This window comes from Oncorhynchus keta, chromosome 21, assembly GCF_023373465.1.
Source record: "Oncorhynchus keta strain PuntledgeMale-10-30-2019 chromosome 21, Oket_V2, whole genome shotgun sequence".
Lineage (NCBI taxonomy): Eukaryota > Metazoa > Chordata > Actinopteri > Salmoniformes > Salmonidae > Oncorhynchus > Oncorhynchus keta.
The window spans coordinates 42072344-42192763 of record NC_068441.1 but is presented as its reverse complement, the minus strand read 5'-3'; the positions used below and the strand labels follow the sequence as shown (position 1 = coordinate 42192763).

Genomic DNA, 120420 nt, shown 5'->3' with positions numbered 1-120420 from the left:
CGACCCAGGGATGTGTGGGCTTTGGGGACCTTTAACAGAATGTGACTGGCAGAACGGGTGTTGTATGTGGAGGATTAGGGCTGCAATAGATATCTCAGATAGTGGGAGTGAGGCCTAAGAGGGTTTGATAAATAAGCATCAACCAGGAGGTCTTGTGACGGGTATACAGAGATGATCAGTTTACATAGGAGTACAGAGTGCAGTGATGTGTCCTATAAGGTAGAGACAAATTGGTGGCAAATCTGATGGCCGAATGGTAAAGAACATCTAGCCGCTCGAGAGCACCCTAACCTGCCGATCTAAAAATAATGTCTCTGTAGTTTAGCATGGGTAGGATGGTCATCTGAATCAGGGTTAGTTTGGCAGCTGGGGTGAAAGAGGAGCGATTACGATAGAGGAAATCAAGTCTAGATTTAACTTTAGCCTGCAGCTTTGATATGTGCTGAGAGAAGGACAGTGTACCATCTAGCCATGCTCCTAAGTACTTGTATGAGGTGACTACCTCAAGCTCTAAACCCACAGAAGTCGTAATCACACCTGTGGGGAGAGGGGCATTCTTCTTACAAACCACATGACCTTTGTTTTGGAGGTGTTCAGTACAAGGTTAAGGGCAGAGAAAGCTTGTTGGATGCTAGGAAAGCTTTGTTGTAGTGCGTTTAACACAAAATCCATGGAGGGGCCAGCTGAGTATAAGACTGTATTATCTGCAAATAAATGGATGAGAGAGCTTCCTACTGCCTGAGCTATGTTGTTGAAGTAAATTGAGAAGAGTGTGGGGCCTAGGATTGAGGCTTGGGGTACTCCCTTGGTGACAGGCAGTGGCTGAGACAGCTGATGTTCTAACTTTATACACTGCACTCTGGGGCGGCAGTTAGCCTAGTGGTTAGAGCGTTGGACTAGTAACCGAAAGGTTGCAAGGTCAAAATCTGTCATTCTGCCCCTTAACAAGGCAGTTAACCCACTGTTCCTAGGCTGTCATTTTAATAAGAATTTGCTCTTAAAACCTCTTTGGGATAGGGGGCAGTATTTTCACATCCGGATGAAAAGCGTGCCCAAAGTAAACTGCCTGCTTCTCAGGCCCAGAAGCTAGGATATGCATATAATTGGTAGATTTGGATAGAAACACTAACGTTTCTAAAACTCTTAAAATGATGTCTGTGAGTATAACAGAACATATTTGGCAGGCTAAACCCCTAGGGCAAACCATCCAGGAAAAATTTGAGATGACTGTGTTTTCTATGGGATTTCTATGGGAATCTAGATTTATGAGGCACCTGGTTGCAGTTCCTATGGCTTCCACTAGATGTCAACAGTCTTTAGAAATTGGTTGATGTTTATCCTTTGAGAAATGAAGATGTACAGCTGTTCAGAATGAGTGTCAAGCCAAGTGTACTCTTTTGTTTGGTGCGCGCGCCACGAGCTCCACGTTGATTTTATCCGCTATTGAACACAGTATATTCCGTCTTAAATTTGATCGATTATTTACGTTTTAGGATACCTAAGGATGGATTAGGAAAGTTGTTTGAAATGTTTGGAACAAGTTTACAGGTAACTTATTAGATCATTTGTAGTCATGTTGGGCGAGTTGGAACCGGTGTTTTTCTGAATCAAACGCGCCAAATAAATAGACATTTTGGGGATATAAAAAAGTAGTTTATCGAACAAAATGATAATTTGTGATGTTTCTGGGACATATTGGAGTGCCAACAGAAGAAGATATTCAAAGGTAAGGCATGAATTATATAGTTATTTCTGACTTTCGTGTCGCACCTGCTTGGTTGAAATATGATTTTCATGTGTTTGTATGGTGGGGTGCTGTCCTCAGATAATCGCATGGTTTCTTTCGCCATAAAGCCTTTTTGAAATCTGACACGGTGGCTGGATTAACAAGAAGTTAAGCTTTAATTTGGTGTATTGCACTTGTAATTTTATGAAAGTTAAATATTTTTAATAATTTAATTTGGATTTCGCGCTCTGCAATTTCACCGGATGTTGTCGAAAGGAACGTCTATCCGTATTAACTGACTTGCCTAGTTAAATAAAGGTAAAATAAAAATAAATAAAACTCTTGAGCGAGGTAGTTAGCAAACCAGGCCAAAGATCTCTCAGAGACACCAATACTCCAATAGCCGGCCCACAAGAATGGAATGGTCTACCGTATCAAAAGCTTTAGACAAGTCAATAAAAATAGCAGCACAACATTGCTTAGAATCAAGGGCAATGGTGACATCATTGAGGACCTTTAAGGTTGCATTGACACATCCATAACCTGAGTGTAAACCAGATTGCATACCAGAGAGAAAGCCAGACATCAAGAAAGCCAGTCAGTTGATTACTGAGATGTTTTTTCCAACACTTTTGATAGACAGTGCAAAAGAGAAATAGGCCTATAACAGTTAGGATCAGTTTGATCTTCCCCTTTAAATAAAGGATGAACCGTGGCTGCCTTCCAAGCAATGGGAACCTCCCCAGAGAGGAGAGACAGGTTAAAAGGTCAGAGATAGGCTTGGCGATGATAGGGGTAGCAACCTTAAAGAAGGGTCAAGTTTAAGGAGCTCCTTTAGCACCTCTGACTCAGTGACTGTCTGCAGGGAGAAACTTTGTAGCGGGGCAGGGGAAGAAGAGGGAGGAGCGTCGGGGCTAGTGGCATTAGAAGGGGTGGGAGATTAGGAAATGTTGGATGGACAAGGAGCCATGGCTGAGTCAAATAGGAATCTTGACATAATGAAGTGGTGATTAAAGAGCTCTCTTCTTGGTAGAGACATGCAAGGTCATCTGTACATCATTCAGCAAACTAATACAGCCCATCGCCTGATGTATTGTATGCTAAATCAGAGGAAAGCAGCCTCCATGACTGTTGTCATTAGTCCATTAGGAGCTTTTTAAGTTCTGTACACTAAAAAAAAGGGTTCCAAAGGGGTTCTTTGGCTGTCCCCATAGGAGAACCTGTTTTGGTTCCAGATAGAACCCTTTTGGGTTCCAGGTAAAACCTTCTGTGAAAATAGTTTTACCTGGAACTTACAAGGGTTCTCCAAAAGGTTGTCCTATGGGGACAGCCGAATAACCAGTTTAGATAGCAGATTGTTGATGTATGTATAATGCATTTGATACAATGGTTGCGATACAACTACTAGTTTTTCCAAAACATGTAACACAATATTGGGTGGTATCTAAGACTAAATGTGTTTTTAATTATCTGCACAAAGGTCTCAAAAGAAGGAATTCACCAGTTAACCTTACTCAAGATGTGATATTATTACCAGTCTGGGTGGAGGAGGCCACCACCATCAACTCTAAAATATATCTTAAAAGTTTGCCTCTACTGCAGTAATAGGGATAATTATTTAAGTACACATGTATGGGTGGTTTCCTGGACACAGATGAAGCCTAGTCCTGGAATAAAAAACATTTTCAACTGAGATTCTCTATTATATATTAGTCTAGGACTGTGCTCGGGAAACCGTCCCGTAGTGTAATGTTGAATGGATGATGATTGTGTCATGGTAATGTACATGAAGATGTCTTAGTCTCTAGACTCAAACAAAAGTAAACAAACTTCAATCAAACTTTCCTCCATCTTGATCTATGCAATAATCTCCTCACTAACAGGTATCTAAATAGGAGATGTACTTGTACTGCAGAATGTTAACAAATGTTGTGTTTTTCTTCTCCCCCAAGCATCTCCAGGCAAGTCATGTCAGGATCTGTGAATACCTAGACAGTGACTTCAGCTAACAGAACAGATGTTGAAACCTGGTGTTACACGCTTGTATGTTGTTCTTTTAATAGCCCTAATCCTGCGGTTTCCTGTGTGTGTGTGTGTGTGTGTGTGTGTGTGTGTGTGTGTGTGTGTGTGTGTGTGTGTGTGTGTGTGTGTGTGTGTGTGTGTGTGTGTGTGTGTGTGTGTGTGTGTGTCTGTGTCATGCCATGTGTGTGTGTCATGCCTCCTATCACTTTGTTCTGATTAAACACAGACATGAGCCTGTCATGCTGGTGTGAGTATAACAGGGGGATGCAGCAGAGCACGGGTTAAGACATAACAAAGTTGGGTCATACAGCCATTTGACTGTTCAAATATATATTTTTATTGCTGACAATGTAGTCAACTTTTCAAATCCTTCTATTTGTGTGTAATCTCTGTAACAATGATTTATAAGGCATGTACTGCAGAGGAAACACGGGGATGGTCCGAGGTGGTGTGTGTGTTACCACTTTTGACTGTAAAAACAGGCACCAATAATATCCTCTAGATATTTTGAGGTTCACAAAACTAGCCAAAGTAAAATAAGATCCCATATACTTAATAGGTTACATTACAAAATAATGAGTAATTGCAGTGAAAGCTCAGTTAGATTTAATCACTGTAACCTGGGCCTATAAATCAAAAACTGAAAATATAATGTATACCAACACAAAATTAGCCTTTTTTTTCTCCATTTTTGAAAGGCCTACATCTCAGTAGCACACACATACACCAAATCTGGGTTGGATTGCGCAGAAACCTTCCCAGTTTTTTATATCCAAAGCTCCACCCCAAAATAAGTTTGCCATGAACTCCCTCTATGAGTCTTACACTGCTAGTATGAGAGGGAGATGCAGAGTGAAACGGGATCCTATTCCATTCACAATTAATTCATTTATATGTTGGAATATGCATTACCAAAATATCAGGCAGGCGTTTCACACCTCATAGCAGGTTAATTATTGTCTTGCGATTCGACGCACAAAAGAGATGGGCACTGGACGGCGACTTTCAGCAATTTCAGTCAACTCAATCCTGCGAAATCCAGGTTATTGCGCCCGGTTCGTTGTAATTGCAGTTGTTTTTATCCAGCTGTGCGCAACGTTTAATTTAGAAACAGAAAACCGGATCGTCTACTCTGGACCTAAGGGATCTTTTTTCGGTTATTCCGTGGATTTTTTCTACAATAATGCATCTAGGTGAGTGCGCATTAATCTTACCACTCAGTGGTGTTTTAGGAAAATGTCACCACAATATACACAATTCTTTTCACTTCAAGAGTGATTTAAATGATTCCGTACTATTTGATATTCTTGTCATTCAATGTAGTCTAATTTCACCCATGGTCTACACGACATTGTATCATGTTATTGGCCTATATGCTACCACTGGGGTTTAGCCTACTATTTCGATTTGAATAACGGTTAATAGGGAACCAGCAATGGACAAGCGCAGGTTGATGCTTATTGTCATGAATCTTGCCCTGGGGGCAGAACTGAGAGATTCCTGCTAGATAGGGCAGCTGCAAAGTAGAAATGTTCTATGTCGAAAAAATAATGATAAAATCAAAAATTGGATTTTTGGTGTTAATTAAAGGTTAGGGTTAGGCATCAGGGTTGCCAGTGTGGTTAAGGTTACGGTTAAGGTTAGGTTTAAAATCAGATTTTATGACTTTGTGGCTGTGCCAGCTAGTGACTACTCTGCAGAGCTGCCTCCAGAGCTTCAGATTCATGACAATAAATGCCAACCCGCTTACTCTCATGGGGTGATATCTTCTTCAATGGAAGCTCCACACGAAAAAAGGATCGTTTTTATTAGTCCATTCCTAAATGTTTTGCATGTCAGCAGTCAAGTTTTTAAGATATCGGACTTTCAAGAAGCAAATTGTTATCGGCCACATCATCATGTTAAGTAGGCTATTTTCCATTAGATTATTTTGTGGTATATTCCAGACAGACATATTCAGCATTTTTGCGGATTTGGATCAAATAAAGTGAAAATGTAAATCATTGGATGAATAGGGATTCCATGGACTTTGAATATCCCCCCCGCCCCTTTCTGGAATTGCATTATATACAAAAATAGAAATGCAACAATTTCAAAGATTTTACTGATTTACAGTTGTTATAAGGAAATCAGTCAATTGAAATGTATTAATTAGGCCCTAATCTATGGATTTCACATGACTGGGAATACAGATATGCACCTGTTGGTCACAGATACCTTAAAAAAAGGTAGGGGCGTGGATCAGAAAACCAGTCAATATCTGGTGTGACCACTATTTGCCTCAAGCAGCGCAACACATCTCCTTGGCGTAGAGTTGATCAGGCTGTTGATTGTGGCCTGTGGAATGTTGTCCCACTCCTCTTCAATGGATGTGTGAAGTTGCTGGATATGGGTGGGAACTGGAACGCGCTGTTGTGCACATTGATCCAGAGCATTCCAAACTTGCTCAATGGGTGACATGTCTGGTGAGTATACAGGCCATGGAAAGAACTGGGCCATTTTCAGTTTTGAGGAATTGTGTACAGATCCTTGCGACATGGAGCCATGCATTATCACTCTGAAACATGAGTTGATGGCAGCGGAAGAATGGCAAGACAATGGGCCTCAGGATCCCGTCACAGCATCTCTATGCATTCAAATTGCAATAGATAAAATGCTATTGTGTTCGTTGTCCATAGCTTATGCCTGCCCATACCATAACTGCACCGCCACCATGGGGCTCTCTGTTTACAACCTTGACATCAGCAAACCACTCGCCATACATGTGGTCTGTGAGGATGGTTGGATGTACTGCCAAATTCTCTAAAATGACATTGGAGGCGGCTTATGGTAGAGAAATTAACATTAAATTATTTGGCAACAGCTCTGGTGGACATTCCTGCAGTCAGCATGCCAATTGAACGATCCTTCAAGTATCTGTGGCATTGTGGTGTGTGACAACACTGCACATTTTCTTGACCCCATCACAAGGCACACCTGTGTAATGACCATGCTGTTGAATCAGCTTCTTGATATGCCACACCTGTTGCCCAAATTTTTAGAGAAATTAGCTTTTTGTGCATATGGAAAATGTTTGGGATCCTTTTCTGAGCTCATGAGATATGGGACCAACACTTTACACTATTCACTTTTCTCAAATTTATGGATTCATGGGTGCTATTAGCCTACAGTAGAAGGGAAAGTCTCATGCAGGCCTAGTTTACAATGGGATAACTCTAGAGATATAACTTTGACATAATCGTTAGGCCTATAATGTCAGGAGTTAGGTTACAATGCTCATTTTGCTAATAGATAATAAAGACGACCCATTTACTCAAATCTGAGGGTCACCATTGACATCGGGGCTGAGCTGATCGATGTTTAAACACATTTTTAGAGGCCAGGCCTATATCAACTCTCCTGTCACAGCTTTCCTTCTACTGTCCTCAGAGGCAGAGTTGTTTTGATGCCATTGACTTAATAAATATTCCCATTTTCTGACACCAGCAGCGAGGAAATTGTTTGTCTTACTCCGTTGGGGGGAGGGACAGATGTGTGTTGTGGAGTCATTACCAAGATGTTGATTCAGTCCAATTGTATGAGTCAGCTCTTTTTCTCTGGTGCTTTATTTAAGCTTGTCAGGACAGGACAACGGTAGCCTTTGTGCTGAAATAAACTAAATCATTGAATAGCTATCTATTTGTATTGTTTTGACTTCACAAACTTGATCATATGACTGTTGATTGCTCCTGACATGTTTTGGGTCATATTAGTCAAGTTGGAGTAGGTGGAAAACAGTTGATGTCACAGGGGGACAAATAGAGTGACATGCCTTTTTTTCTCACTTGCCCGAAAAGGCTCTCCTCAATTTCATTGCATGCCACAAGTTAGATTGTGTTGTCCCATACAGGCGGTTTCCAGAGTTTGCTGTTTTTCAGCATGCCAAAGTTGTTTATGTGCCTCAGCGACATCCACGGTGTGAGTCAATGACCCTAGTTAACACAGAACCCCCAGTGTTTTGGTACAGAGGGTGTCTGACAATAATATGTGATCTGCAATGTTAATGCAGTGTTTCCCCTACGTTAAAGTGTGGTGTTCATTCTCGTCATTTATTCCATTTCCACAGATTGTTGCCATTTGACCCTTAATATCCCAATACTCCATTGAAATGTGTTCTGTGTTTAGCCTCCTTGGTGGAATAATATCTGAATTCATTAAATGTAGGACATGTAGCCTGCACTTCGTCTTTAGGATTGTGGAGAGATGTTTGAGCCCACTGGAGGTAGACCAGACCAGAATGTCCCACTATATACAGTATATATACACCGCTCAAAAAAATAAAGGGAACACTAAAATAACACATCCTAGATCTGAATGAATTAAATATTCTTATTAAATATCTTTTTCTTTACATAGTTGAATGTGCTGACAACAAAATCACACAAAAATTATCAATGGAAATCAAATTTATCAACACATGGAGGTCTGGATTTGGAGTCACACTCAAAATTAAAGTGGAAAACCACACTACAGGCTGATCCCACTTTGATGTAATGTCCTTAAAACAGGTCAAAATTATGCTCAGTAGTGTGTGTGGCCTCCACGTGCCTGTATGACCTCCCTACAACGCCTGAGCATGCTCCTGATGAGGTGGCGGATGGTCTCCTGAGGGATCTCCTCCCAGACCTGGACTAAAGCATCCGCCAACTCCTGGACAGTCTGTGGTGCAACGTGGCGTTGGTGGATGGAGCGAGACATGATGTCCCAGATGTGCTCAATTGGATTCAGGTCTAGGGAATGGGCGGGCCAGTCCATAGCATCAATGCCTTCCTCTTGCAGAAACTGCTGACACACTCCAGCCACATGAGGTCTAGCATTGTCTTGCATTAGGAGGAACCCAGGGCCAACCGCACCAGCATATGGTCTCACAAGGGGTCTGAGGATCTCATCTCTGTACCTAATGGCAGTCAGGCTACCTCTGGCAAGCACATGGAAGAAATGCCACCCCACACCATGGCTGACCCACCGCCAAACCGGTCATGCTGGAGGATGTTGCAGGCAGCAGAACGTTGACGCGATCCACTTCCTTATGTCTAAAACACAGGCTTCCAGGGAGGGCAATTTTGGGGCTTCACCATGATTCATCGAAATGTACAGCTGTATATTGTCCACATAGCAGTGAAAGTTAACATTATGTTTCCGAATGACATCACCAAGAGGTAAATACAGTATATAGTGAAAATAATAGTGGTCCTAAAACGGAACCTTGAGGAACACCGAAATTTACAGTTGATTTGTCAGAGGACAAACCATTCACAGAAACAAACGGATATATTTTCGACAGATAAGATCTAAACCAGGCCAGAACTTGTCCGTGTAGACAAATTTGAGTTTCCAATCTCTCCAAAAGAATGTGGTGATCGATGGTATCAAAAGCAGCACTAAGTTCTAGGAGCACGAGGACAGATGCAGAGCCTTGGTCTGACGCCATTAAAAGTCAATTTACCACTTTCACGAGTGCAGTCTCAATGCTATGATGGGGTCTAAAACCAGACTGAAGCATTTCGTATACATTGTTTGTCTTCAAGAAGGCAGTAGGTTGCTGCGCAACAGCTTTTTCAAAATGTTTTGAGAGGAATGGGAGATTCGATATTGGCCGATAGTTTTCTATATTTTTGTATCGGGGACATGATCCTAGATTAGCTGTCCTAAAATGAAAAACTTTGTAAATGCCTAATTATATTTTATTTTATTTTTTATTCTTTTTTAAATATTTTATTTTTGCATTTTCCAATTAAGAACATTCAAAACAAAAGTGAAAAGCTATTAGACAACGATAGGCCAAAGTGACAGTAACAGACGAACGTAACAAAAATAAATTATAATTATAGTTATATAAACAAACATACAATAATAAAAAATGTTAAAAAATTCCAATTACAAAAAAATAAATTAACGAGACATTGGATCACCTGCCATGGATACATAATATACATTACGTGTGAAACATTATGTGAGGATTATATATAGATTCAATCAATGAGATGTGGGGGGAGATTCTCCATATAGTCAATAAAAGGTTGCCAAATTCTGTAAAATGTCTTTAACTTATTCCTCAAGCAGTAAGTGATTTTCTCCAAAGGGATACAACTATCAACTTCCGAAAGCCACATTGCAACTGGCAGGGAGGAATCCAATTTCCATTTCAAGGCAATACATTTCTTGGCAATCGCTAGCAATATTTCTGTTAGCTTTATAGTATGGCTTTGCCTAAGATTGGTGTTAGTAAAGTTACCCAGAAGACAGACCTCCGGGTCTAAAGGGAATGGAGGAATGTTCCTTCATCTGAGCCACATCTAAAACATAGGGAGGAGATATCTGGGTTGAACCTGTGCAGTCTAGATGGGGTGATATAGAGCTGATGGAGGAAATTAAACTGGATCAGTCTGTATCTGGAGTTCAATGTGGATGTAACCCCATCCCTGCATAGGTCACTCCATAGATCCTCATCAAGATCAATACCCAGATCTCTCTCCCATCTAAGTCTGGGTTTATCTAGCCCAGGCGGTGTTAGTCCTGACATAAGAGCATTGTAAACATGGGAAATGGTCTTGAACAGTGGTTGGTCTGCGTGGCAGAGTTGTTCAATAGGTGACATCTTAGGTAGGTTCCATTGTCCCTTGAGAGTCACCCTAATAATGTTTCGTAGTTGTAGGTAGCTAAAGAAGTCCCTGTTAGGCAAGTGGTATTTCTGTTTCAGCTGATCAAAAGACATAAGAACTCCCTCCTCGTAACAATGTTCCAGAAGAGTGATCCCCTTATCAGACCATGGTCTAAGGTTACTATTCTGGAAAAACATAGGGATCAATCTATTGTTCCATAAAGGGGTTTTAGGGGAAAGGAATCCCCCTCGTCCGAACAGCTCATGCAGTTTGCACCATGCCAGGACAGAATGTATGATTAAAGGGTTGTCTGTGATGGTTTTTATAGATTTTTTGTCCCATTTGTAAAACAAATCTGCCCCAGTGTCATCATTTACCTCAAGCTTTTCAATGTTCAACCATGAGGGAGAGGGACCATTGTCAAACCTCTGAGCCAGAAACCTAGACTGTGCAGCCCAGTAGTACATTCTAAAATTGGGGAGGTTTAAGCCCCCTTGACTAATCAAGGGTCAGTTTATCCAGGCCAACCCTAAGGGTTTTGCCGTGCCAGATAAACCGTCTGGTCAGCTTGTCGAGAGAGGAAAAAAATGCTGCGGGAACAGGGATAGGGAGAGATTGAAACAGATATAGAAACCTGGGCAGGACATTCATTTTAATTACATTGATTCTACCCAGTAGAGTGAGAGGTAAGTCCATCCATTTACAAAGGTCAACCTCCACCTTTTGCAACAAACTGGCCAGATTGAGTTTATAGAGGTTGTTCAGATTACCATCCACCATTATGCCCAAATATGTGAAGCCCATAGGAGACCATCTAAAAGGAAACTTGTGCTTGATGGTATGATGGTCAAAGACAGACAACGGTAAGATTTCGCTTTTATCAAGATTGACCTTATATCCAGAGAAAGAACTATAACACTATAGTAGGATTTGCAAGTGAGAGAGGGAGTGTTCTGGGTTTGTTAGGAATAAGATAAGGTCGTCCGCAAAGAGTGATAATTTATGGGTATGGGGGCCCACCTCAAAGCCATGTATGTCAGGGCACGTTCTAATAGCCTCAGCCAACGGTTCGAGGGCAAAGAGGTGGGGGCTAATTGGGCAACCTTGTCTCTTCCCCCTATAAAGAGGGAAAGAGGAGGAAGTAATCCCATTGGTAGCAATCCTAGCTTTAGGAGATTTGTAGAGTGATTTTATCAAATTTACAAACACGGTACCTAAACCGAACTTTTCCAAGACGCGAAAGAGGTATGGCCATTCAATCCTATCAAAGGCCTTTTCAGCGTCAAGGGAGACTGCGACACCAGGTATTTTGTTTTTGTTAGCAAGGTGAATTATATCAAAGAACCTTCTGAGATTATTGGAGGACAATCTATTAATTATGAAGCCAGTCTGATCTGGGTTGACCAACAGGGGAAGACATGACTCCAGTCTCTTAGATAGCATCTTGGTGACCAGTTTACAATCTGTGTTAAGAAGAGAGATTGGTCTATAGGAGACGCACTTTAGCGGGTTTTTCCCTTTCTTGTGGATTACAGTAATCACTGCTTGAGAGAAGGACTTTGGAAAGCAGTTGTCTTCTCTGGCTTTTTTATGTACCTCCATAAGGAAGGGGACCAACAGCTCTCTAAATTCTTTATAGAACTCTGGAGGGAAGCCATCCTCCCCAGGAGATTTATTAGAAGGTAAGGATTTAATGGCCTCCAACAATTCAGGGACTGAGAAGTGTTCACTCAGGCGCTCGCTATCTTCCCCTGACAGGCATGGGAGGTTGAGAGAGGAGAGAAAGGAGTCGATCTCTGATAGATCATCGCTTGATTGGGAAGTGTAGAGGTCTTCATAGTATTTCTTAAAAGTATTATTCATTTCAGTTGGGTCGAAAGATATCTCTTTAGTGAGAGTTTCTATGGCATTAATTGTCCTCTTACTTTCCTCTGCTTTCAGTTGCCATGCCAATACTTTGTGAGCTTTCTCTCCAAGCTCATAATAACGCTGTTTTGATTTAGTGATGGCCCTCTCAGCTTGATATGTGTTCAGAATATTATATTTAAGTTTTGTATTTACCAAAAGCCTGTATAGATCTTTATTCGGGCCTCTTTGGTAGGTTTTCTCTAGCTCGGAGATTTCAGATTCAAGAGCACTCAGTTCAGCACCGTGTTTTTTCTTCAGCCCTTTAGTATAGGAAATAATCTGTCCCCTCAGGTAGGCCTTCAATGTGTCCCAAAGAATGAAGCTGTCAGGAGCAGAGGGTTTGTTTGCAAAAGTAAAAATATTGATCTGCTCTTTGATGAATGCACAAAATTCAGGTTGCTTTAGAAGTGTAGAATTTAGTCTCCATTTATATGCTCCATTTACCTTGGTAGGAATGGAGATTGATAATACCAGAGGAGAATGGTCACTAAGCAATCTGGGGAGATACTCGACATCTAACACTCTATGAAACAGTTGTGTCGAAAGTAAAAAGTTATCTATGCGTGTGTGTGTCTTGTGGGGGTGTGAATAAAAAGAGTAGTCCCTATCCTGTGGGTGCAACTGTCTCCAGATGTCTAGTAAATTGAGATCTTTCATGAATGACATGGTGAGCTTGCCGGCTTTGGTAAGAAGTGAGGGTTTATCAGAAGACCTATCAAGAACTGTATCTAAGCAAAAATTAAAATCTCCTCCAACCAGTAGCCATCCTGGTGGTGCTTGAGCAACCTGAAGGAAGACATTCTGAATAAACATATGGTCATCGAAGTTAGGAGCATAAATATTCAATAGGGTCCAAGACTCTGAAAACATATGCCCCTGCACCAAAACAAACCTGCCAGAGGGATCAGAGATGGTGTTGTTGACGCAGAAGGGGATGTGTCTACTTATCAAAATTGCAGTTCCTCTTGCTTTGGAGTTAAAAGAGGATGCAAAAACTTGTCCTACCCATTCCCTCTTCAATTTCTTGTGTTCACTGGCTGTAAGATGTGTTTCTTGTAAAAACACAATGTCAGCCTTTAATTTATTAAGGTATGTATAGACTCTTTTCCTTTTAATCGGGCTGTTAAGACCTTTTACATTGAATGTGACATATTTTAGTGGATTAAGCATAGGTTGGGTTTCAAATATGTAACTGAATAGAAATCTATCATATGCAGATAATTAGGAAATGTTTCAACTTTGGTTTGAGCATAAAAGTGACCTGTGTGTCTCTTTAGGGAGGAAACAATAAACATAGAAAAAAATAATAAAAATCCCACCCACCCCGATTGTCAGACTAGAACAACAGTCCCAACAATCAAACATGAATACACTTGTAGAGATACGTTGCTGCTCGCTTTCCATCTTGCTCTTACTAGCTAAACCTTGGCGTAAAATAAAACCTGCGAGCTCTCTAAATTGAAAACAAACGTTGTGAATAGATATTTATGGCTGAATATTTACTGCCCACGGTAAGGGCTGCTTGAGTCTCTTTACGAAAGATTAACATAAATGAGGGGGAAAGCAGTGGGCCTAAACCCACTTATTGCTTCGCCCAGTAGATATGGACTAAACCAACATATACTCTCCTGTAAATGTAATAGAACTCACCCCGGGAAGATACGGTTAGTTGAAAATGTACAAATCAATTAAAGTGACCGGGAGATACCAGCAGTTCAATCCGGATAAGATAAAACAAACGAACTGCATTTTATCCCCCAGAGAGACCGTCCTGGCTCAGACTCAGACGCTGCTCAGTTCTTTGAGAAAAGTGTGCACTTCTCCCGGTGTGTTGAAGAGATGGCTTCGGCCTTTGTACTGAACTTTCATCCGCGCAGGGTGGATGAGGTAGCCGGTGATGTTCTTCTCCTTCAGTGCTTTGGCGGCAGGTCTGAACTGCTTGCGGCGTCTGGCGAGGTCCGCGCTCATATCCGGGAAAAGGCTGACCCTCTTCCCATCGATGGCGAACCCCCCTTTGGCTCTTGCGAGTTGCAGTATCTTCTCTCTGTCTTGGAAACGGAGGAACCTGATCAGGACGGCTCGTGGGGGCTCATCTGGCCAGGGTTTCGGCGCTGATGTTCTGTGGGCGCTTTCGATTTCCAGCGGCTTGGTGAAGTTGGTTATGCCTAGGACCTCCGGGATCCATTGAGTGAAGAAACTGACCGGGTCACGGCCCTCGCTGTCCTCTTTCAATCCCACCACACGGATATTACTACGTCTACTCTGGTTCTCCATCTGATGTACTTTGTTTTTGAGGTAGGTATTGTCCTTTTGCAGTTGTGTCAAGACCTGGTCATGTCTAGCGATGGTATCTTCAACTGTGCTAATGCGCAGCTCTGCCTCAGTCGTTCTCAAAAGGAGATCATTCATGGAGGATTTCAGGTCGTCAATGGAAAAATGGAGTTCAGTCGATTTCTTATCGATTTTCAGAGAAAGACCTCTGTTACCATCCTGAACTTCCCGGAGGAGAGTAGCCAGCATGTCGGCAGGCTCGCAAGAGGCTGCTGAGAGCAACAGTCTGGAACTGTCTTCTGAGTTATGAGGGCTAATGCTAATCTTGCTAGCTGTAGCGTTATCGTTATCTTGGGAATCAACAACGTTTTGGTCGTCCTTCTTGCCTCTCGGTCGGAGGTCCATGGCTCTTTGGGAAGGTAAGTACTTGACAATTTATCAGCCGATGTTAGAATATTGTTTCAACGTTGTTATTTAGGTAAAAATAGAATAACTTTGAAGAGCTCGGTTTGTCAACGTCTGCTCAGCTCCGCGGCATCACGTGTCTCCTGTAAATGCCTTTTGAGTGAGACAAGATCACTCACCTATATGTTAAAGGATCCATGAAGGGAGGGAAGTATATGTGGCCAAATCATTGCTCAAATCAGTTAAAACAACAACCGAAGATGAATAGATCAAAAGTACTCATTGCTTCGTGTACTCCCACTATTTTTGGCCGACCGTGCACTAATACTGTGTTTTGTCTTCTGTTCTTATTCTACAGTTTCAGTATTCTGATTGGTGCTCCCAAAGCTAACACCAGCCAAACGAACATCATCGAAGGTGGATCTGTGTACTTGTGTCCCTGGAGCCAGGACCAATCGGATTGCAGTGTTGTCAATTTTGACAATGAAGGTAAGGTACCTGGCTGAAAAACCTGGTGGAATTAGTTGGTGTGAATGTGTGGAAAAGCAGCTCATCAATGTTTCTTCCTTGTGTAAAGAATGATGAGTTTCCCCATTCCCCATTTTGAAATCCAAGATGGCGTAGCAGTCAGGCGTCTTTTGTCTTCCTCTTGTCGTGTCCCGTGTATATATATTTTTATATATTTTTCTTCGCATATATTACTTAAAAATATATTTTTCTTGACCCCAACTTCAACATACTCTCATGCAACCCGCCTCACCAAATGTGGTATGGATCTGCTATTTTCTTTACTTCAGAACCGGAACCCCGAACAGAAAGCTAGCCAGCTAACTAGCTACTAGCTAGTAGTCAGCTAGCCACTGCTAGCGGTCATCAGCTAGCCTTCAGCCCAGACAACTCCTGCCAGTCTGCACAACGCGATTCAACCCAGAGCGTATAGGACTCCTTATTCTCCATATCCCCGGATTCCTACCGCAAGCTCTGGACCTCTTCACCTGGATCATCGCAGCTAGCTAGCTGCTATCCGATTGGCTTCTCCTGGCTAAACTCTCTGTCCCGAAGCAAGCACCAATTAGGCTGGAGCTAGCCTATGCTAGGCCCATCTCCCGGCTAGCTGAAGAGGTCCATCAGCCACTCCTTGGGCTACAACACCTATTTTTTCAATTGGCCTGTACCCCTTTTATTGCCAATACGGAACCCCACCGATCCATCACGATCGGACTACCAACGTAATCCGCCCGAGGGGGTTTTTCAACTGGCTCCCCCGTCACGACATCCCCTGAATGCCCATCTGCTAGCCTGCTAGCCGCAGCCCGCTAGCTGTCTAGAGCACTCCGGACTGCTAGCTGAAGTAGTCCATCAGCCATTTTTTGGGGGGCTACTATACCTATTTTGCCAATTTTCCTGGACCCTTTTACTACACGGAACCCTGCTGATCCATCACGACTGATCGCCCGACGTAACCGCACGAAAGGGATACAACTGACTTCTTCCGTCGCAACATCCCTCTAAGGCCCTTCTGCTAGCCCCGGCCTGCTAGCTGTCTGAATAACCGTGTCTCCAGCTCACCCAGCTACTCACTGGACCCAATGATCACTCGGCTACGCATGCCTCTCCCTAATGTCAATATGCCTTGTCCATTGCTGTTTTGGTTAGTAATTATTGCCTTGTTACACTGTAGAGCCTCTAGCCCTGCTCAATACGCCTTAGCTAACCCTTTAGTTCCACCTTCCACACATGCGGTGACCTCATCTGTTTTAAATTATGTTTCTAGAGACAATATTTCTATCATTGTCACTCAATGCATAGGTTTATCTCCACTGTATTCACATCCTACCATATCTTTGTCTGTACATTATGCCTTGAATCTATTATACCGTGCCCAGAAACCTGTTCCTTTTACTCTCTGTTCCGAACATACTAGACAACCAGTTCTTATAGCCTTTAGCCGTACCCTTATCATACTCCTCCTCTGTTCCTCTGGTGATGTAGAGGTTAATCCAGGCCCTGCAGTGCCTAGCTCCACTCCCATTCCCCAGGCGCTCTCATTTGTTGACTTCTGTAACCGTAAAAGCCTTGGTTTCATGCATGTTAACATAAGAAGCCTCCTCCCTAAGTTTGTTTTATTCACTTCTTCAGCACACTCTGCCAACCCGGATGCCCGAGCCATGTCTGAATCCTGGTTAAGGAAGACCACCAAAAACTCTGAAATTTCCCTCCCTAACTATAACACTTTCTGACAAGATAGAACTGCCAAAGGGGGTGGAGTTAGGCTGCAGAGTTCTGTCTTACTATCCAGGTCTGTGCCCAAACAATTTGAGCTTCTACTTTTAAAAATCCACCTTTCCAGTCTCTCACCGTTGCCGTTTGCTATAGACTACCTTCTGCCCCCAGCTGTGCATCCTAACCAACCTGCCCTCCAAATACAACTCTGCTGTCTTCAACCAGGATCTCAGTGATCACTGCCTCATTGCCTGCGTCCATAATGTGTCTGTGGTCGAACGACCACCCCTCATCACTGTCAAACGCTCCGTAAAACACTTCAGCGAGCAGGCCTTTCAAATCGACCTGGCCCAGGTATCTTGGAAGAATATCGACCTCATTCCGACAGTAGAGGATGCCTGGTTATTCTTTAAAAGTGCTTTCCTCACCATCTTAAATAAGCATGCCCCATTCAAAAAATGTAGAACCAGGAACATATATAGCCCTTGGTTCATTCCAGACCTGACTGCCCTTGACCAGCACAAAAACATCCTGTGGCGTACTGCATTAGTATCGAATAGCCCCCGCTATATGAAACTTTTCAGGGAAGTTAAGAACCAATATACACAGGCAGTTAGGAAAGCAAAGGCTAGCTTTTTCAAACCCGAAATTTGCATCCTGTAGCACAAACTACTTCCGGCGCCGACTGAGATGGCCGCCTCGCTTCGCGTTCCTAGGAAACTATGCAGTTTTTTGTTTTTTTACGTGTTATTTCTTACATTAGTACCCCAGGTCATCTTAGGTTTCATTACATACAGTCGAGAAGAACTACTGAATATAAGATCAGCGTCAACTCACCATCAGTACGACAAAGAATATGTTTTCCGCGACGCGGATCCTGTGTTCTGCCTTACAAACAGGACAACGGAATGGATCGCATGCAGCGACCCAAGGAAACGACTCCGAAAAAGAGGGAAACGAGGCGGTGTTCTGGTCAGAATCCGAAAAAGGGCACATCGCGCACCACTCCCCAGCATTCTTCTTGCCAATGTCCAGTCTCTTGACAACAAGGTTGACGAAATCCGAGCAAGGGTGGCACAGCCGTATATATCCCCCCCCAAGCAGACACATCGATGGCTCTGAACAAACTTTATTTAACTCTTTGCAAACTGGAAACCATTTATCCGGAGGCTGCATTCATTGTAGCTGGGGATTTTAACAAAGCTAATCTGAAAACAAGACTCCCTAAATTTTATCAGCATATCGATTGCGCAACCAGGGGTGGTAAAACCTTGGATCATTGTTACTCTAACTTCCGCAACGCATATAAGGCCCTGCCCCGCCCCCCTTTCGGAAAAGCTGACCACGACTCCATTTTGCTGATCCCTGCCTACAGGCAGAAGCTAAAACAAGAGGCTCCCACGCTGAGGTCTGTCCAACGCTGGTCAGACCAAGCTGACTCCACACTCCAAGACTGCTTCCATCACGTGGACTGGGACATGTTTCGTATTGCGTCAGATGGAAATATTGACGAATACGCTGATTCGGTGTGCGAGTTCATTAGAACGTGCGTCGAAGATGTCGTTCCCATAGCAACGATAAAAACATTCCCAAACCAGAAACCGTGGATTGATGGCAGCATTCGCGTGAAACTGAAAGCGCGAACCACTACTTTTAATCAGGGCAAGGTGTCTGGTAACATGACCGAATATAAACAATGCAGCTATTCCCTCCGCAAGGCTATTAAACAAGCTAAGCGTCAGTACAGAGACAAAGTAGAATCTCAATTCAATGGCTCAGACACAAGAGGCATGTGGCAGGGTCTACAGTCAATCACGGACTACAAGAAGAAACCCAGCCCAGTCACGGACCAGGATGTCTTGCTCCCAGGCAGACTAAATAACTATTTTGCCCGCTTTGAGGACAATACAGTGCCACTGACACGGCCTGCAACGGAAACATGCGGTCTCTCCTTCACTGCAGCCGAGGTGAGTAAGACATTTAAACGTGTTAACCCTCGCAAGGCTGCAGGCCCAGACGGCATCCCCAGCCGCGCCCTCAGAGCATGCGCAGACCAGCTGGCCGGTGTGTTTACGGACATATTCAATCAATCCCTATACCAGTCTGCTGTTCCCACATGCTTCAAGAGGGCCACCATTGTTCCTGTTCCCAAGAAAGCTAAGGTAACTGAGCTAAACGACTACCGCCCCGTAGCACTCACTTCCGTCATCATGAAGTGCTTTGAGAGACTAGTCAAGGACCATATCACCTCCACCCTACCTGACACCCTAGACCCACTCCAATTTGCTTACCGCCCAAATAGGTCCACAGACGATGCAATCTCAACCACACTGCACACTGCCCTAACCCACCTGGACAAGAGGAATTACCTATGTGAGAATGCTGTTCATCGACTACAGCTCTGCATTCAACACCATAGTACCCTCCAAGCTCGTCATCAAGCTCGAGACCCTGGGTTTCGACCCCGCCCTGTGCAACTGGGTACTGGACTTCCTGACGGGCCGCCCCCAGGTGGTGAGGGTAGGCAACAACATCTCCTCCCCGCTGATCCTCAACACGGGGGCCCCACAAGGGTGCGTTCTGAGCCCTCTCCTGTACTCCCTGTTCACCCACGACTGCGTGGCCACGCACGCCTCCAACTCAATCATCAAGTTTGCGGACGACACAACAGTGGTAGTCTTGATTACCAACAACGACGAGACGGCTTACAGGGAGGAGGTGAGGGCCCTCGGAGTGTGGTGTCAGGAAAATAACCTCACACTCAACAACAAAACTAAGGAGATGATTGTGGACTTCAGGAAACAGCAGAGGGAACACCCCCCTATCCACATCGATGGAACAGTAGTGGAGAGGGTAGCAAGTTTTAAGTTCCTCGGCATACACATCACAGACAAACTGAATTGGTCCACTCACACTGACAGCGTCGTGAAGAAGGCGCAGCAGCGCCTTTTCAACCTCAGGAGACTGAAGAAATTCAGCTTGTCACCAAAAGCACTCACAAACTTCTACAGATGCACAATCGAGAGCATCCTCGCGGGCTGTATCACCGCCTGGTACGGCAACTGCTCCGCCCTCAACCGTAAGGCTCTCCAGAGGGTAGTGAGGTCTGCACAACGCATCACCGGGGGCAAACTACCTGCCCCCCAGGACACCTACACCACCCGATGTTACAGGAAGGCCATAAAGATCATCAAGGACATCAACCACCCGAACCACTGCCTGTTCACCCCGCTATCATCCAGAAGGCGAGGTCAGTACAGGTGCATCAAAGCTGGGACCGAGAGACTGAAAAACAGCTTCTATCTCAAGGCCATCAGACTGTTAAACAGCCACCACTAACATTGAGTGGCTGCTGCCAACACACTGTCATTGACACTGACCCAACTCCAGCCACTTTAATAATGGGAATTGATGGGAAATGATGTAAATATATCACTAGCCACTTTAAACAATGCTACCTTATATAATGTTATTTACCCTACATTATTCATCTCATATGCATACGTATATACTGTACTCTACATCATCGACTGCATCCTTATGTAATACATGTATCACTAGCCACTTTAACTATGCCACTTTGTTTACTTTGTCTACATACTCATCTCATATGTATATACTGTACTCTATATCATCTACTGCATCCTTATGTAATACATGTATCACTAGCCACTTTAACTATGCCACTTTGTTTACTTTGTCTACATACTCATCTCATATGTATATACTGTACTCGATACCATCTACTGTATGCTGCTCTGTACCATCACTCATTCATATATCCTTATGTACATATTCCTTATCCCCTTACACTGTGTATAAGACAGTAGTTTTGGAATTGTTAGTTAGATTACTTGTTGGTTATCACTGCATTGTCGGAACTAGAAGCACAAGCATTTCGCTACACTCGCATTAACATCTGCTAACCATGTGTATGTGACAAATAAAATTTGATTTGATGTGATTTTGATTTGATTTGATTTTGAAACTCCCAAAAGTTCTGGGACACTATAAAGTCCATGGAGAATAAGAGCACCTCCTCCCAGCTTCCCACTGCACTGAGGCTAGGAAACACTGTCACCACCAATAAATCCGTGATAATCGAGAATTTCAAAAAGCATTTTTCTACGGCTAGCCATGCTTTCGACTTGGCTACCCCCACCCCGATCAACAGCCCTGCACCCCCCACAGCAACGTGCCTAAGCCTCCTCCATTTCTCTTTCACCCAAATCCAGAAAGCTGATGTTCTAAAAGAGCTGGGAAATCTGGACCCCTACAAATCAGTCGGGCTAGACAATCTGGACCCTCTCTTTCTAAAATGATCTGCCGAAATTGTTTTAACCCCTATTACTAGCCCCCCCTAGGAAGAAGTAAACATTTCACGCCCCCCAACTCTCTGCCACGACTGTAAATAGTATAATTTGTCTATAAAAAATGTATAAGTACACCTCTGCATAACATTGTATCCATTGTATTTGATACTGAAAAATAAAATAAAATAGCACAATATATGAAAGACATTGACCTATAAAACAAAAATGAATAAAACAATTTGTGCTGATTTAAAAAATAATCTAAATGAGGAAGTCAGGATTAATGGCTTCAATGAGCATGTTTTACAGAGCACAGCGCAATGGTTAGCTGGGACCTGTACTTGGTCTTCAGTGCAGCAACAGCAGAGAAGCCAGTCTCACAAAAATAAGATGTTGCAAAAGGAAGAAGAATGCCCATGGCCCTCTGCCCGAAGAGTGGATACTGCCTCTCTACACTCAGCCAGAATTCACCCAGGGTCTGTGATGTGAACCTCAGTCTCAATGTGGAGTCAGACGTCATATCAATGAACTGAACTCTGCAGAGCTGAAACTAGTTGGAGCTTGTGCATTGAAAGGATCTCTCACCCAGTCATATTGGGAACTGGTCCTCCTCTGCAGAGCTGAAACCAGTTGGAGCTGGTGCATTGAAAGGATCTCTCACCCAGTCATATTGGGAACTGTTTTCAGGAAAGTACTTTTATTTTTGCAGCACTTGCATCATCCAGCATGACAGAGACCATGTCTAATGCTGCAGGCAGTATCAGCTCCTCTGCTATGGAGTGGGGTTTTTGCACTGAGCAATTTGGTACGCCACCTTATATGATGCTAACAGTGCTCGCTGGTTGACTGAAGTCGCATTCACAAAGCGGGACGATTGTTGGCAGTATTCGGCACGTTTTCGCTGAAAAAATTCAAGCGGCTTATCAGCGTGATTGGGGTGTAATGTCTTCAAGTGTCGCCTAAATTTATTTGGCTTCATGCTGACTGCTGCCAACATTTTTAGACACAGTAAACATACCGGTCTTTTCTCGTCTCCCACCGAAGTCACAGTGAAGCCAAGCGCTACATACGCTTCCTCATATTTCCTCGTCTCCCACCGTAGTCACAGTGAAGCCAAGCGCTACATACGCTTCGTCATATCTCCTCGTCCTCCACCGTAGTCACAGTGAAGCCAAGCGCTACATACGCTTCCTCATATCTCCTCGTCCTCCACCGTAGTCACAGTGAAGGCAAGCGCTACATACGCTTTGTCATATCTCCTCATCCTCCACCGTAGTCACAGTGAAGCTATTTAGTCATTGTTAGTTTTTTTTAACCTGGATAACACTCGCCAGTCCAGCTTCCCTGCCCATCCACTGCTGCCCCCTGGACACTGATCTCTTGGCTACATAGCTGATGCACGCTGGACTGTCCATTAATCACGGTACTCCATTCTGCTTGTTTATTTGTCGGCCCCGTTGCCTAGTCAAAGCCATTTTACATGCTGTTTGTTGTGCTAGCTGTTGTTGTCTCACCTACTGTTTTAGCTATCTTTCCCAATTCAACACCTGTGTTTACTGTATGCCTCGCTGTATGTCTCTCTCAAATGTCAATATTCCTTGTATACTGTTGTTCAGGTTAGTTATCATTGTTTTAGTTCACAATGGAGCCCCTAGTTCCACTCTTCATACCCCTGTTACCTCCTTTGTCCCACCTCCCACACATGCGGTGACCTCACCCATTACAACCAGCATGTCCAGAGATACAACCTCTCTCATCATCACCCAGTGCCTGGGCTTACCTCCGCTGTACCCGCACCCCACCATACCCCTGTCTGCGCATTATGCCCTGAATATATTCTACCATGCCCAGAAACCTGCTCCTCTTATTCTCTGTCCCTAACGCTCTAGGCGACCAGTTTTGATAGCCTTTAGCCGCAGCCTCATACTACTCCTTCTCTGTTCCGCGGGTGATGTGGAGGTAAACCCAGGCCCTGCATGTCCCCAGGCACCCTCATTTGTTGACTTCTGTGATCGAAAAAGCCTTGGTTTCATGCATGTCAACATCAGAAGCCTCCTCCCTAAGTTTGTTTTACTCACTGCTTTAGCACACTCTGCTAACCCTGATGTCCTTGCCGTGTCTGAATCCTGGCTCAGGAAGGCCACCAAAAATTCAGAGATTTCCATACCCAACTATAACATCTTCCGTCAAGATAGAACTGCCAAAGGGGGAGGAGTTGCAGTCTACTGCAGAGATAGCCTGCAAAGTAATGTCATACTTTCCAGGTCCATACCCAAAACAGTTCGAACTACTAATTTTGAAAATTACTCTCTCCAGAAATAAGTCTCTCACTGTTGCCGCCTGCTACCGACCCCCCTCAGCTCCCAGCTGTGCCCTGGACACCATTTGTGAATTGATCGCCCCCCATCTAGCTTCAGAGTTTGTTCTGTTAGGTGACCTAAACTGGGATATGCTTAACACCCCGGCAGTCCTACAATCTAAGCCAGATGCCCTCAATCTCACACAAATCATCAAGGAACCCACCAGGTACAACCCTAACTCTGTAAACAAGGGCACCCTCATAGACGTCATCCTGACCAACTGGCCCTCCAAATACACCTCCGCTGTCTTCAACCAGGATCTCAGCGATCACTGCCTCATTGCCTGTATCCGCCACGGAGCCGCAGTCAAACGACCACCCCTCATCACTGTCAAACGCTCCCTAAAACACTTCTGTGAGCAGGCCTTTCTAATCGACCTGGCCCGGGAATCCTGGAAGGACATTGACCTCATCCCGTCAGTTGAGGATGCCTGGTCATTCTTTAAAAGTAACTTCCTCACCATTTTAGATAAGCATGCTCCGTTCAAAAAATGCAGAACTAAGAACAGATACAGCCCTTGGTTCACTCCAGACCTGACTGCCCTCGACCAGCACAAAAACATCCTGTGGCGGACTGCAATAGCATCGAATAGTACCCCGTGATATGCAACTGTTCAGGGAAGTCAGGAACCAATACACGCAGTCAGTCAGGAAAGCTAAGGCCAGCTTCTTCAGGCAGAAGTTTGCATCCTGTAGCTCCAACTCCAAAAAGTTCTGGGACACTGTGAAGTCCATTGAGAACAAGAGCACCTCCTCCCAGCTGCCCACTGCCCTGAGGCTAGGTAACACGGTCACCACCGATAAATCCATGATTATCGAAAACTTCAATAAGCATTTCTCAACGGCTGGCCATGCCTTCCGCCTGGCTACTCCAACCTCGGCCAACAGCTCCGCCCTCCCCGCAGCTCCTCGCCCAAGCCTCTCCAGGTTCTCCTTTACCCAAATCCAGATAGCAGATGTTCTGAAAGAGCTGCAAAACCTGGACCCGTACAAATCAGCTGGGCTTGACAATCTGGACCCTCTATTTCTGAAACTATCCGCCGCCATTGTCGCAACCCCTATTACCAGCCTGTTCAACCTCTCTTTCATATCGTCTGAGATCCCCAAGGATTGGAAAGCTGCCGCAGTCATCCTCCTCTTCAAAGGGGGAGACACCCTGGACCCAAACTGTTGCAGACCTATATCCATCCTGCCATGTCTATCTAAGGTCTTCGAAAGCCAAGTCAACAAACAGGTCACTGACCATCTCGAATCGCACTGTACCTTCTCCGCTGTGCAATCTGGTTTCCGAGCCGGTCACGGGTGCACCTCAGCCACACTCAAGGTACTAAACAATATCATAACCGCCATCGATAAAAGACAGTACTGTGCAGCCGTCTTCATCGACCTTGCCAAGGCTTTCGACTCTGTCAATCACCATATTCTTATCGGCAGACTCAGTAGCCTCGGTTTTTCGGATGACTGCCTTGCCTGGTTCACCAATTACTTTGCAGACAGAGTTCAGTGTGTCAAATCGGAGGGCATACTGTCCGGTCCTCTGGCAGTCTCTATGGGGGTGCCACAAGGTTCAATTCTCGGGCCGACTTTTCTCTGTATATATCTATGATGTTGCTCTTGCTGCGGGCGATTCCCTGATCCACCTCTATGCAGACGACACCATTCTATATACTTTCGGCCCGTCATTGGACACTGTGTTATCTAACCTCCAAACGAGCTTCAATGCCATACAACACTCCTTCCGTGGCCTCCAACTGCTCTTAAACGCTAGTAAAACCAAATGCATGCTTTTCAACCGATCGCTGCCTGCACCCGCATGCCCGACTAGCATCACCACCCTGGATGGTTCCGACCTTGAATATGTGGACACCTATAAGTACCTAGGTGTCTGGCTAGACTGCAAACTCTCCTTCCAGACTCATATCAAACATCTCCAATCGAAAATCAAATCAAGAGTCGGCTTTCTATTCCGCAACAAAGCCTCCTTCACTCACGCCGCCAAGCTTACCCTAGTAAAACTGACTATCCTACCGATCCTCGACTTTGGCGATATCATCTACTAAATGGCTTCCAACACTCTACTCAGCAAACTGGATGCAGTCTATCACAGTGCCATCCGTTTTCTCACCAAAGCCCCATATACTACCCACCACTGTGACCTGTATGCTCTCATTGGCTGGCCCTCGCTTCATATTCATCGCCAAACCCACTGGCTCCAGGTCATCGGTAAGTCTTTGCTAGGTAAAGCCCCGCCTTATCTCAGCTCACTGGTCACCATAGCAGCACCCACCCGTAGCACGCGCTCCAGCAGGTATATCTCACTGGTCACCCCCAAAGCCAATTCCTCATTTGGTTGCCTTTCCTTCCAGTTCTCTGCTCCCAATGACTGGAACGAACTGCAAAAATCACTGAAGCTGGAGACTCATATCTCCCTCACTAACTTTAAGCACCAGCTGTCAGAGCAGCTTACAGATCACTGCACCTGTACATAGCCCATTCAACTACCTCATCCCCCATACTGTTATTTATTTGATTTATTTTGCTCCTTTCCACCCCAGTATCTCTACTTGCACACTCATCTTCTGCACATCTATCACTCCAGTGTTTAATTACTATATTGTAATTATTTCGCCACTATGGCCTATTTATTGCCTCCCTTATCCTACCTCATTTTCACACACTGTATATAGACTTTTCCTATTGTATTATTGACTGCATGTTTGTTAATTCCATGTGTAACTCTGTGTTGTTGTATGTGTCGCACTGCTTTGCTTTATCTTGGTCAGGTCGCAGTTGTAAATGAGAACTTGTTCTCAACTAGCCTACCTGGTTAAATAAAGGTGAAATAAAATTGAAATAAAAACAAAAAATAGCAAAGTTAACGTCATGTTTCATATGTAGATTTTACAAAGACATTATATACCGTATTTCAAATTATACCCCCCAGTTAAAGTTGGATTGTTTAACCATAAAAATGCCTCTTCAGCCATTAAACTGTAAGACTTCTTAGCGAGCTCACTGGCTAGGATGACCTTAAAGTTATGGGGATAAACCTCTCCGTCAAGGCTTAGGGATTCTTCACCAACAGTGCTCCATTTTTATTTCAACCGTTCTTTGAAGTTTGTACTGTGTTTTGTAGTGGCCAAGTCCTCTCTTGTATTCCCCCTTTCTGAAGCCTATAGAGCCTTGGTTGATTTCCTGGCTGGCTGGCTGGCTTGAAGCCCAGTGTTGTAACTGTAATCAGGCCAAAGTCATTATGGGGACAAGGACCCCTGAGGACCCCTGGCTCTGCTTACCAGCGAAGCGGTCACAAACTCCATCAGATACAGCAGGACGTGGTCCACCGTTTTAGGATCAGAGGGTGTGTATTATTACATAGGTCACAAACATATTGTACGTTACATAGACACATGCTGTGACGGCCCTGAATTAGTCTGAACTGTCTGCACTTCTCCTTCTAACACGACGCTTCCCGTTTAATTCCAAACTAAATAGCCAGCATCAGCTGCACAAAATGGGGTTGTGATGGTGGTGCCAATGAGGATGTGTTCAACCCTCAGATCCAAAGGTTCTTTACTCCGTTTGTTTTGTTGTATTTTAAAGTGTGCTATGTAGCCTTGTCTCAAGTTTAACCAGGATCGATCCACTCATTTCTTCCTTTGGACTACACATCTCAGTTGGTCTGTTTCGTCATGGCCTTTCTCGGATTGGATTGTCTGACTGAGTGACTAACTACAACTTTTTTGCATATGGTATTTTATTTGTTTGAGTGTGATTTATACTGTGTTGATTTGTGGTCAGTTGTAGTTGAAGACTACAGAGATTTGATACTCTTTATGGTTGTGTTGTAAAAGAATGAGATATTTTGATGAATGGACCAACATTGTGTGACTAAGGTCACTGGAGTTCACTGAACTCCTTTACCTGGCTGGACTCTTTTAGGCCCAAGGTACGGGACTTTTCTCGAGGAACAAGAGCTCATTGTTTGTTATATTATTATGTGTGTGATCATTTATGTTGGTAATACAACCCACGTAGAATAACAGTTTTGAAGCTATTTCCAATGTTTTAAGGGTTTATGTCCATCCTGACTTTTACTTGAGTCCTTTGTATTGGTGTAGACTTGACGGACCAGACGGGACTCATTCCCTGTAACGGCGTTCGTCTGTTGAAGGAGAGTCGGACCAAAATGCAGCGTGGTGGTTACTCATGTTCTTTAATGAAGAATATAGCGATACATTAAATAAATAAATAAATACAAAACAACAAACGGAACGTGAAAAACCTAATTACAGCCTATCTGGTGAACACTACACAGAGACAGGAACAATCACCCACAAAATACACAGCGAAACCCAGGCTACCTAAATATGGTTCCCAATCAGAGACAACGAGAATCACCTGACTCTGATTGAGAACCGCCTCAGGCAGCCAAGCCTATGCTAGACACACCCCTAATCAGCCACAATCCCAATGCCTACAAAAACCCCAATACGACAACACAATAAACCCATGTCACACCCTGGCCTGAACAAATAATTAAAGAAAACACAAAATACTAAGACCAAGGCGTGACATTCCCTCACAAAGAAAAAGGAGAAATCAATATTTTCTCTGGTAGGCACAAACTACCTGGCACCCTACAGACAATAACCCCAAGTCAAAACCGTTACAATACACACACTGGATACACACATACTCAGATACTCACATACCTTACTGTACACCTGTGGAAGCTGGTGGGAGGAGCTATAGGAGGACGGGCTCATTTTAATATCTGGAATGGAATTAATGGAACAGTATCAAACACTTCAAACATATAGAAAATACATGTTTGACTCCGTTCCACACTGTACTCAGGTACAGACACAAATGCACATAAACAGGATATATACACATACAATGCTTTCAGAAAGTATTCACACCCCTTGACTTTTTCCGCATTCCACAGCCTGAATAAAAATGATTACATTTAGATTTTTGTTGTCACTGACCTACACACAATACCCCATAATGTCAAAGTGGAAATATGGTTTTTGAAATTGTTACAAATTAGTAAAAAATGAAAGCTGAAATGCCTTGAGTCAATAAGTATTCAACCCCTTTATTATCTCAAGCCTAAATAAGCTCATGAGTAAACATTTGCTTAACAATTCACATAATAAGTTGCATGGACTCACTCTGTGTGTAATAATGGTGTTTATCATTATTTATGAATGACTACCTCGTCTCTGTACCCCACACATACAATTATCTGTGCATTTCAAACACAGATTCAACTACATAGACCAGAGTGGTTTTCCAATTCCTCGCAAAAAAAGAGCGTCTATTGGTAGATGGGTAAAAATACAAAAAGCTGACAATGAATATCCCTTTGAGCATGTTGTAGTTATTTATTACACTTTGGATGGTGTATCAATACACCCAGCCACTACAAAGAAACAGGTGTCCTTCCTAACTCAGTTGCCGGAGAGGAAGGAAACCGCTGAGGGTTTTCACCATGAGGCCAATGGTGACTCAAATCAAATCAAATCCAATCTTATTTGTCACATACACATGGTTAGCAGATGTTAATGCGAGTGTAGCGAAATGCTTGTGCTTCTAGTTCCGACAATGCAGTGATAACCAACAAGTAATCTAACTAACAATTCCAAAACTACTGTCTTATACACAGTGTAAGGGGATAAACATTTACATTTTACATTTAAGTCATTTAGCAGACGCTCTTATCCAGAGCGACTTACAAATTGGTGCATTCACCTTATGACATCCAGTGGAACAGCCACTTTACAATAGTGCATCTAAATCTTTTAAGGGGGGTGAGAAGGATTACTTTATCCTATCCTAGGTATTCCTTAAAGAGGTGGGGTTTCAGGTGTCTCCGGAAGGTGATTGACTCCGCTGTCCTGGCGTCGTGAGGGAGTTTGTTCCACCATTGGGGGGCCAGAGCAGCGAACACTTTTGACTGGGCTGAGCGGGAACGGTACTTCCTCAGTGGTAGGGAGGCGAGCAGGCCAGAGGTGGATGAACGCAGTGCCCTTGTTTGGGTGTAGGGCCTGATCAGAGCCTGGAGGTACTGAGGTGCCGTTCCCCTCACAGCTCCGTAGGCAAGCACCATGGTCTTGTAGCGGATGCGAGCTTCAACTGGAAGCCAGTGGAGAGAGTGGAGGAGCGGGGTGACGTGAGAGAACTTGGGAAGGTTGAACACCAGACGGGCTGCGGCGTTCTGGATGAGTTGTAGGGGTTTAATGGCACAGGCAGGGAGCCCAGCCAACAGCGAGTTGCAGTAATCCAGACGGGAGATGACAAGTGCCTGGATTAGGACCTGCGCAGCTTCCTGTGTGAGGCAGGGTCGTACTCTGCGGATGTTGTAGAGCATGAACCTACAGGAACGGGCCACCGCCTTGATGTTAGTTGAGAACGACAGGGTGTTGTCCAGGATCACGCCAAGGTTCTTAGCGCTCTGGGAGGAGGACACAATGGAGTTGTCAACCGTGAGGGCGAGATCATGGAACGGGCAGTCCTTCCCGGGAGGAAGAGCAGCTCCGTCTTGCCGAGGTTCAGCTTGAGGTGGTGATCCGTCATCCACACTGATATGTCTGCCAGACATGCAGAGATGCGATTCGCCACCTGGTCATCAGAAGGGGAAAGGAGAAGATTAATTGTGTGTCGTCTGCATAGCAATGATAGGAGAGACCATGTGAGGTTATGACAGAGCCAAGTGACTTGGTGTATAGCGAGAATAGGAGAGGGCCTAGAACAGAGCCCTGGGGGACACCAGTGGTGAGAGCGCGTGGTGAGGAGACAGATTCTCGCCACGCCACCTGGTAGGAGCGACCTGTCAGGTAGGACGCAATCCAAGCGTGGGCCGCGCCGGAGATGCCCAACTCGGAGAGGGTGGAGAGGAGGATCTGATGGTTCACAGTATCGAAGGCAGCCGATAGGTCTAGAAGGATGAGAGCAGAGGAGAGAGAGTTAGCTTTAGCAGTGCGGAGCGCCTCCGTGATACAGAGAAGAGCAGTCTCAGTTGAATGACTAGTCTTGAAACCTGACTGATTTGGATCAAGAAGGTCATTCTGAGAGAGATAGCGGGAGAGCTGGCCAAGGACGGCACGTTCAAGAGTTTTGGAGAGAAAAGAAAGAAGGGATACTGGTCTGTAGTTGTTGACATCGGAGGGATCGAGTGTGGGTTTTTTCAGAAGGGGGTGCAACTCTCGCTCTCTTGAAGACGGAAGGGACGTAGCCAGCGGTCAGGGATGAGTTGATGAGCGAGGTGAGGTAAGGGAGAAGGTCTCCGGAAATGGTCTGGAGAAGGTCTCCGGAAATGGTCTGGAGAAGAGAGGAGGGGATAGGGTCAAGCGGGCAGGTTGTTGGGCGGCCGGCCGTCACAAGACGCGAGATTTCATCTGGAGAGAGAGGGAGAAAGAGGTCAGAGCACAGGGTAGGGCAGTGTGAGCAGAACCAGCGGTGTCGTTTGACTTAGAAAACGAGGATCGGATGTCGTCGACCTTCTTTTCAAAATGGTTGACGAAGTCATCTGCAGAGAGGGGGGAGGATTCAGGAGGGAGGAGAAGGTGGCAAAGAGCTTCCTAGGGTTAGAGGCAGATGCTTGGAATTTAGAGTGGTAGAAAGTGGCTTTAGCAGCAGAGACAGAGGAGGAAAATGTAGGGAGGAGGGAGTGAAAGGATGCCAGGTCCGCAGGGAGGCGAGTTTTCCTCCATTTCCGCTCGGCTGCCCGGAGCCCTGTTCTGAGAGCTCGCAATGAGTCGTCGAGCCACGGAGCTGGAGGGGAGGACCGCGCCGGCCTGGAGGATAGGGGACATAGAGAGTCAAAGGATGCAGAAAGGGAGGAGAGGAGGGTTGAGGAGGCAGAATCAGGAGATAGGTTGGAGAAGGTTTGAGCAGAGGGAAGAGATGATAGGATGGAAGAGGAGAGAGTAGCGGGGGAGAGAGAGCGAAGGTTGGGACGGCACGATACCATCCGAGTAGGGGCAGTGTGGGAAGTGTTGGATGAGAGCGAGAGGGAAAAGGATACAAGGTAGTGGTCGGAGACTTGGAGGGGAGTTGCAATGAGGTTAGTGGAAGAACAGCATCTAGTAAAGATGAGGTCGAGCGTATTGCCTGCCTTGTGAGTAGGGGGAAGGTGAGAGGGTGAGGTCAAAAGAGGAGAGGAGTGGAAAGAAGGAGGCAGAGAGGAGTGAGTCAAAGGTAGACGTGGGGAGGTTAAAGTCGCCCAGAACTGTGAGAGGTGAGCCGTCCTCAGGAAAGGAGCTTATCAAGGCATCAAGCTCATTGATGAACTCTCCGAGGGAACCTGGAGGGCGATAAATGATAAGGATGTTAAGCTTGAAAGGGCTGGTAACTGTGACAGCGTGGAATTCAAAGGAGGCGATAGACAGATGGGTAAGGGGAGAAAGAGAGAATTACCACTTGGGAGAGATGAGGATCCCGGTGCCACCACCCCGCTGACCAGAAGCTCTCGGGGTGTGCGAGAACACGTGGACGGACGAAGAGAGAGCAGTAGGAGTAGCAGTGTTATCTGTGGTGATCCATGTTTTCGTCAGTGCCAAGAAGTCGAGGGACTGGAGGGAGGCATAGGCTGAGATGAACTCTGCCTTGTTGGCCGCAGATCGGCAGTTCCAGAGGCTACCGGAGACCTGGAACTCCACGTGGGTCGTGCGCGCTGGAACCACCAGATTAGGGTGGCCGCGGCCACGCGGTGTGGAGCGTTTGTATGGTCTGTGCAGAGAGGAGAGAACAGGGATAGACAGACACATAGTTGACAGGCTACAGAAGAGGCTGCGCTAATGCAAGGAGATTGGAATGACAAGTGGACTACACGTCTCGAATGTTCAGAAAGTTAAGCTTAAGTAGCAAGAATCTTATTGACTAAAATGATTCAAATGATACAGTACTGCTGAAGTAGGCTAGCTGGCAGTGGCTGCGTTGTTGACTTTGTAGGCTAGCTGGCAGTGGCTGCGTTGTTGACACTACACTAATCAAGTCGTTCCGTTGAGTGTAATAGTTTATACAGTGCTGCTATTCGGGGGCTAGCTGGCTAGCTAGCAGGGTTGATTACGTTACGTTGCGTTAAGAGAACGACAATAGCTGGCTAGCTAACCTAGAAAATCGCTCTAGACTACACAATTAAAGAATATGTACATAAGGATATATGAATGCGTGATGGTACAGAGCAGCATACAGTAGATGGTATCGAGTACAGTATATACATATGAGATGAGTATGTAGACAAAGTAAACAAAGTGGCATAGTTAAAGTGGCTAGTGATACATGTATTACATAAGGATGCAGTCGATGATGTAGAGTACAGTATATACGTATGCATATGAGATGAATAATGTAGGATAAGTAACATTATATAAGGTAGCATTGTTTAAAGTGGCTAGTGATATATTTACATCATTTCCCATCAATTCCCATTATTAAAGTGGCTGGAGTTGGGTCAGTGTCAATGACAGTGTGTTGGCAGCAGCCACTCAATGTTAGTGGTAGGCTGTTTAACAGTCTGATGGCCTTGAGATAGAAGCTGTTTTTCAGTCTCTCAGTCCCAGCTTTGATGCACCTGTACTGACCTCGCCTTCTGGATGATAGCGGGGTGAACAGGCAGTGGTTCGGGTGGTTGATGTCCTTGATGATCTTTATGGCCTTCCTGTAACATCGGGTGGTGTAGGTGTCCTGGAGGGCAGGTAGTTTGCCCCCGGTGATGCGTTGTGCAGACCTCACTACCCTCTGGAGAGCCTTACGGTTGAGGGCGGAGCAGTTGCCGTACCAGGCGGTGATACAGCCCGCCAGGATGCTCTCGATTGTGCATCTGTAGAAGTTTGTGAGTGCTTTTGGTGACAAGCCAAATTTCTTCAGCCTCCTGAGGTTGAAGAGGCGCTGCTGCGACTTCTTCCCGACGCTGTCAGTGTGAGTGGACCAATTCAGTTTGTCTGTGATGTGTATGCCGAGGAACTTAAAACTTGCTACCCTTTCCACTACTGTTCCATCGATGTGGATAGGGGGGTGTTCCCTCTGCTGTTTCCCGAAGTACACAATCATCTCCTTAGTTTTGTTGACGTTGAGTGTGAGGTTATTTTCCTGACACCACACTCCGAGGGCCCTCACCTCCTCCCTGTAGGCTGTCTCGTCGTTGTTGGTAATCAAGCCTACCACTGTTGTGTCGTCTGCAAACTTGATGATTGAGTTGGAGGCGTGCGTGGCCACGCAGTCGTGGGTGAACAGGGAGTACAGGAGAGGGCTCAGAACGCACCCTTGTGGGGCCCCGTGTTGAGGATCAGCGGGGAGGAGATGTTGTTGCCTACCCTCACCACCTGGGGGCGGCCCGTCAGGAAGTCCAGTTGCACAGGGCGGGGTCGAGACCCAGGGTCTCGAGCTTGATGACGAGCTTGGAGGGTACTATGGTGTTGAATGCCGAGCTGTAGTCGATGAACAGCATTCTCACATAGGTATTCCTCTTGTCCAGGTGGGTTAGGGCAGTGTGCAGTGTGGTTGAGATTGCATCGTCTGTGGACCTATTTGGGCGGTAAGCAAATTGGAGTGGGTCTAGGGTGTCAGGTAGGGTGGAGGTGATATGGTCCTTGACTAGTCTCTCAAAGCACTTAGCTTTCACCTTAGCTTTCTTGGGAACAGGAACAATGGTGGCCCTCTTGAAGCATGTGGGAACAGCAGACTGGTATAGGGATTGATTGAATATGTCCGTAAACACACCGGCTAGCTGGTCTGCGCATGCTCTGAGGGCGCGGCTGGGGATGCCGTCTGGGCCTGCAGCCTTGCGAGGGTTAACACGTTTAAATGTCTTACTCACCTCGGCTGCAGTGAAGGAGAGACCGCATGTTTTCGTTGCAGGCCGTGTCAGTGGCACTGTATTGTCCTCAAAGCGGGCAAAAAGTTATTTAGTCTGCCTGGGAGCAAGACATCCTGGTCCGTGACTGGGCTGGGTTTCTTCTTGTAGTCCGTGATTGACTGTAGACCCTGCCACATGCCTCTTGTGTCTGAGCCGTTGAATTGAGATTCTACTTTGTCTCTGTACTGACGCTTAGCTTGTTTAATAGCCTTGCGGAGGGAATAGCTGCACTGTTTGTATTCGGTCATGTTGCCAGACACCTTGCCCTGATTAAAAGCAGTGGTTCGCGCTTTCAGTTTCACGCAAATGCTGCCATCAATCCACGGTTTCTGGTTAGGGAATGTTTTTATCGTTGCTATGGGAACGACATCTTCGACGCACGTTCTAATGAACTCGCACACCGAATCAGCGTATTCGTCAATATTTTTATCTGACGCAATGCGAAACATGTCCCAGTCCACGTGATGGAAGCAGTCTTGGAGTGTGGAGTCAGCTTGGTCTGACCAGCGTTGGACAGACCTCAGCATGGGAGCCTCTTGTTTAAGTTTCTGCCTGTAGGCAGGGATCAACAAAATGGAGTCGTGGTCAGCTTTTCCGAAAGGGGGGCGGGGCAGGGCCTTATATGCGTCGCGGAAGTTAGAGTAACAATGATCCAAGGTTTTACCACCCCTGGTTGCGCAATCGATATGCTGATAAAATTTAGGGAGTCTTGTTTTCAGATTAGCTTTGTTAAAATCCCCAGCTACAATGAATGCAGCCTCCGGATAAATGGTTTCCAGTTTGCAAAGAGTTAAATAAAGTTTGTTCGACTTTAAAACCGTTACAGAGTTTAATGGCTGGGATAGGAAAAACTGAGGATGAATCAACAACAGTGTAGATACTCCACAATACAAACCTAATTGACAGAGTGAAAAGAAGGAAGCCTGTACAGAATAAAATAATATTCCAAAACATGCATTCTGTTTGCAATAAGGCACACAAGTAATGCTGCAAAAATATGTAGAAAACATTTAGTCCTGAATAGAAAGTGTTATGTTTGGGGCAAATCCAGTTTGCTTTCCACCAGACACGGGGAGATGAATTCACCTTTCTGCAGGACAAAAACTGAAAGCACAAGGCCAAATTTACACTCACTGGAGTTACTTACCAAGAAGACAGTGAATGTTCCTGAGTGGCCGAGTTACAGTTTTGAAACCGGCTTGAAAATCTATGGCAAAAGCTGAAAACAGTCGTCTAGCAATGATCAATAACTAATTTGACAGAGCTTGAAGAATTTTGAAAAGGATAATGGGCAAATGTTGCACAATCCAGGTGTGGAAAGCTCTTAAGAGACTTACCCAGAAAGACTCACAGTTGTAATCGCTGCCAAAGGTGATTCTAACATATATTGACTCAGGAGGTTGAGTACTTATCTAATCAACAAATTAGTGTTTTATTGTTCATGACTTCTCTTACAAATGTTAGACATTTTCTTCCACTTTGACATAACAGAGTATTTTGTGTAGATCGTTGACAAAAAAAAAGGCAATTAAATCTCTTAAATTTTAATTCCATTTTGTAACACAACAAGATGTGTAAAAAGTCCAGGTGTGTGAATAGTTTCTGAAGCTAATGTATGCTGTAGTCAGACATGAATGCACATAACCTGGATACACACCTTCTCTTGCACGTAAACTGTTTATACATACACAAATACAGACACATGCACTGCTTACAAACCTATCTGTGATCACAAACACATACTGTGTACACAAAAATGTGTGCTGTATACATCCACCGGCTTATATGCACACAGATATACACCCTTATAAGTACATTCTCGAAATTGAAGGAACAGCTGATGTGATAAATTAATTCAGGAATTAAGATGATAGCCGTTTTACACAGACATGCAGGAAGACACACACACACACACACACACACACACACACACACACACACACACACACACACACACACACACACACACACACACACACACACACACACACACACACACACACACACACACACACACACACACACACACACACACTGCCCTGGGCCCTTCCTTTCACGTGCTTGTGCATCGCAACGTTTCCCATGCAGGTCTCTGGGTTCAAAGAGTATAGTGTGTACTACAGACACAGTCCAGACCCCAGCAGCCAGACAGACATAGGGCAGACCCCAGCAGCCAGCCATCTAGCCAGACAGACAGACAGGCAGACAGACAGACCGTCAGGGCAGCGGTACGGGAAGGTCACCACTCAAGTTTATGCGTCAGAAAAATGCATCAAACCCATACTGCCAAGTCTACCGCATCAAATATTTTAACTTCTTCATCTTAAACTTTTTCTTACCTGGGAAGAAGTCTATTGGCCAGGAGTGACTTTCTGAAATCAAATGTTATTTTTTACATGCGCCAAATACAACAGGTATTTCACCTTAAAGTGAAATGTTTACCTAACCAACAATGGAATTTTAAGAAAAATACCAAGAAAATTTGTAAAAGTAACACATAATTAAAGATCAGCAATAAAATAACAACAGTGACGCTATACAGGGGGTACCGGTACAGTCAATGTGCAGTGGCACCATTTAGTCGAGGTAATTGAGGTAATATATACATGTAGGTAGAGTTATTAAAGTGACTATGCATAGAAAATAACCTGGAGTATCAGCAGCGTTAAAATTTTTAACCTTTATTTAAACAGGCAAGTCAGTTAAGAACAAATTCTTATTTTCAATGACGGCCTAGGAACAGTGGGTTAACTGCCTGTTCAGGGGCAGAACGACAGATTTGTACCTTGTCAGCTCGGGGGTTTGAACTTGCAACCTTCCGGTTACTAGTCCAACGCTCTAACCACTAGGCTACCCTGCTGCCCCAGGGCTTGCCGTGCAGTAGCAGAGAGAACAGTCTATGACTAGGGTGGCTGGAGTCTTTGACAATTTTTAGGGACTTCCTCTGACACCGCCTGGTATAGAGGTCCTGGATGGCAGGAAGCTTGGCCTCAGTGATGTACTGGGCCATACGCACTACCCTCTGTAGTGCCGTGCGGTCGGAGGCCGAGCAGTTGCCAAACCAGAGCATCCTGACGGGTTGCATCACTGCCTATCTCTCAACATGACTAAAGTTTGACCTTTCTCATAGCCCAGAACCAAGTCTCTCATGTGCTCTCCGAGCCAGCTGCTTGATGTTTTGCCTGTCACAAGAAACTGTTTTACCAGAGCCCCCCCACCCCCTTCATAAAATAGGGATCAGACTATGAAGGACAAATGTTACTACAGTAACAATGCATTCCATGTCCAGCTGAACGGTTTGATGCTTGCCAATAGCAAGGTGGATGGATTAAGAGCTGAGACTTAGACAGAGTTATAAAAACATGTGGAACCGTGTGACATCAAACAGGGATGACATGAGGGATCATGTTGAGACAAAGTTAACTTACAGTAGAAATCACCGTTTCTGAAACTTCTCTTGAGTTCCACCAGCCATTCCTTTTTTTTGTTGCAGTAGTGCCCCTTTTGTATTTGTTGTGTTTATTGGACAGGATAGAGAGAAACAAGTATAGAAGGAGACAGAGTGCTAGAGTGCAGTGGGATGGATTGGAGCCCATGCTGGCAGCGGTAATACACAGTACATGTCACCAACAGGCAGTGGCTGAGATCGATGGACCACCCCAGCCATTGCATTTATTTGATGTATGTTCAGTGCAAGGACACCTGATTCAAATGATCAACGAAATGTCATTTGTCACATGCTTAGTAAACAATAACAGTGAAATGCTTACTTACGGTTCATTTTCAAACAATGTAGAGTAGAAAATTAAACATAAATACAGTGAATAAAAAATTACATTTTGAATAAAAATAACATGGCTATATACAGGCAGTAGAAAATAACATGGCTATATACAGGAAGTAGAAAATAACATGGCTGTATACAGGAAGTAGAAAATAACATGGCTAAATACAGGGAGTACCAGTACCAAGTTGATGTGCAGGGATACAACGTAATAACATGGCTACATACAGGGAGTACCAGTACCTAGTTGATATACAGGGATACAATGTAATAACATTGCTATATACAGGGAGTAGAAAATAACATGGCTGTATACAGGAAGTAGAAAATAACATGGCTAAATACAGGGAATACCAGTACCAAGTTGATGTGCAGGGATACAACGTAATAACATGGCTACATACAGGGAGTACCAGTACCTAGTTGATATACAGGGATACAATGTAATAACATTGCTATATACAGGGAGTACCAGTACCTAGTTGATGTGCAGGGGTACGAGGTAATAACATGGCTATATACAGGGAGTACCAGTACCTAGTCGATGTGCAGGGGTACGAGGTAATAACATGGCTATATACAGGGAGTACCAGTACCTAGTCAATGTGCAGGGATACAACGTAATAACATGGCTATACACAGGGAGTACCAGTACCTAGTCGATGTGCAGGGGTACGAGGTAATAACATGGCTATATACAGGGAGTACCAGTACCTAGTCAATGTGCAGGGATACAACGTAATAACATGGCTATACACAGGGAGTACCAGTACCTAGTTGATGTGCAGGGGTACAACATAATAACATGGCTATATACAGGGAGTACCAGTACCTAGTTGATATACAGGGATACAATGTAATAACATTGCTATATACAGGGAGTACCAGTACCTAGTTGATGTGCAGGGGTACGAGGTAATAACATGGCTATATACAGGGAGTACCAGTACCTAGTCGATGTGCAGGGGTACGAGGTAATAACATGGCTATATACAGGGAGTACCAGTACCTAGTTGATGTGCAGGGGTATGAGGTAATAACATGGCTATATACAGGAAGTAGAAAATAACATGGCTGTATACAGGAAGTAGAAAATAACATGGCTAAATACAGGGAGTACCAGTACCAAGTTGATGTGCAGGGATACAACGTAATAACATGGCTACATACAGGGAGTACCAGTACCTAGTTGATGTGCAGAGGTACAACATAATAACATGGCTATATACAGGGAGTACCAGTACCTAGTTGATATGCAGGGATACAATGTAATAACATGGCTATATACAGGGAGTACCAGTACCTAGTTGATGTGCAGGGGTACGAGGTAATAACATGGCTATATACAGGGAGTACCAGTACCTAGTTGATGTGCAGGGGTATGAGGTAATAACATGGCTATATACAGGGAGTACCAGTACCTAGTTGATGTGCAGGGATACAACGTAATAACATGGCTATATACAGGGAGTACCAGTACCTAGTTGATGTGCAGGGGTACGAGGTAATAACATGGCTATATACAGGGAGTACCAGTACCTAGTTGATGTGCAGGGGTACGAGGTAATAACATGGCTATATACAGGGAGTACCCGTACCTAGTTGATGTGCAGGGGTACGAGGTAATAACATGGCTATATACAGGGAGTACCAGTACCTAGTCGATGTGCAGGGGTACGAGGTAATAACATGGCTATATACAGGGAGTACCAGTACCTAGTTGATGTGCAGGGGTACGAGGTAATAATATGGCTATATACAGGGAGTACCAGTACCTAGTTGATGTGCAGGGGTACGAGGTAATAACATGGCTATATACAGGGAGTACCAGTACCTAGTTGATGTGCAGGGGTACAATGTAATAACATGGCTATATACAGGGAGTACCAGTACCTAGTTGATGTGCAGGGGTACGAGGTAATAACATGGCTATATACAGGAGTACCAGTACCTAGTTGATGTGCAGGGTACAATGTAATAACATGGCTAAATACAGGGAGTACCCGTACCTAGTTGATGTGCAGGGGTACGAGGTAATAACATGGCTATATACAGGAGTACCAGTACCTAGTTGATGTGCAGGGTACGAGGTAATAATATGGCTATATACAGGGAGTACCAGTACCTAGTTGATGTGCAGGGGTACGAGGTAATAACATGGCTATATACAGGGAGTACCAGTACCTAGTTGATGTGCAGGGGTACAATGTAATAACATGGCTATATACAGGGAGTACCAGTACCTAGTTGATGTACAGGGGTACGAGGTAATAACATGGCTATATACAGGGAGTACCAGTACCTAGTCGATGTGCAGGGATACAATGTAATAACATGGCTATATACAGGGAGTACCCGTACCTAGTTGATGTACAGGGGTATGAGGTAATAACATGGCTATATACAGGGAGTACCAGTACCTAGTTGATGTACAGGGGTATGAGGTAATAACATGGCTATATACAGGGAGTACCAGTACCTAGTTGATGTACAGGGGTATGAGGTAATAACATGGCTATATACAGGGAGTACCAGTACCTAGTTGATGTACAGGGGTATGAGGTAATAACATGGCTATATACAGGGAGTACCAGTACCTAGTTGATGTACAGGGGTATGAGGTAATAACATGGCTATATACAGGGAGTACCAGTACCTAGTCGATGTGCAGGGGTATGAGGTAATAACATGGCTATATACAGGGAGTACCAGTACCTAGTCGATGTGCAGGGATACAACGTAATAACATGGCTATACACAGGGAGTACCAGTACCTAGTTGATGTGCAGGGGTACAATGTAATAACATGGCTACATACAGGGAGTACCAGTACCTAGTCGATGTGCAGGGGTACGAGGTAATAACATGGCTATATACAGGGAGTACCCGTACCTAGTCGATGTGCAGGGGTATGAGGTAATAACATGGCTATATACAGGGAGTACCCGTACCTAGTCGATGTGCAGGGGTATGAGGTAATAACATGGCTATATACAGGGAGTACCAGTACCTAGTCAATGTGCAGGGGTATGAGGTAATAACATGGCTATATACAGGGAGTACCAGTACCTAGTTGATGTGCAGGGGTACGAGGTAATAACATGGCTATATACAGGGAGTACCAGTACCTAGTTGATGTGCAGGGGTACGAGGTAATAACATGGCTATATACAGGGAGTACCAGTACCTAGTTGATGTGCAGGGGTACGAGGTAATAACATGGCTATATACAGGGAGTACCAGTACCTAGTTGATGTGCAGGGGTACGAGGTAATAACATGGCTATATACAGGGAGTACCCGTACCTAGTTGATGTGCAGGGGTACGAGGTAATAACATGGCTATATACAGGGAGTACCAGTACCTAGTTGATGTACAGGGGTACAAATTAATAACATGGCTATATACAGGGAGTACCCGTACCTAGTTGATGTGCAGGGGTACGAGGTAATAACATGGCTATATACAGGGAGTACCAGTACCTAGTCGATGTGCAGGGGTACAACGTAATAACATGGCTATATACAGGGAGTACCAGTACCTAGTTGATGTGCAGGGGTACAACGTAATAACATGGCTATATACAGGGAGTACCAGTACCTAGTTGATGTGCAGGGGTACAACGTAATAACATGGCTATATACAGGGAGTACCAGTACCTAGTTGATGTGCAGGGGTACAACGTAATAACATGGCTATATACAGGGAGTACCAGTACCTAGTTGATGTGCAGGGGTACAACGTAATAACATGGCTATATACAGGGAGTACCAGTACCTAGTTGATCACGCCCCTCATTTGTCGAATCAGGTGTGATAGTCCTGAAATACAGTAACTTGAACAGTCGGGTTACTTGAGGAAACACTGGTGCAGACTTTAGGCGAGCTATTACAGTGTCATACAAGTACTGCATTACAAATGTAAAGGTGCGTTTCTTCGGCATCTCCCAGGGGATCGCAGCTTCCACGTCAACGACGTCGACGTCCAGGTCGAGTTCAAGTCCCATCAGTGGTTTGGGGCTACGGTGCGTTCCCATGGCAACACTGTCCTGGTAAGATAGTCTACTACATTCTGTGGGATAGAAGGGAATAGGTCATCATATAACTGTCCTGTTAGAATTGCTCACAGAAATATATATAATTTTAATTTGGATTTTGATATCGTTCACAAGTTCTACACACAAGTTCTACCACAGGAGGTTGGTGGCAACTTTATTGGGGAGGACTGGCTCGTGGTAATGGCTGGAGTGGAATGGTATCAAATACATCAAACACATGTTTCAATTCCTTTTGCTCCGTTCCAGCCATTATTGTGAGCCGTCCTCCCCTCAGCAGCCTCCAATGAAGTCGACCATAGCCCCAGTCATAAAAAGCTTTTTACTATGTGTCAGGGATGTGTATCAACATCTGACAGTTGACAGTTGTGAAGTTTGTGTGTTGTTTTGAATGCCTTTCTTGAATGTCTCCAAGGCTTGTGCCCCAAGATATTACTGGAGAACGGAACACGATGCCCCCTTCTCGGATGCCACAGGAACCTGCTACCTCTCCGTGGACAACCTCAAGACATTTGTGGAGTACGCCCCCTGTCGCACAGGTACAGTACTGCAACAACATCCTTATCCAAAATACTGTACCTGAAGTCAATTGAATGAAGTAGTGACGAAACATGCAGCCACAGATTTGTCTCGTGAGGATGAGGGCCAAATCCTCACTTTAGATCCAACATTCTTATAAATTGACCACTGATGTCAATGGGAGATTTGTGTGCTCACAATGTTATGATTGTTACATGGAGCGGAGCAGTTGAACCCAAGAGCAGACTCAGACAAGGAGACTGGGATACGGTAACCAAGGTATTTATTGAAATACAGGGGAAGATGGGGTGCAGGCCAGGGAAAGCTTGGACAGGTTACAGGGAGCCAGGTGCTGAGGCTGGAGCGAGGGGAGTTGGGGCTGGGTAAGCAGGTCCGGAGAGGAATCCAAGGAAACAGTAGAGTGGGGAGGTCCAGGACAGAGTAGCAGGACTGACGAGACGTGGGACTGGAGACAGGGACCAGAGTCAGAGAGGACAGAACTGTAGTGGAGAGGAAAACAGCATCAGGCTAGGGGAAACAGGCACAACACGAAAGCAGGATCTATGCAGAAACAAACAGCAAAAAACACAGACTGACTGAGCAGAGGTTACGATCTGGCAGCGTAGAAGTGACAGGGCTGAGTATTTGTAGAGGTCTTGATTATGGAACAGGTTGCAGCTGGTGGGGATCTGCTCTGCCTCCAGCACACCTGTCTCCGCCCACACAATCACACACACACAGAGATAGAAAGAGGGAGAGAGCACTGGGGGAGTGGCGGCAGGTTAGGGAGACACAGGAGGAACAGTAGAGGGCATGGCAGGCGCAGATGTAACAATAATATTGCCCAGGGCCAGGTTTCTCATAACGATGGAAGCCTAGGCTTCCGAGTGATTTTAAAGATGCGAGGGCTTTAAAGATGCATCTTTCCTACAACCGAGGAAGATAATACGCTTTTCTCAAAACACCATGCAGAGAGAACGTTCGATAAGGCCGTCATTGAAGCATGTGACGATACTGATAAGATTGAAATAAAGGGAGCGTTGCTCTCTGATCAGCTTCTTCCAATCAAATCTTACCTAAACATTATAATTGTTTCATAATACTGACGACGGATCAGCTTAGATTAGAGAGATAGTACCACCTACGGCTGCAAATATTGAGGCAGCTTATTCAAATGCTTAGCCAATAAAAATGCACTGAATCACAGAATTGGTACAGCATTGTGCACGTGTTAGGCTACACATCATGAAATATATTAAGACAAATTACAGACCGTAGCAAAATAGAACTCAATTGATTGAAAATTAAATATACTTCAATATGATTGAAATAGGCCTTTAGCATACTGTTTATTTTTTAATGCAGTCATCTCGGTTTTCATTTGTTTTTATCAATTGCAAAGACATTGGCGACTTTGTATTTTTAGTCAACTTCTTGTGAAGTTATCGGTGGTCACAGAGAGATGGATAAATCATGTGATTCTATGTTTAGCGGAGATCTTCTGTGAGTAAAGTGACTTGGGAGGGCAAAAAAGCATCTAACGGCACACTTAGCTGTTCTACGAGTGGTCTGAGGCAGGCTTTAGATTACGAGTTTTAACAATGGGAAATAGCTCAGAGATTTAATGAGTCTCCTACGAAAGGTTCTAACAATGAAACATAATCTTAACATGCTTTTGGGAAACTAGGCCCTGGATTGGCCATTTGGGTGGTGGCCTTATCAATGTTTTCTGCATCTCTTCCTTTTACCTTAGAGAGACATGGTCCTGCAGGACAGGGCTACTGTCAGGGTGGGTTCAGTGCTGACTTCACCAAGGTACGTTGAACAGAACAAGGAACAATTCCTTAACAAACAATTCAAAAGAGATTCTCTTTTAGTTTTTAATGGGGCAAACTCCTTATGTTCTGGGGGGCTGTTCCAGAAAGCAGGATCAGTAAGTTAGAGATTTTTGTATGGGGAGGCAGGTAGCCCCTCCGCACCTCTCTAAAAACCTGTGTGTGTGCTGTGTGTGGGTCTTTTGGAGGGGTTGGGTTTAAAGTGGAAGTAGAATTTTGGTTGGCCTTAGCCAATCTTAGCCAGGTAACTGTCCCAGACATTCTGAATTAACTTCCAACTAAGCAACAAACAACCATATTCAAGTTTTGCTTTCCGAATGATTTAGGATATGTCTTATTTGACTGCTTATCAAAGTAAGCTGGCTAACTGAATGATCCTGCTTTCTGGAACAGCCCACTGAATGAATACTGTATGTTTAGTCATATAACATAAGACTTACAATGGAGTTTGAACAGTTGCTTGATACCTAAGGTTCTCATCAGAGTGGTGGTTTTCTGCGTGTTTCAGGATGGGAAGGTTGTTCTCGGAGGACCAGGAAGCTTTTACTGGCAAGGTGAGTGCACTATTAGATTTATGATAGGATCCTATTGAGACCATATGTGGATTACTATGAACTGGCTCAAATACAGAATGTAGAGATAGCATACAGTAAAGCTTAGAAAACTATACTGGGAATTCCCACTGTCACATTTTTATTAGACAGGTACAGTGGAGAGAGACATGTACAGTGGAGAGAGACATGTACAGTGGAGAGAGACAGGTACAGAGGAGAGAGACAGGTACAGTGGAGAGAGACAGGTATAGAGGAGAGAGACAGGTACAGTGGAGAGAGACAGGTACAGTGGAGAGAGACAGGTACAGTGGAGAGAGACAGGTACATTGGAGAGAGACATGTACAGTGGAGAGAGACAGGTACAGAGGAGAGAGACAGGTACAGTGGAGAGAGACAGGTACAGTGGAGAGAGACAGGTACAGTGGAGAGAGACGGGAGAAAGAGCTTTGTATGTGTCAGTATAGTGAAAGGGCGGGTTTGGAACTTGCGCAGACAACGGCCTATTTTTCCCCAAGCGGTGAAGTTATCCCCTACACCATCCACAGGGCCAAACCTCGACAATCATTTTAGTGCAGCTAAAAAACATAGTTCAAAAATATTTTCCCCATCCTTTCCGGCCAACAGGTCAACTAGTCTCAGCCACCACAGAGGAAATTGTCAAGGCCTACTTCCCATCCTACTTCCTGCTCTCTGTTACTGGGCAGATCCAGACTCGGCAGGTGCAGGGGAGCTATGACGACAGCTACCTCGGTTAGTATGGTCCACTTCTTCATTGGAGCTACAGTAGCTAGAGGCTGCATCTGACACCCTATTCCCCTCACAGTGCACTGCTTTTGATCAGAGCACTAAGTGGTGGCCTTTCTTGATTTCTCATTGCTCTCACTCTTCTCTCTCTCTTCTCTCTTTTCTCTCTCTTTCTTTCTTTCTCTTGTTCTCTCTCCACCTTTCTTTCTCTCATTATCTTTCTTTCTATCTATCTTTCTCTCTTTCCCCCTCTCTCTCTCTTTCTCACTCTTGCTTGCTCTCCCACTCGCTCTCTCGTTCTCTCACTCTCATTCCAGGTTACTCTGTTGCCGGCGGGGAGTTCAGTGGAGATGATATTGAAGGTGAGTGTCATATTTACAGCACCAACTTATACTTAGCTCGAGCATGATTGGGCTTTGGGTTTGCTTACCCCATATCCCTGTCTAATAGTTAACCATCTAAAGACCCCCTGTGCTCTAATATACTAATGTGCTCTAGTCATTAGAGCATTAGTCATTAGAGCATTAGTCATTAGAGCATTAGTCATTAGAGCGCTAGTCTTTAGAGCTTTTGTCATTAGAGCGTTAGTCATTCGAGCGCTAGTCATTAGAGCGCTAGTCATTAGAGCGCAGGTCATTAGAGCGCAGATCATTAGAGTGCTAGTCATTAGAGCGTTAGTCATTAGAGTGCTAGTCATTAGAGAGCTAGTCATTAGAGCGCTAGTCATTAGAGAGCTAGTCATTAGAGCGCTAGTCATTAGAGAGCTAGTCATTAGAGCGCTAGTCATTTGAGCGCTAGTCATTAGAGAGCTAGTCATTAGAGTGTGTGAATGTATCAGAGCATAAGATAATAATGTACTTATCACATGTCTTTATAGTCTATTGTAGTAAGCACTTGACAGATAGTATTCTTGAACAGAAGACGTTTAAAACGAGGCAACTTGACTCTCACTAATATATTTCCCTGAAGCTTGTCCAGTTCAGTAACTCACTCAAAGCCACAACAGGAATATTTTCAACACTGACTTATTTTAAAAGAAAATAAAAACTTGCGGGCTGGGCTTGCCTGTATCACTTAAGTTATTAAGCTTGTACAGTATCATAGATTTCCCATGCACCGGCAACAAACAAGCCTCAGCTTTCCCTATTTTAAACACTGGGTTATTACCAGCAAAGTTTTGACCCTTGTGTATTTGGAAGTGCTTGGACTCAACTGCTCTCTCCAATCTTTTAAACTTATTTTCTTTCTTTCTTTCTCATTTTCTGTCTTTTCAGACTTCATCACCGGAGTTCCCAAAGGACTCATGCTGCATGGTTTAGTAAGGAGTCCTCACATATTTATACATCATCATTCATTCTAGATGAAAGTTAACGATGGTTAACATAATAAGGATGACATTGGGGTGACATAGAACAGGAGTCAGCAATAGGCGGCTCACGGACCAAAACCGGCCTGCGAGTGTTTTCTTTTGGGCCGCCCAAAGATTGCATTCAAATATATTTTTGTTTTTGATCAAATAAGACCAAATCAAATCACCAGGAATTCAGTTAAAACATGTAATTCAGGAAATCTGTTCCCAAGTATTCCTACAAATAAAAAGAGAGACACGCAGTATGTGATCATGTCTCAATGTAATCAAGGTATGAAATGATTACATTTACATTTACATTTAAGTCATTTAGCAGACGCTCTTATCCAGAGCGACTTACAAATTGGTGCATTCACCTTATGACATCCAGTGGAACAGCCACTTTACAATAGTGCATCTAAATCTTTTAGGGGGGTGAGAAGGATTACTTATCCTATCCTAGGTATTCCTTAAAGAGGTGGGGTTTCAGGTGTCTCCGGAAGGTGGTGATTGACTCCGCTGTCCTGGCGTCGTGAGGGAGTTTGTTCCACCATTGGGGGGCCAGAGCAGCGAACAGTTTTGACTGGGCTGAGCGGGAACTGTACTTCCTCAGTGGTAGGGAGGCGAGCAGGCCTGATTGTATTTGAAAATAACAATCTCTTTTTGGGATTACTTGTGGTCAATGTGCAGTGTACAAATTATTATGATTATGTTCCTGCCACCTAACCATCCGCTCGGACAAAAATCGTCCCGTGGCTGAATCTAGTTGCCTACCCCTGACATAGATGTAACGTATGTTACTGTAGAGAGAAAAAAGGGAGTGAGAGGATGCCAAAATATAAACAGGGGGAATATCCATAGAAAGATACAGTAAAATATTTTAATTTGGTTACATTCACATCCACTGCAGGAAGTGTATTAATAGGGAGATTTAAAGAGATAAATATATTGAATGCAGATAAACAAGCATGAAATGCATACATATCATAAATGGACAGTCATTTTGTTGATGGCTCTACTACAATCATGGTTGATAACTGAAGGTATTTTACTAACTCTCTCAATGCAGGTGTCATTACTCAATGGGACAGATCTGAAATCCATGCTGAACCTAACTGGAGAACAGGTTGGTGCACATCTGCTTAACAGCAAGGGGGCTAGACTATACTGTACTTTTGGCTCCTCTGTTCTGATATGTGGGTATATATAGGGGGGGGAGGGGGGGGGGCTGAAGGAATTTGCCCCCAGGAGATGGAGCCTGATCCCTGGGTTAGAGGTGAGCCCACGTACACCTATGTGTTCCATATGTTCTGATTGAATCAGAAACGGAGGCAGAAACACACACACACACACACACACACACACACACACACACACACACACACACACACACACACACACACACACACACACACACACACACACACACACACACACACACACACACACACACACACACACACACACACACACACACACACATACCCACACACAAAGTGTAACGGCTACATACTGACTCAGGATTTTGTGTTGCTAACTGAGGGCGTGGGGAGCTTGTTTATACCAACACGCCATTGTTGTGCCAAAGGGTCTGGATTCCTCATTCGCTAAGTTGGTTTTTGGATTGAGTGACATGGTTGTTTTTATACTCTCGTAGTCTTCTAAATTCTCCATGGTTGATAAACGAGACCCCATACTATTGTACACATGTATGTGTGCTTAGTGTTTGTGTGTGTGTTCTTTTTGTTCTTGATTTTGTGTGTGTGTGTGTGTGTGTTTGTGTGTCTACGGGTCCGCCAGCGTTGTGGAAGCTACTCTGAAAATGCATTTGACCCAGCTACCAATTTACTTGACACTGAAACAAGTTTAAGCTACACTAAAGCTACCCTTAAGAAAAATATAATTTACTTACTTATACAGTTCATTTGAAAAAGTAGTTCACTACATCCAAACTACTTGGTGAAGAATTATCATATCTAAATCTGAAATGTCATAGACTACAAATTACAAGAACAGATCTGGAGTCAGATGTTACACAGAATGTGTAATTTAGCCTATTAAACACAAAAACGAAGTATCAAGTGAGAATTAGGCAGGTCTGATGCTGAAACAGAAAGGAAATTACTACATGTAGTTCACTGCTCCCCAACACTGGTTTCTGCACGTGCGCAGAAATGGAAAGCTTTGGGTTCAGGGTTCTGGGCATAAGAAATACCACATGCTGTGTAAACTGCTAACTGACTGCTAACTGCTTACTTCATAGGAAGAATGATCTGAAATAAACTCCTGGCTGGATTTGACTTGACGGTCTCTTTAGGTTGACTGCTCTCAACATGAGTGCTTGGACTGCACCGTCAGACTCGGCTGCGGAAACAAAGAAATACAAATAAATAGTTGTATCTGCTTACCTAAGAGCCCCAGGACATTTAAGTCTGTAGTTCAATGTTTGACGGTTGTGTTAGATTTGGGTCTGAAGCTCAATGTCTTGATGGTTGTGTTAGATTTGGGTCTGAAGCTCAATGTCTTTACGGTTGTTTTTAGATTTGAGTCTGAAGCTCAATGTGTTGACGGTTGTGTTAGATTTGGGTCTGTAGCTCAATGTCTTGATGGTTGTGTTAGATTTGAGTCCGTAGCTCAATGCCTTGACAGTTGTGTTAGATTTGAGAATTTAGCTTAATGTCTTGATGGTTGTGTTATATTTGGGTCTGTAGCTCAATGTCTTGATGGTTGTGTTAGATTTGGGTCCATAGCTCAATGTCTTTACGGTTGTGTTAGATTTGGTTCTACTCTCCACATGAGTGCTTGGACTGCACCGTCAGACTCAGCTGCAGAAACAAAGAAATAAAAAGAAAGAGGCCAAGAAAAAAATGGTTGTATCTGCTTACCCAAGAGCCCCAGGAGATTTGGGTCTGAAGCTCAATGTCTTGATGGTTGTGTTAGATTTGAGTCTGAAGCTCAATGTCTTGACAGTTGTGTTAGATTTGGGTCTGTAGCTCAATGTCTTGATGGTTGTGTTAGATTTGGGACTGTAGCTCAATGTCTTGACGGTTGTGTTAGATTTGAGTCTGAAGCTCAATGTCTTGACAGTTGTATTAGATTTGGGTCTGTAGCTCAATGTCTTGACGGTTGTGTTAGATTTGGGTCTGTAGCTCAATGTCTTGAGGGTTGTGTTAGATTTGGGTCTGTAGCTCAATGTCTTGACGGTTGTGTTAGATTTGGGTCTGTAGCTCAATGTCTTGACGGTTGTGTTAGATTTGGGTCTGTAGCTCAATGTCTTGACGGTTGTGTTAGATTTGGGTCTGTAGCTCAATGTCTTGAAGGTTGTGTTAGATTTGGGTGTGTAGCTCAATGTCTTGACGGTTGTGTTAGATTTGGGTCTGTAGCTCGATGTCTTGATGGTTGTGTTAGATTTGGGTGTGTAGCTCAATGTCTTGACGGTTGTGTTAGATTTTGATGAGGTTTAGTGTTTTAGTTTGCGGACCCACTCCAAACAAAAGAAAAGACTGCCTGCATGGGTACTAGACTGTTTTCTACATTACATAATTTCCCAGCCAAACCAATGACACGTAGGCTGCAGTGGAAACACAAGAAATCAGCCATTAGCTGTTTAAAGAATGGCGGTAGCCAAGAGTCAAGACACATACTTCAGTGCTTTTGGCTGTTCAGTATATTATGGCACCTCAATCACTTTGTTATTGAGATGTACACTATACAGTATGTCTCCATACCATACATTTACATGACTCAATACAAGTAGCCATATCATGAACTTAATCTTGCTGCCTCATGTTGGTTATAGTATACTAAAGCGATGTTGGTTAGAGTATACTGCCTCATGTTGGTTAGAGTATACTGCCTCATGTTGGTTAGAGTATACTGCAGGGATGTTGGTTAGAGTATACTGCAGGGATGTTGGTTAGAGTATACTGCAGGGATGTTGGTTAGAGTATACTGCAGGGATGTTGGTTAGAGTATACTGCAGGGATGTTGGTTAGAGTATACTGCAGGGATGTTGGTTAGAGTATACTGCCTCATGTTGGTTAAAGTATACTGCAGGGATGTTGGTTAGAGTATACTGCAGGGATGTTGGTTAAAGTATACTGCAGGGATGTTGGTTAGAGTATACTGCAGGGATGTTGGTTAGAGTATACTGCAGGGATGTTGGTTAGAGTATACTGCAGGGATGTTGGTTAGAGTATACTGCCTCATGTTGGTTAAAGTATACTGCAGGGATGTTGGTTAGAGTATACTGCCTCATGTTGGCTAGAGTATACTGCCCCATGTTGGTTACAATATACTGCCTTATGTCGGTTAAAGTATACTGCAGGGATGTTGGTTAGAGTATACTGCAGGGATGTTGGTTAGAGTATACTGCAGGGATGTTGGTTAGAGTATACTGCAGGGATGTTGGTTAGAGTATACTGCAGGGATGTTGGTTAGAGTATACTGCAGGGATGTTGGTTAGAGTATACTGCAGGGATGTTGGTTAGAGTATACTGCAGGGATGTTGGTTAGAGTATACTGCAGGGATGTTGGTTAGAGTATACTGCCTCATGTTGGTTAAAGTATACTGCAGGGATGTTGGTTAGAGTATACTGTCTCATGTTGGTTAGAGTATACTGCAGGGATGTTGGTTAGAGTATACTGCCCCATGTTGGTTAGAGTATACTGCAGGGATGTTGGTTAGAGTATACTGCCTCATGTTGGTTAGAGTATACTGCCTCATGTTGGTTAGAGTATACTGTCTCATGTTGGTTAGAGTATACTGCAGGGATGTTGGTTAGAGTATACTGCAGGAATGTTGGTTACAGTATGCTGCAGGGATGTTGGTTAGAGTATACTGCAGGGATGTTGGTTAGAGTATACTGCAGGGATGTTGGTTAGAGTATACTGCAGGGATGTTGGTTAGAGTATACTGCAGGGATGTTGGTTAGAGTATACTGCAGGTATGTTGGTTAGAGTATACTGCAGGGATGTTGGTTAGAGTATACTGCAGGGATGTTGGTTAGAGTATACTGCAGGGATGTTGGTTAGAGTATACTGCAGGGATGTTGGTTAGAGTATACTGCCTTATGTTGGTTAGAGTATACTGCCTCATGTTGGTTAGAGTATACTGCAGGGATGTTGGTTAGAGTATACTGCAGGGATGTTGGTTAGAGTATACTGCAGGGATGTTGGTTAGAGTATACTGCAGGGATGTTGGTTAGAGTATACTGCAGGGATGTTGGTTAGAGTATACTGCAGGGATGTTGGTTAGAGTATACTGCAGGGATGTTGGTTAGAGTGTACTGCAGGGATGTTGGTTAGAGTATACTGCCTTATGTTGGTTAGAGTATACTGCAGGGATGTTGGTTAGAGTATACTGCAAGGATGTTGGTTAGAGTATACTGCAGGGATGTTGGTTAGAGTATACTGCAGGGATGTTGGTTAGAGTATACTGCAGGGATGTTGGTTAGAGTATACTGCAGGGATGTTGGTTAGAGTATACTGCAGGGATGTTGGTTAGAGTATACTGCAGGGATGTTGGTTAGAGTATACTGCAGGGATGTTGGTTAGAGTATACTGCAGGGATGTTGGTTAGAGTATACTGCAGGTATGTTGGTTAGAGTATACTGCAGGGATGTTGGTTAGAGTATACTGCAGGGATGTTGGTTAGAGTATACTGCAGGGATGTTGGTTAGAGTATACTGCAGGGATGTTGGTTAGAGTATACTGCCTTATGTTGGTTAGAGTATACTGCCTCATGTTGGTTAGAGTATACTGCAGGGATGTTGGTTAGAGTATACTGCAGGGATGTTGGTTAGAGTATACTGCAGGGATGTTGGTTAGAGTATACTGCAGGGATGTTGGTTAGAGTATACTGCAGGGATGTTGGTTAGAGTATACTGCAGGGATGTTGGTTAGAGTATACTGCAGGGATGTTGGTTAGAGTGTACTGCAGGGATGTTGGTTAGAGTATACTGCCTTATGTTGGTTAGAGTATACTGCAGGGATGTTGGTTAGAGTATACTGCAGGGATGTTGGTTAGAGTATACTGCAGGGATGTTGGTTAGAGTATACTGCAGGGATGTTGGTTAGAGTATACTGCAGGGATGTTGGTTAGAGTATACTGCAGGGATGTTGGTTAGAGTATACTGCAGGGATGTTGGTTAGAGTATACTGCAGGGATGTTGGTTAGAGTATACTGCAGGGATGTTGGTTAGAGTATACTGCAGGGATGTTGGTTAGAGTATACTGCAGGGATGTTGGTTAGAGTATACTGCAGAGAATTATTTGGGTAGCCCAGACTTAAGGTAGCTCTGAACGACATAGACAATGTGCAAGATGGGGTTCTTCTCTCAGTGTGGTGAAGTCATTCACCAGAGGAAAATAGCTGTAATATTAAACTCTTGACAATAGTCCGTCATTTACGGCATAATATAAAATCGTCAAAGATAACAACGCTGATTGACCCATCCTCTCTCTCTCTCTCTCTCTCTCTCTCTCTCTCTCTCTCGCTGAGATACCTATAGCAGCTTGAGTTACCCGCCTCCTCCAAACTCTTAACTATCCTCTTCTACCTCTCATGTAGTTTACAGAAGCTCTGGTACTGAGCTTAGAGAATACAGAGAGGAGAGAGGATGGCTTCTGGGGTGAGGGGATATGAGAGAGCGGGAGAGAGAGAGAGACAAATAAAAATAGAGACGAATAGAGAGAGGAAAGCTTCTTGGTAGAGAGGATATTTGAGAGAAAATGATCAAAAGAGAGAATGAAGGAGAAAGAAAGAGATACTATGCCCCACGGTGTGATGACAGGCTAACTCTGTCTGCTCTAATGTCTTCCAGATGGGTTCCTATTTCGGCTACGCAGTGGCAGCCACCGACATCAACAACGATGGGTAAGTGAGTTCGCGGATGGAGAGAAGGAGGGAAAGATGAAGAGAAGGAAGGAAAGAGAGAGCTGAAGAGAGAGAGAGAGAGAGAGAGAGAGAGAGAGAGAGAGAGAGAGAGAGAGAGAGAGAGAGAGAGAGAGAATTTCAGAAGTTCTCATGGTCATGCATTTCCTCACTCTCATGAGTCATACAAATTCCCTGTCATACAGTAGCTACTCCTACACTTCAGGTTCTCTCTCCATTGGCCACTCTCACATCCACTCTCCTATTAAAATGATAGTCAGGAGACTCAGGAAGACTCACCATACAATGTAAATCTCCAACATCATCCTTCACACTAATAGACATTGACTCAACTTTAGAGGCCTTGGATTGGACCTAAAGTAATCTTATCCCCCCCGCCCCCTCTCCCCGGCCTTAGTCTGGATGACCTGGTGGTGGGCGCTCCCATGTTCATGCAGAGGGGGTCTGACGGACTGCGTTGGGAGGAGGTGGGCCGTGTCTATGTGTACCTACAGCAGCGTCCCTTGTTGTTTGAGCCCAGCCTGCCCCCCTTGGGAGGTAGTCAGGCCTTCGGGAGGTTCGGAAGCTCCCTGGCCCCGCTGGGAGACCTCAACCAGGACGGCTTCAACGGTGAGCACTCTGGAAAAGCTTGGGTCATATTCATTAAGGAACACTGTAGCAAAATGTTTTGCAAAGGAAAACTAAATTGATCATTTGTTATTGGACAAGTTAAGGTAGTCCCTCCCTTTTTTTGGGTCAGTTTTCCCCACGTTTGGTGTCTACGGTGTTCTTATCTTTCATGCAAGAACATAACGAAGCTCAGGCCAGAGGGAGTGGGGATTAGCCATTATGAGGTGGCATAACTTTGTTGATTATCTGTTGATTATCTTAGATATTGCAATTGGCTGTCCCTTTGGAGGAGACGACCAACAGGGATTGGTCCTCATCTATAACGGGCATGCCAGTGGGCTGAAGGACACGCCCACTCAGGCTCTAGCTGGCCAATGGGCCTCTGGCACCTTTCCTGCCAGTTTTGGCTATGCCCTCCGCGGAGAGAAAGATCTGGACCAGAATGGGTACCCAGGTAAAATTTGTTAGTCCAATTGTTCAGTTTGTTTTTAATTGTTTTGCCTTTTACAATTTCTTATTAGTGTTTAATATTGGTGTCATCTTTGTACAGATCTCATCGTAGGTGCTTTTGGGGCTGACAAGGCTGTTCTGTACAGGTATGTGCTCTCACCAGAACTTGATTGGCTCATTGTGACCAGCCCTTTATTTGTATTTTATTTGTTCAATTAAACATGTATAATAGGTCTGAAAACATTGTTTTATATGTGATCTTTATGTCATTTGAATTACAATTTTGTATTGGAATCAAAGATTTTAATCGAGGTAATCACGTCTTCCAATTGGTTGGTATTTTTCTATCAGGGCTCGGCCTATTGTCAACGCCAGTGCTTCTCTTACTGTGCAACCTACCATGATCAACTCAGAGGAGAAGAGTTGTATGGTGTCCAATGGGAACAAGACTATCTCTGTGTCTTGGTGCGTTGATACATTTTTCTTCCTTTTCAAAAGAATCTGAATGGTTGAAACACTGCTGATATTCCATCAGTTAACTGAGGCAGCTAGATCTTTGTGATGTATTAGACAGGCAGACAGACAGACATCAACAGAGAAACTGCATAGATTGTGACAGACAGACCAGGTTTATTGAGTAGGAAGTCACTATAGCCTCACTCAGACCAACCTAGCTAAGAGGGATAATGTCTTCAGCAACAATATCAATTCAAATAGATGTGAATGTGTTCCAGCATTGACCCAAAACTGAGTCTAAGACCTATTATATAGTACATTTTCCACTCTTAAACCATGTCAATGGACAAAATGTCTGGCATTCACCACTTGAGAATGTCAAATGACACCATGTTTGACAAGCTTGTCCAGTCTTCGTTCCAGTATGAGTGTTTGAGGACAGTCTATATTCTGAGCCCAAGCAAAGGGAACACTTCACCACTTTTAGTCTCACTGAAATTAAAGCCTAGTGGCTGTTATCTTGATATCTGCTGTTAGTACCGCACAAGTTGCTTGTTGTTTGTGTCTTCTTGATTAACGCTTAGGTTGCTGGGAGCCTTGGGAAGGCTGAGGGAGAAGTAGAGGTGGGGTGGACAGTGGAAGGGTGGAGCGGGTTGCCATTCACTTTGAATGGCATGTTATTTGGAACATCGGCCTAGGACACAGCATGCATGAGATGACACACCCACCCACACATTTACCATTGCGCAGGCAGATGACCATTGACCACACACATACATACACACACGTGTACAGATTTTAGCGCATGGATTCTGTATATGCACACACTCTAAAATAATCAAACGCACACACATTTTTTTTTACCTCCCCTTGTAAAGTTTGAGCAATTTGTTTTAAAGGGGGATAGGTTGATTTGGGCTTCAGTTCTGTGCAAAGATTGAATGCATTTACATTCAGTGGGTTAGCATATAGCCTAGCAGATCTGTTTGTGCTCTTCCCCACTCCATTGTCATTGTCATGCCAAACATGATCATTACACAAGGATTTGGCAAGAGACATAGAAACAGACTGGCAACCAGGCTATTTAGCACGGGACTTGTGAGAGATTTCTTACATAAAACATTTTTGTGACCAAATGTTTTTTATTAATTTTCTTGTTGGCGGAGGTAGAGCTATTATATACTGTTATATACCACCAAATGTTTTAGAGCTCTACATGGATCTACTTAATACATGTAAATACTGTCTCTCTGTCTTCACTCTCTCTCCAGTGTCAACCTCAGTTTCTGCCTCTCGGCCAATGGGAAGCACCTCCCTGCTGATCTAGGTGAGCCCAGTGTTTTCTGTTTTGTCTACAAGGGATACAGCTTTTGTCAAAATTGACTTTTCGTAGCAGGTTTAGGGGAACTTACAGAGCAGGTTAGGAGAATTAGCTTAGCAGGTTAGGAGAATTAGGTTAAGGTTAGGAAAGGGTTAGGGGAAGCTAAAACGTAAAAATAAAAAATTTACATTTACATTTAAGTCATTTAGCAGACGCTCTTATCCAGAGCGACTTACAAAAAAAATAAAATAAAAACTTTTGATGTCAATTTGACAAAAGCTGTATTGCATCTAGACATGACTAGTGTTTTCTTTTGTAAGGACTCCACACAGCTTTTCCCTATTATCTTCCTTGGTGTGGTCGCAAATATGCCTGAACTCACTGTGGTTAATTTAGCAGTTAAGATTAAGATGAAAGGACAATCGAGTAAGTACAGGGGAAACATTGCGAGGTTTGTGTGTGCGTGTGTGTTTATGTGTGTGGGAGTGTGATTGTGTTTGTGTCTGCACTTAGGAATGGGTATTTGCAATTGTGTGTGTGTGTGTGTATATTGTGTTAGTGTATGCATAGTAACAGTGTATGTAATTGCTTTAGTTAGCCAGCAGCATACCACTCTGCATCCCACTGCTGGCTTGGCTCTGATGCTAAGCAGAGTTAGTCCAGGCCAATCCCTGGATGGGAAACCAGGCGCTGCTGGAAGTGGTGTTGGAGTGCCAGTAGGAGGCACTATTTTCTCTGTATATCCCAGGGCATTGCCCTGTGTCGGGTGCTGTCTTTCAGACGGGTTGTTAAACGAGTGTCCTGACTCTCTGTGGTCACTAAAGATCCTATGCCACTTATCATAAGAGTAACCCTAGTGTCCTGGCTAAATTCCCAATCTGGCCCTCATACCATCACAGTCACCTAATCATCCCCAGCTTCCAATTAGCTCAGTCATCCCCCCTCCTCTTCCCTGTAACTATTCCACAGGTTGTTGCTATAAATGAGAATGTGTTCTCACTCAACTTACCTGGTTAAATAAACAGTATGTTATAAGGGGTTTGTTTTTGTGACATGTTCTATTGTGTGTGTGTATGTTGCGCAGTTTTTATGGTGGAGGTGCAGTTGGACCATCTGGAGCAGAAACAGAGAGAGTCATCAGTGAGGAGAACTCTGTTCCTAGATAGCCATCAGCCCAGCCTGCTGGAGACCATCACCATGGCCAACGGAGGACCAACGTGTCACGACACCCGTATCTACCTGCGCGTTAGTCACTTTGAACTTCAAACACTCAGAGAGATGTTGCTGTTAAACTGCATGAGTTTATAATGCATGCTTGTCATGAGCATGTTTGACCCCTTTTTATAAGTATAATAATCATATCATAATGATAGACTAAATAGCAATCATTTGAAATGCTGATTGATACATAAAGATACTTATAAGCCTTGTTATAAAGCATTATACCTGCCGGCTTTAGGTAAAATGTTACCGAGTTATTCAAAGACATGTTGAGAAAATCCCAGATTATAAAAACAACATTGATCCAATGAACTGTGGGTCTTCCCGACCAATCTCTCTGGACAAAAAGTTTGCACAAAAATGTTGGCTAGTTTCTTTGAATCCAGCCTTCAAAACACCAATAACTTGAAACAGGCTGAAACATTTAATGCTACATTTGACAGTTAATCTGTTTTTTATTATAGTTTCAATAGGACTGAAAGTGAGAATGTTCCCTTGCGCTGGACATTTACACAGATCTATAACATTATATTCACTACAACGTACATTTGGACAGATCTATAACATTATATTTACTACAATGTACATTTAAATCTAGAGGTCCACAGAGTCTCAACCAGTTTACAATAAGTAAAGTAAAATTCAAGTTCAACACACCATGAAGAAAGGTCAGTGTAAGGTCAGATTCACTTCCTCTTGAGTGTGTCGGTGATGCCTTTTGACCTTCTTTCCTCATGTGTGTTGTAGAGTGAAGGAGAGTTTCGGGATAAACTGTCCCCCATTTACATCACCCTCAACTTTAGCCTGGATCCTCTCGCTCAACTGGACCTCCATGGCCTAAAACCCATTCTAAACTACCAGACAACACATATTATAAAGCAGAAGGTATGTACTAACTACGTTATTCAATTAGGAACATTTGCAATTTCAGTTGTTATCCTGAATTGACTGAATCGAACTGGACTTGACCCCAACCATGCCAGACATCACACCTTGTAGAGCAGAGTACAATATCTGGTCACATTTACCAGACCACATAACTAAGTTTAGAGCAGGTGCACTACGTATACCCATACTGAAACTCTAGAATACACAACCTAGAGGGATCGTGGTCAATTTGCAATGTACAAATTATTATCATTATTTTCCAGGCATTCGCTCCGACAAAAATCAGCACGAGGCTGAATCTAGTTGCCTAACCCCGCTATAGACGGTAGACTATGAACATAGTGCATACACAATTTAGTTATTGTACCAGACTTCATGACTTAACCACAAACACACAATGTGCACCTTATCTACTCCCCCCGGTATTTACATTTTGTACCAGGAAGTAGAAAGGGATAAGGTCAGAAGTGTCCATTTTGAAATAGATTTCATATGAAGGACCCCTCAGTAGTGCTGGTCCCCATATGGCTAAAGGTTGGGGGTTAGTCCTTATATACTAGGCACTGAATTACAATATGTTATAGCCATAGAGTTAGATAGATGGCACACTTGCTCCAAAGCCTTTTTTACTCTACTTTAGAATAGATGAAAACCTTCAATGGCACTGCCCATGCTGTCACATCAAATCAAATCAAATCAAATTTCTTTCTATAGCCCTTCGTACATCAGCTGATATCTCAAAGTGCTGTACAGAAACCCAGCCTAAAACCCCAAACAGCAAGCAATGCAGGTGTAGAAGCACGGTGGCTAGGAAAAACTCCCTAGAAAGGCTAAAACCTAGGAAGAAACCTAGAGAGGAACCAGGCTATGTGGGGTGGCCAGTCCTCTTCTGGCTGTGCCGGGTGGAGATTATAACAGAACATGGCCAAGATGTTCAAATGTTCATAAATGACCAGCATGGTCGAATAATAGTAAGGCAGAACAGTTGAAACTGGAGCAGTAGCACAGTCAGGTGGACCGGGGACAGCAAGGAGTCATCATGTCAGGTAGTCCTGGAGCATGGTCCTAGGGCTCAGGTCAGTTGAAACTGGAGCAGCAGCATGGCCAGGTGGACTAGGGACAGCAAGGAGTCATCATGTCAGGTAGTCCTGGGGCATGGTCCTAGGGCTCAGGTCCTCCGAGAGAGAGAGAGAAAGAAAGAAGGAGAGAATTAGAGAACGCACACTTAGATTCACACAGGACACCGAATAGGACAGGAGAAGTACTCCAGATATAACAAACTGACCCTAGCCCCCCCGACACAAACTACTGCAGCATAAATACTGGAGGCTGAGACAGGAGGGGACAGGAGACACATAAGCAATAAGGACAAATAACGGGGGGTAGCCTTTCCGAATTGAGAGTAGAATCCTCAGGGGTGTGAGGGTGGGGAGTCACGGCTATGCGAAAAAAAACAGAGGGAGAACTGACGGCTCTTTCTGGGTGGGGCGCTGAGGCTAGCCATCTGGTTGTGCTTTGTTTATGTATGTTGCCAGTGGTCTCCGCCATGTCGAGAGCCCGGCAAGGCAGACTTGTAGCACGTGTGTGTGTTTTTATATATATATGTGTGTGTGTGTGTGTGTGTGTGTGTGTGTGTGTGTGTGTGTGTGTGTGTGTGTGTGTGTGTGTGTGTGTGTGTGTGTGTGTGTGTGTGTGTGTGTGTGTGTGTGTGTGTGTGTGTGTGTGTGTGTGTGTGTGTGTGCTCCAAGCCTCTCACTATTGGCAGAGAAACCAATACAACCTAGAGTAGAGAGAACAGCTTTTGGAAACAACTTGAACTTTCCATGCTCATGTTATTACACTGAAACATTTAGCAATCTCTCTCTCTCTCTTCCTCTTCCACTTCTAAACTTGTCAAAACATGAATAAAGTTTCTTCCTCTTCTTAACGCCCTTTTTGTCCCATGGAGAGTGGGTGACGGGAAGATGGAGGATGAAAGAGAGTGAGTGAGTGGGGGAGGAGAGCCTTTGGTGATTGTGTGACCATTACCAGACCCGTGCTTTCCTCTGTCTTGTGATGTTGTGTTGACTGACCGATTACCACATGGACTTGCATGAACGATAACATTGGAGGCTTTAAATTAGTAATCTCCATGGAGACGGAGTGAGTGATCGCCATGCCGACCCCGCACTGTCGTAGCATTCCTTTGGGGTTCTAATGTTTGCCACATGTTGCTGCTGGGATGGATGGGCTGGTAGTGTAACAATGGGTTCACAGTACACAGTTGCAATGTTGTAGGAGACTGAGAAAAAAAGGACTAGGAAAGAGAGAGAGACAGAGTGCTTAGGACCCCAATTCCTCTCCTCTCTTCCCTAAGCCGTGCAATACTTTCCTTTTTCCTGCTATTCCTTCCTTTCCTCATGTTGCAGTATGTCTACCTTTCTTGAACATCATTGCTCTCCTCATACCCTCGAAAACAAAACACTCCTTCCATTCATTCTCCCCTTCTCTCATTTGATTTCCCTTTTTCCATCCTTCACGTATTCCCTCACTTCTCCCCTTCATTCCTTCATTTAGGAGGTTATTCATAAATCTTCATTGCCGTGGTAAATGTACCATCAGTTGTTGAAAACAAATTCATAATTTGGTCTAAAAATTAGATCTGATCTTCATCTAAGTCACAACAATAGACAAACACAGTCTGCTTAAACAAATTATTGTATTTTTCTTGTCTATATTGAATACATAATTTAAACATTCACAGTGTAGGTTGGAATAAGTATGTGAACCCCTAGGCTAATGACTTTTCCAAAAGATAATTTGAGTCAGGAGTCAGCTAACCTGGAATACAATCATTAAGACGAGATTGGATATGTTGGTTAGAGCTGCCCTGTCCTATAAAAAATACTCACAAAATTTGAGTTTGCTATTCACAAGAAGCATTGCCTGATGTGAACCATGCCTCAAACAAAAGAGATCTCAGAAGACCCCAGATTAAGAAGTGTTGACTTGCATAAAGCTGGAAAGGGTTACAAAAGTATCTCTAAAAGCCTTGATGTTCATCAGTCCACGGTAAGACACATTTTCTGTAAATGGAGAAAGTTCAGCACTGTTGCTACTCTCCCTAGGAGTGGTCGTCTTGCAAATATGACTGCAAGAGCAGTGAGGTTAAGAAGAATCCTAGAGTGTCAGCTAAAGACTTACAGAAATCTCTGGAACATGCTAACATCTCTGTTGACGAGCCTACAATACGTAAAACACTAAACAAGAATGGTGTTCATGGGAGGACACTACAGAAGAAGCCACTACTGTCCAAAAAAAGTTCGCAAAAGAGCATCCGGATGTCCCACAGCGCTACTGGAAAAATATTCTATGGACAAATTATACTAAAGTTCAGTTGTTTGGAAGGAAGGAACATAGAACACTGTGTGAAGAAAAAAAGGCACAGCACACCAACATCAAAACCTCATCCCAACTGTAAAGTCTGGTGGAGGGAGCATCACGGTTTGGAGCTGCTTTGCTGCTATCATCTACGGAAAAATTAATTCCCCAGTTTATCAAGACATTTTGTAGGAGAATGTAAGGCTATCTGTCCCCCATTTGAAGCTCAACAGAAGTTGGGTGATGCAACAGGACAATGAACCAAAACACAGAAGTAAATCAACAACAGAATGACTTTAACAGAAGAAAATACACCTTCTAGAGTGGCCCAATCAGAGTCCTGACCTCAACCCGACTGAGATGCTGTGGCATGACCTCAAGAGAGCGGCTCACAGACATCCCAAGAATATTCCTGAGCTGACACAGTTTTGTAAAGACAAATGGTCCAAAATTCCTCCTGACCGTTGTGCAGGTCTGATCCTCAACTACAGAAAACATTTGGTTGAGGTTATTGCTGCCAGAGGGTCAACCCGTTTATTAAATCCAAGGGTTCACATACCTTTCCCACCCTGCACTGTGAATGTTTATATGGTGTGTTCAATAAAGACATGAAAACATATAATTGTTTGTGTTATAAGTTTAGGCAGACTGTGTTTGTCTATTGATGACGATCAGATCACATTTTATGACCAATTTATGCAGAAGTCCAAGTAGGGTTAGGGTTAGGGTTCACATACTTTTCCTTGCCACTGTACATTAGCTGAATTGCGCAAATAATTTTATTTGAAAAATCTAAATCTCTCTCCATCCCTCTGTTCTGCAGGCCCAAATTCAGCTGGACTGTGGGGAGGACAACATCTGTGTTCCTGACCTCAAACTGGCTGTTTATGGGTGAGCTGAAGTCCCCTCTCCGTTACCTGAGACCAGGGCATTACACCGGAATGGCCTCCTTTGCTATTCTCCCCTCTCCCTCGTGACCCATCGATAGGAGAAAGGACTCAGCAGGTCTCCAGCACATTGCTGTCACCTGTCACATCCTTTCAGATCTGTTGGAACCAAGGAAAGAAGAGTAGGAAAATAAACAATTGCATACAGACTAGTGAGAGGTCTATAATAGTGGGTATTTTGTGATAAAAGGTCAACTCCAATGCAGAAAGTATTTGTTTCATGCCACATAAATGACTAGCATATTACATGGACAAATGATACACAGGAGTACCCTATGATATACTTGTTTGTTTATCTGGAATTCATTTAAAGTAGCACCACTGGGCACCATGTGGTACCAGGTTGTTATCATTTTTTTTGTATTCTTCTAAAGCAAGTATCATATGAGTTTGTAACTTTGAACACATAGCCACAGGAACATATACAAAAGTATGTGGATACCCTTCAAATGACTGGATTTGGCTATTTCAGACACACCTGTTGCTGACAGGTGTATAAAACAGAGCACACAGCCATGCAATCTCCATAGACAAACACTGGCAGTAGAATGGCCTTACTGACGAGATCAGTGACATTCAGCGTTGCACCGTCATAGAATGCCACCTTTCCAACAAGTCAGTTGGTCAAATTTCTGCACTGCTAGAGCTGCCCCGGTCAACTGTAAGTACTGTTATTGGGAAGTGGAAACATCTAGGAGCAACAATGGCTCAGCCGCGAAGTGGTGGGCCACACAAGCTCACAGAATGAGACCGCCGAGTGCTGAAGCACGTTGAGCGTTCCAAACTGCCTCTGGAAGCAACGTCATCATAGTAATTGTTTGTTGGGAGCTTCATGAAATGGGTTTCTATAGCTGAGCAGCCACACACAAGCATAAGGTCCCCAATGTGCAATGCCAAGCGTCGTCTGGAGCTTGCCTCTATTGGATTCTGGAACAGTGGAAATGGGTTCTCTGGAGAGATGAATCTCGCTTCACCATCTGGGAAGTCCGACAGACGAATCTGGGTTTGGCGAATGCCAGGAGAATGCTACCTGCCCGAATGCATAGTGATAACTTTAATGTTTGGTGGAGGAGGAATAATGGTCTGGGGCTGTTTTTCATGGTTCGGGCTACGCCCCTTAGTTCCAATAAAGATACATCTTAGCGCTACAGAATACAATGACATTCTAGACGATTCTGTGCTTCCTACTTTGTGGTAACAGTTTGGGAAAGGCCCTTTCCTGTTTCAGCATGACAATGTCACCATGCACAAAGTGAGGTCCATGCAGAAATGGTTTGTCGAGATTGGTGTGGAAGAACTTGACTGGCCTGCACAGAGCCCTGACCTCAACACCATCGAACACCTTTGGGATGAATTGGAACGCCGTCTGCAACCCAGGTCTAATCATCGATCATCAATGCCCAACCTCGCTAATGCTCTTGAGGCTGAATGGAAGCATGTCACCGCAGCAATGTTCCAACATCTAGTAGAAAGCCTTCCCAGAAGAGTGGAGGCTGTAGCAGCAAATGGGGGACCAACTCCATATGAATGCCCATGATTTTTGAATGAGATGTTTGACGAGCAGGTGTCCACATACTTTTGGTCATGTAGTGTAGTTATTCACATGAAATCAATTGAGGTCCAAAGATGAAAATATGATCATAAACCAGGAGTATATTGATTCATCTAGATTCTCAGAATATCCCTGTGCTCTAGTCAGACACCATAATCCTATCCAAAAGTCAGTCTAAGCTCCCTGATACATGTACTGTAAAAACAATAATCATTCAACTATTAACATAGATAATATACTTTTTTGAAGGGACTTCCATAACATATACTTTTGGTCATGTAGCATGTGTTTACACACCTTGATTGCAGAAACGCGTTTCTTTTCTCAGGAGAGTAACAAAACGGTTTGTGTCCTCTTGGTCATGGTTATTAATGGTTGATCATTGTTGTTTGAGTGTTGGACAACAGGAGAATATGTTGCATTTTAGGCTGATTGGAACAACTGGGACAATTCACAAAACAAGTTCAAGCTTTTTCTTTGCTCTCACTTGTAGTAGTTTGTTTCACGACTTCGCCATGTGATTTTTATTACCGGCACAATTCAATCATGTTAAGAGTTTCCACGAGACCAAATCACTCAGTCACTCAGAAAATAAAATATGATTCAGCACTTTCACTCTGCAGCTTCGACGACCTCATTGAAATGTAATACGCAGCTTGTTTTTTAGGCCTTAAAGTGTTTACTTCCTGAGAAATCCCGTGCAGAAGGATGTTTTGTGTTCACAACCTTGAGGCCCGTCACGGAGATAAAAGTACCAGTAGTACTTTGTTGTTCCACACAAAGTACTACCACACAAAGTACTACTGGTACTTTTTGTGGTACATCCTCTGGCTTCAATTCAAATTTGAACTATTTTATTGTACACATGATTATATTTCATGTACATGTTTTCCTATATAACATCTTAAAATCTTTGAATCAAATTAAATGAAATGCGACTTACAACCCCATCTCTCCCCACCACCTCAAAGCTCCCTTCCTCTCTCGGAGTCGGCACTACGGTGTTTGTGATAGACTATCGATGGTGTCGCTTCCACTGCGCTTCGTCAAACTGGCCTGGCCATAATTGGAATCATCTGTGTGGTCCTGGTGCAGAGCATGGTTTCACTGTGTCTGTACCTCGAGTGGACAGAGGGTGGGGGATAAGAGGAAGGGGTCAGGCCAAGGGACCGACCCTCAACATCTGTACTTGGCTCTAGCTCTTTCTGCTCAATAGTCAGCATGAATGTATTACTACATTTGGAAGTATGGGGGCGGGAGTGGTGTGAAGTGTATTTATCACTACACAGGAAGTGCTTTACACAGGGGTGTCAGTGTGAGTTCATATGGTGTTGGTGGGGGCTGGTTTTTATTCAACCTTTATTTAACTAGGCAAGTCAGTTAAGAACAAGTTCTTATTTATAATGATGGCCTACTTTTTAACATTTATTTTTAATTTCACCTTTATTTAACCTGGTAGGCCAGTTGAAAACAAGTTCTCATTTACAACTGCGATCTGGCCAAGATAGAGCAAAGCAGTGCGACAAAACCACATGGGATTAACAAACGTACAGTCAATAATAAAATAACACAATAGAAACATCTGTATACAGTGTGTGCAAATGAAGTAAGGAGGTAAGGCAATAAATAGGCCAATAGTGGCAAAGTAATTATATTTTAGCAATTTACACCGTAGTGATAGATGTGTAGATGAGGATGTGCAAGTAGAAATACTGGTGTGCAAAAGAGTAGAAAAACAAATATGGGGGGGAGTCTGGAAGGAGAGTCTGGAAGGAGAGAGAAACAAATGTGAGTCTGGAAGGAGAGAGAAACAAATGTGAGTCTGGAAGGAGAGAGAAACAAATGTGAGTCTGGAAGGAGAGAGAAACAAATGTGAGTCTGGAAGGAGAGAGAAACAAATGTGAGTCTTGAAGGAGAGTTTACAGTCTAACCAGACACCTAGGTATTTATAGTTGTCCACATATTCTAAGTCAGAACCGTCCAGAGTAGTGATGCTTAGGTTGGGCGGGCAGGTACAGGCAGAGATCGGTTGAAGAGCATGCATTTCATTTTACTAGCATTTAAGAGCATTTGGAGGCCACGGAAGGAGTGTTGTATGGCGTTGAAGCTCGTTTGGAGGTTTGTTAGCACAGTGTCCAAAGAAGGGCCAGATGTATACAGAATGGTGTCGTCTGCATAGAGGTGGATCAAAGAATCACCCGCAGCAAGAGCGACATCATTGATATATACAGAGAAAAGAGTCGGCCCGAGAAGTGAACCCTGTGGCACCCCCATAGAGACTACCAGAGGTCCAGACAACAGGCCCTTCGATTTGACACACTGAACTCTATCTGAGAAGTAGTTAGTGAACCAAGGCTGTTTAGTCTGCCGTTAAGAATACGGTGATTGACAGAGTTGAAAGCCATGGCCAGGTCGATGAAGGCGGAAGTACTGTCTTTTGTTTCAATTCAAACCAGGGTTCAACTAAAAATAAACAAATACATATAGGCTTCAAGCTCTGGTTGATTTGAAATGTCATCTACAAGTTAATCATTAATATGTTGGATTCATGTCTCCATCTCAACCAAAAATCTAAGTTAAAGAATAGGACTAAATCAAATCAAACTGTAAATGCACTTTAAATTAAGTTTGATTTGATTTAATCTTATTGTTTGACTTTGATTATTGGTTGAGGTGGAGACGTGAATCCAATATACCAATTAATAATTTGTAGACAAACTGGAATTAAAGCCAGACTAAGTCAGTGGCGCAAAAGATGTTTATATTTGGTTGTGTTGACAACCAAACATAATTCAACATAACTTCTGCAACACAGTAAATAGCCTATTAACTTGTAGACAAGTTAACACATTTTATGTTGCATTCACATCTCCAACTAAAGCAAAAATAGAAGTTAAAGAATGGGATTAAGTCAGTGGCTCAGATGAAACTATCAAAGCATGACATATTTGGTTGCGTTGTCAACCAAACAAAATTCAACATTACTTTTGTAATACAGTAAATAGCCTAAATGTATCTTACAAACTAATGTAACAGTATTTATTCAACCTTAAAATGAGTAACACATCCATGGCCACATTTTGAAGATAGGCTACTGTAACTATACATGTCTTCTTATGTAGTCATAGAATGCATTTATGTTAAAGATGCATAGCATAGAAAGGCTGCAGCTCTGTGGAGATCTTCACAATTGCTATAATAATCTGTGCAGAATCTCTAGCAGCATTGATCACTTGCACTCTGTTATTTTAATGTAATCTCAACAGCAATCCAGGTCCGTTGGTTCTGCTATTAGATGAAGAACAGTGATAACACATTAAGTTGTTGTATAAATACATCATATTTGACATTCTACTCCTATTTGAACTTTTCTATACTTTTAAATGGTTGAAAGCGCAGTGACAACACATTGGGAATTCAACAAACATCTGGCTGTCCTTTTGAGTGGGTGAATAAAGGTTGAAATCTCATGGGGTGGCAGGGTAGCCTAGTGGTTAAAGCATTGGACGAGTAACTGAAAGGTTGCAAGTTCATATCCCTGAGCTGACAAGGTACAAATCTGACGTTCTGCCCCTGAACAGGCAGTTAACCCACTGTTCCTAGGCCGTCATTGAAAATAAGAATTTGTTCTTAACTGACTTGCCTAGTTAAATAAAGGTATACATTTTGTTTTTGATTAACATCTCAACCAAATATTACCCACATTTCCATGTTGAAATGACTTAGTGTGACCAGTGGGAACACACTTATGAAGATAATGAGCAGATAATGAGCATTGACTGTAGGATACACACGTATGGTTACCACCACCATTTGGAAAACGTAGGATGCTTGGAGTCAAGTTTGAGACAACGTTGTGTGGTGGTTGTTTGCGGGTTAATGCTTTTTTCCTCCACTGATATTGTTACAGACAATGTCCAGCAGCTCCCTAGCAAAACTTTAATTGCTCTTCAAACATGAAAGGAGATTATTTACTAATTTATGTTCATCATATGTAAACAAGAAACAACAAAAAAACAATGCAGATCTTTTATATTGTGTTATTGACTGTACGTTTGTTTATGTGTAACTGTTTGATTTTGTCACACTGCTTTGCTTTATCTTGGCCAGGTAGCAGTTGTAAATGAGAACTTGTTCTCAACTGGCCTACCTGGTTAAATAAAGGTAAAATAAAAAAAATAAAAATAAAATGCAAATTCCATGAGAGACAAAACATCTGCAACAGGTCTCGTCATGTTTGGGGGAAAAAAACAAGTTGTTTTACGTTGTTGTTGTATTTTCTTGTGGTTTCCTTAGCGATAGGACAGAGGTGTATCTTGGCGACGAGAACTCCCTGACCCTGACCTTCAATGCCAGGAACGAGGGAGAGGGCGGGGCCTACGAGGCAGAGCTTTACGTGGTACTGCCCGCGGAGGCTGACTACAGTGGTATAGCCCGCAACAATGCGGTGAGGGAGCAACCATCTGTCCTGTCCCTCTTATGTTATGGCTAATGTTCATAATATGTTTCTAATGGAAATGACATTGATAAAATAACAGGTCTAAAATAATAAAGGTACATATGCTAATCCACATAACAATAATTTAACTAATACCAATATAGTGTTGATACTAATGATAGCCTGATGACTAAAACAATGGTTATGATATAAATGTTTTGAGAAAACGTGGAAATGCTGTGAAGTAAAATGCTGTCTTTGTCTCTCGTCATAATTCTGCTCGCACTGTATCTCATAAGCAGAGTCTGACTCAGCTGACCTGTAGCTACGAGGCAGAGAATCAGACCCGCTCTCTGGTCTGTGACCTGGGCAACCCTATGAAGTCTGGAACAAGTGTGAGTGGATCTTCATGGACTAACTGTTTCTTAAATTCAAATGTAGCTTTATTGTCACAAAAGGAACTATTCAATGTTGCCGCAGCAGTATGGTATTTCTGTCCCTCTGATGTTGAGTTTCTGTATGTCTTTGCAATTCTGCGTCTTTACGACTGATGCTGCGTGGTCCAGATTGATCTAGGGTCTGTTAATGACTGTTTGTGTGTTTGACGGACTGCCTTGCTGACAGATCTGAGGTAGCTTTATCTCTAGTGTCTGATCGCCTGTCTTTTCTATGGATCTTCACAGTTGTGGGCAGGCCTCCGCTTCACTGTGCCTCGACTGAAGGACACTCACAATACAGTACAGTTTGAGCTCCAGATACGCAGGTAAGTCGCAGTTGCAGCTTCAGCACAGAAAGTGTATAAATTACTAATTAATGTATATTTTTGAATGTATATTCATATTTAGCTGAATGTGAGTGATATTTTTTTTTTACCCTTTTAAATGTGTTTTGTTAAAAAAGTACCTAAATCCTTCTCAATTTTTAACCAGGCAAGTCAGTTAAGAACAAATTCTTATTTTCAACGACAGCCTAGGAACAGTGGGTTAACTGCCTGTTCAGGGGCAGAATGACAGATTTGTACCTTGTCAGCTTGGGGGTTTGAACTTGCAACCTTCCAGTTACTAATCCAATGCTCTAACCACTAGGCTACCCTAGCTACCCTCAATACTTCCATACTTATTACCTTGTCCTGACTGAGCTACGGTTAGGGTTAGTGGATCGTTAGTTCAAGTGTTGTCGACAGTTAGGCGAACATCTACAAACCATCTACAGTATTTGGCACAATCCAAATTAAGTGTTGCACTTGTCTGTTCTTTCTCCGCTCAGTAAAAATGAGAATAAATCCCAGAGTGATGAGGAGCTCTTTCATCTGGAGGTGGCTGTGGTTGCTGATGTTATCCTACAGGGGTGAGTCATCATGGCTGGATGGACGAACGAACAAACAAGCTAATGACTGAATCCATCACCATCACTAATAAACATACTCCCTGTTTAGCTACACTCAAAGTGACTGGGTACCAATATATTGCATCCCCAGCGACATTGTAAAATATCTTTCTTTATAAACTGGGCGGTTCGAGCCCTAAGTGCTGATTGGCTGACGGCCATGGTATATCAGACTGTATACCACAGCTATGACAAAACATTTATTTCTACTGCTCAAATTACGTTGGTAACCAGTTTATAATAGCAATAAGGCACCTTGGGGGTTTGTGGTATATGGCCAATATACAACAACGAAGGGCTGTATCCAGGCACTCCGCGTTGCGTCGTGCATAATAACAGCCCTTAACCGTGGTATATTGGCAATATACCACACTCCCTCGGGCCTTATTGCTTGAGTACCACATTCTGTTGGGTATGTCTACTGCATCCACTCCTACTCGTTTCTCCTCTTTTCCAACTTGTATCTTTCTCCTTTTCTCGATTGAAGCGTTTCTCGTCCGGACAAGCTCCTCTTCCCTCTCCCGAACTGGAGGGTGAGCCACAGCCTACAAGAGGAGCAGGATGTTGGGCCTGAGATCCAGCATGTGTACGAGGTACTCAGCGTGTGCCACGATTTACTCAGTGTGTGCCACGAGAGTTGATTTTGTGTTGTGTTTATTTTTATTAAGTGGAGTCAAATAGGGATGGGTTGTTAAACAAATGCTTATCTTCTTAGCTTCCTGGTACAGTATGCTGACTTGGGTTCTCTCTCACTCTCTCTCTCTTCCTCACTCTCTCCTCCTCTGTCTCTTCTTCTCTCTCTCTTCCTCTTTCTCTCTCTCTCTCTGTCTCTCTCTCTTTCAGTTGGTGAACAACGGGCCCAGTATGATCAGCCAGTCAGTGCTGGAGCTGCGCTGCCCTCTGAAATCTCAGGGTCACAACCTTTTGTACCCTCTGGAGGTCATCACTCAGGGACCACTCGACTGCAGCTCCACCCACACCCTCAATGCACTGAAGCTCAAGGTGAGGGACAGACTTACACACATACATACAAAAGGACCTGCTTATATAATACTTCCACAAGCACTCATCCCAGATACTGTATACATTCACGCCCACCCCTGATACCTTGTCTTTTACTTTGTGTAGTGTCATATCATTCACACTATTTATACCAAGGATATGCAGTGGTCCAGTGGTACCCAGATAACTATTCTGTGTATGTTGCCAGCTCCAGCCTCCGACAACAGAGCAGCCACCCTCACCACTGACAGCCAGCCCTGAACACCACGTCCAGAGGAGAGAGGTCTACAGCGATCCTCTGGATGAACAAGGAAACCTGGTGAGATAACCTGGTGTGTGTCTGTGTTTTGGGGAAAGGGGTTGGTGGGGTTCTACAGTCACCTCTGGTATGTGCAGTTAGTGTGATGTTGTTGGCATGTACTGTGAGTGCAATTAATGCTGAAACCGATAAAGACCGATAAAAAAACAGAACTAGCTACAGATTCTTCAAATGGAAACATGACTATGCACGCACACACACAGCCATCCACTGACAGGACTAACCCCACTCTCAGTCCCTACAGTGTTATAAAGCCAGCCAGTAGTACCTCCCGAGAGCTGTTCATCTGATCCCCCATATGAAGACCGGGAGATGTTTTCCCTTATTTTTCCTTTCTTTTTCTCTCACGTGATCCCCCCCCACCACATACTCGTCTTGTTTAGGGGTTCGACATGCCTAACCCATGTGGCGTCAACACTGACACACGGCCACAGAGGTCTATTGACTCTGAAAACAGTAAAACAGCAGATAGCTGCTGTTAAATGAAGTCACTTGGCACTTGGTCTGGGAGCAGAGAAGCTAGAGAGTATAGTGATAATGAGGTGTCTTATGGGAATTTATTGGCCTAACCTCTTCTCTTCCTGAAGTCATTGTCTATTATTCTTTTGTATTTATGTTCGTAGTTTTTCATCGTAAATGTCTCTCTTTTTGAGTCAAGGATTTCGTTTCATGTCCTAACAATAAGTTGGTCTGTCATAATATAATAGAGACAGTAGATCAACAGAAAGAAACATGAAAATCCATCCATGGTTTCCCCTAATACCGCAAAACACAAACCAAAGGGAAATTATTTTATTGTGAAAGGAGATGTGGATATCTATCATAATAAGCTCTGATCATAATTATACGTTGTAGAGAATTCATTTTATGTGAAATAAATGTCTCCCGCTCTTTGTTTTTGTCCTCTTACATTCTCCACCCGATTATTCATTCAAATCAAATCAAATCAAATCTAATTTTATTTGTCACATACACATGGTTAGCAGATGTTAATGCGAGTGTAGCGAATTGCTTGTGCTTCTAGTTCCGACAATGCAGTGATAACCAACAAGTAATCTAACTAACAATAAGGGGATAAAGAATATGTACATAAGGATATATGAATGAGTGATGGTACAGGGCAGCATACAGTAGATGGTATCGAGTACAGTATATACATATGAGATGAGTATGTAGACAAAGTAAACAAAGTGGCATAGTTAAAGTGGCTAGTGATACATGTATTACATAAGGATGCAGTCGATGATATAGAGTACAGTATATACGTATGCATATGAGATGAATAATGTAGGGAAAGTAACATTATATAAGGTAGCATTGTTTAAAGTGGCTAGTGATATATTTACATCATTTCCCATCAATTCCCAATATTAAAGTGGCTGGAGTTGGGTCAGTGTCAATGACAGTGTGTTGGCAGCAGCCACTCAATGTTAGTGGTGGCTGTTTAACAGTCTGATGGCCTTGAGATAGAAGCTGTTTTTCAGTCTCTCGGTCCCAGCTTTGATGCACCTGTACTGACCTCGCCTTCTGGATGATAGCGGGGTGAACAGGCAGTGGCTCGGGTGGTTGATGTCCTTGATGATCTTTATGGCCTTCCTGTAACATCGGGTGGTGTAGGTAGGTGTCCTGGAGGGCAGGTAGTTTGCCCCCGGTGATGCGTTGTGCAGACCTCACTACCCTCTGGAGAGCCTTACGGTTGAGGGCGGAGCAGTTGCCGTACCAGGCGGTGATACAGCCCGCCAGGATGCTCTCGATTGTGCATCTGTAGAAGTTTGTGAGTGCTTTTGGTGATAAGCCGAATTTCTTCAGCCTCCTGAGGTTGAAGAGGCGCTGCTGCGCCTTCTTCACGACGCTGTCAGTGTGAGTGGACCAATTCAGTTTGTCTGTGATGTGTATGCCGAGGAACTTAAAACTTGCTACCCTCTCCACTACTGTTCCATCGATGTGGATAGGGGGGTGTTCCCTCTGCTGTTTCCTGAAGTCCACCCTTGTGGGGCCCCCGTGTTGAGGATCAGCGGGGAGGAGATGTTGTTGCCTACCCTCACCACCTGGGGGCGGCCCGTCAGGAAGTCCAGTACCCAGTTGCACAGGGCGGGGTCGAGACCCAGGGTCTCGAGCTTGATGACGAGCTTGGAGGGTACTATGGTGTTGAATGCCGAGCTGTAGTCGATGAACAGCATTCTCACATAGGTATTCCTCTTGTCCAGGTGGGTTAGGGCAGTGTGCAGTGTGGTTGAGATTGCATCTTCTGTGGACCTATTTGGACTGTAAGCAAATTGGAGTGGGTCTAGGGTGTCAGGTAGAGTGGAGGTGATATGGTCCTTGACTAGTCTCTCAAAGCACTTCATGATGACGGAAGTGAGTGCTACGGGGCGGTAGTCGTTTAGCTCAGTTACCTTAGCTTTCTTGGGAACAGGAACAATGGTGGCCCCCTTGAAGCATGTGGGAACAGCAGACTGGTACAGGGATTGATTGAATATGTCCGTAAACACACCGGCCAGCTGGTCTGCGCATGCTCTGAGGGCGCGGCTGGGTATGCCGTCTGGGCCTGCAGCCTTGCGAGGGTTAACACGTTTAAATGTCTTACTCACCTCGGCTGCAGTGAAGGAGAGACCGCATGTTTTCGTTGCAGGCCGTGTCAGTGGCACTGTATTGTCCTCAAAGCGGGCAAAAAAGTTATTTAGTCTGCCTGGGAGCAAGACATCCTGGTCCGTGACCTTTCAAAAGCGAATGACCACAGAACAATTAATAACCATGGCTCCTCATTTTACACCAAGGACACAAAACTACAAACTAGTGTCATTCCCTTTTATTAAAAGCAATGGGAATCTCTCTCTACCAAAACGTAAAAGTTAACTATCCAGTGTCTCCAGATTTCTATGAAACATTACCTATAATTAATTACAATTATGAGTTATATACTTTTACTTTATTTATTTTTAGGTATGTTAAAAAGCAGCTGTTCTGTGTTGTAATGGTGTGGGTGTACCCCAACAACAGAATGGTTCGGGCGTATAACGGTTATTCAAAATATTCAGGACACTGATTGACCAGCTCAGCCAATGAGGCAGAATGACATCATTCTCCATGAGGAAATAGCAAGCATTTTTTTAAATGGTCTGTTTGCAAAACAGGTTTAAGGTGGGGTTTTCTAAGTGTTTTTTTCTCCAATTTATACTTTGGCCACAAATACGAGTATAAGACGAGTCAACATTTTTTGGGTATGAGTTAACAGAATATTAACTTTTAAAAGTACGATTTTCCCTGGACAGTTACTTTAAAGATACATTATGGAATTTGAGTTACTAATTGTTTACCTCCAATTTGGTCTTGAATGATACCCCAGAATAAAAAGTTCTGTATAGCCTCTTGTACTGCTCACAATCACAGGCTGTTAGCTGGAACTGTTTGTGAGACTGATTCATTGTAATGCACTGGTGGTCTGTATTGATGACTGTGTTCCTTCCTCCATAGTCGTGTTCTACCGCTGAGTGCTGGAGGCTGCGCTGTCATGTCGGGTTACTGGAGAGAGGAAGCAGTGTCATTCTGACCGTCCGCTCACGCATCTGGCCTGAGGCCTTCCTGGAGGTGAGAGAGCGTGACTGTAGTTCATTCTGCTGTCATGTCCTGTATTCTCCTTCTCCTCATATTAAATGGTCATTTGAATAGCACATGTACTGTATATTCTGTTATGTAGATCAAATTGGATTGAATTTGGTATTAACAATCATTATGATGATGTAGTATTAGTACTATAATACTACTGCTATTATTAGTAGTACAACAAAAAAATAATGAAAGAGATACAGATAAATGTAGGTCGCAAGTCTGTGGTACAATGCCGCCCTCTCCTGGTAGTGAACTTTTACAGTGAAAGATATTTGTTTTTTGGTACACACTTTGGCAATATATTTAAAATGATTTATTCAACTCATTCTTTCTTTGGACAAATGCTGCAGAGGGCATACAAGCAGTATGTGCTGGAGTGTTCTGTGGAGTACGGAGTCGAGAAGATGCCCTATTCCATCGCTCCCAAACTCAAACCCAGTGGATCCAAGAAGGCAAGCGCTGTTTTATTCTCCCCTTTATTTAATCATGTGTTCGTTGACCTTTATGGTATGGATGCTTTAGGCCCGTCCTGTCTGTGTGATTTGGGATATCATTTGAAAATGTGCACACAAAACATTAAAAAACCTTTATGAGTAATATCACGTTTATATTTTAAATCAACTATTTTTTCAAGTGACTTCTCATTTCCCCATGGTAACAACATGTTTTTGTGTTGCAGGTCCTGACTCCAGTGATGTGGAACAAACCACACAGCCAGTACATGGTACCACTGTGGATCATCATTCTGGCCATACTGGCTGGATTGCTGCTGCTCGCCCTGGTCATATATGTACTCTACAAGGTAAAGGGGGCCATGTCAAGGACAAACTTAGCACACTAAATTACAAGCATGTAATGTCATAATGCTTGTTAACTGTTTATGATTGAGAATCTGTCATCTAACCAAATGATGTCTTGGGATATCACATTTTGGTCGTTATATGTTCAGGCAACTACATTACAATCTATCTTTTTTTACTTCCTTTCACAACCAGTATACAACCTGACCATGATACCACCAGTTGTAGGTGGTAGCATCAAATGGTATCTAAAAACTATTAGATAAGATCAAGTGTTTCAAATGTGACAGTCTTGAAAGTGGATGTTTGTAGCAAATAACGATGAACTACAAACTAACTAAACTGTCTGGTGCAATGAGGACTATTCATGTAATTATTACCTTATCACCTAAGTATCCTTTCTCTTTCAATCATTCCAGTTGGGCTTCTTCAAACGATCCAATCCTTATGGTACGGCCATGGAGAAAGCTCAACTCAAACCACAGGCTTCTTCTGAGGCCTAAACGATGGACCATCCCAGACGTCGTTTTAAAAACTGGAAAGGCATTGCGTAGGACTTAACTTTAAACAAACCACAGAATACTCATGTATGAAAGGAAGTCCATCCATAGGATGAGTACCACTGGGACCTCAATGGCATTCAGCCTTCTACTGCACTGAAATGCTGAAGCAGGCAAACCCACAATGATATGTCTGGCCTGCATTATAATAGAGCTATCCTGAAAACGGGCACATTTTGCGTACGGTTGCATAGACAATGTCTTTAAAATCCATCTTTTTGCTTTTATGTGGGGAAATATCCATCAAAGTAGCAACCCTGGCTGAGGCAATGGAGCCTTTATTCAATTGTTTGAGTCACCAAATGTGTCTTTACCTATGAGGTGAGAATGTTGGGGAAGGTATTGATAACAGCCAAAGTCCTCTGAATGCTAGGAGCACAAATAGACTCATAAAGTGTATCAGTCAATTTAACATTTGTTTTCTCAATGTCACAAAAACACATTGATGCTGTTTGCTACTCCAACTGGCCTTACTTTGTCCCGAAATAGACCATCCCTGACGGCAAGTTAACATTGTCCGTCTGCAAACAGGTGTTACTACTACTAATAGGTGCGTGTCGACCATCAGTTAGTCAGGGTCATTGCTCTGTTGTACAGCTGGCAGTATATCCCCATATCTGCCAACACAAGTGCGATTTCAGATGTTCTACAGTGTAGTGCTGCTAGCTGGAGAGAGGTCCGAGATTCTTTAAGAGGAAACGCACCTGGCCTTTTTGCTTTAACATATGATCTGTCATGTTCTTTCTGATCCATTTGGTTACTATGCAACTTGACCACATTTGTAAATACAGTGCTAGAAGCTTTTAGATAATTGTTACAGTTGAAGGATATAACCTCACATCCCCTAATCACTATTTATAACACGTTTTTGTGCATTCAACCAAATGAATTCGATCATACTTAAGGATTTTTTTTCTTTGTTATGAGCGGATGTATATTTCAAAGTAGTACATTTATGATTTTGTGAAGAGTATATCAAACTGCATTGGAAATATGTTTTTCTGTGAAATAATTCCCTCCCATGTTGGGAGCTGCCATGGTTTTTTCATGTTGTTTTGCTGTTGACGACTAACATGAAATGCCCATTTATTTTACCCTATCCAAATACAGATGCCATATTTCATTTGTTGCAGTCATTTTTATGTACAGCAGGAAACGCAAAAGGCTTCTAAAGTTTGTAATTTCCACTTTTAAAAACGTAATTTGCCCTAACTGAAAATGTATCAACCCCTACAAAAAAATGCCATTAATTATAATCCACATAATTATAATTGTATATAGGCCTAAATAGCATTATTGATAATATATGAGTGACAACATATGGTCACATTTAATTTGCTCCATTAAACCTAACCTTTGGAATGACTTTGCTAGTAACAATGACTCTATTTAGCTTTAAAATGGAGAACTTTCAACAATCATTCTCACGGTAGTGTAATGCCTGCTCCCGCTCTTCCCCTCGGGGGCGCCAGGCTGCCCTGCATTACGCACTCCTGCCACCATCATTACACACACCTGCCTTCTCTTGTCATGCGCATCAGCGAGTTATTGGAGTCCCCTGGACTCAATCACCTGTTTATTACCTCCCTTATATGTGTCAGTTCCCCAGCTCTGTTACCCACTGCTGTACTGATTGTTTTACGTCTGTGTTTTACCCGGTTCTGATGCTGTTCCTGTCCTGTTTTCATGTCTGTTCCGATTAAATGTTGACTCCTCGTACCTGCTTCTCTTCTCCAGCGTCATTGCTAACAGCAGCCATCAAATTAAACATCTGGGACTGCTGGCAGTTCGGTTGGGGGGCTGCTGCCGATGGAACTGGGGGTGCCTTAGCTGGATCGTCGGGCTTCCATGCCCTAACCGGCTCGAGAGGTTTCCTTGCCCCAGTTGGCTCGGAAGACGCCCATCCCACATCAGGCCTCAGCCGGATCGTCAGGTTTTTACGCACAGCCAGCTCCTCAGGCTGCTACATCTCAGATGGATTATCGGGCTCCCACGCCTCAGCAGGATCGACAGGCTTTCACGCCTCAGCTGGATCGTCAGGCTCCTATGCCTTCGCCGGCTCGCCAGACTTCCACGCCTCTGTCGGTTTGACGGGATTTTACGCCCAGCTGGCTTGTCCAGCGCCGTGCCTCGGCCGGCCCGTCAGGCTCGCCCAGATGGGACGTGGGGTGGAGCCCCTGTGGGCTACTGCTCTTCCCCTCTGAAGTTTGATGGCGACAGTCTGCCCTGCATTACTCACTCCTGCCACCATCATTACACACACCTGCCTTCCCTCGTCACAGGCATCAGCGAATTATTGGACTCACCTGGACTCAAACACCTGTTTATTACCTGTCCTATATGTGTCAGTTCCCTGCTCTGTTCCCGCTGCTGCATTGATTGTCTTACGTCTGTGTTTTACACGATTCTGTTCCTGTCCTGTTTTCATGTCTGTTCCGAGTAAATGTTGACTCCTCGTACCTGCTTCTCTTCTTCAGCATCATTCCCAACAGGTAGCATATTGGTAATAGCCAGTGAGAAATATCATAGCTAAACAATGCTGGGCTTGGTTAAAACCCTGGATGGGAGACCAAAGGGTAGCTGTAGATGATCGATTCTCCAGTAGGAGGTAATGCCCATGTAAGGGAGTGCGTAACTGGCAGCAGGGAAGTCAGGCGTAGGAGAGAAAAACTGGGTAATCAACGGATCACTTTTATTCATTAAACCACCGGAAATCAGAACAACAAACAAATGGGTACAAAACCCTTCGAGCACCAGAGAAAACGTGCACATGCACTTACAATAAACAATTCCGCACAAAGACATGGGGGGAACAGAGTGTTAAATACACAACATGTAATGAGGGAAATGAGACCAGGTGTGTGGGAAGACAAGACAAAACAAAAGGAAAATGAAAGTGGATTGATGATGGCTAGAAGACCGGCGACGCCGAGCGCCGCCAGAACAAGGAGAGGAAACGAATTCGCTGGAAGTTGTGACAGCCCAGACTATTGTTTTTTTTATGATAATGAATATAACATTGAAGATCTGATGTTTTAAAGGTAAAAATTCATATTTTTGTGTGTTGAAATATCGAGTCAGTTATTTCATTTGAATTCTGCTCCAGCTGTGTTGTGGCATGAGGTGGTTCTTTAGTACACGCATGTTGTGTGAAAAGGGGTGGATACTTACGAATTTCATTTTGATGATTAGAAGGGATAACAATTAAGCTAAGTAATAACTGTGATTGAGTGTAGATTATATGGATTATATATCATTACATTGTCTGTTGAAATTTGGTTACCATGGTGACATAATCCCGTGGTTGAAATTTCACCCTAAAAACAAAGTTGATAACTTTTTTCAAATCCAATGTATTTGCAACGTATATGCTGCGTCACAATACGTTGACAAATGATTGTGAAACAGAGTTGATTCAACCAGTTTGTGCCCAGTGGGTATGCAGCAAGGCTGATGTAGGCTACTGTGATCTAATCACCTCTTCCATTTCACTTCTGTAACATCCTCCAGGAAGACTAGCTGCTGCTATCGCAACATGGGGATCCCAATAAAATACCAAATATCAAAAACCTTTCGAATGGGCTTCACGATTATATCATGAAATTTGTGAAAACACCATCATTTCATATAAACAATGAGCGTACAAAACATTAAGAACACCTTACTAATATTGTGTTTTTTGCCCTCAGGAACAGCCTCAATTCATTGGGGCGTGGACTCTACAATGTGTCGAAAGTGTTCCACAGGGATGTCGGGCCATGTTGCTTCCAATGCTTCCCACAGCTGTGTCAAGTTGGCTGAATGTCCTTTGGGTGGTGGACCATTCTTGATACACACGGGAAACTGTTAAGCATGAAAAACCCATCAGCGTTGCAGTTCTTGACACAAACTGGTGTGCCTGGCACCAACTAACATACCCTGTTCAAAGGCACTTCAATCTTGTCCATTCACCCTCAGAATGGCACACATACACGTCATACACAATGCATGTCTTAATTGTCTCAAGGCTTAAAAATCCTTCTTTAATCCTTCCTCCCTTCATCTACGTTGTTTGAAGTGGATTTAACAAGTGACATCAAAAATGGATCATAGCATTCCCCTGGTCAGTCTGCCATCATGGAAAGAGCATGCGTTCTTAATGTTTTGTGCACTCAGTGTATATAGAATTATGTGTTTTTGGATGAATTTACTTCTGCCAGATGCCTTTCATGAAGTTGTTGTGCTGAGTATCCAATATGCACTCATTACCTGTATTAACTGCACCTGTTTGAACTCGTTACCTGTATAAGAGACACACTCAATCAAACATACTCCAACCTCTCCACAATGGCCAAGAACAGAGAGCTGTGTAAGGACATCAGGGATAAAATTGTAGACCTGCAGAAGGCTGGGATGGGCTACAGGACAATAGGCAAGCAGCTTGGTGAGAAGGCAACAACTGTTGGCACAATTATTAGAAAATGGAAGAAGTTCAAGATGACGGTCAATCACCCTTGGTCTGGGGCTCCATGCAAGATCTTACCTCGTGGGGCATCAATGATCATGAGGAAGGTGAGGGATCAGCCCAGAACTACACGGCAGGACCTGGTCAATGACCTGAAGAGAGCTGGGAAAGAAAACCAAAGAAAACCATTAGTAACACACTACGCCGTCATGGATTAAAATCATGCAGCGCAGGCAAGGTCCCCCTGCTCAAGCCAGCGCATGTCCAGGCCCATCTGAAGTATGCCAATGACCATCTGGATGATACAGAGGAGGAATGGGAGAAGGTCATGTGGTCTGATGAGACAAAAATAGAGCTTTTTGGTCTAAACTCCACTTGCCGTGTTTGGAGGAAGAAGAAGGATGAGTACAACCCCAAGAACACCATCCCAACTGTAAAGCATGGGGGTGGAAACATCATTCTTTGGGGATGCTTTTCTGCAAAGGGGACAGGATGACTGCACCGTACTTAGGGGAGGATGGATGGGGCCATGTATCACGAGATCTTGGCCAACAACCTCCTTCCCTCAGTAAGAGCATTGAAGATGGGTCGTGGCTGGGTCTTCCAGCATGACAACGACCCGAAACACACAGCCAGGGCAACTAAGGAGTGGTTCCGTAAGAAGCATCTCAAGGTCCTGGAGTGGCCTAGCCAGTCTCCAGACCTGAAACAAATAGAAAATCTTTGGAGGGAGCTGAAAGTCCATATTGCCCAGCGACAGCCCCGAAACCTGAACGATCTGGAGAAGGTCTGTATGGAGGAGTGGGCCAAAATCCCTGCTGCAGTGTGAGCAAACCTGGTCAAGAACTACAGGAAGCGTATTGTCTCTGTAATTGCAAACAAAGGTTTCTGTACCAAATATTAAGTTCTGCTTTTCTGATGTATCAAATACTTACCTATGTCATGCAATAAAATGCTAATTAATTACTTAAAAATCATACAATGTGCTTCTCTGGATTTTTGTTTTAGATTCCGTCTCTCACAGTTTAAGTGTACCTATGATAAAAAATTATAGACCTCTACATGCTTTGTAAGTAGAGAAACCTGCAAAATCGGCAGTGTATCAAATACTTGTTCTCCCCACTGTATACTGTACTCTATACCATCTACTGGATCTTGCCTATGCCGTTCGGCCATCGCTCATCCATATATTTTTATGTACATATTCTTATTAATTCCTTTACACTTGTGTGTATAAGGTAGTTGTTGTGAAATTGTTAGATTACTTGTTAGATATTGTCATGACATTGGCCTGGGGGTAGGTTTATGACCTCCCCCCCATAAATACCTTTCTCTCTTCCCTCTCTCTCTTGACTCTACAGAAGGACCATTGAAGAGCCTTTGTTAAACATATAGAGTCTGGGAACATCTAAAGGTGGGGAGAAAGGAACCCTATTTCGGTAATCCAACCAGTTGAACATATGCGTTGGTACTTAATAAATATGATGTCAGTTCGGTTGTCATCTGAGACATTCTTATTAATGATAGGATGACATAAACTGTATCTTGGAAAGTCTACACATTACAGTTATCAGATTCACATGAAATTGTTGTGCAATTTAAATGTTTAAATATGAAACTATTTGTGAAAAGATTAAATGTAATCTTAGCTTCCAAATGAGAGAATTGGGTTTTCATAACGTTAAAGCTCTGCTCAATCAGTGGCCCACCCCTGTGAAGAGACATTGGTTATAAACTATGGAACATGCCCTTCTCTCCCTCCACTATATAAGCCCTTTACGAAAATAGAACTTTCTGTTCTGATGACATTAGGGCAACAATCCTATGTTGAAAGTGTTCAGATAGTAAGCTGTTCTGATGACATTAGGGCAACAGTCCTATGTTGAAAGTGTTCAGATAGTAAGCTGTTCAGATGACATTAGGGCGACAGTCCTATGTTGAAAGTGTTCAGATAGTAAGCTGTTCAGATGACATTAGGGCGACAGTCCTATGTTGAAAGTGTTCAGATAGTAAGCTGTTCAGATGACATTAGGGCGACAGTCCTATGTTGAAAGTGTTCAGATAATAAGCTGTTCAGATGACATTAGGGCGACAGTCCTATGTTGAAAGTGTTCAGATAATAAGCTGTTCCGGGTACATTAGGGCGAGAGCCCTATGTTAGAAGGACAAAGACCACCTACAGAACTAAGCCAACCTCAGCAAGAACATAACAAAATTAGCATAGAATTTCAATGTGAAGGTGATGACCTCCATGCCGAAAGGATGAATTTCGACTATACCAGCCAGAATATAGCATGAGCTAAAAGTATGGCAACCTGGTATGAACTTTGAACTCTTATTCACTCCAGAAGTGATACCGCCTAGCCGTTGAGTTGTTAGCGCCCACTGTGGGCTAGGAAAGGACGGACAAAGGATCTGTTCTAACAAACAACACGATACTACTAAGTATCCAGTTTACCACCATAGACACTCTTCAAAGGACAAGGAAGATCTCTGTTGGGCAACACGGCCAGCATCTACGACCAACCTACCGAAGCGCAGCTCAGAGTAAATATTTATTGCATTCTCCTTTTTCAAATGGGCGGTAATTTAGAATGCATAAGATACTGTATTTATGATAGCATAGCTTCACCCTCTGTTCCTCAGCCTTCCCGCTCTTTCACTCAAACCCAACCCCCTTTCCTTTGTGTAACCAGCCGTCATGTCGGCTCCGTCCGCCAGGGACGTTTTCCTTTATGACATAATATCGATTCTGGGTTTATGTAATTCTGTGTGATTATTTAGGTATTTAGTAAATAAATAATTAAACCAAAGTTTGTATTGCTGATTAAACTTGTTAGCCAGAGTTCGTGAAGATAACCAAGAATTCTACGATGTTCAGATGAGACTGAAATAAGGTGACGATTAATATTGACTGCTATTGATGTAAAAGATTACTAGGTCTTTAATAGTTTATTCGGAAGATAACAGCTCTATAAACATTCTTTCGTGGTGCCCTGACTTTCTAGTTAATTATCTACCTGATTAGCTTAATCAGGTAATATTAATAACAAAGAAATTATTTTATAGAATAGCATGTCATATCACTTAATCCGGCATAGCCAAAGACACGACAATATTACTGCATGGTCGGAACTAGAAACACAAGCATTTTGCTACAATCGCATTAACCAATGCTTACCATGTGTCTGTGACCAATAACATTTGATTTGATGTACATATCGCCCTGGCATATTACATAATTTATAATGTCATAAGACATTTTTGTACGTAGTCACCTGAACAAGAAGATCAAATCAAATCAAATGTATTTATATAGCCCTTCGTACATCAGCTGATATCTCAAAGTGCTGTACAGAAACCCAGCCTAAAACCCCAAACAGCAAGCAATGCAGGTGTGGAAGCACGGTGGCTAGGAAAAACTCCCTAGAAAGGCCAAAACCTAGGAAGAAACCTAGAGAGGAACCAGGCTATGTGGGGTGGCCAGTCCTCTTCTGGCTGTGCCGGGTGGAGATTATAACAGATGGCTCGGCAGTCCTTCGTGGGCAAATTTTGTCATCAAACTTTGTCATCAAAGTCTGGCATTCTCTGGAACTTGGAAAAAACAAGGTGGAATCATGATGACGACAGTGATCTTCGGGTCATAGCTCTAGAAAGAGGCCCGAGTTCCCGATTTACAATTCTGAGTTGTTCAAAACTTATTTTCCCAGTCAGAGATAGTTTTTTCCTGAGTTCCCAATTGTCTTGAACTGACTGAAGTCAGATTTCCCGGATTGACAGCATAGCCAATATTGAATGTTTATCATTTTAAGCTTGGAAAAGAGACGCTTAAACCCAGACTTTGGACCACACAACCACTCCACTGAATAGCAGGCTAGTGATTGCTTTGCAGTGCTTGTAGTTAGCCACTGATTCCTTCCAAACCACTCATTGTTGAATTTGCGATTTCCAAATGGTTGTGTAATGTTTATGTCCAATGGCTGATGAGCACCGACACGGGTGGCAGCACCCAAGGGGCTTGGATTTTCGAGTTGTAGCCTTCGATTTGGGGGGGACTCGTGTCCTCATGAGTGACAGAACACTGAGCCAATCACGGCGCAACTAGAGAACATTACCAAACCCTAAGCTCTGTATTTTCTGCTGGCTGCCCCACCACCACAGAAAGCGCTGAGCTAGGCTGAACACCTGCATTTTGGAGCTGCCTTACTCGTATGCAGCTTTATTAATGCAATGCTTGTTTATTTTTTTACATTGTTTGCAAACTGATACGTGACATGTATTAATGCCAAAATAACTTGCAAAACAGGCAAGCCCCCCGCCAATTTTTTTTGTTTTATTTAATTTAATTTAGCTAAAAATGTGGGTCTCAAAACCCCACCTGCCCTGAATGATGGGTCGCCACTGTCTCACATTATCAACGTTTACCGTTCGTTTGAGGGTTCTTTTTACAGTCTATGGCTCGAGGAAACTTTGCAGACACAGTGATCTGAGCAACAAAAAAATTACTTTGGGAAAGGGTAAAGTCTGCAAAACTTAGTCCACTCTATTCATAACAGATTGTAGTTTTGGGAACAGCAAACTGCATTGAGATCAAATGTTTCATCGATGAGAAAATTTGCACAATGTCGGCCAAAATCCATCTTGTTCCATCTTCTCCTACTGCCGGCCACTGAGCTTCCTCTCCCTACCATATTTGGTAGTGAATTATACATCCGGTGAAATATCTATCTGTGGCTTTATCGTTGTTGTTTTTTACAGAAATGTTTGGTGATTGACTAGGGGTGTGTCTGAAATTCAATCTGGAGTGCCAGAGTGAATTTTCCAAGGCACCCTAGGAATGCCTTGGAGATCGAGATCGACCGGTTTGTGACAACTGCTCTAAGCTAACAGACTGCATTAGAGCCATTGTTCTAGGATTCGACTAGATGGGATACAGCTTTTGTCAGATTTCACTTTTCATAGCATGTTAGAAGAAGATGCACAGTAAGTTAGGAGAAATAACGTAGGCGTTTCGGATAATTAGATTATAATTAAACTTGACGTTCATTTGACAAAAGCTGTATCCCTTCCAGCCATGACCGCTGTTCCACTCTGAGCAGTGGTCTCCAGTTGCTCCTTTTCCCTGGGGGAGGATGGGGGGAAGGGGAGTTTGTTGCCATGCAACAGGGGAAGGATGGACCTTGATGGTAGGAGGGGACCTCTTTGGTTTACAGGTCCCTCTGGAAGGAAACCGGGTCAGAGACAGCCAGGGGTAGGATGTTTGGAGCAGTTGGGGTGATATCAGGAGTGGTGGCCAGAGAGCTAGAACGTCAGAGGACATCCAGAAGCTGTGGGTTTGACCTCTGGCTTTGTATAAGACTCAAGGGGTCTGCCAAGGGATTTGTCAAGGGTTTTCAGGCTATATCTCGGCAAGGACTCACACTGGCCTTGGCTAGAACAAAACAATCTAGCTAATTACAAACACAGGAAATGCCTGGAACTTTCTCACTTTCTCTAGCTTCTTCTTCTCAGAGTTGGAGATCGCTTAGCATGTTCTGCTCCACATCACCCGTGGGCGGAGAATCAGTTTTCTTGTGATTAACTAATATTTTTTATGATAACTTATATTTATTCTGCTATATCTCCATAGCCTTTTGTACAATTGTCCTCCATTGTTATTTTTTAAATTTATTTAACCTTTATTTAACTACAGTATAGTATTCAGTTGCACATGATAAGTAATGAAAGGTCTGATGTAACACAGGATGAACTGATCTTATTCAGCTAGCTTAGGCCTATATAGCCAGCTTATACAAGCTATTGTATATTAGCTTACACAATTTTTAGATGTCAATAGAGGGCTGTACGGTCAAGCTTCCGAGGAACTAAGGTAAGGAAGTGGCAAGAGTCATCAGAGGTGTAAGAATAACTGGGAGTACAAAACTAGGGTGTTTGGTGCTGAGGGATGTTATATATTGTTTGCCTGCTGGTGTGCAAGAATACCACAGAATTACTGAGCAATCTCTATCAAGTCTTCCAATACCACAGTGGGCGGTGGTTTCTCATAATTCCGCAGTCGCTTGAGCCTGACACCTCTCTCTGGTGTGATGCCGCGTTCACAACATCTCGTTATTTTCTTAAATACAAGCATACGACTGGGAAAAATCCCCTTGAATGCCCCTCCAGCTGGTAATTACTTTGGGAAACTCGTCTATCATCCCTGTGCGCTGAGATTCCCACTTGCACCTCTCTGACGTAATTTGTCAACAAAAAAGACAGCAAGCATGGAGGCATCTTCATCAGTATTTGTTTATGGTAAGAACAAAATATAAATTGTTAATACAAAATGTATTCTGTTCATCTTCCATTTATGAATGTAGAAAGTGAAAGCAGCTCTGGATATAACTTTTATGGGCAAAAAATTGGCAGATTCAGGTAGCTAACCTGGTTGGTTAGCTACCTGTAGTTTCATGCAGAGTAGTAACATTATGAGTTGGGATTATGGTTAATTGTTTAGCTAGCTAGCTAGTTACATGTCTAAACAAAAGACGCCTCTATGTAAGTAACCCTGTCAATAGAATGTTCATGTTGTCACTGCAACAACTGTCATAGATGTAGCTGGTAAATTTGCTCTGGCTATCTACTCCGATTTCAGAGCACTCATCTGAGTGTGCCACAGTGCAGAGTAACTGACAAATTTATGAATGCTCAAAGCCTGTTGAATATGGCCGGTGTCAGTAAATGTTGGCAAAAAAGTGTAATTAAATTGTTGCCAGCAGCACAGTTGCCAGCAGCACGCTCGGAATAACGTAAAAACACCCTAACCAGCTCTGCTAGGTCGAGTAAACTGGTTCCCTCATTTGTGTCTGGAAGTAACTAGAAAGCTAGCCAATGTTAGCCAGTTAGCTTAGGTGCTTGACTGCTATTGTTAGGTCAGAGCTCTCGGATCCGAAAAGAAAAACGCTCTGAATTTACGAACAGACAATCTGGCAACGATCGGAGTTTACAAATGCCCAGAGCACCCTCTGGCACTCCAGACTGAATTTACGAACACACCCGTAGTATAAACCAGCCTTTAGTCTTGAAATCTTTGGTTGTTTACTATATGACCTCACATGTAAATCCCTAAAGAGCTGGGTGGGGCTAAGGCTTAAGAGGGTGTGAAAGATGTTGAATGGGTGGAGACAAAGAAGAGCTATCCAGTTGGTGTACCAAAATATTCAAGGGCCATTTTCTCAAAAGTGAGGTTACAAAATGTATCAACTTTCAAAGCAGAATTACTTTCCATTGTTACTCTACTGTAGTGTATGATATCTAATTTTCTAGCTCTGAGGCTTTACTTTTATCCAATGTAAAAAAACACGATTTCGGATTTTGATACGTAAGACCGAATCGAGCCAGTCGGTCACAAATATGTAATTCGCACTCCGACCTGAGAAAGGCAGCAATACAGCGTCTATTCTGTCGGAAACGCAGAAGAAGAATAACAACAACCGTTTTTGGCTTACAAATAAGGCACATCGTTCGTGTTGTGTTGTTGTGTAGACTTTTATATTAACTATGTCGATTTAGCTCACATTTGCAGCAACGTAACGTATTAGCTACTGTCGTTCGGAAGTTTTTATCCCAGTACACTACCATGCAGCTGTTAAACTAGCTTGAGTCGTGGAGTACAGAAGCGAGTTTCTCAAAACAAAGCACTTGTTTTTAAACGTTGACGGTATTGTTATTTAAGTCTTCTTCTCGTGTGTCATCCGTGCCCAATGGGGTTCAATAAGACGTACATCAGTATCGGGTATGCCTCTTTGGGCATGCTTATGGGATTCTCTGCGTTTCTCGTGTGGAACATCGCGTACAAACAATCATGGACAGCTGCAATGGGAGGATTATCAGGTAAAGTATTAGCCAGAATGTAAACAATTATTTATTTTGTGAATGAGGCTGCAGACATGATGTAACATTTATAGCTTATGCAATATTTTCAGGATGCAACTGTCCATCTGACTCACATGAGCTGGATATTGACACAGTGTCGGTACCCATCTCATGTTGCAAGTGTTACAGTCCTCGAGTTTGGAGTGACACATGTTTAGAAGCCCACACTCGAATGTATTTTTCCAAAAGAAAATGGAACGTTAGCTACAGAATGTTCAGAGACAGACCGACACAGATATGATTCTATGAAGATGTTGTATAATCTGTCGGTCGGCAACATTCTATAGTTCTAAGCGTTTCAACACGAACCTCACTGAACAACATGCCCCAGGTCAAGGTTTTCTAACTAGCAAAGTTGAATCGGTAAACTTGACTTCAGAAGAGAATAGCTAAATCTCTAAACACCAGGTTATAAACTACTACATCTCTGTACATTACATTACATATATTGGACATAGGCCTATTTACTTTTATGTCTACTTTCGCGTTTCCAAAACAGTGTATTGCACATCAGCGTTTTAGCATCAGCTATTACAGGGTTTCACTCAGCACCCCTTCTCGCGTTGGGGAACCCCCGCGCCCCGCCACGTCTTTCTTTTTCTATGGGCACAAGCTCTGTTCAGGACACAAACTGTTCACAGACATTTTGCAGGTTTAAAACTTATTTCCTGCAATTTTACACATTTTGTCATAGGGTGCAGATATCATTTAGCAGTTTTAAAGCAGAAGCCGCCCATGAAGCATCGTTACCCATCGCTCCACAAAATCCGTGGCCTTTTCAGAGCAAGGGCATCAACTACTTCAAGGTCGCAGAGCGAGTGATGTCACCGATTGAAACGCTATTAGCGCGCAACCCGCTAACTAGCTAGCCATTTCACATTGGTTACATTAGCTGCCATGGGCTTGTTGATCTGGACATTTCTGACAAGTTATAAATAGCTCTCTAAGATCTGCAATGACTGACATGACGAGGAAAACTGACGATGCACTACCCAATTTCGAAATTTCACCTTGTGCATTTTAGAGGTTGACCGATTATGATTTTTCAACTCCGATACCGATTATTGGAGGACCAAAAAAAAGCAGATACTCAGATTAATCAACCGATTTAAAAATAATAATAATAAAAAAAATAATTATATATATATATATTAATTAATAATAAAATATTTGTAATAATGACAATTACAACAATACTGAATTAACATTTATTTTAACTAAATAATATAATACATCAATAAAATCAATTTAGCCTCAAATAAAATGAAACCTGTTGAATTTGGTTTAAATAATGCAAAAACAAAGTGTTGGAGAAGAAAGTAAAGTGCAATATGTGCTATGTAAGAAAGCTAACGTTTAAGTTCCTTGCTCAGAACATGAGAACACATGAAAGCTGGTGGTTCCTTTTAACAGGAGTCTTCAATATTCCCAGGTAAGAAGTTTTAGGTTGTTATAGGAATTATAGGACTATTTCCCTCTATACCATTTGTATTTCATATACCTTTGACTACTGGATGTTCTTATAGGCACTTTACTATTGCCAGTGTAACAGTATAGCTTCCGTCCCTCACCTCGCCCCAACCTGGGCTCGAACCAGGAACACATCGACAACAGCCACCTTCGAAGCAGCGTTACCCATCGCTCCACAAAAGCTGCAGCCCTTGCAGAGCAAGGGGAACAACCACTGCAAGTCTCAGTGAGTGATGTTTGAAACGCTATTTGCATGCACCCCGCTAACTAGCTAGCCATTTCACATCGGTTACACCAGTCTAATCTCGGGAGCTGATAGGCTTGAAGCCATAAACAGCTCAATTCTTGAAGCACAGCGACGAACGGCTGGCAAAACACACTAAAGTGCTGTTTGAATGAATGCTTACGAGCCTGCTGGTGCCTACCATCACTCAGTCAGATTGCTCTATCATATCATAGACTTAATTATAACATAATAACACACAGAAATACGAGCCTTAGGCCATTAATGTGGTCGAATCCGGAAACTATCATCTCGAAAACAAAACGTTTATTATTTCAGTGAAATACGGAACCGTTCCATATTTTATCTAACGGGTGGCATCCATTAGTCTAAATATTCCTGTTACATTGTACAACCTTCAATGTTATGTCATAATTACATAAAATTCTGGCAAATTAGGCGGCCGAAACTATTGCATATACACTGACTCTGCGTGCAATGAATGCAAGAGAAGTGACACCATTTCACCTGGTTAATATTGCCTGCTAACCTGGATTTCTTATAGCAAAATATGCAGGTTTAAAAATATATACAGTGAGGGGGGAAAAAAGTATTTGATCCCCTGCTGATTTTGGACATTTGCCCACGGACAAAGACATGATCAGTCTATAATTTTAATGGTAGGTTTATTTGAACAGTGAGAGACAGAATAACAACAAAAAAATCCAGAAAAACGTATGTCAAAAAAATGTATGAATTGATTTGCATTTTAATGAGGGAAATAAGTATTTGGCCCATATGCAAAACATGACTTAGTACTTGGTGGCAAAACCCTTGTTGGCAATCACAGAGGTCAGACGTTTCTTGTAGTTGGCCACTAGGTTTGCACACATCTCAGGAGGGATTTTGTCCCACTCCTCTCTGCAGGTTTCGAGGCTGACGTTTGGCAACTCTAACCTTCAGCTCCCTCCACAGATTTTCTATGGGATTAAGGTCTGGAGACTGGCTAGGCCACTCCAGGACCCTAATATGTTTCTTCTTGAGCTACTCCTTTGTTGCCTTGGCCATGTGTTTTGGGTCATTGTCATGCTGGAATACCCACCCATGACCCATTTTCAATGCCCTGACTGAGGGAAGGAGCTTCTCACCGAAGATTTGATGGTACATGGCCCCGTCCATCGTCCCTTTGATGCAGTGAAGTTGTCCTGTCCCCTTAGCAGAAAAACACCCCCAAAGCATAATGTTTCTACCTCCATGTTTGACGGTGGGGATGATGTTCTTTAAAAAAAAATGTTTATTATTTTCCAATAAAAAAAATAATAAAAAAAGACAGCAATACTAACAATGACATTGATTGTACTGTTGAATGGGATGGCCAATTTAGAGGACAAAACAAAACTCACACATACACAAATTAAAACAAAATCCTATTAGGTGGTACATGTATATGAAGACAGCATATAGTCATTATAAGCAGTGTAGTTAAGCCAAAAATAAATATTGAGTGGAGTACAGCACAGAGTAGCAGCAGATCATCAACCCAGTTATGAAGCGGCACGAGACCATTTAGGGGATGATGTTCTTGGGGTCAGAGCAGCATTCCTCCTCCTCCAAACACGGCGAGTTGATACCAAAGAGCTCCATTTTGGTCTCATCTGACCACAACACTTTCACCCAGTTGTCCTCTGAATCATTCAGATGTTCATTGGCAAACTTCAGACGGGCATGTATATGTGCTTTCTTGAGCAGGGGGACCTTGCGGGCGCTGCAGAATTTCAGTCCTTCATGGCGTAGTGTGTTAACAATTGTTTTCTTGGTGACTATGGTCCCAGCTGCCTTGAGATCATTGACAAGATCCTCCCGTGTAGTTCTGGACTGATTCCTCACGGTTCTCATGATCATTGCAACTTCACGAGGTGAGATCTTGCATGGAGCCCCGGGCCGAGGGAGATTTACAGTTCTTTTGTGTTTCTTCCATTTGCGAATAATCGCACCAACTGTTGTCACCTTCTCACCAAGCTGCTTGGCGATGGTCTTGTAGCCCATTCCAGCCTTGTCGGTCTACAATCTTGTCCCTGACATCCTTGGAGAGTTCTTTTGTCTTGGCCATGGTGGAGAGTTTAGAATCTGATTGATTGCTTCTGTGGACAGGTGTCTTTTATACAGGTAACAAACTGAGATTAGGAGCACTCCCTTTAACTTCTTGGCGCACCCATCCCATTAGCGGGATCATTTTCGTCAACATCCACTGATTTGCAGAGTGCCAAATTCAAATTAAATTACTGAAAATATAAAATGTTCATGAAATCACAAGTGCAGTATGGCAAAACACAGTTTAGCGTGTTGTTAATCCACCTGGCGTGTCAGATTTCAAAAAAGCTTTTTGGTGAAAGCTATCCAAGCGTTTGTTAGGACATCGGATGTTTGCACTCACGAGACTCCCAGATACACAATAAATGTTCCTTTTGTTCCATAAAGATTATTTTTATATCCAAAAACCTCCATTTGGTTGGCGGGTTATGTTCAGAAATCCACAGGCTCGAGCGGTCACGATGGGGCAGACAAATTCCAAATGGTATCCATAAAGTTCGTAGCAACATGTCAAACGTTTTTTATAATCAATCCTCAGGTTGTTTTTACAATAAATAATCAATAATATTTCAACCGGACAGTAGCTTCTTCAATAGGAGAGCGAGCGAAAATGTTTGCTCCACTCTGTTGCGCATGCAAAACGCTGCTGGCACCCAGCCATCCAATGATGCGATGTGATCTTTCTCTCTCATTTTTCAAAACAAAAGCCTGAAACTATGTCGAAAGACTGTTCACAACATGTGGAAGCCATAGGAAAATTAATCTGGTTGATATCCCTTTAAATGGAGCGAAGGCAGGCAATGGAACCGAGAGCTTTCAGGAAAAACAGCACTTCCGGGTTGGATTTTCCTCAGGTTTTTGCCTGCAATATCAGTTCTGTTATAACTCACAGACAATGTTTTGGAAACTTTAGTGTTTTCTATCCTAATCTGACAATTATATGCATATTCTGGGCCTGAGAAATAGGCAGTTTCATTTGGGAGATTTTTCATCCAAACATCAAAATACTCCCCCCTACACTCAACAGGTTAACTGTAAGGTTGCAAGATTGAATCCCCGAGCTGACAGGGTAAAAATCTGTCATTCTGCCCCTGAACAAGGCAGTTAACCCACCGTTCCTAGGCCGTCATTGAAAATAAGAATGTGTTCTTAACTGACTTGCCTAGTTAAATAAAGGTGTTAAATTTTTTTTTTTAAATTGGCCAAATCCGTGTCCAGAAATACACATTTCTGATTGTTATGAACTTGAAATCGGCCCTAATTAATCGGCCATTCTGATTAATCGGTCGACCTCTCGTGCATTTTACTATTACACCTTTCAAGAGTAGGTTGAAAGCCTTCCTGGTTAACCTGGAATGTTTGTTCCTGATTCTAAAACACTGGTCAAAATCCTGTCAGGTGTCAACTCAAACTGCACTGTATTTCTGCTTACACAGCCTTTTTAAACAGTCTCCTCAGATGAACTTGGCATACAACTTCCAATGGGATGAGTAGCAGGACTTATCTCCGCATCACCATTACAATTTGCTGACCTGATAAGAGTGGAAGCCTGCGCCTACCATAAAGCAGTTCAACTTTCAAGTATTGAACATTGGCTACACTGCAGTCGGAGGAACATTAAGGCCTAGTTACCAACCATGCATAGTAATTGTACAATAAATGATGTACTTTATAATTAAGTTCTATATTGCCTAGTATTTGCATTTAAGTGCCTTTACAGTATTATTTATGTGTATTTATTTTATAATGTGGTGTAAAACACAGGTATTGACAGAGTAACGCTAAGAGCACCCCTTTTGTCAGTTATGTAATGATCTAGTTAATTAGTGGTGCATTTGTGGCTGTGAACTTTGAGCTCTCGTTAGTTCATCTTCTCAAGTCAGCAAGTTGATATCTGTGTGACTTTTCTCTCTTCTCATTGTTGTAAACTTCTCATACTACTTCTTCAAACAGAATAGTAGCTGCAGATGCCGATTTAGTAATAGATTTGTATTGTATTGTAGCGACCCACACAGACAGCTGTGTGTTACGTGTTAGGCTGTTAGTTGGTTGTGTTGTACTTACCAGTACCCAGTGTTCGCGGGGTCCGACATGCCAATCAACCTGCTATCTGCCAATCATGGGAATGCTTGGAATGTTCTGATGCCGGGCATCCTGGTGGTTGAAGGAGTGGCGTGGAGGGGGTTTGGGCAGGGGGATGGAGCATTGGAAGTTAAGACCAGGTTTAGCCATTGTTCTCTCTCTCTTACGTCTGGCCTTCACAAGAGAAGGTCACAGTTGTTTTATAGGGTATCCTTCATTTATTTGGCGTGGGCTACGGCCAAACAGTAGCCTGTGTAAAGTTGGGTTAATAAACCGTCAATTCGTAAACTGAATCCTCTGTCTGAACACTTGGTCCTTTATGATCTAGTCCGGTCATTACAGTATGTATATTTCATGTACAGTGTACATCTGTATGTGAAGTCAAATTACTTTTTATAAAGTGCGCTGTCACTAATGTTCCAAAGGCCAAATCCACTTTTTTTCTTGTCGGGTCATGATAGCAGCATGTGATGTGTGGTGCCTGTGCCAATAGAGAAACAATCAATAAAGGTGCAATTATCGTGCTTGGTCATATGATTGTAAACCATGAGATGTGGAAATTAGTGAGGTCAGCATGGCAGATTGACACAGCAGAATGAGACAAGCCTTCTCTGTATCAGAGCAGGAAGTCTGATAGCAACTGTCTCTGAGCCTGTTGCTATCTACAGCCTTGGTTTCTCAAATGATTGCCTCGCCTGGTTCACCAACTACTTCTCTGATAGAGTTGTGTGTCAAATCGGAGGGTCTGCTGTCCGGACCTCTGGCAGTCTCTATGGGGGTGCCACAGGGTTCAATTCTTGGACCGACTCTCTTCTCTGTATACATCAATGAGGTCACTCTTGCTGCTGGTGAGTCTTTGATCCACCTCTACGCAGACGACACCATTCTGTATACTTCTGGCCCTTCTTTGGACACTGTGTTAACAACCCTCCAGGCAAGCTTCAATGCCATACAACTCTCCTTCCGTGGCCTCCAATTGCTTTTAAATACAAGTAAAACTAAATGCATGCTCTTCAACCGATCGCTACCTGCACCTACCCGCCTGTCCAACATCACTACTCTGGACGGCTCTGACTTAGAATACGTGGACAACTACAAATACTTAGGTGTCTGGTTAGACTGTAAACTCTCCTTCCAGACCCATATCAAACATCTCCAATCAAAAGTTAAATCTAGAATTGGCTTCCTATTTCGCAACAAAGCATCCTTCACTCATGCTGCCAAACATACCCTTGTAAAACTGACCATCCTACCAATCCTCGACTTTGGCGATGTCATTTACAAAATAGCCTCCAATACCCTACTCAACAAATTGGATGCAGTCTATCACAGTGCAATCTGTTTTGTCACAAAAGCCCCATATACTACCCACCATTGCGACCTGTACGCTCTCGTTGGCTGGCCCTCGCTTCATACTCGTCGCCAAACCCACTGGCTCCATGTCATCTACAAGACCCTGCTCGGTAAAGTCCCCCCTTATCTCAGCTCGCTGGTCACCATAGCATCTCCCACCTGTAGCACACGCTCCAGCAGGTATATCTCTCTAGTCACCCCCAAAACCAATTCTTTCTTTGGCCGCCTCTCCTTCCAGTTCTCTGCTGCCAATGACTGGAACGAACTACAAAAATCTCTGAAACTGGAAACACTTATCTCCCTCACTAGCTTTAAGCACCAACTGTCAGAGCAGCTCACAGATTACTGCACCTGTACATAGCCCACCTATAATTTAGCCCAAACAACTACCTCTTTCCCAACTGTATTTAATTAATTGATTTATTTTGCTCCTTTGCACCCCATTATTTTTATTTCTACTTTGCACATTCTTCCATTGCAAAACTACCATTCCAGTGTTTTACTTGCTATATTGTATTTACTTTGCCACCATGGCCTTTTTTGCCTTTACCTCCCTTCTCACCTCATTTGCTCACATCGTATATAGACTTGTTTATACTGTATTATTGACTGTATGTTTGTTTTACTCCATGTGTAACTCTGTGTCGTTGTATCTGTCAAACTGCTTTGCTTTATCTTGGCCAGGTCGCAATTGTAAATGACAACTTGTTCTCAACTGGCCTACCTGGTGAAATAAATCTACAAGCCATCAGACTGCTGAACTCTTAATCTGGACTGACCAGCTGCACTCCTTAGCACACACTCACACAGATACTCTTTCACACATACTTATACATTCATGCTTCACACATCACAACTGCTGCTATCAGACTCTTATTGCCACCCCCCGCTGATCTCCAAAACATGTGTAAATATTGGACAATAAGTGGTGCCTTCCTGTATTATACTTATGCTAAAATGTTTATTCTATTCTACTGAGGCATTGTTCGTATTTTTATATTTTATTTCTTATTGTTTATTTGTTGAGAAGGGAACCTGCAAGTAAGCATTTCATTGGACTGTGTATACCAGGTGTATACCGTACATACGACTAATAAAACATGACGCTCCCTCTCACAATTGAACTTAGTAGCTTTGCTGTATCCCAATTCTCTACACTTTCCCCCAAAAACTCCTCATCATTGATTTAAAATGATTGTTGTAAGCATTGGTAGGTGGGAGTTTCCACCATTTGTTAAATCCACTACAGGAAGTGTGCAAGTGCACACTTCAGGAAAAGTGTGGAGAGTCAAGACTCAGCCCTAATCACTATCTGACCATGTTTGAAAGGAAGCCAGAATGGTACTTTCAAACCTCAAACACTGTTAACTTTTTAACCCCCAACCCTGAAGAAAGAACATAAAGTTTATGTAGGCTACTTGCTCATTAGTTCTGGGCCTGTATTCAAAACATATGTCAGTGTGTTATGATCCAGGGTCTGGTCCTCCCTGTCTATATACACTTATTTTTACTAGAGCTGGGATTTGCCAGGGACCTCACAATACGATATTATCATGATACTTCGGGTGTGTTCGTAAATTCACTCTGGAGTGCCAGAGTGCGCTTTGGGCGTTTCATAAATTCAGAGTGTTTATTTTTGGCTGGATCTGTTTCTCTAACTTGTTTTGTACAATTGCGTTTTGTACTGAAGTGAACAACTTTTGTTTGGCTGAGGAGTAGGGTTGAGCCGAGTGTTCTGACCTCAGCTTGGCTGCTTGACTGCCGTTGGAACTGGCTAAAGTTGACTGGCTTGCTAGCTACTTTCAGGCACAAATGAGAGTACCTCATTCTGACCATTTTACTCACCCTAGCATAGCTGGTTAGGCAGTTTTCATGTTATCTAGAGCGTTGTTGACGAACTGTGCTCCTGGCAACAATTTTAAGAATGCTTTTTTTGCTGACGTTTACCTGAAACTGGTCATATTCAATAGGTGTTTTAAGTAATTAATTTGCATTGTATTGCATGACATAAGTATTTGATACATCAGAAAAGCAGAACTTAATATTTGGTACAGAATTACAGAGAGATCATACGTTTCCTGTAGTTCTTGACCAGGCTTGCACACACTGCAGCAGGGATTTTGGCCCACTCCTCCATACCGACCTTCTCCAGATCCTTCAGGTTTCGGGGCTGTCGCTGGGCAATACAGACTTTCAGCTCCCTTCAACGATTTTCTATTGGGTTTAGGTCTGGAGACTGGCTAGGCCACTCCAGGACCTTGAGATGCCTCTTACGGAGCCACTACTTAGTTGCCCTGGCTGTGTGTTTTAATATTATCCCAATATGTAACTTTATTACTATTATTTACACTTAGTCATTATGATCTGAATGGCAAGACTGTTTCTATAGGCCTGTCAACAGCACTCCTGCGTTGAGACTCGTTGTGAATATGGCCACTTTGTCCTACCTAGCATGCCCAACGAGTAAGGACAGTTGAAATATTGTGTAAGAAATGGTGAAAGTGGATCACAAAAGACTGTGCTATACGTTGTCAAATGGACTTGTTGTTATGAAGCTGACACCGTAAAAGAGGAACATGGAGTGACAACAGTTTGAATTGAGACACAAATGACACAGCAAAATGTTATGTGCTGTGTCAGAATATGTTCACCCCTAACACATCTCCACACAATAACCTATAGTAGCCTAACCTCAATGGCCATGTACTCTTATCTCCACCAGCACAGCTAGAAGAGGACCGGCCACCCCTCAGAGCCTGGTTCCTCTCTAGTTCCTGCCTTTCTAAGGTGTTTATCCCTAGCCATCGTGCCTCTACCTCTGCATTGCTTGCTCTTTGGGGTTTTAGGCTCGGTTTCTGCATAAACACTTTGTGACATCTGCTGATGTAAAAAGGCCTTTATAAATCCATTTGTTTCATTGAAGACAGTTCAAGATTTTATAACAAAGAGGAATTCTTCATCCTCAAATTCTTTCAATTAAAAACTTAGTGCTTGTCTCATCATGTCAGGAATTTGACTCAAAGTGTAAGGATTTTGAACAACCAGCCCCTGACTGTCTGTTTCTGTGTCTCTTCCCCCTCAGGTGTGCTGGCTTTCTGGGCCCTCATCACCCACATCATGTACTTGCAGGACTACTGGCGCACCTGGCTGAAGGGCCTCAAGTTCTTCCTTTTCATGGGTGTCTTCTTTGCCCTTCTGGCAGTGGTGGCCTTCATCACCTTCCTCTCCCTCGCCATCACCAGCAAAGAGTGTGAGTCTCTCACACACACACATACACACTCCATTCACTCTCTTATTCCTTCACTCCTTCTTTGATCCTAATTTGCTTCTCATCTGCCCTTCACTTGCTCTACTGTTCATTCTCTAACCACTGGTTTTCATATAAGGCTGAAGTCATCTGTGTAAACTGCTGACCTAGACACTTGCGTATAATCCGAGCACAAACAAATATGCACAAATAAGCTAGCGAACGTCCTTGGCTGCTATGATAGCTAGTTAGGCAATGTTAGCTAACTTTAGATGGGTAACGTTAGCTTGCTTCTCCAAAGTCTAGCAGTTAGCCTCTGTAGCTAGCTAACACCAGTCAGCTGAAAGCTAGCCAGCTAACGAACAGGAAAAGAAAGGCAGCAAGCTATATTTGGTCATGGAATTACTTAAGCTATTAGTTAGCTAGAACCAAACAACAACCGCTGACCTCACCCCATTCCGTACAAATGTGGGTAACCGCGACATTCAAACGAGGCTGCAATAAAAACGAATGGGACTGTAGTGACTGTGTTGGCATCAAAATCCGGGGTGTGAACTACGTTTCGATTCAGCATTGATTGACATGGTAATGGACTAACAGTATTGGAGAAAAGATGAACAAACTGACCCCTCTGATGTATGTTACATCGTGACGTGTCACTACGTAATGTACAGCGTGCATTTGCAAATCATTTTTTGCCGTACAGCCTCTTTCCACCAGGGGTAGCCCTTCTCTCGCAGATTAAAACCATGCTTAACCATATACACTTGTAAGAAAACTTCATGATTTTTGTCTAAATTAATATAATTATTGCTAATATTTCATGACTAGGGTGCCAATAGCATTTTGTTGCACGTCATTACTGCAATCCATCATGGCACTCAAAAGCCGGAACAGCTGCAGTTCACTTGTGAGGCTAACGTTAGCGCAGCCCTAAATCCCTCTTCAAATTCAACACAACCCTTCAAACAGGTATGTGATGAGACATTACAAACTCTTTGTTTTATTTACATTTTACCGTTGATTAGTTGTACAAATCGGGTGTAAAAAATAAATAAATAAATAAAAAAATAAAAAAAACACCTTTCTTTACTCAACATATTTCCCCCTTTCAAGCTTTCGCTACCCACCCAACATTTTTAAAAAGACCCGACAAAGCTCATTGCCTTCATGATGCCCATCTCTGCATAATTCAAGAAGGTCTCGTCATTAAAAGGGGAGAAAGTGTGCTTTACATTGGTATTGATATTACAGTTGATCTGGAAGTATTATGTTTTTTGGGCGCAAAAATAAGGTCAATTGTACGGACCAAGGCGAAATACAAAAGTGAATGAATTTACGTTAGCGTTAGCTCGCTCACGTCCAAATGCCAGTCCTAAATTTTTTCCACAAAACATCGCTCACTAGCTACATCAGTTCAAACCAACACTAAACTTTGAGCAAATTGTCATGGTGCTACCTTGCAAAAGCCATTTCACTGTCAGAACACAATTCAAACTGTAGCTGAGAAAACAAATGGCTATGACTTAACCTTCAAAATGTTATGACTTAACCATTTTCTTTTACTTTGCATTCAATGGGAATTGAGTAATATTTTGTGACGTAAGACTGTCACAATCAATTGAGCTTTTCACCTTCTGAAAACTACAGACAATTACTTTTGTTTATCCATGGTAAATTCAACACATTCTACAAACAGTTCAAAATTGATTTGAGTTATTAGAAGGCAACATCCAGCAGACCAGGGTTTAAACCAGCAACCCTTGCAGTTATGCAAGCATACCACCTGTGCCGTTAAGGCCCAGACCTTTTGGCGGAGGCTGATTTTAAAGGGTAAAATAGCACTGCCGATGACTGACTTTTGATTGTGGGAAAAAAAGTAAGGCTTTTTGTGAAAATGTTGTATAAAGACCTTTAACAGAAAATCACCTTCCGGTGTAAAAAACGATGTTTTAAGTGACAAGTAGGAATTGGTCTGAAGCCAAATGCTCTACTAAGGTTTCCAGCACACAGCTTTGACCTACAACAGTAGATAGGTTTGTCTATTGTACTTCAAACAATGTGTATGCAGGTTCCTAAGGATTCAAACCTTCTTAAACAGCCTTATTCATACTCTTCAGTGGAGTAATGGACTTTACTGTGTTCTGCTATTAAATAATGTGTATATACACTACCGTTCAAAAGTGTGGGGTCACTTAGAAATGTCCTTGGTTTTGAAAGAAAATCAATTTTTTTGACCATTAAAATAATATCAAATTGATCAGAAATACAGTGTAGACATTGTTAATTTTGTAAATGACTATTGTAGCTGGAAACGGCTGATTTGTATTTACTGAATATCTACATAGCGTACAGAGGCCCATTATCAGCAACCATCACTCCTGTGTTCCAATGGCACGTTGTGTTAGCTAATCCAAGTTTTAAAATGATAAAAGGCCAGCATCCCGGAGTCGCCTCTTCACTGTTGACGTTGAGACTGGTGTTTTGCGGGTACTATTTAATGAAGCTGCTAGTTGAGGACTTGTGAGGCGTCTGTTTCTCAAACTATACACTCTAATGTACTTGTTCTCTTGCTCAGATGTGCACCTGGGCCTCCCACTCCTCTTTCTATTCTGGTTAGAGCCAGTTTGCGTTGTTCTGTGAAGGGAGTAGTACACAGCGCTGTACGAGATCTTCAGTTTCTTGGCAATTTCTCACATGGAATAGCCTTCATTTCTCAGAACAAGAATAGACTGACGAGTTTCAGACGAAGGGTCTTTGTTTCCTGCCATTTTGAGCCTGTAATCGAACCCACAAATGCGGATGCTCCAGATACTCAACTAGTCTAAAGAAGGCCATTGTTATTGCTTCTTTAATCAGGACAGCAGTTTTCAGCTGTGCTAACATAATTGCAAAATCGTTTTCTAATGATCAATTAGCCCTTTAAAATGATAAACTTGGATTAGCTAACACAACGTGCCATTGGAACACAGGAGTGATGGTTGCTGATAATGGGCCTCTGTACACCTATGTCAATGTTCCATAAAAAAAAATCTGCCGTTTCCAGCTACAATAGTAATTTACAACATTAACAATATCTACACTGCATTTCTAATCAATGTCATGTTATTTTAATGGACAAAGAATGTGCTTTTCTTTCAAAAACAAGGACATTCCTAAGTGACCCCAAACTTTTGAACAGTATTTGTGTGTGTGTGTGTATTTGTGTGAGATAGATATAATATAATATCTATCTATCTATATACAGCCCAATGAGAGATATAAGTATTTTTAGATATAGGCCTTTTGTAAATGTGTATTATTATTATTATAGCATCACGATCTTTATTGCAACATGAAATAGAAATGCACACAACTTTAAGCTAAATATTCATTTTCACATAGGTAATGAACTGCCCATTAATCCGCACAGCAATTGATAAAACAGGACTATGTTTCTGAGCTTATGTGCATATTACACAGGTAAGCTAACGGTTACAGAAATCAGGAATGCAGATAGGCTCTGTAGACCTCTATAAGAGTGACTGTATCCAACACACCATAACCTGTTGTTATGTTGGGTGCCTACTGACCCCAAAAAATATGTTATCAAGTGTCTATTTTTCTCAATGTCATGTATTGCTAAAATAAAGGTTTAATGAAATACAGGCAGGCACCACATTACTACAAGACAAAACATCTTGTTCAATCAAGTGTGATGGTCTTGTAAGTATAAAAGAAAAGCTTGCTTTCATATCATTTTAAAATGCTTGAGCTGGTACTGGAATGGGATGTGTGAAGAGTCCAATACTTTAACATGTATGCGGTTCAAGTCACATTATTGTGGCAGCACCTCTAAGAGTATGAATTAGGCTGTTTGAGAAAGTTAGAATCTTAAGCAACCTGCCTACACATTATTTGAAGTACAATAGACCAACATAGCTGCTGTAGTAGGTCAAAACTGTGGTCTGGAAAACCTTGGTAGACCATGGGTGGAGTAGTTATTGTGGTGCTTGTGAATTTCCTTTTTCGACTTCAGACCAATGCCTACTTCTCACTTAACTTAGTTTTTTGTTTTTAATTTAGTCATTAGTATTGCATATTTCAGCTCTTAGGGCACATGATTACATCTATTTCCCCACAAAATATCTGCTTCCCAGAGATTTTGTGCTGTGATCTCCCATAAGTTCATGGGGTTATTCCATGTGAAATCCATTGCCTTTGTGTATGTTACAAGCCTAAAGCTGTGGTCAGTTTTTCTACAGGAACCTTCATTGAGAAGTACCTGAGTCAATGAAATGTGTAACAGTGTGCCAATCAGGTCTTTTGCACTGAGTCCGCAAGACTAATATCTGTCGTGTCTGTCATTTCCAGCACTGACTGACCCGAGGAGCCTGTTCCTGTCGGGCGTGTGGAGTTTAATGACCCTGAAGTGGTCCATCCTGCTGGCCCTCTACTCTCACCGCTACCGCAAAGAGTTTGCTGACATCAGCATCCTCAGTGACTTTTGATAAGGGCCATTGAACCCCTCTACAGTGAGGGAATGAGTACCATGATCTCCACCTATGCCTGCGCCTCCTCGTTTAGGTTACCCCCTCTTTTCCTATGTCTGTGAAATCAAATCAACATTAATTTGTCACGTGCACAGGATACAACCGGTGTAAACAGTACAGTGAAATGCTTACCTGAAAGCTCTTCCTTAACAATGTAGTATTCAATATCAAAGGGAAAGTATTAGAACATCCACAATAGTCTTAAAAAGCTCACAGAAACAGGGAATGCTCAGCGCCTGTTAGCCAGTCTATCCACAAGTTCATCCCTATTTTATACTGTTTATGCATTTTACTGTCTTCATATACATATGTATGTGACACTCTTGTCTGTGTTCCTGTTGTATGTCCTCTAAAGTTGTTTTAGTCATATGCCAATACCTCTCTTTTTATGAGATATTAGGGGTTCTTATTTGATGAATTTGTATCTAACCCTTGATGATCATGTTTTTTTACTATATATATATATATAATTCCTTCTCTGATTTATTTCTGGTTATGATACAGAATTGACTTCCATTCTCTTGCCACAAGGGGGCGTCACTCCATCAAATGCGTTGCCTGTTGGAACATGTTTGTTTTTAGATGGAAACCTATCTCAGAATTAATCTCAGTGTAGTATAACAGTACTCTACCTGCACAAATCATAGAGCATCAATTCTAGACAACAATAGGACACATCACAGGCATGTTTTGGAAATCCAAGTAGTTGGATTTTAGTATGACTCTGTTCTGTGTTATCCGTTTTTGCACTTTGTGCTTGGGTTCATAAAAACTTACTGTCACCTGCAGTGATGTGACGAAGCCCCTACATTTAGTTTGTTGGGTCTCAACACTATTTGGAAACACTTTACTTAATGCTGACAGGTATAATGCATTTTGTATGCAGCTATAATGCTTTGTAAGACTTATCATAAGACTTGTTTGACCCCACTTTATAAAGTCTTATAGCGTTATACCTGCCAGTGTTCGCCACTATCACAGCATCCCACCACCACTGTATAAAATGATTATATGAAGAAAGATTGTACTACCATCCCATAATGTAAGAACAACTGTTTTTATAACACTTGCAAATCAATTTCAAATGTCTCTTTTTAGTACTCATCGTATTTGAATGGAGATATTTCATAGCATTTTTATTATTGCCATGATGGGAAGTTGTCAACAAAGTGAGCGAGGACCGAACCAACGACGTGAGAGGGGACCATTGGGGCTTAATAATATGAGCCTTTGACCAATTTTATTCCGGTAACCGCTTTGACTCCCAACACAAGAAGTCGAGTCCGAAAAGGTACCCTACTCCCTAGATAGTGCACTACAGACGGACCAAGGACTAATTGTGTGAATGCTTCAGTAATCCTAAACATTTGTTTGTTGGTGATCATCATACTGCTGCCAGTGGAGATGAATTTGATCCTGTTCTGCCTTTTTCCTTTTTAAAAGTCTGTTTCTATGTGAGCTACCACATCTAGCATATTGTCATAATGAAACATGAAATGATGTATATCCACTTGCGTGTGTGTGTAGGAATGTATGTCTGTTGTACAGGTATGTATGTGAGAGCCATATTAATAAAATATCGTTTTAGGACAGCTGTTTTTATTGCGTTGGTAGTACATCTCGTACAATGTCATACAGAACAGTTAGAACCTTGTGTTATACCTCAAATCAAATGTTATTGGTCACATACACATGGTTAGCAGATGTTAATGTGAGTGTAGCGAAATGCTTGTGCTTCTAGTTCCGACCATGCAGTAATATCTAACAAGTAATCTAACAATTTCATAACCACTACCTTATACACAGAAGTGTAAAGGAACAACCTCAGTTGTACAATGTGAGTGTGTACTAGGCATAGGGCGAAGTGTCTATAGACTTTGATTTTTCAAAGATGTGCTCCGTTCTTTTGAAAGCTTTACTAGCAGATAGAAAGCACCCTCATGTTAATGGTGTACTTTGATGGAAACGCTTAGCTGAACTACATTGTGGAAGTGGTTGCACTGTTGCTGTGGGGTACCCCGGGAAGGGGTTTAATTGATGCAGAAAAGTAGAACTGACCTCTAGCGCCTTATGTTTGGAAACAACATAAATCATATGCATCATAGGACTTGTCATGACATAACAGCCTTATAAGACATTATGAAGGCTCATACATGGTTATATACAAGTTATAATGCATTATACCTGCAGGCTGTTACCCAGTGCTAAAAGCAATTGTAAAGTGTTACCCATATTTGTGTCTGTTAAACTGATAGAGGGAAAGCGATTCATTTGAGTGATTATGCCACCTTCAAAATCCAAATTTAACACCTGTGTGTATTTGTGGGGTGGAATTGTCGTATAGTTTCCACGATGGGGTTTCTCAGAAATATTCTAGGAAGGGACGAGGGTTAGAGTGTCTGGGGAGCCCAGTGTCTTTCTTGTGGGAGTGAAACATTGTCATTTTTATTTAGCTCAGGCCAGCCAGCTGGGTCAGACCCCAGCGTTAGACTGGGCCAGACATCTTCTCTCTCACCCAGCCCACATTATAAAAGAAAACACTCCATAGCACTACGGGCAACAGTAAACGCTCGGGCAATAACCTGCGCTTTGAAGTTTGCCAATTATTCAATCCGTCCACATTTGTATTTTGCTCCTTCAAAGGGGAGGTGGGGGGGATGCAAGGACTTTTGGTATATGGCTCGGTTTAGGCATCTGTATGATAAAAGAGACTTTGAAGTTTATATGAAAAATACGTAAAATTACATGTCTATGTAGATGCTGGTTACCTTGGTATAGTACTTTTTCTGGTGAGGTGATTGATGCAACAGATGCAAATGTTGGCAGATTGCCTACTTCTATTTGAATACAGATTTTTTTTAAATATCAAAATAGAAAAGCATATAGAGTGAAGGTAGCACAGAGATCTACCAATGATTTAATCATTAAGTATCTTCAACCAATCAATCATTATGTTTCGCTGCCCTCATATCTTTATTGCATCACATTGGTTTGTTTGCAAGCCCTCTGAGTCATTTTGTATCAAGTTAATTGCAATGTTGTGGTTAAGTAGCCATACAAACAAAATAATATGGTATCTCGCTTATTATAACGTTTTACATTAAGACACTAAAAAACAAGTCTTGTTACTTTCCAATGAACAAGCTTTAGGGTTTAGACCAAAATAGTTTATACTGTAGGCTGTAAAATGTGTGTGTTTTTGTGTGGTATGTAAAAAGGGGAGGGGTTACATTTTGTTATGGGACTCCTTTCCAGCGAAATCAAGGAAGGAAGTCATCTAGCACTTAACTGGTAGAGATAATGAAACTTAAAAGAGGAGAGTAAAACTTGAAAAAGACAGAAATATTTAAAACTTCCGTTTGACAAAAAAAAGAACAAAGGTAAAAGTGAAACCTTTACGTGTCATGTCACACTACACATCTTAATCAAATTAATTCAAATAATGTTTCATAATTGGAAATTTGATCATCATGTATTTGATGTATTTGAATCATTTTGTCAGACATACTTCAAACTTATTGGAAAATGCCAAACAGCAATTGCACCTGAAGTGTTGATGAGCCGCAGATGACGACATACGAATCAAATTAAGAGATGAACTCTTCACTATGATACAGTGCAGATGGGACAGTAACAGTAGCCTTAACCTGTTCACCTTTTTCTTGTAGTTAAAAACGTCATAATGTGGTAACATCTATGTAGGGGTCGTCTAGAATTTATATGGCCATGTCCACATGATACCATGTGGTCCTTCTGTAGCTCAGTTGGTAGAGCATGGCGCTTGTAATGCCAGGGTAGTGGGTTCGATCCCCGGGACCACCCATACGTAGAATGTATGCACACATGACTGTAAGTCGCTTTGGATAAAAGCGTCTGATAAATGGCATATATTATTATTATTATATTATATTATTATAGGTATTGCCTATACCTTTGTATAGGAACACATTTATACATTTATTTGTATAACCATCTAAATATGAACAAGATTCTATATTGGTTGTGTGTTTTGGAAGTGAGTCTACATCTGTGTGACAGGAAAATTAATTGTGAGGAAAAAATATACTATTAGGAAAGACCCATTCAGCCTCAAAGATACTTTGGTTTTATTACATTTACATTTACATTTAAGTCATTTAGCAGACGCTCTTATCCAGAGCGACTTACAAATTGGTGCATACACCTTATGACAACCAGTGGAACAGCCACTTGCATCTAAATCTTGTTGGGGGGGAGAAGGGGGGTGAGAAGGATTACTTACCCTTACTTACCCTATCCTAGGTATTCCTTGAAGAGGTGGGGTTTCAGGTGTCTCCGGAAGGTGGTGATTGACTCCGCTGTCCTGGCGTCGTGAGGGAGTTTGTTCCACCATTGGGGGCCAGAGCAGCGAACAGTTTTGACTGGGCTGAGCGGGAACTGTACTTCCTCAGTGGTAGGGAGGCGAGCAGGCCAGAGGTGGATGAACGCAGTGCCCTTGTTTTTTATGAGTATTTATTTTAAGAAATTAAGTAAAGAGGGAAAAAAACGTGAATGAAAAGCAAACATCTTGAATTAGTAAAGAACCAGATGGCTGCTTTGACATTAAAAAGGCATTTTGGAGAAGGTCGTTTTGAAATAATTCCTGAGGAACTTCCGCAAAATGCAGTACAAAGCACACAGATATTTAAGCAATATACATAGCAATATACTATCTGTTTTATTTACAAACTGAAACATGTCTCTGGACTTTCACTTATTTGACCCTTTCTCTTTCGTCTTCTTCTTTCTCTCTTTCACTGCTGTACCTCTTTCTCTCTCTTCTTTCTCTCTTTCTCTTCTTTCTCTCTTTCACTGCTGTACCTCTTTCTCTCTCTTCTTTCTCTCTTTCTCTTCTTTCTCTCTTTCACTGCTGTACCTCTTTCTCTCTCTTCTTTCTCTCTTTCTCTTCTTTCTCTCTTTCACTGCTGTACCTCTTTCTCTCTCTTCTTTCTCTCTTTCTCTTCTTTCTCTCTTTCACTGCTGTACCTCTTTCTCTCTCTTCTTTCTCTCTTTCTCTTCTTTCTCTCTTTCACTGCTGTACCTCTTTCTCTCTCTTCTTTCTCTCTTTCTCTTCTTTCTCTCTTTCACTGCTGTACCTCTTTCTCTCTCTCTCTCTCTCTCTCTCTCTCTCTCTCTCTCTCTCTCTCTCTCTCTTTCTCTTTCTCTCTTTCTATCACCTTCTTTACAAGTAACATCAGGTGATTAAGCCCAGTTGGCTGCAGTGCAGTAAGATGTCCAACCTTCAGGTTCAATCAATGTTTGCCTCTCCAACTCTTTTGTTTACTGTGTTAGTCTGCCTGTGGACCACAACCTCACATCTGAAATATTTTATGAGACACATATTTGACGTTTTATAATACAATATGCCATGGAAGCAGCATTTTTTTGTGGCTTCACAGGGAGAACCAGTATCAGGACATAACTTTGGTAAGGTCATCTAATCGAATGGAATAATAGAGGGATTGATTCGACTTGAAAGAATTATGCTTTGTAGCTAGCTACAGAGTTATGTTGATATTTCTAATGCAATCCCACTGGCCACAGACATCAGTTCAATGTCTAGTTTTGATTTACATTTGGTTGAATTGTTAACTGACGTGAATTTAATGTGAAAAAAAAAATGTCATCATGACATTGGATTTAGGTTCAAAGTTGGGTGAAAAAAAGAAGAAATTCCCCGACGTTGATGACATTTTGCAAATCCAATCAGTTTTCCTTATTGATTCAACGTCATCACATTGCTTTAAAAAAAAAAAAGATTTTTAAATGATGTGGAAACAAGTTTTTTGCCCAGTGGGATGGCTCTGTTCTGTGACCAGTGGTACAGAGGGCCTGGTCAGAGACATCTTTTCTTTTACTAGGCAAGGCAGTTTTAAGAAAAAAAATCTTATTTACAATGACAGCCTACCCCAGCCAAACTCTAACCCAGACAATGCTGGGTCAATTGTGCACCACCCCATCACAGCCAGTTGTGATACAGCCTGGAATCAAACCAGGGTCTGTAGGGACACCTCTAGTGCTGAAATACAGTGCCTTAGACCGCTGCGCCACTTCTGGGTTCACTGATTGGTTTGGAAGAGTTGGTCCTTCTGTAGCTCAGTTGGTAGAGCATGGCGCTTGTAACGCCAGGGTAGTGGGTTTGTTTCCCGGGACCACCCATACGTAGAATGTATGCACACATGACTGTAAGTCGCTTTGGATAAAAGCGTCTGCTAAATGGCATATATATATATTTTTTTTAAGTCATAGTTGCGTCCAGATTGAATGCCCAGCTCATGTTAATGTCTACCTCCAGTTGATACATGTGTGATCCACCCACTCAATGCAACAGGGCATCTACTGACACACCTACTCCTTGAGGGGTAGTAATAGATCACTATCATGTCTGTGACCTAAGTTACCTCAGTTGGATGCACCATCTATTGGAACGGCCCAGCATTGGTTTTGGTACACTGTCGAGGTAGAAACCTGCACAAACTTTGATCTAAATCTACATGTTCTACATATCAATACCAATGGGCAATGTTTTTTATTTTATTTTTTTATTTCACCTTTATTTAACCAGGTAGGCAAGTTGAGAACAAGTTCTCATTTGCAACTGCGACCTGGCCAAGATAAAGCATAGCAGTGTGAACAGACAACACAGAGTTACACATGGAGTAAACAATTAGCAAGTTAATAACACAGTAGAAAAAATGGGCAGTCTATATACAATGTGTGCAAAAGGCATGAGGAGGTAGGCGAATAATTACAATTTTGCAGATTAACACTGGAGTGATAAATGATCAGATGGTCATGTACAGGTAGAGATATTGGTGTGCAAAAGAGCAGAAAAGTAAATAAATAAAAACAGTATAAAAACAGTATGGGAATGAGGTAGGTGAAAATGGGTGGGCTATTTACCTATAGACTATGTACAGCTGCAGCGATCGGTTAGCTGCTCAGATAGCTGATGTTTGAAGTTGGTGAGGGAGATAAAAGTCTCCAACTTCAGCGATTTTTGCAATTCGTTCCAGTCACAGGCAGCAGAGTACTGGAACGAAAGGCGGCCAAATGAGGTGTTGGCTTTAGGGATGATCAGTGAGATACACCTGCTGGAGCGCGTGCTACGGATGGGTGTTGCCATCGTGACCAGTGAACTGAGCTGGCTGTGTTAGCTGGATAAATGTGCTGGATAAATGTGCTGTATGTCAAGTAATGATAGGACTTCTGGTGTGGATAAGTCTCTCCACACGTGTTCGGTCTACGCTCATTTCCTGACAGGTGTGAGGGTAGAGGACTTAGCCATGCTAATCTAGTCTAGCTTTCCCTACATAGTTCTGCTTGGCTGTGAGCTGGAGTTAGCCATGCTAGCCTAGTGTGCCCTATATACTGTAGTTCTTCTTGGCTGTGAACTCCACTGGTAATGTTTGTAATGTGCCATGGATGGACCCTGGGACTTAAACACTGTAATCAGAGCCAGCGCAGGATATTGGCCAAATTGCACATGAAAGCGGGGACATTTGAGGAAAGCTTGAGCACTAAATATTATGATAAATTATAGCCTAATATAGAGAGTTAAGTCTCAGGCAAACTGAAATAACACAGATTAGCATGCAATGGAGGAGAAAAAATGCTTTTAAAGCAGGATTGTTTTTTTTATCTGTCTCAACAGAAAAATACCTTCAGGGGGTTTTTCTTTAGTGCTGCTTTGCTCTGCCCACAGACACAGACACCGACACCGACACAGACACAGACAGGGCACAGTGACAATCTCTGTTTGTGTGTGTGTTTCCAAGGACCAGATTTGCCATAAGAATACATTGATTTAGTTTCATCAGCCATCAAAAAGAAAAGGGGAGAAAAAATGGAAATGTTACATCTTTAATGTATACACACAAACAGATTGAGGCGACTTGCTGGCGGTTGAAGTGAGTGGAAGTGGCCCCAGACCTGCCCTCTCTCCCAGCTTCAAACCCCTCAACCCTTCATTACTACCCATACTCTATATCTATATACATCACCCTTCCCCCTCGGTCCTGCACCTCTGTCCTTCACCCCCATGCACCCTCACCCTCCACCCCCGCTAGGTTGATACCCCACAGGAAGTCCTGCTCTACGGGGGGAAATGGGTCCCAGATGTCTGCATGTGTCCCACTGGGCTCCAGAGGAGGGATGGAGGAGCAGCGGCAGGGGGAGGGGTGCTGGGCAATGCACTCTTTCCAAGACAGAGGCTTGTGGTAGATAGAAGCTTGTGCCTTACTATCCACAGATCTAAGATCAGATTACCTCACTGCCAAATCCTGACCATATCCATAAGGAGGGGGAAATATCTGACCCTGGGCTAGTGATTAGGTGATTATTCTACTAATTCCAAGACAGTGTGATGAGGATGAGCCATCTGTTAAGGTGAGAAGTTTGGTGAATAGTGTATTCTAGGACTCATTTTCAACAGGAACCACGTTACTCAATGCTTACTTATGATGGAAGGTCCTTGTGCCGTTGATCAGTTGTCTTTACTCAAAACTTTCTTAGAACTTGACAGGAAGGCAGTAACCAAATTCAAGTATTATGGATTTAAGAAATATCACCCTCCTCTTTCAACATACACTTTCCCCAGTACAGTATTTCAATACTACGGATCAGTTCAGACTATAACATATGGGCAAAACCTAAAGTACACATTACGATGGCCTATACTCCTCTTTGATATCAAAGCCATTTCTATACACGTCCTCTTGATATCGTGCTGTCTGTTTGCAGCCACAGGAGGGGTTCATTATTAACCCCCAAAAATAAAAATCAAAAGAAAAAAAGGGTCCGGAGTGTTTAGTGAAACATTATGTCAAGACTCTGACAAGGAAATGAAATGTGCAACATCAATCAGCCTATGAGGAGGGAGATCAAACAACCCTCCCCACTCCTGCATCTGGTTCTGTTTGGACTTTCTTTTCCTCTTCCTCTCCTTCCTTTCTTTCTTTTTTCTCTCTTTTTGCCTTTCTTTTCCATTTCTTTATTCATCTCCCATTCTCTCAATATTTTCCCCTCTGTTCTGCGCGAGGGGTGCACGTTCCATGCTGTTCCTGTTAGCCTGTCGTTCGCTCATTCTTTCCATGATGGTGGCATGGAGGCATGCTCTGCTAAGGTAAGCAGCCCCAAGGTTAGCCCCGGACAGCCCAGCGCACAACAATTGGCTTCCTGTCCTTCTTCGGAACCCCCCCCCCCCGGAGGTTGGAGAAAATGTATTTATAATTCCAGTTAATCTGGGAATTGATTTGGGAATTTCAGTTTAAATTAAAGTGCATTTTGTTTAAGTAAGGCCTGTTATAATTCCAATGTGTTGCGTGCATGCTTATTCCTGCTTGTTAAGTCTAACCTCCACATCAATATCTCAGTGACTGGAATACATTTTTTGAGTTGATTGACTGCAGTTGAGTGTAGTTGATCCCAGCTCTCTTGTATATGGCTATATAACATTCATAAAGTTCACTAAAAAAAGCCCCTATAAAATTCTCCACTCACCTCCTTCAAATGCAGAGGCAATCACACTTTGTGTCCTGTGATAAAACCATCAACACTAATATAAAGTCTGTCATAACATGACAATTCATATACATTACTTGAATGAACTATTCATGTCTATTGATAAATGTGTAGTTTTCGAGGCATCATGTTTGATTACATTTCAGGAGATTGTCTAGAGATATTGGTTAGGAGTTGTATTGCGTTTGTGTGTGTGTCCCTTGTGGTGTGTCCCCGCAGGTCCAGATGTGTGTTCCCCTGGGTTCCTGGTGTGGAGAGAGAACATGTGTCTACTCCACCAGAGGGCATGGATGGCATAATTAGCAGCCCTCTCACCTTAGTGAGCTGGGGTCACAAGCTCACAGGGTTAGGGGTTATTTAGGGTCCTCGATGGGCCGTTGCCATGGCTACATGTCTCACATATAGAAATTGCAGTGGATAATGCATAGAAATGGAATTGCTTAGTAAATAAGGACATTCATTCTGGTTGTTATATTTCTATGGGAAACCTGATTTGAAAAGTTATTTAAAAAAATCTTCATATGACATACTGTATGTTGAAAATACTACTTTCATTTACTAGGTTTTGTGACATATTTTCCATTTTTATACTGAACAAAAGGCATATTCACAGTGGCAATATTGTTTTAAGGTTTAAAGGAATAATCCCAGTTGTCATGGCGCCATTTCTATGTGGGTACTACTAAACAGAAATGTGACATCACAAGGTTTATTGTTTCAAGTGAAAATCTGTCTAATGTTAATCCACATGTTTTTTGCCCAGACTGGCCTGGACGATTGACACTTGGTGTGAGTGATGTGTCTTTATAGTGTCATGTGATATACAATAAGGATGCCACATAAATATTAGAGGTCACTTCTGACACAGTGAACTCACACTTGTTCTTTCTAATTTGAGAAATAATAACATTTTTATTTTATAATAAAAAAGGAGTAGAGTAGTCCTTGAGATATCATGCATAAAAGGTTTTCACTGTAAACTTGTAGATATTACCTCTACTTAATCTTGAACATACCAAGCGCATTCATTCAGTACTAATCCCCTCAATCAACGAATATTTTTTTTTTATATCTTAGAAGTGAAAGTGCACAACAAACGTAGGAGCCTCGAAGCATGTAATGAATTGATGAGAAGACAGACAGACAGACAGACAGACAGACAGACAGACAGACAGACAGACAGACAGACAGACAGACAGACAGACAGACAGACAGACAGACAGACAGACAGACAGACACGCGGGTGCGGGAGAATGACAGGAGTGCTCTGGCAGGAGAAATCTGGAACCTATAAAGACGCAGACAACTTCTGCAGCTTTTAGCAAGGCCTCTCACAATTGGCTGAGAAGGACACTTACCCCCTTCCCAGCCACCCACCAACCTCAAGCTCACTTCCTGCTTCCAAACCACACCCTAAGAAGCTGGTTCTGACCAATCGCAGCTGCCCGCAGGCCCCTCGTTTTCGCGGGGCGAGTATAAAAGCATGGGAGGTAGCACGACGAAGTAGATGGTTTGTTGTTGTTCTACACACGGGTTGAGGAGATGGGAAACTGGAGGTGAGGAATTCACCACAGAGGCACAGGAACGAGACAGAGCTTTCTGACTGACTGGGAGTAAAGCCAAACCTATGGATCTTCAACAGTTTGCAGTTTAGAAGCGTGAAGGGTATCACTCATCGTCCTTCACTGGAAGAAGAAGACGAAACTTGTAAACCTGTGTGTCTCTACCAGAACTTCCCACGCGGCTGTCTGAAGAAGAGAAGTAGAGGGAAAGAGAGAGAGGAACGAAGAGCAAAAACCAGCCTATCTTGGAAAGGGAAGAAGGACGGTGTCCTGAGAGGGAGGTGGCTATGCGTGAGGAGGTTTCCTGTGCCAACTCCCCTGAAGGGGGGCTGGGGGCCAGCGAGGAGGAGCTGGAGAGGGGGTCCAAGAAGAGTGGGCCAACAGGGGGGCGAAAGCGGGTGCCGTACCCCAAGCAAGACAGTTTGGGTCGGGCCGAGGAGAGGGCCGTGGTCAGCGGGAGCCCCAACTGCCTTGTTCCGTCAGGGCCAAAGCGGCAGAAGAAGCAACAGAGCTCCCCCACGTCGGTGGTGTGTGTGGCCCCATCCGTGCTGAGCTCCAGCGGCCTTGGTTTGGGCCCGGGCGGCGAGCCCTTCGAGGACCTGCACACTCAGCGAGTGATCGCCAACGTTCGCGAGCGCCAACGCACGCAGTCACTGAACGACGCCTTTGCCTCGCTGCGTAAGATCATCCCCACTCTGCCCTCCGACAAACTTAGCAAGATACAGATCCTGAAACTGGCGTCACGCTACATCGACTTCCTGTACCAGGTGCTGCAGAGTGATGAGATGGACGCCAAGCTGGCTAGCTGCAACTACCTAGCCCACGAACGCCTCAGCTACGCCTTTTCCGTCTGGAGGATGGAGGGTGCCTGGGCAATGTCTGCCAGCCACTAGTGTCCCCTCTCCATCCTGCTCTGCCCGTCCTACTCTGTCTTAACCTTACTTTCTCTTACTTCCTTCTTGTACTGCCTAACCCCACCACCCCTGGCCTCCCCTAACCCACTATCTCTGTACCCCCGAACCCCACCATTCCTGGCCTCCCTTAACCCACTATCTATGTACCCCCTAACCCCACCATCCCTGGCCTCCCCTAACCCACTATCTATGTACCCCCTAACCCCACCATCCCTGGCCTCCCCTAACCCACTATCTCTGTACCCCCTAACCCCACCATCCCTGGCCTCCCCTAACCCACTATCTATGTACCCCCTAACCCCACCATCCCTGGCCTCCCCTAACCCACTATCTCTGTACCCCCTAACCCCACCATACCTGGCCTCCCCTAACCCACTATCTCTGTACCCCCTAACCCCACCATCCCTGGCCTCCCCTAACCCACTATCTCTATACCCCCTAACCCCACCATCCCTGGCCTCCCCTAACCCACTATCTATGTACCCCCTAACCCCACCATCCCTGGCCTCCCCTAACCCACTATCTATGTACCCCCTAACCCCACCATCCCTGGCCTCCCCTAACCCACTATCTCTATACCCCCTAACCCCACCATCCCTGGCCTCCCCTAACCCACTATCTATGTACCCCCTAACCCTACCAATCCTGGCCTCCCCTAACCCACTCTCTCTGTACCCTGTAACACAACCAACCATGGCCTCCCTTAAGCCACTATCTCTGTAACCTGTAACCTCACCATCCAAGGCCTCCCTTAAGCCACTATCTCTGGCCCTCCTTTAAGCCAAAACACACTGTTTCCTCCTAACCCACTACCTCCATCTCTTCATTATTCGCTATTCTCTACTGTTCTTCAAACTGTTCTTTGCTTACCCTCTCATTTCCCTAATCGCCCACTGCTCCATCACTCACCTTACCCACTGCCCCAACACTCAACTTAACCACTGCCCCATCACTCAACTTAACCACTGCCCCATCACTCCCACTGTACCCGTTCACCCTTCGAGCTTTGCCCCCCCAACCCCCCTTTCCACCTAAAATGCCCCTGTATGCCGCCTAACAATTTAGCCCCACCTCCACAACTCTACGGTACACCGCTGCAGGTATGTTTAAAAACATGAACACACACACACACACACACACGCACGCACACACACACACACACACACACACACACACACACACACACACACACACACACACACACACACACACACACACACACACACACACACACACACACACACACACACACACACACACACGTCAGTATGGCCAAACAGCCAGGGCCTCTGTGCTTTCCCAAAAGCATCTTAAGATGATGATTGTTAAAACCTTTACAGGAGCATCGTTGAATCTGCTTGCTGTTTCCCAAAACAAACGTTACTAGCTTGAACACACTCGTAACTTAGCTCCATCGTTAAGGGGAAACCAGGCCCAGGCTAGCAACGCTAGTGACAAGGAAGTTGAACTTATGGGGTGTCTTACTAAATATGTCATACTGATCAGTCTACAGGTATTATGGGAATGTTTTCCAGAGCTTATTGGTATTATGGAAAAAAACATGTACTGCAAATATTTTTCTTTTTACTTTGTTGTTTCAATTGGTTGACCATGTAGTAATGCTTTATGAACGTGCGTGACAACAATGATGAGAACATGTGTTATAATTCACAGGTTAGGAAAGCGGAACCATCTGATATATCTGTGCATCGAAATAATGTAAATATGCCTTTTCTAATTTAACTGATCAAAGTGACCCTTTAGGGTGATTAATGGGAGAACAAGCTAACCTGATTAAACATTCCCAAACAAATCTGAATTTCCTACTCCAGAATGTTTAGAAAAGTGAGTTGTTTTTGCTTTTCACCTTCTCTGTAAAATTCAGATATTGATTTGCATCTTCCTTTAAGGAAATATGTTTTTACTTGTTGAAGTGGGAAAGAGTATGAGTTGACTGTCTTTATTTGAATATGTCAAAATGCATTATGCTATTAATAAATAGGAAAAGCCTATTCCCAACGGATCAGTAGGTAAACGTATTTGATAAATATCTGACTGTCATATGTCCACTGCCGATGTGCATGAGTGCATGTGCATCTCTGTATGTTCGTAGCTATTGATTAACTATTTAAACAAAATATATTTTTCCGTAACATAATTAAAAGTAATAATATAGTTAAAACCGAATGACAAATTAGGAAATTGTAGTACTGTATAATAGCCTAAATTACAAATAAAATAATCTAGTAATGTGGAATCATAATTACAATATTCAATTTGCTTTCTTCTTTAGTTAAAACATATGGTGTGCAGTTTGACAACAAACACTTTAATAGACTATTTTAATTTACATCAAATTAGTATAAAGATCCTGTCCTTTCATCATAAGATGTATTATCAATCAAATTTCCTAACATAAAAAAATGATGCTTCAGTTACGCTAATGTTGCTGGAGTTACGAAATGTCGTATTTCATGAAAACAGCATTTTAATGAAACATTGTACTGTAATATGTAGCAATCTAGTATAATCCTAAATAATCTAGTATAATCCTAAATAATTGTGCAGTTTTAGGCAGAAATATTTAGCTATCTGTCATGATGAACTGTGTAGATCAGAAAATAGAATGACTGACAATAGTTTGGAGTTCTACATAATATTTAAACCCAACCAGCCAAATCCAATACCAGCAGCCCACTACCCGAAAATTGTCAAATTATTGTTATAGTGACAATATAACCGTTTAATTGTGGACTAATAATGTACTTAAAAATTGTTTTTAATGTTTGTAATATTATATTTTCTAAAACGTTTTTAAGTACACCAATGAGCGATTCAATTTTTGCATGGAGTTTTACCATTGACTCACTCTTAACAAACCTTTTATCCAGATCGTTATCTAACATACCTCAGGCAGACTAGACCAGAAACAGTCCTGTTTTTTCTCTCTAGTGCTATCAGATACCGGGGTCCTGCACAGTTACCGTGCCTTGCGAAAGTATTCGGCCCCCTTGAACTTTGCAACCTTTTGCCACATTTCAGGCTTCAAACATAAAGATATAAAACTGTTTTTTTGTGCAGAATCAACCACAAGTGGGACACAATCATGAAGTGGAACGACATTTATTGGATATTTCAAACTTTTTTAACAATTCAAAAACGGAAAAATTGGGTGTTCAAAATTATTCAGCCCCTTTACTTTCAGTGCAGCAAACTCTCTCCAGAAGTTCAGTGAGGATCTCTGAATGATCAGATGTTGACCTAAATGACTAATGATGATAAATACAATCCACCTGTGTGTAATCAAGTCTCCGTATAAATGCACCTGCACTGTGATAGTCTCAGAGGTCCGTTAAAAGCGCAGAGAGCATCATGAAGAACAAGGAACACACCAGGCAGGTCCTATATACTGTTGCGAAGAAGTTTAAAGCCGGATTTGGATACAAAAAGATTTCTCAAGCTTTAAACATCCCAAGGAGCACTGTGCAAGCGATAATATTGAAATGGAAGGAGTATCAGACCACTGCAAATCTACCAAGACCTGGCCATCCCTCTAAACTTTCAGCTCATACAAGGAGAAGACTGATCAGAGATGCAGCCAAGAGGCCCATGATCACTCTGGATGAACTGCAGAGATCTACAGCTGAGGTGGGAGACTCTGTCCA

General features: G+C 43.0%; 3 protein-coding genes and 1 long non-coding RNA gene across 5 annotated transcripts in view; 3 read left to right on the top strand and 1 right to left on the bottom strand.

Annotated features, from left to right (window-relative positions):
* Positions 1-4545: 4545 nt before the first annotated feature.
* On the top strand, positions 4546-78506 carry LOC118399708 (integrin alpha-5-like). Its single transcript, XM_052473947.1, has 30 exons — positions 4546-4941; positions 15332-15462; positions 42467-42567; positions 42986-43109; positions 44843-44904; positions 45433-45478; positions 46103-46228; positions 46540-46584; positions 47497-47540; positions 48640-48696; positions 54395-54447; positions 54863-55074; positions 55337-55528; positions 55625-55670; positions 55876-55989; positions 57252-57307; positions 58386-58546; positions 59270-59407; positions 63594-63661; positions 69566-69716; positions 70010-70102; positions 70391-70470; positions 70974-71054; positions 71581-71686; positions 71937-72095; positions 72304-72414; positions 75889-76002; positions 76374-76475; positions 76703-76825; positions 77243-78506. The coding sequence occupies exons 1-30, from the start codon at positions 4733-4735 to the stop codon at positions 77324-77326; spliced, it is 3189 nt and encodes a 1062-aa protein (XP_052329907.1). The 5' UTR covers positions 4546-4732; the 3' UTR covers positions 77327-78506.
* Positions 59467-66482, bottom strand: LOC127910376 (uncharacterized). The gene is made up of 3 exons (XR_008074577.1): positions 66213-66482; positions 63688-63816; positions 59467-60585 (listed from the first exon to the last, which is right to left on the bottom strand). It is a non-coding gene; the product is annotated as an uncharacterized LOC127910376 (long non-coding RNA).
* A 10737-nt stretch (positions 78507-89243) lies between the features above and the next one.
* On the top strand, positions 89244-106331 carry LOC118400576 (heme transporter hrg1-A-like). Its single transcript, XM_035797563.2, has 3 exons — positions 89244-89699; positions 100043-100210; positions 104561-106331. Exons 1-3 carry the CDS (start codon positions 89570-89572, stop codon positions 104695-104697), a joined length of 435 nt encoding a protein of 144 aa, XP_035653456.1. The 5' UTR covers positions 89244-89569; the 3' UTR covers positions 104698-106331.
* Positions 106332-115791: 9460 nt separating this feature from the next.
* LOC118399814 (twist-related protein 2-like) overlaps positions 115792-120420 on the top strand; it is an 82800-nt gene continuing 78171 nt past the window's right edge. The window contains exons 1-2 of one of the 2 annotated variants that reach the window (XM_052473953.1): positions 115792-117855; positions 118430-118474. In XM_052473953.1, coding sequence (XP_052329913.1) covers positions 116129-116734 — 606 coding nt within the window. In that variant the 5' untranslated portion in view covers positions 115792-116128 and the 3' untranslated portion in view covers positions 116735-117855; positions 118430-118474. The remainder of the gene's footprint in view (positions 117856-118429; positions 118475-120420) is intronic. The other variant, XM_052473952.1, reaches the window with a different exon arrangement.

Bases quoted from the DNA above. Each gene is read 5' to 3' on its own strand.
- LOC118399708 (XM_052473947.1), top strand. From the start codon at position 4,733: ATGGGCACTGGACGGCGACTTTCAGCAATTTCAGTCAACTCAATCCTG. The intron at 47,541-48,639 runs GTAAGGAGTCCT...CTCTCAATGCAG, and splicing joins GACTCATGCTGCATGGTTTA to GTGTCATTACTCAATGGGAC. The intron at 72,415-75,888 runs GTGAGATAACCT...CTTCCTCCATAG, and splicing joins TGGATGAACAAGGAAACCTG to TCGTGTTCTACCGCTGAGTG.
- LOC118400576 (XM_035797563.2), top strand. From the start codon at position 89,570: ATGGGGTTCAATAAGACGTACATCAGTATCGGGTATGCCTCTTTGGGC. The intron at 89,700-100,042 runs GTAAAGTATTAG...CTTCCCCCTCAG, and splicing joins TGCAATGGGAGGATTATCAG to GTGTGCTGGCTTTCTGGGCC. The intron at 100,211-104,560 runs GTGAGTCTCTCA...TGTCATTTCCAG, and splicing joins CGCCATCACCAGCAAAGAGT to CACTGACTGACCCGAGGAGC.